The 144,179-nt window shown below is 44.4% G+C and overlaps 1 protein-coding gene and 1 non-coding gene across 3 annotated transcripts in view; one reads left to right on the forward strand and one right to left on the reverse strand.

Moving 5' to 3' along the window:
* Positions 1–4, reverse strand: part of TRNAS-ACU (transfer RNA serine (anticodon ACU)) — a 72-nt gene extending 68 nt beyond the window's left edge. Inside the window, exon 1 of the tRNA in view lies at positions 1–4. This exon is cut by the window's left edge and continues 68 nt beyond it. This is a non-coding gene — a tRNA (tRNA-Ser).
* A 19,191-nt stretch (positions 5–19,195) lies between these two features.
* LOC144097062 (uncharacterized) lies at positions 19,196–113,364 on the forward strand. 2 transcript variants are annotated; one of them, XM_077629848.1, is made up of 22 exons: positions 19,250–19,674; positions 45,348–45,459; positions 68,768–68,917; positions 69,583–69,666; positions 82,471–82,573; positions 82,993–83,064; positions 89,624–89,695; positions 91,215–91,286; positions 91,852–91,923; positions 93,633–93,704; positions 94,866–94,937; positions 95,033–95,104; positions 96,734–96,802; positions 98,079–98,150; positions 99,131–99,202; positions 100,963–101,161; positions 102,379–102,790; positions 103,618–103,845; positions 104,458–104,699; positions 105,026–105,147; positions 109,469–109,640; positions 112,291–113,343. In XM_077629848.1, the coding sequence occupies exons 2-20, from the start codon at positions 45,414–45,416 to the stop codon at positions 105,134–105,136; spliced, it is 2,292 nt and encodes a 763-aa protein (XP_077485974.1). In that variant the 5' UTR covers positions 19,250–19,674; positions 45,348–45,413; the 3' UTR covers positions 105,137–105,147; positions 109,469–109,640; positions 112,291–113,343. The 2 variants fall into 2 exon arrangements, with proteins under 2 accessions (XP_077485975.1, XP_077485974.1); XM_077629849.1 differs by lacking the exon at positions 105,026–105,147 and having other exon boundaries at positions 19,196–19,674; positions 104,458–104,785; positions 112,291–113,364.
* The last annotated feature ends 30,815 nt before the right edge of the window (positions 113,365–144,179 follow it).

Consider the following 144,179-nt stretch of genomic DNA (forward strand, 5'->3'; position numbering starts at 1 on the left):
CGGCGGGTACTGACTGCAAGCGTGATTCGCGCTCTACCGCTTCCCGCCAGGCGAACGCCGTGAGCCTCGGCACAAAATGGCGGGTGGCGTGGCAGTTGAACATAGATGGCTGTTGGTCCCGCCCCTCCACAGCACTCTCTCGGGCGGAAAGGTGGCGACGCCTCGGTTGTGCGGGACGTGTGTGTAACCGCTATCGCTGTAGAATACATACATACTAGGACGGCGAGTCACCTAGAAACAAGGACTGCCGGCGCACGGAAGTGGATATTCAGTTGCGAAAATTGCTTGCTCTCGTCGGTGCTTTCCGAAAGCGGACTACGTCATGGTGGGAAGCCGGTTATAATTTTACAAAATATTGAATAAAAGTACCCGCGAAATACCATTTCACACACGTTAGCAGACACTGTACGCCGTAGTACTTCCTGTAGGGCTATAGTTGGTTCACATGACAAATTTTAAGGGCGCAAATCTTTCTCATCGTCAACATCGGCCTCTTTACGCCCATTTCAGGGCAAATGCCTCTCGCCTGTCTCTAAATTAACCCCGTCATTTGCCAGCTGCAGCCACCCTACCCCGCGAACGTCTGAATCTTATCCGCCCACCTAATCTTTTGCCGCCCACTGCTACGCTCGCCTGGTCTTGCATATCCACTCCGTTACCCTTAAAGACCAGCGGTTATCTTGCCTGCGCATTACATGCCCTGCACAAGCCCACTTTTCCTCTTGATTTCGACTAGGATGTCATTAACCCACGTTTGTTCCCTCACCCACTCCTCTCGCTTCCAGTATCTTAACGTTACACCTATAATTTTCTTTTCAATAGCTCGCTGCGTTGTCCTCAACTTAAGCTGAACACTTTTCGTTAGCCTCCACATTTCGAAAATACAGTATGCTGGGCGAGTTGGTTTTTAACTTCCATATCTACAGCGCTAAAGACGGGACCGAAGTAACGCACACAAGTCACACAACAGAGCGCTGTACCACTTGGAAAGGATCAAGAGCTCATGCAAAAGAGCCCTTTGTACTAGAAATGAAGTTCCACAATACAGTATTCTGGGCGAGTTGGTTTTTAACTACTTCCATATCTACAGCACCTAAGGACGGGACCAAAGAAACACACACAAGTCACACAACAGAGCGCCGTACCACTTAGAAAAGATCAAGGATCAACATTTCCACCCCACAAGTGACTACGGCACCCTATATTTCCTGTGTTCGTGTCCTTTGCGCGGTTCAAATTTGTAACATTGTGCGCCACGCTGATCCCCTGGTGAGCCGCCGCTATGGCTCCACGGTAACCGTGCTCATTGGCTCCCGGCCTCGGCGGTCGCGGTCACATTTCCACAAACACGAACTGCAAAAGACGCCCGTGTGATGTGCGATGTGAAGAACAAATTAATCTGGAGCCCTTCATATTGCAACTCCTGCTCTTTCATCCCCTCCTTTAGGACACAGTTGGCTCGTTCACACCCAGTGAGAGTCGCAATGACTTTCGTGTTCTCATAGGCTAGAATAATTTCTTTCGTTTTTTATTGATTTCCATTTTAAATAATGGATAAGGCTGAGATAAAAGCTGTTACAGTGCAGATTGAGAGGCCTTCGACCCCCTTTACACGTGGCAGCCCGGAGAAGCACAACATACGAAACACAACATACACAGGTCGCCTGTCCCGACAAAAGAATCATCTAGATATACAAGAGATAAGATGGAAAATAACTGTCACAACACACTACATAATCATTCTGAGGTACATGAACTCAAGAAAGTCTAAAATGTGAGGGACTCACATTTTGGCGATTGATGCCAATTTCATTAAGGAAATTTATTAACCGCGGTAAATTGTTCTCAAGCATTTGCTTACTGGGAGTTGTCCTGTGTGTTTTAACCTCCGACTATTCGGAGTGGCGTGTACTGTATGTCCAGTAATTATTATTACATTTTGGTGTTTTCTTCCTTCTAATGCTTTTGCCTTCTTCCACGTGCATCGCTGACACATGCCATTTTTAATGCCTTGCCTGATCAAATCCCTGTTGTCCTCAACATTTTTCTTAACTGCAGAATACTTCGATACGAACAAGACTCCGTGTGCTTCTGTGAAACCATTGCTCATTCATCGCCCTCATTTTTCAGTTATGCGAACATCTGCAGTTGTTCCTGTTGTCTTTCTTAATAAGCGGTGCTGATCCTGTTGCGAAAAAAAGTATTGAGATATATAATACCCGGCTCTCTCCCTCGGGCTGAACACGCCTATCCGCAAATAATGTAAACTGAACCCCCCCTCCTGGCGCAGATACCCCTCGCCTCAAAGCGGGGTTGCTGGCCAAGCAAACGAAAAGGCCAAAGAACCGACAAATAAAAATAACAAATAAAACTGCAACGCAACCCAGGGCATATCCCTAGACGAGATAAGGAAAACCGCACCCTCTAGGCAAGTGTAGGGAGGCGATAGCGTTATGGGGGGGGGGGGGGCGGTAAAAGAAGAACTTGAGGTTCTGCTACGAAACGAGTAAGGCCGTCTCTTCCAGCAATCCACCTTTGCTTAATTCCTAAATACAAAATTGTTCACTTCCGGGATGTCAGGCCTCTAACCCAAATAAGGGGTCTTTCTTCTTCTGTGTGTGGTAAATTTACAAAAAGAAATGGATTTGGAGCGTCCTCTATCGCTGCTTTTATGGTTAAGCGTTGACATGAAAACAGGAGAAACAAGATTTTACAGCGGATTTGAAAAACAAGAAAACTTTAAATATACAGCTTCTAAGCTTTCCGCCTCTGTTCTTTCTTTACCTCAGATGCAATGTACTCAGGCAGCTGTGGAGCTTGAAAAAGAAAACCAGAGCGAGATGGCCGAGCTCAGTAAGCGAGGCTAAAACACGTTTGGGGCAGCAGCACGAAAGAAAGAGTTGAGGCGTCATTTGAGATCGCTCGCTCGGTGAGACGACGGCGCTAGCAGGTGATCGAATTGCTTTTCCTGTTACCATATAACCAAGGCTCTTGGATAAAAAATAGGAAATGTTCTGCTCACCTGTGTTTTCTCGTGACAACTTTCTTCCCAGTGCCTCACTACCGTTTCCATTCCAATGCTCCAGCGCAAGCTTTGAACAGTAGCCGATTCAGGAGGGACGCAAGGATCACGACGCGAAAATCTAAAAAAAAGTTCAATTTTTGTGATCATTGCTGTTTGTATCTAAAAGGTGTATTTAATATATCCGGGGACATTTTTAAAAAATAATTTTGAACAACCTTTTTGTGACCATAGGTTGCAAAAAATTGGCTGAAATCTTCATGAAAATAATAGTAATAATAATTGGTTTTGGGGGGAAAGGAAATGGCGCAGTATCTGTCTCATATATCGTTGGACACCTGAACCGCGCCGTAAGGGAAGGGATAAAGGATGGATTGAAAGAAGAAAGGGAGAAAGAGGTGCCGTAGTGGAGGGCTCCGGAATAATTTCGACCACCTGGGGATCTTTAACGTGCACTGACATCGCACATCACACGGGCGCCTTAACGTTTTTTCTCCATAAAAACGCAGCCGCCGTGGTCGGGTTCGAACCCGCGAACTCCGGATCAGTAGTCGAGCGCCCTAACCACTGAGCCACCGCGGCGGGTACGATTGGAGTTTCGGGAAAGCTGGTTTCACCGGAATTCCCCTCTCGTTAGAATCGCGTGACTACGATGAAAGACAAAAACACAAGAAGTTAAAATACAATAACCTCCAGAAAGTCGCTGCCTAGCGTCGATTGGTCAGTCTGTCACGTGACGCCCAGCGCGCATTGTGTGTTGGTGCTGATCGCCACCGTTTCTCGGGTCATCTGCTTCCGCATCATGCGTGCACGCTTTTGCTGATGACTTATCGGCGGTTCGCGAGTCCGCGGCTGCTATTCTGCGAGATAGCACTTCTTTGTTGCGCGAGGTTCTTTCTGTGCGCCAGTGATGGATAGTGGCACATCTCAGACGACGCATGCGTGCGGAAAGCGGAACAGCAAGCCTATCATAACCGAAGAAGTGGAAGCGATCGTCGGCCAGAGAACGGAACGAAGCGCGTACCGGGCTGCCATCAACGACGAAAAAGATCAGCGACTTGAATGATCAGTCGCAAAGACAAAGAAATGACAGCTGCAGTGAAAGCGACCAGACCCCCTCCAACAGCGGACAACAACAACAACGACCCCTAATGTTACTTCAACGCTACGATGCGGCTGCAGCTCAGGGCAGCTTCCATCGATTGATGACGTGGACTGTTGCATTCGCGCGTCAGCATGGGCACGTAGGCTCATACGATGACGATCACGCCGATTTTCCGCCAGAGGCCGACCTACGAACCGGTGTCGACGCCCGGTAGCGAATGCGAGTACCTTGGCGACGCATGAACAAGTGACCAAGATGCTGTGCCGCAGTTCCGACGCGGATCAAGTTCTGCTTTCGCGACAGCGTGGGATCCGCCACCGAGTTATCAAGATTAGGAAAAAAACTTATCTAGCAGCGCTGCGCTATTCAGGCACATTTGTAGCTATGCTTTGTCGCTTTGAAAACGGATTAAAACTAAGTGGCAAGTGTCCGCGACACACTTCGAGCGGTGTCGGCGATGCCCGCGAGTTTGCACTCACTGACACTCTGCCGAAAGGGACTGCCAGAAAAAATATATATACATATACAAATAAAGAGGCATTCAGCGCTAAATAAACGAAGGACAGAGATGTACGATGGCCCCCACAGCAAAATACGCTAAACATTACAGTCGTGGAGCATTTTGATGGACATAAATTGCTTGTAGAACTTCAGTTCGAGATTTATCAAAAACGTTTTTTTGTCCTGACTGCCCTGCTTGCAGAAAGAGTAGAATGGCAATAACTTCACGGCTTTTCGTGCAGTTTGTTGCTTTTTGGTGTTTGATTAAATGTTTTTGAAGTGACTTTCCTATATTTTCGGATTACTTTAACTTCTTTTCCTGTGACTAATTTGGCGTGAAGATTATGGTTGGTAGAGCATCGTATACGCGAAATTTGAAGGTCGTGGGTTGGGATCCCACCGGTGGCGTGCGGTTGTTTTTTTGTCTACTTTCTAATCATTTATTTTTCAGCCATACAACAGTTAGGCAATTAATTGCACAAAATAAAAATAACAGTCCCTTAGGCTTTCCGTAGTTTCGGTGACTATTGGCTTCATTTGTCTGTCATGACGAGCGCCCCGTTTCCTTTTCGTTGCATAACGATAATATGTTAATTATGCAAGCGTGGATATGATAGGTTGCAGGCTATAGGAAAATGTCATGCTGCTAAAATATTTGGAGAATGTCATGCCATCCACTATTTCTTCCAGTAAAACTGAATGGTGACTATAGGCTCCTACCATGTTTTGTTGTCACGCCAGGCTTTCTGAAAGTTTGGTATAACAGTGATGAACATAAAATTTATAATGTCAAAACTGCTTTACCTATTCCAATGAAAGTCTCTATTTGTGCATTTAATTGTATTCCTAATAAGCCTGTTGATTTTCACGTTTCTACGCCGATAAATAAAATATTTCTCCTTATAACCCGTCTTCCCCAAATAAACATGTGGTGCGGAAAGTATTCACGGAAAAATGATGAAAATTTTACAAGTGTGCTGCTGCACGTTCACATCGACTTGTGTGTATTTTTGGAATTAATTGTGTTCTCAAAAAAGCAATAATTGTTGTTAGCGCTTTACCTGCCTTATAAAACGCATACAGCCTTTGACGTCACGAGCCGTAAGATTCAGAAAAAGCATTCTCACAGGCAAGTTCTTTTGGCAGCTCAAGTAAAGTTGAGCGCCATGCCTACAAAGCTGAGTTAATTACGGGAGGCAGGATTCCTTAAAGAAGGAACTTTAGCGAAAGAAGCCATGCAAATTGACGTTGACTGCTCTACCCTTATGCTGATCGACCTCGATCAATATTTGAAGTTTTCTAAAGAAGTCTTCCTGCATAAAACGAGCGCCATAACATTACCACCATATATTGCGTTTGTGATCGTGTTGCTCTTGCGAGAATCTGATAAGGTCCGCAAGATGGCTGCACGTCGGAGGTTACTCACAAAACACAGCGATTATAATATTCAACGTAGTGGCATTCTGGCTCACTTTCTCGAAAACGCAGTACGCTTACATTAGCTGGCCGAAGTTTTTTTTTTCTTTTTTCAGCCACATCAAAGGCAGAATTTGTCAGTAAGCAATGCTGTAGATTGAATGGCAACATAAAAGTTTGCGTACTTCGAGGATGGCAGCTGTTATTTGAGGCAACAGGCACAAATCCCTTTCCGTAGCACCAGAACCATGGGGTGTTCGTTGCCGGCCATTGTATGAGACGTTGGTTTGATAACCATACACTAAGATGTCGTAGAACTATGTTACGGGCACAGCTATTGCATAAGCTTCAATTCACTTACATTCTGCGGGGCATTAGGGTACTACGAAATAACGTTGTTGTAATCGCTTGCATAATAAATATCAATAGCATGGTGCACGATGAGGAAACGCGAGAAATATTTGCGTACCGGTTGTAGCTAAACACTGCAAATATTTGAATTTAAGGCGAGTTGATGCAAAATGGGAGATTTAGGACTTAGAGGAGCTATTTGGTGGATAGAAAACCCTGTTTATGTATATCGCGGGGTCTGTTTTTCTAGTAGGCACAGTGTGATACTGAGGCACGGCTTCAATCAACTAGTTTTTTTTTTTTCAGTTACCAAGATTTAATAACATCTTCATAGACTCCGGAACATTTTTTTCCTTGTTTTCATCTTTGTGTTTTGACGTGGCTTGTGCCTTAGTATTTTTCTAGATACATTTTTTTTACCTATGTATTCTGGTTTCATGACGTCGGCTGCCAAATTTGCTTTATTCAGACTTGTTGCTGCTCTTCTGGTCTACATTATTTTTCAAGCCCAAATCCTACCGTCACCACAGCCCACTGCGTATATATTCCGCCTGGATTCGCCTGCCTTTATTAAAGCTGAAAGTCAGCGCTGCGTCCTCTTTTCCTTGTCTTTCTACATGCTTGTCCCAGTGCTCAAGCTAACACACACGAACAAGACGTATACGAACCACTACTGTTTAGCAGCGTTTAGCAACGTTTCATGCTCATTCAAAGACGAGTGCCACACATGCAAAGATTCGCCATCCTATTGCGCCAAAAACGAGGTTAGAAAAGTTTTGCGTCTACTTACTCCCTGCAGTTTTTTATAAACAAAAATTCTTGCCTCCATGTTAAGCACTCAGTGTCAGCTTTGGTGTGGGGAGTTACTTGTGTGTGCCCGCCCTCATTAAAGGTCGTTTTTTTCTCTTTTGTTGGATTTGCTTTTGTTTGATTTATGAGTGGGCTTGAAAAGGAACGATGAATCAGCGCCGCTCTTGTGTGAACACACATGACTGATACAATCTTGACACGCGCTGCACTTCCTGCGTGACGGAAGATTTGTGTTATGCAACACAGCGCATGCTTCAAGGAAGCAAGCAAAAATGATTGCTTGCACTCATGCATATAAGCCTGGCGATTATGCAAGAGATCTACGTAACGCATTCATCGCCTGCGCCATATTTGTGGGCTGAGACTAGCCTTGCGCAAATGGGAACGCGCCGTCACGTCAGCACCACTGCTTCCGGTTATGAAGAGAAAGAGAATTGCTTCCAAGAAAAGCATGACTGCCATCCGGCAAATCTGGTCTTATCCTCGAATAAGAAGCAAAAAATCTGTTTACCACACACATTTTCTAGCCTGAAACTCCTCCTCTCCTCCCCCCTAACCCCTCCTTCCCCCTAACCCCTCCTCCCGTAGGGCCCCCTTAATAAAATCCCACGACACTAATGCAGACCTGTCATGAAAAATTTACTGTCTGCTGCCGCTTTTAGAACGTCGGAAAGCGGCGTATTATAGCCCGTTGCGAAATTTTGTTTTTTTTTTTCGAACCCCACGGCTTTTTCTCCTGATCCTAAACTTGTCTGAATAATGAGATTTATGAGCGTTAATGTGCATGCATGGGGCTCGCTACAGGCAGGCCAGCCGATCCATAATATTAAACGGTTCATTTTCCTCCAACTCTTTTACTACAGGCCTAAGTTTTTGGGTCCTAAAATTTGCTCCAGATACCACTAATACTAATTACAAGTAAACTTTGACGTAATAAGGTGATTTTTCTCACTTGCTGTCTAGACCAAAAGTATTATTCTCATACTTATAAACGAGCCACTAGAGCAGTTTCAATGAATCGCTCATCCCCAGTTTTTTCGGTGGTTGCTCCACGTAGATTATTTTCCTCTGCTTTGCAATATTTATTACTACCATATTTCACAAAATAATACTATCTTTTCCTTTTTTCTTCACTTTGCCTAGAATCAATGACGCACAAAAAGACTGGAATAGTGTTCAATACATAAAAATTCATCTTCATTCTCTATTCCCATGCGCCTCGTTGGACTGGAACCACTTTTCTGGATCACCAATGTCGACTTCCGATGCTTAACATTTTAGCTGGGCCCTAACAAACATTGCATAACAGGAACGCAATGAATCTTGTAAAATTCTTTACCTAATATTGCGGAAAAAAACATCTGAACGTGTTAGTTTACAGCGAAGCTGTATACCTCTACCCTCCAACGAAACCTTTGCGTCGTCGTCGTTAGAAAAAACGCCAGGCTAAAGAAAAACCACAACACAAGCATCAAAACCACATTATGGATGATAAGGCGCGTGTGAACAATGAGTACACCGTCCGACGCATTCCGGTAAACATTACGTTTGCAGCTGCTTCGAAAATGGTAGACGTCATTCGAAGGCCTGGTGTGAAGTGCAAACCGCATAATGTATGATAACGGTGGCGGCATAGCCGGCTAAAAATAATAAAAAAGTGAAAAAAAAAAGATTTGAAAAATACAGGGTGCTTAAGCTTCGTCTTTAAGAGCGGGACGCGACAGTGTGTTGCAGCGTTGTCAAGGGGTCCACGGAAGGCCATCGTCCTTTCGGCGCGATGCTTTTCCCGTTGGACAATTTAAGGAAAGGAAGCATATCTTGGTGGACACCTCAACAACGCCGTAAGGCAAGGAAAATGAAATGAAAATTGGTTTTGTGGAAAGAAAAAGACGCCTTTCTCACCTATCTCGGTGGACGCCCAAACCGCGCCGTAAGGGTTTCCGACGCGTGGTGCCGACAACTTCAACTACGCGTTCCGGTAAACATTTTTCCGGTAAACAATTTTTAGCCTGGCGTTTTTTGCTTACGACAACGACACGCAAACGCAACGATAATCTTTACCGGGAAACACACACGGGGAGAAGGAACATGCTTCGCATTGTTTTCCGGTGCCGTTATCATACATTATGCGGTTTGCACTTCACATGAGGGCTTCGAATGGCCTCAACCCCTTTTGAAGCAGCTGCAAACCTATAATGTTTTCCGGAACGCGTCGGATGGTGTACTTATTGTTCGCACGCGCCTTGCCATCCAACATGCGGTTTTGATGCTTGTTTTGTGGTTTTTCTCTATCCTGATGTTTTTCGCTGACGACGACGTCACAAAGACTTCCTTTGAGGGTAGAGGTATACAGCTTCGCTGTAAAAAAGGTGTGCGATCGCAGTACTTTGCTTCGGTTGTTCAATACTGCACATAGCAAAGGGCAAATTGCTTTTCTCTGTAGAGGAAAAACCGGTTTGGATGAAGGTTACTGCATGTCAAAGGGAACATTCTCTTCCAGAGAATATCCAATTTCGAGCTGTAGGTAGAAAAAAAAATTGTTTTTCTCTGTACCACCTGAAACAGCGTTCCAGTTTAGTGTACTTTAGAGCGAAACTTGACCGTTAAGTTATCAGCCAGAGCTCCATGAGCTTACAAGGCCTCGCGTTGGCAGAGTCACGTTTCTTTCGTTCAGGGCAGTACATACGAAAAGGGAAACAATTTTCCCCCGTACCGGCTTAACTTATTTTGTTAGTGACTGCTCTATGTTGCATCGAAATGCGACAGTACAGTGGGCGTTCCGTGTGAGGCTGAGCACGCGAAATATCGCATTTCGCTCATTCAGGAGCGCAAACAAGAGAGCAGACTTTTTTACTTTTTTTTTCTAGCAGTGGCTGTACGGTTTGGCAGAATAGTGCTGCATACCAAAAGGGAAACTTGCCGTTTTCACTGAGAGTGTCTTGTTCAGCCTAAGTCCTCGAAGAGTCGAGGTAGGTCCACTACGCGTGTTGCAATCATCAATGGGGTAACGGTATCTTCCAGCTTTTCTAGTGCAGCTCAGAAATTGCGAATGACCAGTTCTTACTTTGATGTTACTATGAGCGCATGCCTAAGGACCAGCGGCCCTCTGCAGAGCTCAGCAATTTTAGGATGCTTCGAAAATCCAGTCGAATACGAAGTGAATAGTGATAGAAACGGATCAAATATATTTAAGAGTGTTTATAAAAGTGGCAAATATTGGGGAAAAAATTATTTCTCTGCTTAACAGCGTAATACTATCGGCGGCGCTACGTTAGGGGCGCTGTACGTTATGGTGTCACAGCTGCAGCTGTGAAGTGACGCAACGCTGATCGCTAACGATAGGTTCGCATGAAAGTGTATCACTTTTATGACCTCCATTTTAAACGTATTGAATAAATTATTTTCTGCAACTGATTGCAACAGCCAATAAGCTAGTGTTACATCTCAGTAGATAAGATCGGGCGAGGGCTACTTATAAGTCATTACTTCCTGAAACCAAATTTACATGAGTAATGCCACATCGCCCGTTCCTGGACCCCATGTAAACCCCGTGGAAGGACCATTTTCACTCGCCTCTTAGTATTTCACGCGAGAACTGTGTTGCTACGACCGAAGAACGCTGGTCAGCAGTCGCGCATTCCCGCTATGGGGTAGTCAATGCGCAGTACGGCTAACACCTCTACTTCTTAAAACAGTCGTCAAAGAACACTACAACGTAGTTCATTCTAACTTTGTACCAATAATTAGGCCTTCCACGCACGCAAAATGTTTTATGACCGTGAAAAGGTGCAAAATTGTGTGTGGGTACTTACGACTCTCTGTTTCACAACAACAAAATGAATGGCTCAAGACTTCAGAAATTGAGGCATGCCGCACATATCCACACTTTCGAAATTGTACTTGTGAAAAACTCAGCTACACCGTCATTCAGTAAAGCATTCCTGCGCGTACGAAAAGAAGAACGGCAAAGCGGAAGATAACACTTCCTAAGAGTTCCGTAAGAGTTCGCGACATCAATCATTACTTCTTGCTTTTGCAAAGCGAGATATCCGCATAGACACGGAATGTCACTCCGATTCTGTCCAGCAGGGACTTACTGTAACCGGCATTACTCACTTCGCACAAGCAGCGCCAGACTCTTCGAAAAAAAGTTTCAGAAGTAGTCTGCGTAATCGTAAACACCCTCCCGCAAAGGCTTATAAATGTATTCAAAACCTTGAAAATATATTCGACTCGTTTAGAATAATTTCGAACATGGCATATCTAGCTCGTTGTTGAAAATTTTCGAATATTCGCTCACACATGTTCAACAATCTCAGCCGAAAATTTTGAAAAATGGAAAATTCTAAGATACTCTTATGAAAACACCGAAGGCATGGTTCATACTTCTCATAGATAGCAAAATCTTTTAAAGCGTTTCCATCGATCGCATCGAACGGCTAATCATGCCATAGAAAACCAATAGGGAACGCTTTTGAAGAAAGCAAGAACGTTAATAGAAAAAAAATGCAGAACTGCCGTCGGGTGATCTGCGGATGTATTGATTGATACAAGTTGTCGGGCTAGTTGCTTTGAATTATATTTTCCCTAGAGCGCTTTCGTTTCCACCTCTACCTGTCTTGAATGGTCTCGCGCTGCAGAAAATATGATATATCGATTGTTATGGCGAAATCTTACAGTTTATAAAAAATTGCTTTCATAAACAGCTTCCAGTTTAAAAATGCTTTCGTCCAGAATTGTTGGGTATGGCTAGTTACAGATAATGTTTTGATGTTCAGGGCGCAAGTCGAATAGCGGTCGCTCTCTGGAACTCAGCAGAAGGCCATGACTCTTGATGAAGGTCTCAATCGCGTGCAGTTTTTTTCTCCCAACAATGGGAACTACTGGCCTTTGAATCAATAAATGAATCTTCGCCGGCCCGCTGAAGGAACACTGCCTCCAAACTTTGTTATCATCTTGCGAGTGAAAAACCTTTTGAAATTCCGCGAATGAAAAGGTTGTCGGTGTTCTGCCTGCAGATTTGATTGCCACGCTTCATTGTGTTTCGAAAAAATATATATAGTTCGACTGTCTGCTGCTGAATTTGATTGTAAATAATAGCTTATGGCGGGTGTCACGCAAAACCTCTAGTAATACAACTTTTCCTTCTCACAATATTAACAGTTTGCGGACTCGCCTCGACTGCAACATTAAGCCCAGTTTCTTTCGCAAAAAAGGGTCGCGGCTACCGCTTCTTTGGGGCCTTAATCATCATTCGCGTGACAATCCTGCTGAGGGGTGTAATTTTCGGTAACGAGTCCTATTGCTCTGTTCTCAATGATGTGCATAATTATCCACAAAGGCTTCTTCTCACACACAAACAAGGTAGAGAAGGGTATAAAACAAGCGCAGACTCGCGATTGATTTTTTTTTCGAAAGACGCTTTTTTTTTATAAAATCAAACCATCATATGAAGGACTATGCGCAGTCCAAAAACCTGCCTTCTTTTTCTGGAGTGCATAGTGCTGTGATGTGTTTGATTCCAGAAGAATACGGAAAAAAAGTCGGCAGAAACACTCAAGACTGCGCACTTGTGAGAAGGCGTAGGCCCACCCACACACACTGTGAACGCAGCCGCCACGCGCTGCGGCGTGATGTAAGCCGATGCCGCGCCGCTCGCAATTCTACCTCTGCATGGCTCTACATAGCCGCCGCCGCACCCTTTCTGATCTGCTTGAAGGTATAGTCGGCGCCCTACCGCGGCCCGCACACCCCTCCCCCACCAGCTGCCGCATTCATCCGGATGCCCCGACCATCTTCATGAGGCCATTCTCGACTTTACATTAGTAGGTACCTGGTAGTCATACCACTCCTTGCGCGTTGGTACAGCGGTTAAGGTATGCGCCACTGCCCTGCGACCGCAGGTGCTGCGAACGGTGGGGTAAGTGCGACCAAAGTTGCGCTTCTCGGCCAACCTCTTGCGATCAATCGTTAATTTAACTGCCACTTTTTTATTTTATTTAATTTAATTGGTTTTTGGGGAAAGGAAATGGCGCAGTATATGTCTCATATATCGTTGGACACCTGAACCGCGCCGTAAGGGAAGGGGTAAAGGAGGTAGTGAAAGAAGAAAGGAAGAAAGAGGTGCCGTAGTGGAGGGCTCAGGAATAATTTCGACCACTTGGGGATCTTTAACGTGCACTGACATCGTACAGCACACGGGCACCTTGGCGTTTTTCCTCCATAAAAACGCAGCCGCCGCGGTCGGGTTCGAACCCAGAAACTCCGGATCAGTAGTCGAGTGCCCTAACCACTGAGCCACCGCGGCGGGTCTGCCACTTACCATGGTTTTCAGTTTGCTCACGATCCACGCAGTCCGGAGGACAGGTTGTGATGGCGCTACAAGGTCACGTGACCTAGGTGGCCCAACTAGGTTGTTTTCGATCGTCTGCATGAGGACGCCATTTTTTATGGGTCCCATCGACTGTTATCGCGCACGCACGCACGCACGCGCGCGCGCGCACACACACACACACACACACACACACACACACACACACACACACACACACACACACACACACACACACACACACACACACACACACACACACACACACACACACACACACACACACACACACACACACACACACACACACACACACACACACAACACACGGGTTTTCGCTCAATGGGGAAAGTATGGATTGCGCCTAAAAACGTGGTTTTGTCTCCACATGCACTGTGTTAATGACAGGCAATGCACGACCGATACTGCGCGCAATACTTTTTGTGCTCCCAACAAGTAGCTACGAAGATGAGAGGCAGGCAGACTGAAGACTACTGGACTCTCAGGCATCAGTAACGCTCAACGGCATGCACATATATGCAGTGCATAGAGAAAAGAATCCTACCCTCATTAAACTAGTATCAGGTGTGCTGTTTGTTGGGTAAAAAACTAAATCCCATTGTGATACGAAAGGCCATGGTACGATTATCTGAAATGTGAACTGGTGCATACTGTCACTATTGTTTAAAATGGTTTTCTGATATCCTAGTAAATTTTAAAAAGCGGAGGAGTGAGGCACGAGAGCTTTGTGCCAGAATACTGGATATTTTCTATAAAACTGCCCTAGCTTGTATAATGGCGTGATCTCAGGGACGTACTTCATTAAAGATGTCAAGCTGGTGCCCTTTAAACTCCCGAAAATCCGCAGATTACTTAAATATATGATTGGTCGCTGTTCCTAAGCTGCAGAGTTGTGCAAATTATGGCTTCAAATTTTAAATTTTTTTTCGAAATCTGGAAATTTTCTCCACGCAACTTAGAGCCCGAGTTCATATCTGTCTTGCGTCGGCCGTTATGAAAATTTTTCATTCAACTCATTTTATTAAAATCGGTGCAGCGGTTGCCTAATGAAAGCATTCCTGCATTCTCCATACACGTCAATTAGAAAAATTTATAAAGTCCTTGTGAGGAACTCTGAAGTTCCCCAAGAATATTGGCTTACGTCGAACGAGAGTGCTCGCGCGCGGAACTTCTTCAAGGCAGGCGTTTATTTCGCAAGCGGTGCATATTCGTCTTTCAGGCCCGAGCCAAGGCGCCGCTGCACAACACGGGCCGCATCTACTTTCTTTCTTCTTTCGCTCCCTCTTCTTCTCTTATGTCTATGGATAAAAAACGGAAGCGTTCATTCGGTCACTTGTTGTTGTTGTTGTATATTTCGCACAGGAGCGCTAGGAAACCTCGTCGAGTCAATCTGCGTAGGGCGTTCATCTTCCTTTCTTTGTGAACTTCTCACGAATCAGATTACGGCGATTCGTGAGAAGTTCACAAAGAAAGAGAGATGAACGCCCTACGCAGATTGACTCGACGAGGTTTCCTAGCGTTCCTGTGCGAAATATACAACCCTTTCTTTGTGAACTTCTCACGAATCAGATTACGGCGAATACACTCAGGCCAGGGGAGATGAATTGCTGTCCGTCATCCCGAAACTTCTTTTGCAATTGCGTTGCGTCTTCCTTCTTTTCTTCCTCTTCCTCCGCAGTACCAAGGTAAAGCGGAGAGTGAGTGACAGATTTCTGGAGATGTCGCAACTCCACTCTTAAGTCTCTGTTTCTCAGAAAGACTCAGAACTCACCACGTATCCAGAGTCGGCTTAGCGGAAAACAGTGGTATTTCTTGTATAAGATGAGCACTATGGCAAGAACGAACAGACGAAGCACACACGCAGGGTGCTTGCTCATAAATGGCTTTATTTAAGGGTTATCACGATTTAAATACTTCGACATGCATTTAGAGTTCAAGAAACATTCACTACAAAAACAATCATGAAAATGATGCTCGCCGCATAGAAGGTGTTTTGTCGATCATTCAAATCTTGGACTTTCTTTTTTCCAAAAGTTTTTTTTTTCAAATCAATTACAGCTCAAAGCCGTGCTGCTGGGTATGCACCATTTCGGCAACTCTAAAAAGCCTAAGATGCCCTGTTTTCTATGTATTTGATCGTTGTGTTCATCTTTCAGAATCTTTCCAACCTATAAACCATGGTAACATCTCGTTAAAGCCAGTGGCAACTCAGTACGATGTCTGTGTGGCTTTTGTTTGGCTCCTTTTCCCTGTGGTTGTGTTTCTTTTTTTCACCAAAAGTCAACCCTCACGAACGTCCAGGTTAGTGATAACATGGTATTTTTACAAGCGCGTTCGTAACAATGCAAGTCGCGGAATTTTTCTTGTGACAACCTCTTTCTGAGGAACATCAGGGCTCTTTGTTGTCTTTGAAAAGGCGCGGTTAAAACTACTTCACTTGGGTTTTGGAATTGAATTCTCTACTGAAGAAAGTATTCACTGACAGGGGACTCACTCTTCGAGTTTCGCTGGCTTGCATCTAACGATGCGTCCTGAGGCGCCACACCTGTTGAAAGTGGTGCGCCTTCTTCTGTTTTTTTTATTCCGTGACAGTGCGATTGACACTTCAGCCCTAAGGAGCCCAGACACGAGCTTCGAAAAGTTTCCGATTGAAATTTATGCTGGGTTTTTCTGCCTCCCGCAACAAAAAACGCTGCTGACTGCAACTCGGTAAGCAGGGAAACTAAAAATTTGGTGAAATCTTTCTCCAGGAATTCTCAGAAAGAAATTTCTCACTAAGAGGACACGAACAACGCCAAACGTCTCTTCACAAAGCAAGAGACTAGTCTAAATTCTTGCTTACTTACAGCTTTCTTTTTTTTTGTCTCAAATGCTCTCAATAAATTAATTTTTATTACTGGCGGGGATTCTGACTTGTTTCTTTGTGTAATTTTTTTGCACCTGTAGCATACGCGCCAACTACAACATGGACTTAAGGTTCCATTACTTCTAACGCATTTAACTCAGTAATTGCGCCGAAAAAGAGGGTTTAATGGCTGAATGAAGCATGTATGGTTCTTGTTATAGCTTTATCGCGGTACTCATTCCTGCTTACCTAACTTCCTCAGCTCTTGCTCACCTCATCGCAAGGCTGCGGCGGTCATAATCATTACTCCATCCGGATACACAAATTAGCCGTCTAATCCGTGCTACGCCTAGATTACCCCGCTGCAGGAATGCATGCATGCTGCTAAAATTTTCATCATATATGTGGACATTCTGTGCACACGACGAGTCAGCCAGATACAACAAAACTCTCACACTCGAAGAGAGAATCACGCACACTAAGACCACGTGTTAGCGCGGTCAAGATCAGGTGCGGCGGAACTGCGAACTTGTGCTTGGACGCAACAGAAAAGGCCTAACCGAGATAGGCGCTCTGCGTGTTCCGGAAGCATCAAACACTGTAATGTTTTGAATGAATTTCTGCTTGGTCATCTCGTGAGGATATTCTGCATTCATAAGCAGATAAAATTTATCTCTCGCGCTGTGTCTGTCATATAACCCTACTGAAAAATGTATATAGGTTTGAACGGGTTAGCAAATAGGATTATGGCACATTTGGTTTGGCCTTATAGGATGGACGTCCCAAAGCGGCTCAGTCTATGAGGGACGCCGTAGTGGAGAGCTCTGGATAATTTCGACCACCTGGGGTTCTTAACGGGCACTAACAAGGCACAGTACACGGAATTTTCACATTTTTCCTCCATCGAAGTGCTACCGTAGTGGGCGGGTTCGAACCCACGACTTGCATGCACTGTGTGATGTAAGTGCACGGTAATTAACCACGGGTAATGGTAGTTATACGAAGCCCTCCACAAAGAAGTCACTCAAAGGCTGAATCGCTTTGGAAGCTTCATCCTATAATGTTAAACGAAATGTGCCATAATCCTATTTGTCTCCTATTCAAACCTGTACACATTTTTTCAACAGGGAAATGTTTTCTTTCCTCCTTGTTTTTCGCTACGTACAAAATTAGAGCCAGTTTTTCGCAACACTCTTCTTGTTCTTATAGCATTTATTTCTAGGCGACTAATAAACGAAAAACTGCGGTTTATGTAAACTTTTATTACCTGCATGACAGATGACAGGCGGGGTATCTATTCGTGCAGCAATCGCTTGGGCTGACGTGGTGGCTGTGTCGCGCCGATTATTTCGATAATTTTTTTTTATTTGCGGTGTGTGGGGAGGGTATTGGGAGCAGCTGTTGTGGCATCAATCGATCGCTTCGGCAGGCGTCGTTGCCAAGACGTGCCTATATTCTTCCAATCTTTCCTTTTGCATCTATCTCAACTCTGTTCAGTCTGCACGCGACAGAGCTAGTTGCGGAATTGGAGATAAACATTTTCTCGTGTTGGGGATTAACGGACGGAGAGACAAAATGCGGACAAAGAGAGGTTAAAAAGTTGTCGTTAAATGCAGTCCTGCGTTATACACTGCATCCTTTTTACGTTTCTACCGTTAAACAGAGCCAGTTATGCCGTTACCGTGCTGCTCGTTGTCTTTTTATGATGCCTAAGACCCGCAGTAATGTCTAAGGCCTACAGACTTTTGTGGTAACCGGGGATAGCAGAACGATCCCAACGGGCGCACGGTCACGTGAGCGCATTGACGAGATCAGAAGTGTTTACGCAAAGATCGCCAGTACCCGCCAAGGAAACGCTACGTATAACAGCGTTAGGTGTAAAGCACGGCTGCATGTTAGTGATTATTCTAGTAACTACTCTAACGCCTTGCGTTGCTTCGACTTTATTTTCATCCGTATCGGCCGTGGCACTGCAAAAGCCATGCGCTTAGGCGGTACTTCACTGAACATACAGGTCGCCTTGATTTAATGTGCGCTGACAATAGTGATGTAGGCGTGATCCTATTAAGCATTTTTCGCCAATGAACACTTCACGTTGCCGGTGCTGCTTATTACCTGTTGTCACCAAGGGATGATAGGTGTTGGCTCATTATGTGCTAAACTGCCCCAGCAGATTCAGTGAAGCTAAACTCTAGTGTCATCCACGAATCCGAAACTCAGACCACCTCCCTTCCCTCCCATCACGTTCCCGTTCCATTTCCAATCCTGCCCTCTTTACTCTTGATTGCTCGGACCATTACCAATCGGTACACTACCGGACTTTCGCGGCTTTGTAAACTAACGCGAAATCGCACAAGGAACGGCTCTGAGCCGACAAAGCGTTGCTAAGGGCCAGACCATGGTATCTCATCTTCGGCCAAGGAACACTCCTCCGCAGTGATCGCGCTAAGAAAGTACGCTCCGAAAGTTGTAATCCTCGGGTCTGCACTGCGACCTCCCATTCGGGGAAGACGTAGCGATAATCCGGCTCTGACGCACGGCACTCCAAACGCCCGTTAGCCGGCAAGGTTTCTAGCGCCTCAGACTAGAGCACACAAAGCGACAACGGAGGCTTTTCGCGGAGCTCAGCGGCCGTGATGACCAGTTATTGCGCACACCGGCCGACGACAGCCGACGGCTTATGGGAGAGCAGCGGAGTTGGAGAGCTACGCTCGGCGAGTCGGATTAGGACGCCGCCAGGGGTGCTAGCGGCGCCCGCTTCCCGACGCTCCCTCGAATCCCTTTCCTCCCTTCGCACTTCCCTCGCGCGCTCCTCTCAAACACGGCCGGCGCTCGGCGCGGCAACTCAGTGAGCGCTCAGATGCGCGTCGGGTTGCGAAAGGGCACGCAGACAAGACCGCACGACGAGGAACTTGCGCTCGGCAGGCAGTATCCGTCTTCAGCTATTTGCTTTGGCACATTCCTTCTCCTGTCACATATCAGTTTTTACTTTTCGTCTCTAGTGGTGTCCCCTTGAGTGGAATATAGCGGTTTTTTTGGTTAGTTTTATCTCTTATGTTTTCGTGTGGCGTGGTGTAAAGTAGAGGTTGGAACGACGGCCGGACTTCTTAGCGGAAGAGCGATACGGATACAAGCGATTGCTCCAACGACACGTTTCCAGTGACGATTGTTGCGTGAGTGTCTGCATTTGAAAGTGACTAAGAACGCCGAAGCTGTAGAAGCAACGCTGCTATTTTGGACAGTTCTCTTTCCTTGAAGAAAGTTCACTACGGGTGAGTTGCATCGTTTCCTTGGTCCTTTAAGGAAGGCTCGCTGGAAGATGCAATCACATGTGTCGCGTTGTGCAAATCTGCGGTACACTGTCAATCTATGCGAAGCTCACTAGTCAGGAAGCAAACTTACAAAAAAAAACTAGGAATATACTTTAAAACCGACTGGTCTCTAGTGTTATGTATAGTGAAACATCAAAAAATAAATATCTTGAAGTCTTTTATTTTTGTTATCATGAAAATATTTTTGTTTTCGATCTGCCTATAATTATCTGTACCTTAAAGAAAATACGGGCTTTAAAATTATGTCTCAAGTTTTCTAACTCATTTTCACATCAACGAAGGCCGTGCATTTGCCAGTTCTTTTCCTTTCCGTGTACTATCTTAATGCCATAAAAATTTACCGCTCTCATTTTGTAAATTCTGATCTTTGGCTTCAATTTATAGATTTTCGATATTATCTTAGTTGAATTACTAATGTTTTACGTTTCGTTGCTCAGGAGACGCAGAATATAAAGCAAACTTACATGCTTCTTACGCGGTTACGCAGACCGCATACGCTTACAAATTGTAAAAAAACAAAAAAAAACAAAACATGCGGCTTCACACAGAAATTTAGAAGCCACATCCAGTCCTGTGCCCTCGCTTCAAATACAAAAGCGCACAGTTCATTAACAGAGGCATGCTCGGCAAGCCTGAATGCTTTTTTTATTTGTTTTGTCGTGCAGCAAGACAATATTGCATTATTATTAATGCTTATTATATAAAAGGCTCAGTAACTGTGTGTTATTGCTTGCCAGTTTCCACTTCGCTGTATATAGTTCATCATCTTATACAATGTTGCAACCTATCTCCGGCAAGAAGAGGAATGTCTTGCGATGCTTCTTCTCGAGTGATTTCCCCATCCCGTTTTTTTATCAGCGGTGGTTGGAAGAACCGGAAATATTCCGCCACCACTCTCAAGGGCTATGAGTCCTGAAATCAGAAATGCTGAAATTGCGCTTCTCAGTGTTGAGAGAGTTTTTGCATTTAAACTTTTTTTACAACTCGAGTTACTTAACCCACCTTCTGTGTAATTCAAGTAAACTTTTAGAGTACGTTAATAAATTCGTAAATAAGATACTTTTACGCCAGTCTGGGGCTTTCTAACGCTCGGCATCTTGCGACACTCTGGAAGACACTTCACCTAATGGCACGCTAATTTCCTCACAATTTATTATTTTTTTAATCGAGAAGAGTGTTGCCGATGCGTCGTGCTATGTCGTATCCGAAAAATCTAGCCTTCACTGGCTGGCGTTTTTTAAGATTGTCATCTCAATAATTTTCTTCCGGAGCAGCGCTTGCGCGCTCTTGAAGACTGCACTTCGTCCGTGCATAAATAACAGCATTTTTAAGACTAGGAGGACTTTTAAATCAAAGGCTGTTAAATTTTAAACCGGTCATTGTGGAGTTTTTGCCAACAACAAATGTCCAAAAATTCATGGGAAGACTTCCAGTGTGTTGTAAAGGAAGCAGCACCCCTTCCCCTCGTTGTTAGCAACTACTAGGCTTTCTTCAGTCACACACTGTACTTACAAAGTCTTCACATGCAGGCTTTTTTTATTGCAATACTGCTTTGTTCTCCTTCAGGTAGGTAACGCAGCGGTTTGAAGTCCGATGCTATCGAACTAAATCTTTTGTTGCATAATGGCCGAATATAACTTTGATTATGCATGATTACTTCCATCGCTCAAGTTACTTATTATGTTAAAAAGGTCCGTTATTGTTTATTTTTGGCTGCCGGTTCTCACTGCTTTATTTGCGGTTCGTTGCCTTAATTCCGCTAACATTGCACGTTGCGAACTGAATTCTGCTGCGTTTGCTAGCTTATTCGTGTTGTGTATTATGATATTCATCCTGGGGCATTTTGTTGAGCGCAGTGAAAAGCGGCAGTCGTCGTCACTTACAATCCCTAACTTCAAATTAAAGATGCATCCGAATAAATAAAACAAAATCTACATTCTCATTTTGGGCTCGTATCAGGTGGGCTGGGTATAGTTTTTGGTATACCTTGTAAAAATCTGAAAAGACATTTGTCGAGATAACAATTTGTAGACTTTCAGGAGACTGTCGGAAGCAAATTTTTTTGTGAGGGATGTTCCGCTTGTGGTTGTTCTATCTAGATGGAGACTAATTAGAGGTCTTGTTCAGACAGCGGCATTAATATCACGATAACTTTTTCACTTCAGGAAAGGCAGAAGGGTTTATAATTTTTTTTTTCTGGTTACAACCTCGCGCGAAGGGGCACTAATGAAATTGATATTAGATTCTTCGAACTCGACAAGCATGCTTTGTTTCGTTCATTTTCATCATCAGCCTGACTACGCCCACTGCAGGGCAAAGTCCTCTCGATCCCGTGTCACTAAATTAACCCTGTCATTTGCCAGCTGCGCCCACCCTATGCCTGCAAACTTCCTAATCTCATCCGCCCACGTAACTTTATGCCGCCTTCTGCTACGCTTGCCTTCTCCTGGAATACACTCCGTTACCCTAAAGGACCAGCGGTTATCCTGCCTTCGCAGTACATGCCCTGCGCCAGCCCATTTCTTTCCTATGATTGCGACTAGGATGTCATTAACACGCGTTTGTTCCCTCACCCTCTCTGCCCACTTCCATCCTCTTAACGTTGCACCTACCATTTTTCTTTCCATGGCTCGCTGCGTTGTTCATAACTTAAGCTGAACCCTTTTCGTTAGCGTCCATAATTTTATGTTCTATTTTTTCTTCAGAGCTTTAGCCCTTTGTGGTTTATCTCATTCGATGCTTCGAACAAAACGCTTGATGTCAATCGGACATTAGCCGTTTTTAGGGGCAGACACAAAAGGACGCGAAGTAAGAAGAATGCAGGGAATGGAAGTTTTGCAGGTGTAATATATTCCAAAAGCACATTTAAGCGAGCTTGTAGTTCACTTAAAGAACCTGTTCTGAAGGTGAGACCGGATGGACAAACACACGCAAGCTGCGCTTTGTGCTTGTCTATTTCGACTATCTGTACTCGTTTATTGTAAGTTTTTGAAATGGGTGAAAGGAACAATCATAATTTTAGTCGCGTGTAAACGTTTTTTTTTTTGCGTTCATTTTTCCCGACTGAAATTTTGATTACGAAATGATAGAACAACGAAGTCGCTACGCTTGCTATGTTCGGAACAAAGATATATTTAGTTGATATTTATGTCGTCTTCACGGTCACCTTCACGAAGACTTAATTTTATATTGACACCAAGACATGGTCTCATGGGGCCTGTAAATGAGGCACTATCTTATAACTTGAATAAAAAGTCTTCTGCACCTCCACAGTGCAAGGATCTGGCGTGATCATTGTATTTCATAGATAGCAGAAATTTTAAATGTGCCTAGAACATACGAACGCACTACTGTAACTATGACGATGGCGCACACTTGACGCGGCTCCAATTTTTAAAGCTAGTGGTGCCCGAAACTTCGCTAAGGTATTTTGTGTGCAGTGCGTAGCCCGACACCCCCAAAGCGAAAAAATGAAGCGCGAGGCAAGAAATAAACAAGCTTTGATGGCAGCCCTGTGTAGGATCAGTATATTAAGTGTGCATGGGATAGGAAGAAAACAAACATGAAAGAAGGCGATGAAGCGAAGGGGGTAAAAAGAAAGATATGGTGAGCCCCTGGTAATGCAATTGGGAGATTGCCCAACACCTCGTCGTCGCTTAGCAACCCGGACCTCCTTGTTGCCTGAGTGCACTCCCCCAAGCGTCGGGAGCAGGCAACCTGAGAACCCTACAGCATACCTGTAATAGAAAAACCCTGCAGCACACCTGGTAGGAGGTTGGGGCCAGAGGCTACGTTATGAACGGCCTATTTTTGTGCAGTTAGCCGTAAGGCGAAAGTATTCCAGATTGGCCAACACTAACTATGTGCGATCGTTTAGCCGACCGGGAACAATTTTGTGGATATTTTTTATAGGATAGCAGAGTTAGGAAATAGCCCAGCCTTCATAAAGTTGCACGGTTTTCATAAGAAACACTATAATATAGAACTTTGCCAGATTGAAGTGGCATGCAACGCTAGCGCTGCTCAACTTCAGGTGCGTCGCAGGCCATCCTTGCATCCATGCATATATAGGACGCAGTGGCAGCACCTGAGCGTGTTTTTTCAGTCACAAAATTAACGCTATGAAGAACTTAAATAGGTGCGTTTTTGTAGTAGCAGTGTAGAGTAACACTGCCGAAAGCCCACTGCTCTCATCGCGGTAGCCATGAAAGTTTAAGCTCCTGGAATAATTAAATTTCGCTGGGTCCCCAGTTGAAATGCTAATTTTATTCAGAATCTTTCCAGAAAAGAAACCAGGGATGACTTAGCGATATTTTCAGAGCAAGAATAAATGGTAGGGACCGCGCGCAAGCAAACGTCTTACCTGTTGCTGCTGCGCGTAAGTGTTCAGCCACATACGCTGGGAGATTTTTTTTTTTTGCGAATATTTATACTTACTCAGATGTAAATTATCGGAGATTTAGTTCTTAAAAAGTATGAATGTTGCAACTTGGCTAGCCCCTCATCTACGTATTAAGTTTTCAATGCGAGAGATTCTTTATTAAATATCAAGCCCCCAAAGCGCCGAAACATCAACCGGAATTCTGATGTTAATTATATTCCTCTAAATTATCTTCGGTGTCATCTACATTTTAATACTCGCTGCTGGTTGGAAGTACTATCACTACTATGAGTGAATGAATGAAAGTATAGCTTTAATATGTTCACCAAGAAGTGGCCGGCCGAAAACTGGTAATCAACAGTCTGAAACATGTGCGAACAACTGCTTGTGGTCAATGGAAACTTCGAATACCAAACTTCGTTCCGCCGCCTGCTAATAACAAAAAAAAATCGATAAAAACTGCAGTGCCGCTATTACCACAGCTTAAGTTGAATTCGCTCAAACTTTGCTCAGAGTTATGAAATCAATTAGTTGCGCAGTCATTGCGTACAGGTGTCATGCGTGCGTACAACTACGCCGCTTCTCTCCCTGTCACGCCATCTATCTGTTTTGTTTCACCTAATCTACAGCAACCTCAGAAAGCGTCACCTATGTTAAAAAAAACCAAAGCTTAAACCCCGAAAAACTTCGGGTCCACTGCAGCTCTTCACTCTGCCAATATGACCGCACACAGTGAGATCGTGACCTTAACATGGTGTAATAAATGGGATTCATGCCCATGCCAATTAATGGCTCACCGACATGAAAACCCCCTGTCGCTCAAAAGAAGATGGCATTACAAAAATTGCGATTGGTCGGAACGAGGTGACGTCATCAAAGACGAGAAAATACGAGATGTTAACCAGTAATGTTAACGAAACGGAAAATACGAGATGTTAACCTCAAGGACTAACAATACGAATGCACTTCGTCAACCCATAAGCCACATTAATGTTCACAAATATTCCTTGTTTCCTTCAGCTATCCATTACTGGAATAAACTATCATCCACTGTTGTGAACTGCAGCACAGTTCAATCTTTCTTACAACATGTTAATCACCTTGATCCAACATTCTCACCGTGATGCTTCTGTAATGATGAAATTGTATTGTGTACTTATTTGTGCATATACCTGTCTCCATTGTTTGATCCACCATTGTAATTTTTTTTTGCCTCGTATCCACTCCTGCATGGACCCGAGAAGGGCCTGCAATATTCGCAAATCCATAAATAAATAAATAATCGTCGTTACTAGTACTTACAACGCAGCAACTACAGAGGAATAGAATAGAATTGGAATAAGGTTAAAAGAGAATTATACTGGAATTGGAATTGAATGGCAGTGTTTTCTGATTAATCGCATGTATGTCCCCAAAGTGCCCCCTGCAGTTTTTTTTTCTTTTTGCGGGGTAATTTAAAAAAAAAGTGTTCCCTTTACTTTCGGCACGCCTCGTAGGAGCTGTTACGCTACGTAGTTTAACTTGCTTCTAATTTTTATCACAACTAAAATTTAGATTTAGAATTCGCTCTCTTGGTATAAGGAGTCACAAATAAGGCGTTAAAAGGAAACGTAAGAGGTTTTGGAATTCTACGAGCTTAGAAGGACGGAATGCGTGAAGCTTGCAGGTAAAGGAACCCAAGTTTTTCTGTGCTGGAGTTTGAAACGGCGAGGTAATCGCAGAATAAAGCCGGGATGGCATTCAGGCTCTTCCGCAGCGCGCAGCGCCGGGTAGGGGCCGCAGTGATGACGTCATATACGGCGGCGTTACGTTTCCTACGAAAAAAACGACTGCTTGAAGGAGGACAAACAAAGTAGCAGAAGGTGAAGCCCCCAAAACGTTTTTCTCCTGCATCGAAAGAAGCACGAAGTATGTGGTCTAAAGCAATGTAAAACTAAAATCTCTGCAACAATGATGTCATTACAAGCTTCTCTGCACTTCTCCGGCGCATTGAACAGAAGCCTCAATACCGTTGCTTCCTACATACGGGGTTTCCTACACTGGAATCCAAGAATCTCTTCTATTTTACCAGACACCGTTCCAGCTTCCCATTAAAGGGTTAGAATAAGTAGCTAATAACAGAGGGTGTCGAATAAGGAGTTATATACTTTGCTTACGACCGAGTCAAAGCGGTGTCGAAGAAGTTTAATGAAACATTCAAGACAACCTGAAGTCTACTTATATTCGCGGACTACCAGTTTTTAATGTAGAACTGGATACTTGCACTGAAAACTAGGATCCTAACTTTTAGGAACAAGCGAAAAATGAAAGAGTGGCGTTGACATCAGCCGCGCTTTCCACAAGTAGACTCCGCTGACGTCAAGAGAGATATTTTGATTAGCAGAAAAGAAAAAAAAGACGCGATTTTTATAGTAGCTTCGATATCTCTACTGCAAGTTAACTTTCGTGCAGTAACGAAAACGAGAACAGAACCTCAAGGCAGAAAATTAAATGAAGAAAACCATGACATTCGACTCCATCACTAACTTAACGAGTTTTCATAGGAGCATAACAAGAAAATTTGCTATAAATGAAAGCCTCTCTTGTTTCTGACCGAAAACCAAAGTGCCTAGCAATGCTTAGCTATTAAGTTTTGCTAAGAATAAAGCCTCGAGGCAGTTTTTCTGCGGTTTTCCAAAAGGGGGCTTGCGTCGGAGCATTGGCCCCAAAGATTAATTTCGCTCTGGATCACCAAACCCATTTTGTTGTGAATTTTTTTCATGTATGCTATTGGGGCTGCATATTCGAAACTTAACACCTCTTCTTTGTTTTTCTACATCATTAATTTTACCGTAATTACCGCCTCATCGTCCGACGAGTGATGAAATGTGAGGGATTTTCATGTTCCTGTAGAACCTGTTCGTTATGGTTAAGCTTTGACGCGTAAGGACGAAAAAATATACGGATAACATTCAACTGTTCTTTTGCAATTTGGAAGACTTTTAGGTAGACAAAGCGGCCCTTCTTAAATTCCGTGTCGGCCAGAATAGCGGAAATTTTTTACGTAGCCATTTCTAAGAGAGATCCAATGAAGTGTACATGCCACCAAGCGCTCCCTCATTGTAGGCCCCGTAATTAGGGCAGGTTGTGATCGGCGCAATTTTAATGCAGCGATGCTGCAAAGTTGACAAAATGGGTTAGCTCTTAAAAGCTGACCATATGTGGGAGTAAACTGCATTCTAAACATTTCAAAGCACATAGTATGTTATGATTTGGCCGAGAAAATAGACGGCAGAATTATATATGCTTTTGAACTGGAAACCATTTCCCGACATCTGGGTCTGATTGTGGAGTCCAAAATTTTGTGATCTATTTTAATCTGTTTGAGCAACTAGTGTAACCTAGTGTCGTTTAGGCATATGTGACTTATAATATCTTTTTTAAAAAACCCTCGTGTCGGTCGAAATGTAAGCCAAGGCCCGAGGTGCGACATGATCTCGGTGACTAGTGCCGACAACGCACACCCTCACCAAAAAAGTATTGGCGACCCTGGTTTAGTACTTGGCCACAAACTCCTATTTGAATACACCAATTAACCCTCGGCCGTCAGTCCCCAGCGCTTCCGGAGCAACTGACCAGAGCGGCGGTCAGGCCAGTGACGCAGCCAAGGGTGCTGAGAATCTCTAGTTCCGTACAGGGCGCCATTGAAACTGAACCTGGCAACGTTTAACGTTAGAACCTTGTGCAGTGAAGCTAGTCTTGGAGTGCTGTCCGAGAAACTAGCGGGTATTAAATGGGATGTCATAAGGTTTAGTGAGGTTAGGTACATATGAGGCGTCTACAGTGGTAAAGGACGGGCACGTGTTATGCTATCGTTGATTACCGCTCAAACGAGAACTAGGTATGAAATTCCTACTGAACCTGAATTTATCTGGTAACATAGAGGAATTCTATAGTATTGACGAGCGGGTGGCAGTTGTCGTACTTCACCTTAATATGAGGTACAAATTGAAGGTGGTAGAGGCCTAAGCGCCTACGAGAATTGGCATGAAAGCAGGCTATAGACCAGAGAGTGGGCGACAATGGCATAGAGTCTAGGAATATCATGGAGAGGGGGAGTTGTTAATATATTCCGCAAAGAGAAATAACTTACGGATCGTGATCATGTTCTTCCACAAACGGGAGAATAGGAAGTGAACGTCAAAAGATCCAAATAGCGAAACTAAAAATGAAAAAGTCTTCATAGTGTACCCTCACCCTGGCATCGTGCAGGATGTGGAGACCCTCGGGAAGGTAAGATGTAGTGGCCATAGCATGGTAAGGTCTCGAATTAGCCTAGACACGAAGAGGAAACAGAAAAAAAACTAGTGAGGCAGAAGCCCATCACTGAGTTAGCAGTAAGAGGGAAAGTAGAAGAATTCAAGATCTCGCAGCAGAACAGATATTCGTCTTAAACCGGCAAGCTTTCTTATTATCCAGAAAATTCTGTTCGAAAATTAGAAAGAAAAAATGCATAATACAAAGTGTCAGCACGATTTTTTTTTCAGCCAGTTTGGTAGTGTCGATACATATTGTGCAATAAAGCAAGCAAGCGCAATAAAACATGTACAACACATAGAAGACAGGCCTGGCGCCAATTTACAATTGACTTTATTTTGCGGAGCACGGAACTTTTTGACCACACGAGAAAAAGGTGCAAGCAGATATACTTATTATTCGGGAGGGACCGGGACTTGTAGATTCTAAAATAGAAGATTGAAAGCTACGTCAAAGGGCAGATTAGAAAGAGAAATAATTGAGGCAGACGTCAAATAGTAAAGGGGCGCTACATTCACCAGCAAGCCGTCTCTGTCACGGTCACACGAAGAGATTAGCTTTTTGAGTGGGTCGATGCCAACGTTTAATCTCTGCTTCCCTTGTTTTGGGAGGCGCATGTTATTCTCGAGTCAAGTCCCTCAATCAGTTTGTTTGTGTGTTTTCGCCGTGCCTGTAAAAAGAGGTGTTTTCTGCAAAAAAAAAAAATCTCAGTTGGAATTTGTCATCACTCCTGTCTTGTAAGTGTTGTTCTAATTTTATCGTGCCCTTTCGCGTTTATGCACACTATGTCTCGACAAAGCATCAGTGTCGGATCCTTCCTCCAATCCCTCTTATTACGATTTCAACTGATGTACCTATGTAACTTCTAAAATTAGGACAGGTATGGATATGTACTGCATCACCAAGTGTTATACCAATTTGGAAAACTTATAATTGCTAACTAGCTAATACACATTAACAAGCATTCCAACTGCTAATGTTACAGCACGTATTCCTGGTGCACAACTGAGTTAAGCAGGTATATAACGTGAACCACAGAAACTAATAAGAGAACGCTGGCGTGCATATGCCCCGAGGATATGTTCCGCTGCGTTCTGCCTCGTTGCGCGTGCCGGGGCGGAGAGCGCCACGACTCCCGCGAGGCGTAAAACAGAACCATGCTCATACCGGCGAGGGCAGGCTCAACACATGCGTGAGAACTAGGTGTTCTCACGCATGTCAGAACTGCCCTCGTAAAGAAATGAATGCAACTAAACTATAACATAAGTACACTACAAAATACACACATAAGCCTGGCGTTTATTCCGCAGTGCTCCGAATAGTTATGAGCTAAGGGACGAATGTGGCACAGGACAGGTGACGCAAACAAGCAACTGCTCTTTGGTGAGGGAGAAAACTTTTATTTCGCGAACTGGGTTCGGGTCGCTGCTTCTAGTCGGTGGGCTGGGGCTGCAACTCGCCACGGGGTGGTGCTTTCCAAACACGAGTGTGATGCCGGCCACTATAAGTGTTAGGCGCAGTGCAGCAGGTGGAGCGGCACGGCTCTCCCAGGAATTGTATAAGCATGCTCCGTGAGCGTGCCTATACCAAATAAGTGAGCAAAAATAACAAAAAAAATGCAAGATTACGACTACGACTCTGTGTAACGAGAATGTTTGAGCGTTAGGTTTGGTGGAACTGCAAAGAAAAAACCGGGGGCGGGGTCGGGGACTCTTGTACCCTCCATGGCTTGTCCGGCGGTGGGGTTGGAACCAAACGTTTCCCGCTGCCCAAGCGGACATAGTCGGGGATCGCTGCTGTTCGGTGGTGTGCAACTGTCAGTGAATATTCGCCGGGGGTCGGTAGTGTTGAGCAGTCGGGAAACGGCGGCGGCAATATCTAGCGATATGCCCTGCAATTCCATACTGGTAACACAAAGGTTGAGAGCGCCAGCGATCGCCATAGGAGTACTGGAGAACAAAGTCGCGACTTTGGTTGTAGGCAGGCTCTGGCTGCTGACGAACCATGTCTTCAGAGTAGGCGGGCCTGCTTCCCGTCGGCTGGTAGGTATAACGTTAGGCGAAGTTGCTCCGATCGTCCATGTGCGAAGCGCCGCTAGATTGCGGCCACGGAGTGGACAGGGCGGCGACGTCTGCCCGTGGTGCACAACTGTGCCGCAGATATTCTGCATAGTAGAAGATGTTCCTGGAGATCTCCCCGGATCTGGACAATTCCGCGCGCACAATCTCTCGTATCATAGCCATAGAATGTGTAGGACAGGCTTCAACACTGACAACAAAGGTGCCATTGGCCAGTCTTCCGAATGTAGGAGTGATTCGACGCAGCTTGAGAGCTTGAAATGTTCTACAATGTTTTATAACGTCGGCGGTTGTGTTCAGGCTCTCTTTGCTAATCACGAAATTATAAACGCATTTCGCAAATCCTTTTTGGAGTTGCCCGACTTTGTCTCCTTCAAGCATACTGGAATTCACTAGCTTGCACAGCTTTAACATAGCTCCGATGTTAGCAGTGCAAGTTTCTCCGGGTACTTGCGCCCGGTGAAGCAATGTCTGTTCCGTACGCTTCTTCTTGGCCGATTCGTCTATCCCCCAAGTTTTTCTTGATATATCTTGTAAAGGTAGCCCGTGTACTTCATGAATCCTCATTATTGTCGAACCAGTCGAAGGCAGGGGCGACAAGGAAGAACACCATGTTATCCAGTTTAGTAGCAGCGTTCCGGCGATTATATTTGCTCACTCTTTCGTAGTGTTTCAGGCACTCGTCAATGTCCACCGCACGTTTTCTAAAGAATGTCCGGGGCTCTCGATAACGTGGCCAGTTGTGGGATGGTCCTGGTTGCTCGGTATTGTCGTCTCCAGTCATGTCCGATGGCATTGGTAATAAACCAGCAAGTCTACGGCTCCTTCGATAGATGGATGTCGTGGTCGTTACCCAGCACCTCCATCAAAACGGTTACGTGCTTAGCACGCACGGGGGTTTATTTACAGAGGGATCGATCGAAGCAGGACCGAGGCGCGTGAAAATATTACACGAAAAAGAAATTAAATGACTCTATCGCCATACCTCGAGAGCAGGATCAGTCACTAGGCGTCTGATCAGGTTGCTTGAAATCCTTGAAATCCATGAAAAACTTTCATGTTTTGTTTCGCCTCTTCAACTGAACATTTTTCCGCGTGTCCGTGTTCCCTTGACTTGTCTCGAGTAGGTAATAAAACCGGAATTCCGGACGTGATGTACTAGGAAGTAATAACACATTCATACGAAACAATTTTCGCTGCGCAAGCGCTAACGCCACAACTTTTGCCAGTGTCTGTTCCTTTTTATTTGTTTCTTATTGTATGCCTTTTCCTTGGCAACAGAGAGCCAAACAATGGCCGTATATATCGGTGCGGTGCACAGTGAAGCAACAAGAGCAACGAAGATGGAGAACCACTCGGCCTAGCTAACGAGGTTCCTCGCAAGCACCAAGGGAATACTGCCACTTAATTGTTCTGATGAGAAACAAAAAAAAACTGTCCGTTGGCAGAGCAGGCATCAATCGTTTAGTAGACCCTCTAGATTGTACGGGAGACACATTAAGAGGCGAAGCTTATTTCTGGCGCCTGAAGCACGAACCTGCACGAAGCGGAACCTTACTGGAAGCAGCTTTAATAACAGACATCTCGTTTATAACAAAGATTGGCCGAGCATCGATTTGGCGCAAGAACCAGTTCGTTTTGTTTTTTTTTTGTTTTTGTTTGTTTGTTTGTTTGTTTGTTTGTTTCCTCTCGTTTGTGCCGCCATTTTTTTTATTGCACTAGAGCGTGACATGCCTTCGATTAACGTCGCCGTGTGAGAAATAGCTTCAGTCTGAAGTTGAAAGGTTTTTTTTTTCTTACGTGCTAGTAATAGACTGGAGCATTGCATTAGTTTTCCCTTTGCTGCCAGCAGCCATTAGTTTGACATATTAAAGTAGACGTCGAGGTACACATTTCAGGTCTTTTGAAAGTGCTTTAGGGTCGCCGGCATACTGCTGACTGAGAGAAACACAAATAACTGAGTGGACTGTAGAAAGCCGTACGGAAAAACACACACGATGTTTATGCTGAAACGTAACTCGTCCCTCTTTTCATACGATATAAAAACACTGTTTACAGCAACCAATAAATTCGTGGCGAAGTGAAGTGGAATACACACCTCGTAGATATGCTCGGGGATATTTGCGCAGTGCGTGCGTACACAGGCGTTTGTATATGTCCGGAAGCAGCCATACGCACAAAGTGCACAGACTACGCCGAAAGATCAACACGCTGCACAGCATATTAAGCTGTATACAAAATCATGCGGTCCGCCCGCAAACGCGCGTGTCAATTCAGGAGCAAAAATGTAACTTTTATTTTTTTTTAGCAAATAAGTATAGGCTGTGCCACACGACTGGACTGACCGTATATCTCACTCAGTCTATTCCCCCCCCCCCCTTTTACAAAAAAAAAAGCCTGAAACCAGGCACAGCGGGCAAGAGCTCCGTGACACATCGTGCGATAGGCTCTGTAAGTTATGTATATTGCTTCCTAAAACCATTCCTTCTTGTTTGTCAGAGTAGTTGATGCAAATTGATGGTGCATGTGAATACTGATCCAGGTGTTGCATTCCGCATGTGGTTCCTTAAATCTGCTTTGCATGATTTTTACTCAGAAGCTTAAAGGGGGGGAGGGGGGTGGAATGTGTATATCGTATATTTAAAATTGTAATATCAAGCAAGTCGTCAGAATCGGCCATTTACAACTAAAAAAGTACGCTACAATGGAAGAAAAGCGCCTACTAGTGAAGATGCCGCGTTGTTCCGAAGGGTGGCATTTTTGCCGTGTGCCAACCTAACCCACTTAAACTGACCGGATCGATTACGTAAATATATGTATATATAAATAGCGGTCGACAGCCACTTTTCAGGGGTGGTATAGCCATGTCACTGAATATATTGAGTGAAAGTTCACCCTTACCACATGCACCATTTTGAGGAAAATGAGATCACGGCGTTTGCTGTCTACAGTATAAAAATGGATGGAGTACCAGTCACTGTCGTGAAGAAAGTATGGTGAACAAAATCACCTGGCTGCATACCATTAGATTGCATGATTGATTGGAATCGACGAGCTTCAGCACTGAATTTAGAGTAGTTCGTGACATTTGGCGTATTACAGAATGAAAAAAAAATACGTCAGAAAATACGTCACATGCCACACCACACCTTGCTTTCGTTTGCTTCTCCTGATAACCGTGACTATTTATTTACCAGCCGGCATTTTTTTTTCCTGTGAGGAAGCTTCAATTTTGTATCTTTGATCAGCGCATTCAGAAGACATACTGAAAGATGAAATATTCTCTGTCGATGAGCAGACTGTTACCAGGGACGACGTGACCATTAAAATATCTGCTTTTTTTTCGTACAAATAGCAGTTTTAAAAGGCGCAATAGTGAATGCAGTTTTCGTTTCACGGCATGTGTTTCGTCAGAAACAATGAGCAGTTAAAATGATAATATACTGATAGAACAGCGATTGTACCCATTATCGCTCACCGCACAACGGGCCTTATATTTAAGTCAACAATCTACAAGGACTCCAAACTTTACTTTATTCACAGCTGTTTTCATGTAGCCTTTCCGCAACTGTCTACAATTTTAAGAGCGTTAGCTCTTACTCATCGCGTTTCGAGATTTCATGGGGTCTGCTACCACCCTTGATAACAGCGCCATCTGTGGCAGCAACTACTCATCACGTTTCAAGATTTCGTGAGGTCTCCTACCACCCTGAGATGAAAGCGCCATCTGCTGCTGCAACTAGAAAACAGCGCATCTCGTATTGAGTCTTGTAGCACCATCTACAATAGCACTGTAGAAACAAACACTAGCCACGTACCAATGATGACGTCACGGTCCAATATGGTGGTAGAGATGAAACTATGTGAATATGACGTCAGGAGAAGAAATGGCGGCATACTTAACGTTTATCGAATCCAAGATGGCGGCCATTAAAATTTGTCGCGCACTCTCATCTCTTCTCCTCCCCCTCACCAAAAAAATCATAAAACGGGTAGGAAAGCTGTTCCGTTACGGGACCGCTATACATGTATACATTCGTTCCGCTATATATTATCCGTCAACAACGGGCACATGTGGGGAAAGTTGTATGCCGAATTTGGTAGGCAAATAAAACCCTATGGGTTGTGGCATAGAAATAAACCACAATTAAATAATCGGTAAACATATACATGCAATTACTAATGAAGCGTTACCATATCGCTCCTCAAGCTGAATTCAAGGCCCACTTTGACCCCCCCCCCCCCCCCCCCCCCCGTAAAAAAGAAGCAAATTCTGTTTGGGACGTATCTTGAGGGGATGCAACTCGGCAAAGGGTAGACGTGCATCGTAATTTCTCTGATAGATGGCGCTAGGCGGCGTGCGTGCACGCGTAGCCGAGCATGGTGGCAAACCACCCCGTTTCAAAGGGTATTACATTCCGTTTCTCGAGACGAGCGGCGCGTTCTTCTTCGGTTTCTTCATCTAGTAAACCAAACATCTAACGCTCCTTCAACGTCTTTCAGACGGTAGCGGCCTTTTTGTTCTTACTTACTTCCTTTTAATTAAGTAATCGATTTCATAGGTATGTGCAAACCCATTATATACATCAAGGCAGAGAGAAAATTGGTAACAAATATTGAAAAGACGGCTACATGCTGCTCAAATATTCATCATCCACGCAAAGCTGGCATTATTCAGTCCCTAATAAAACATTAAACAGAAATCTTGCTTAACATTAAGTGAAATGCAACTTATTTCATTACACGTAAAGACGTAACACTCACCGCTCAGCAGCATCTTCAAACAGGCATTTACTCTACTGCACAATATAAGGAAGGCTCCCGAAATTGCGGTTTAATGATTGACAGAAAAATGAACGCAAGACATTGCGACTCAGTGCCAAGCTGAGCTGTCTCATGAAGTTCAACGCTTCTCCAGAATAGATTCCAGATTGAATCCTATAGTATATTCGATCGATCACTAGATCGATGACAGCAGAATAAATGAGTCGGCTGGATTATTGAATATTGTCTCGCGGAATGAAATCCAAAGTTCCGAACATCTGAATACTGCGCACAGGCTGCAGACAAAAGTAAAGGACATCTAAGGAAGCTAATAGTCGGTACATCGGGACTTCATCCACTTGTTCACGAAATAGGTTATTATAGAGGGGGGGAAGGGGGTGGGGGACAGAGGAGATTTTAGCATTCTATAATCTGAAAGAATCTGAGTGGGTGAAGCTTACATGTATAGCGTGTGAAGTACTTTTGTGAAAGCAATTAAGATGATGACGTAAGAGTTAAATATACCCGCGAGTTTCAGGCTTCTCCGCAGTGCACAGATCCGGGTTAGCGGCGCACAATGGCGTCATCTACGGGAGTGGTTCCTTTCCAGCGCAGAAACGCTCGGTCATGCAGTGAAGAAAACAAGAGTGAAAGTGGGCAAAAACCCCGCTGGGCGTTGTTTGACGGCACCCGACGACGACGCACAGCAGGGTGTGGGCGCAGGCACCGGAAATTTGAAACGTCACCGTCCGTGGCGCCATTACAGAGCTTATCCGCATTTCACTGCCATTGTGAAGAGAAGTCTAAACTTCAATTTATGATTACGGCACCATGCGACCCGCTAGAGCGAAGAAAAAAGCATTGGCATGCTTTACCTACAGGCTTCGCACATTCGAATCCTTCAATTTTGTTCAGAAAACTAAAATAAGTTTGAGCAGTCACGGAAGGATAACGGCAGTTTATGATCGGTAGCGAGACGCTGGAATTGGTAGGAAAATAAGTCTAGTTGACGTAGTTAAGCGGATGGTGGTTAAGCGGATGGGAAGGAACGCACGGAGACTCTGGCTCTAAGCAAATCTAATAAAATCATTCATTCGTTAGTTCGTTCGGTGTCCCCTTCATTCCCTACCTCAATCGGTCAGTCATTTCGCCTTTCGCTCGTGTGTCCGCCAGTTTGTTCAAATAGAGTTGCAACAATAAAAAAAGCGGCGCACTGCGAGCAATGTGTTTCGATAAACCTAGTACGCTATATTTTAGCTGTGCTTTAGTTTTGTTTCGGTAAATTTTTATCTTTGAGAAAGCATAGAATGGTGGGAACTGCTTTTCGAAATTCTACTGAGAGTCATTATAAGAGTTTTAACTGTCGGTTTCACATCTCGCACACGCACGCACGCACACGCACGCGCACACGCACGCACACACCATTGCCGGTGACGCAGCCTACGAGTCGATCGATAACAAGGAACTGATTATTTACACGTCTGCACGCGGCAGATGTGCCCTGTTCAGCACGGTTGTATGCGAAAGGCACTGCGAGCCAGTTCTTTTCAACAATTCGAGTTATATTTTGTGCGGAAGTAGCTTATATGAAATTGAACGGCTCCTAAAAACATTTATTTCCCTGCGATAGCAAAGAAGTCAATCATGACCAGCACGTAATCACGGAAAGTAAAGAACGTTATATCTGCATTATAAGACGTATGTTTTTGTGCACTCATTATGCTTCTGTTGCGTCTCACCTGGCATGCATATCTTTAAACAACATCGCCTTATAACTCACACAACACAAGCTACGTTGATACGTCACGAGAATGATGTAGCTTTACGCCGTGCTTCGGTACTAGGATAATGCGAACAGCCACCTTCAATTTTTGTTTGAAATTCTCGCAATGGAACACCACAAGCGCTTACAGAGTTCCTGAAACGTTCATATAAACTTTCTTCTTCATTTAACTAATGCGATGTTTTTGAGTTTTACGCAGAACAACGTACACCGCCTCCTCTGAAAACAACTTGAAGTAGGGCCACTGATCAGCGACATGAGCATGTTTGGTGCAAAGAATATTTTTCGAACCTAGGTACGTATAGTACACTGTTAAAGGGAACATGTGGTCGCGTGAAGTTGACTTTCCGCGGGGTGCTGCTGCGAAAAGCCAGAAAGTATGCCTCGCGGAAAGTCAACATCACGCGACCGCATGTTCCCTTTAACAGTGTACCATACTGTACAAATGTTGAGTACGTATACTTAATAACAAAAATGGTTTTTGTTCTTAATTATGTCGATGAATGTCAACCTGTAGCTATGAGTTCAGAAAACTCATTACTCTAAGTCAGTCTGCAAAAGAAATTTAAACGCTAGTTCTAGAAGCGTTAAAAAAAACAAAAATAAGAAGTCGCACTGATTTGGCGCTCCTTCTTGGGGCACGCAGTAAACGTGCCAAATAAGCAAACTCTCTTCACTTTCATTCAGCGCTGTCGGGCGCCTTAATCAAAGTCCTGAATTTCATGGCTTCTATAAACCCTTCACGGGAATTGCGCGTTCCATTGTTCCTGGAGAAGCATTTCAGAGGCAATTGACTTCTTTCTATCTTACGTATATCGACTCGTGCCATCAAGCTGGCTCTTCTTGGTCTTGCAAATGGCCGGCGCACCAACTAGAAGTTATGTGCTTTTTTCGCTAGTACGGCCAGCCAGAGAACAGAGAATATCTGAAAGAAAGGAAATGTATTGAGAGCATTGATTACCTGAGCGCCAGGAGAAATCGCTCTAGAGAACACCAATTACCAGTTGTCTTTTACTTCCAATCGTCTGCTTTGTTACACCCAGATATTGAACGGCTTCAAAAGCAATACTCGCAAAACAAAAGTGCATTATATTATCGACCGATAAGATAGAATGTCTTGAAATAATTAGTCAAAGAAGAGGGTAAATCACGTTGCTTGCGACTGATTAGGCTATGGTAAATAAAAAAAAAAACTCTTTCGTTTGCAGCAACTTAAGATACGCTTTTAGAGAATGCAATAAAACACTAAAAAGACACGTAGTTTCCTATGACTGCTGCCTTATTTTCGCATAAGGGCAAAGGTAATGATACAAGCGAATATTAAGCGTTAAGCGGAGACTAATTGGGATTAGCAATAATTAGATATATTCGCAAGAAATACTGTTAGCAATTCAATTTCTCCTGTGTCGTGTTTTTTAATTATCAACTCAATTAACCAGGCCGGCACAGCGAAGGCTACACGGTAGGCTGCAAACTTATGTATTAATTTTCAAAAGCCTTGAAGTAGTTTTTAGACGCTTATTTTTCAAATTCATCACATGATGTTGCAATTTGTAAACTGCAAATTTATAGACAAGAGCAGTTTTTACCCCTTTGAGGAAATGTACTTAAAGCAGTAGGTAACAACTGATGCAAATTAGGAAAAAATTTCACCTGTGCTTACCATAGTCCTCTAAGCAGTAGAAATCAGGGAGTGCTTAGCTCAGCGTCTTGAACAATCATAACTATTCTTACACCACCGCACAACAAAAGCTAACTGAGAAGTGGTTTACCAGCGCCACTTCACTTCTGAGTATTTTCTTAACCGTCTTCGCGTGATGAACGAAGGTAACGCAATTTATAGTAACAAATCTTTTTCTTCCAATATTGAGAGGCACGGCGATCTTGCGCATGCCATCGCGCTTCTTGCGTGAAGTCACAAAACCTGCGTGATTATCTTCAGGCTGCTTGCAGTAGTTATATGCCCAATAGCCCGGCAAACCTTAGCACAGAGCACAGCTAGCACATCGTTCAACGTGGCGGTGAGAACCAATTATCTTCCAGAAAATCGGGCGGCAAACCAGTCCGTGCGGAAGGGACATGTAAATGGTGACGATTACGCGAGAAGGTCGCCCAGTGGCAGCTGAGTTCAAAGAGAGGAGCTGCTTTCAAATCATCGAGAGGCTTTAAAAAAGACTTGCAGCATTGTATCGTCGTAAGCAGGCTAAGACAGATGGGGCGACACGTACTCTGGCGATAAACCCGCCGAGAAACTGCTCTCGCTGTAAAAAGCCAAGCTACCGGCTAAATGTCTCACCCTGCCTCGTGGCGAAGAATTGAGAAAGTAGCTCTAATCCAGCACTCCGCCACCATTATGGGTGGTCACTTCCAGGTGCAGGCGGATCATGTGACGTCCATGAGCAAATTTTTGCCATCACCACAGCCCGGTCCGCATGTCCCTTAAACTCATGAACGCCTGCCCAGCATTTTCTTTTGCCAGTGGGAGTGCAGTGGCGTTTTCGACGGTGATATGGACGTTTTTCGCTCTAGATAAAGTCGCCTATACAGCATACATAGATACTGAAAAGTGCGAAAAGGCGCATAAAGTCATCAACTAGTCCCATTTAGGAGCCTTGGATTGTACAGCAGTTATTTTAAGAAAAAAATGAAATTAAGAGCGGATGTACTGTGCTCAGCGATGCAGCTTCATGAAGACATGTGTCCAACCTTGACGCTCCTTGCATACGTGGAACGAAGCGGCATCGGATGATCACCAGGAAAAATATTTTACGGCCGCAGTTTTTCAGTACAATGCGGCAGTTCCTGTGCACGTTCTGCAAACTAACCTAAAACTAATTGAAAAATAGGTTTTTCCAACGTTATGGAGCTGCCTTCATTAACCCATGTCCATAATCGCAGCATGCGCGAAGAAACAATGTCACTTTTGCTGTCTATAGAAAGTACGACGCCGAATTTCAAGAGAACTGAAAGTGGTAATCCTATAGCTGGAAGAAAACGCCACTTGAAATAAAAATCAGACGGAAAGCGATCTTTGGCCCAACATAAAAAAGCAAATTCGAGTGCCTGCTTGAAAATTTTTAAGCAACTACCTTCTTGAAGGTCACAGAGCTCAGAAACATGAAGAAACACTAAAAGGCCTCAGTTACGAGAAGAGCTAAAAAAAAAACTTGTCAGTGGGAGGAAAATACTCACCCCAGGATACAACTATTTTTGGCATAAGCAGCTAAAACCTGTGGTGATCGCGAGCCTGCTACAAGCCCCAATTATTTCGTGCGCCCCCCCACGTACTTCGCGTTCTCTACACACACGTGATGAACTGCTGTATATTCACGACGCATGGATTAGTGTTCGCAATTTTTTGCCCTGTTGGTCAAAGGCACGGCCCTAAATCGGAGCAAAGGCAAACATTTGCACGACTTCAGAGACCTGAACTCATTTTATAGAAGCGATGGGCAACAATGATGGCTTGTTTGCTTCCACGAAGACGTCGCGGCCATTCTGAATGCGGACGCTCGTGGCATCGGTTTAAAAACTTCGGCGCCCGTAAATGCTAAAGAAGCGGCTAAAACACACACACACACACACACACACACACACACACACACACACACACACACACACACACACACACACACACACACACACACACACACACACACACACACACACACACACACACACACACACACACACACACACACACACACACACACACACACACACACACACACACACACACACACACACACACACACACACACACACACACACACACACACACACACACACACACACACACACACACACACACACACACAAGCCCCAGGTGCTTCGTCACTCCGAGCACCGCGATTAAACGCCTCCCTTCAACTGGTGTAGGTGCAGAGATTAGCGAAATTTTGTGGGCGTGAACGAAGTGCCCGTAATCCTGGAGACCGTTTGAATGCAGTCTCTCTCACCCTGTTGCAGCGAAAATGGCGGCGGCAACTTCTGCACTCGCCATGGCAGTGCCTACGCATCAGAGGCGAAGGCTTTCGAAAACAGTCGCTTGTGCCGCAGATGTTTCCATTCTCTTCCGCATTGTTCCAAGATATGTCTTTGTTTGCTTGATGACTATATATCTATCAGAGAGCTTGTCTAGAGCTTCCAGTAAAAAAAAACAGTCACGCCGACCGGCACTGACAAGTCTTTCTCATGGGCCAAGGCCATGTCTGTCATAGGTACGCACACAGCCGGCATTCGAGGCATCTTGAGTGGCTCAAAATGGCACGGACAGAGGAGTATGCGAAAGGACACATTCCAGCTTGCAACTGAGACTTTAACACGGAAGGAAACAAAATATACGATCAGCTTTGGGACAGGAAGGGGGGGGGGATGGGATGTTTTAGTGACGCCCTCTATCAGCTGTAGTCGTGTTGCGGTTCAATAAGAGAAGAGAACGCAATTGAAAAGATGACAGACAATCTATAAAGAAGTATGACTGAGGCGAAGCGAAAAAGAGACGAGGAAGAACAAGAACAGCGGCTGAATTGAAGCTGCGGCTCAATAGGGATGAACGCCGGAAAATGGGAATCCAGGCCTGAACGGTGACGGAACCTAAAAGCAATAAAAGATTCTGGAATCAGGGGATTCAATAAAACAGCCAGAGAGGCGCACATAAATAAATAAAGGAGTAAAAGATTTTAAACATCAATAAGGGATTTTTCGTAAAGACATTCCTGCTCATAAAAGGCAAAAAAAAAGCCACGAAATGAAAACGTTAGGGTGACTGGACAAGCAACAACAGAAATGACGTTTGAGACCTGCTTCAATGAAAAGAGAAAGATGTAATGTTGAGCAAGTTAACATGTCTCAATTAACAAATGAGCAGCTATCCCAATTAAACCATGCGGCCTCTCTTTTGCCTCTATCAGTTAGATCGAAAAGGGTTAGAAGAATAATAGGTGTTACTAATCATATCACAGCAGCCAAACATCGGAGATAAAACATAGCCACAGGTGTGACAAAAGTTCATCTGGTCAGGTTTGAGCAATAAAAAAATTTTAAGGTCATTTACCATGTGAAGGTCAAAATTTTGTGTTTTGGAACCCATGGTTCATTGTTCACTTAGGGAGCAAAATTCTGTTATCCTCAGAGAACAAGAAAATAGTACGGATTCCGAAACGTACCTAATTTCAACCTTAATATTTTGCAATGACCTTCACTTTGGAATTAAAGGCGCAAGAAAAATACGTGGCACCTGACAATCTTTTGCTTCCATTAGTTGAATTCACCTGGTCTGTCATGTAGACATGCATCGACACACAGTTCTGGACAGAGCCAGCTGTGCAGCAAAAATTGCAGTGAAAATTGGCATGGATGGCTTGTATCAGAGAACGTTTTATACACAGTGTCTTGTTTTTTTTTACAACGTATACTCGCCTTCAAAAGCTTTTGAAAAACAATTTTAGCAAAATTCTTTTCATCATATTCTTTCCGCACATTATAAATTAGAGATATGTGCCCTCATGGTCATTCCTCGACTTACAAAATGCAGCATTAAATGTCGAGCGATATGCTGTGAATGAAAACTAAATTTGCTAGACCGAATCACTTCATTTATAACCTAGTGATACGAGGAGTTATTAGTGATGCGAGAAGCAGAGACTCTTTAGCCTTAGTTTATATTTTGCTATAACAGCAGTTTCATCATATATCTGAAAAGCTTAGAAACATTAGCTGCAGGTGACCTTTTTTTAACGCACTCCTTAAATTGCATTAAATGCTAAAATCGTGCTGCCAAACGTGCCCTTTAAATGAAGTGTAAAGCTGGAAATTTGTTAGGAAATAAGTTTAAGAGCTTAGTATTTAAATATTCATCTCTTACCTAAACGAATAGGATCTTCCTCAACAGAGTGATTGGATTGTATTTTAAGTCTACTCGCTATTGTGACATGGCTGAGACGACAGCACGTGCGCTAGTGTGGATAGGACACAAACAACTGTCTTTAAACTATTTTTCGGAAGAGCTGTCAGAAGAACTGTAGGGGGTGACGATAGCAGGGGGTGCGCTGGGTGGTCTTCCAGGAAAATCACAGCTTTTCTCGACTGAGCTCAATATAAAGGGATCGGTATACTTTTGAGGTCACTTACGCAAAAAACCGACAAAAATTTCGAACGGCGTAGAAAGTGTTGCACGTGTTTGCAATATTTTCAGAGAAATATGGTCGCATCTTGCGCAGCAGGCGATGTTTAAGGGCTTAGTAACAGCAGCGAGGAAAGATAACATGACGAATCAAACACTGCAAACTTCGCGGCGCTATTGAAAGATTTGCTTCCTGTGAAGTGGAGTTGACCGAACTTTACTCTCCCTAATTTAGAAGCATTGAGGAGTAGCGGATTTTGTGACATCAAAATAATGGCATGTCTGGGAGAGATGTATTTATACCGAGCTTGGGTACAAAGTGTGGGTTTGTTCTTACTGTTTAATCAAAAATGTCAGAAAAAACGCACCTGGAACGTTCGTGAAAATGCCAGCCGGACGTATGAATGAATAAGCTTAATAGGAAAAGAAAGGCCTGCAGCCACTGTATGAAGAGGGCGAAAAGAGGTGGGATTCGGCGAGACCTAGTTCTCGGCAGATTAAAATTGCTTTCAAAGCATCAGATTTAAAGGCGAAGAAACGAATGGTAACATGGCGAGACATTGAAAAACTACCTGAACGTTAATTGCTTCTTTATATATTACTCATGCATTGCCGTGAAGAGCTCTTGATTAACGTCTAGCAACCAGCATCGAAACGGCTTTCATGTTTCCTTATGGCCCACTTAAATTCACAGTGAAACCTAGTTACATTATGCGTTGGTAATCCGTAAGCGTTAGAAGCTGTTGATGCCTCTACACTGAGTTTTGTGTCATTATTGCCCGGTTGTGTTTGCAGACCTTACACGTCTGTGCGCACACAACCAGACATAACCCTTCGGGTCATGTAGCTGATGGCTCCGTGTCTCCCCGAGGAGGTCCAGAGGTAGCAGCACGGATGCAGTGAAGATGCATCAGAACGTATAGTTGTCCCTTCCTATCTGGTGACGCCACTTCCCCACCTCGAAGTTATGTGGTCGACGACACATTTTTCCCGATGAAGCTTCTAACGTTATCGCAATAAAAAACAGTGATGTGATTTCGCATGTCTACTCGGTTTACCTACGTTAAACCCGCCACGTTTCGTGTTGCATCTTTCCATTAAAAAAAAAAAAGCAATGTGAAGCATTAATTCAGCCCCTATGACTGTCAAACATTTCCTGTTTTTTTTTTCTTATTCTTGGCGTTCCAACTGTGTCGCGCTTCAGACGTCATAGGTTTTCACCAAGCTCGGCTTATTAAAGTCTGTTGTTTCCAAACACCTAGACGTATCGCACGGTCGCTTATGGGACATTCAGTGATGAGTCTTGAGAACATGCTGTCGTTAGATTAGTCTTGCTAACGGTTTTCACAGGGAGGGAGACGAATTTCACTTGGCACTTTTGGAAAAGTTGCTACAAATGCACGACGGTGTTGAGCGTAAACCATGTGCTTGCGAGACGTGATCTTCGTCATCAAGACAAGTTTGTTCGCTACATATATTATTATTTTTTATGACTTAACCCCTTGTCATAGTATTTATTAAAACTTCATGTGTCCGTGTGTTCCTATCCACATGGTGTGGAACTCAGGCTTTAGCGCACGCTCTCGACGCCGTTTTTAAAGCGCCTCTATGTGCCATGGTTTATGAACGGCCGACTGCGCCTTCTGTGAACCCTGTAGTCGCTACCATAACTGCTGACTACATCCACGAGCTGGCCCTAAACCTGCAGTTATGATGACTTCAAGAAAGTGTCCCCTTAGTTTGTCAGTCATAAAGCTTTTTTTCTCGGAACCACAAATTACAAAATTCCTGCTGAACTCACCAAAACAACAGTGTAATTCGGGCGCTTCTGTAGAACAATAAAAAGAGGCGATAACAACACATCGTTGTTGGTCTTTTTGTACTTATTCATTTGGTTTGTTTGCAATTAAATAATAACAATATATACGTCATTGTAGAATTTTTATTCAATAATTGAATGCCTCGTGGTGTGAAGATTACGATTAACGCAGCGGTACTTTCCTTTCATCTGTTGTTAAACGAAAGAAAAAGCCTTTCTATTCCTGTCATTGGCCTGTCCTCGTTTGCTCTTTCATGATAAAATGAGCCCTTGATATCAATAGAAAGTGGAAATTTAGTAGGATGCAGTGCAGCCGATTGCAAGAATTTGTGTGCAATAAACAAATGTTTCGTTTTCTATTTTTATAGTTAGGCACCCTTCTGCGTTGGTCACGGGCTCAGGAAACCTCAAAGACCAGGTGCAGGGCCTTTTGAATGCATCATCTTCAACTTCTCCTGCTCTTCGTGGCGTTCCGTGAATGTAAGTATACTTTCGGCACCGGCATGTCACATACCTGTGCATGCGCATCTATTAGCGCTTCTGCTCTACGGAGAATTGTTAGTAAACAATACAGAAAACGGCGGGAAACATATAATGGGTTTGTGGGCCCCAGTCTTATCAGCTGTTGCACACTTTCGCAGGGTACAGGTAAGAAAAATGAGGATTGATTCTAAAGTTAGGAAAGATAAATATGAGTAGGATGAATGTGCGATATGGAGACGGTGGGGATGTCTAAGTTTAGGAAATTTTAGCCACTAACTTATGCACTCGCCGAGGCGCGCAGTGGCTGTGACGCTATGACACTGAAGACATTTTATACGTTAGATACAAGATGCGGTAGAGGCATTCCGATGTAGGAGAAATGCAGACGTACCTGTGTATAGAAATCTCGGGGCACGTCAACATACAACAGACATTTTTTTTAAACATTTCGGTGTAAAAATTGCATCTGAAAGCACGTTAACGTGACGGTACTTACCCTCTTCGTATGAAAGCACCTCTACTTTTACGCAGTGTAAACAGATCGTTGCGTCGCTGGTCGCTGTCCTGAGGAAATTCGAGCTGTCTTGTGTACTACAGATGCCGCAACTAGCTTGGAAATTTCCTGCATGCTCACCTGTGAAATTTCTCGTCGGCCCTTCGTCTAAAAAAGTCTCAGAAACACCTAACCGCTTTATATTTTGGCAATGCAATAACGTTAGAACGATTTGATGCCTTTACCGGAAGTGGCGTAATTTCTGGCATGGTGTCCTCACTTCTTTCCAGCATGGAGCAATTATCTCCTCTCGTAATGTCACTTTTCTCCAGAAATTAAGAATTATCCGGTCTGGGGCGTCACTCCCTTTTCAGATAATAAGCAATTTTTATGATCAACGACTGATTTTTCCCCAAAAAAGTGTTTCACTTCTCCATGTGTTGCACAGATGCCCATGGAGGCTCACAAGCATCTGGGAGGGCTAGCGCAATTCCGAAATAAGGCCGGGGCATTAAAAAAACGGGCACGAGTATAGAGGAAGGAGCTGAGAGAAATGGCAACTGCTTGCTAACGTTTGCAATCATCATTATTCGAGGCTAATACACTTAATGCACCTCTTTGGTAGACCTTGCCTTATTGGCGATGTACTCAATTACTTAGAGGCAACTGAAAGCAGAATACTAACACTGCTCCATCGGTGCCGATGTCTTGACCTGTCCTTACTTTAACGATATGATTGCAATTGACTTAAGTGAAGTATGAAATTCGCCAGTTTTAATTGAATTACTTCAGTGTAGCGACTGTTTCCCTTCAATTGATCGAGTGGTTATCAAACGGGTTATCAAATCTGTCTGCGCCTATCGTTTGTGTGTGATTTTTTCATTCTCTTTGATCTAAGACTAAAACGACAAGGATGTCAAGGCACCTAGGAAAGTGGCAATGGGGGGCGATTTTCACAAACATAGCAGACATCGCCGACGCATAAAAAAGAAAGATAATACTTAAGCTGTGAGTGATTGGTGAATATTGAAATCTTCCTATTTGTCACCTCTCAAAAGTTAACAATGGCGCCGCCTTCGTTTGGCTGTTATCGAAGCCTTAGAGTTGAGCAGGTAGAAAAAGAAAGCTGTACTAACTACCCCGTTTCACAGAACGATGGGCTTATTGGGTCAAACTGTGTACCGACATTAACTTATAAGTGCGAGCGTTTGAAGTACTCGGTGCGGAAGACAGTTCAAAGGCGGCATATTCTTGGGACTTCTGTGCCCTTAGGAGACACGTTATGCCTTGTAAACAACCCGCATTGAAGTTTATTGTCGCAACCAGTACGACGAACTAATACGGGGGGCCCATTTCACGGGCTCCCCAATATAATTAAGAAACGGAATGAGAATAGCAAACACTGCCTCGAACTGGAACCGAAGAGGCTTTACCACAACTAACCTGGAACTTCTGCGCGCGATTCTTAATTATGTACAGAAAGTTCTAAAGCATACAGCTCCCTCGGTCAACATTAGTTGCTTCTAACAGAAATGGGAAAGAGAACAGAATCCACCATCAAGGAAGTGTGATTTCTGTTTGTACAATTTTGTAAAAGGTCGAAAATCGTTTGTTTCAAACACGGCAGAGAAGGTACCGATTTTTTTTTTTTTACCGCATACGCACGTGTCACCTCGATCAAAGACAGAAGGAGCAAAACACAAACGAGAGAAAGAAATGAACGCAACCATCGAACGCTATACGAAGCGGAAAGCGGCAATTGCTGCGATCCCGAAAGGAACGCGCTGTATGTTTCTTCGTAAAAAAAAATAATAAACAATGACAAGGTCTGTAGAGATACCACTGCACCAAATACCATGTAGCGAACGCGTGACCGCCGGCGGTACCGTTTTTCTTTCTCGAAGCGTGCAGTGTACGCGGCTGTTCTTCAGGCTAGGCTGTTTACACACAGGGACATTTTAGTGTTTTTTCGAAGGAAGCAAGATCGATTTAGGGAAAAAAAAACGAAAGTAAACAGTGCTCTATCTTCGGCCTTGCAATAGTGGCCAATTTCAGCCAGCAGCAACAGTGAGTACTAGTACTTTAATGCGGTTGCTCTGTATCCCATCAAAGTTGCACTTGGGGATTTTTAGCTACCCGGGCTTGGGGAAAGACATATTGCATCTGCGTCTCCAGAGGTGCTCTAAGCAGAGCCCGTGCTTAAAGTTAAGCAATGTACGGCGCTCCGTCTTGAACGAGTAAACACTCCCAAATAGATTGCTCTTGTAAAAACAAAACAGTTTTTCTTCTATACATTCTCTGCAATTCTCGCGCACGGAAAGAACACACGTTACTCATTATTCCTGCTTTTTTTCTTTATCTTTGAAGCGTACGCTGGAATCATAGCGTTAGCACTTGTGGTTTTTGGTTTTGTGGAGTGCAGGTTTGTAAGAGCGCAAGTTGCTTTTATTGTTTCCATAGAACCGTCAGTTTGTGTACGCAGACGGGCAGGCACGCGGAAGTGAGCGAAGAGCTGTTTTGTAGCGCTCAGCAATACTTGGCCTTTTACTCTCTAGCATCTTTGGAAATTGATGCAGGTTTTCTAATCGAACAACCCTTTTAACGAGTGTTTAAATTACTTTTTTATTTTCATCCTGAATTGAATTTCTTCACAGCGATGGCCGATGAAAGGAAAGTCTTCAGAGGAAACCAGAATACAAGAGAACGTGATATCTTGCACACTGAGGTCTTTTCCCAAGGCGTATTTTGAAGGAGAAGAGATCCTGCCCAGAAAAAAATCCCGACTCAACTGCTCTTGTCTCCACTGTTCATTCATGAATAACCTAAGAGAGGAAATCATGCGTTATCGCCTGTTGAAAGACTGCTTCAGCACTCACATTGTTCCAGGCGACGCGCTGCTAAAGCACGCCTTTATAAAGAATGACTCACACCCAGCTCTCCTTCATTTCTGAATCCAATAATTACGATTCAGTATCGTTTAATTTCTAACTTTCAAAGTATTCTTAGAGTGCAGGCCTACAAACACAGTTCTCCGTTGGAAAAAAAAAACTGGTGCAATTATCGCACGAGCAATGACCAAAGCATTTCAGATTTCAGCCCTTCCTCTTAATTTTGGGGTTTTTCATGCTACCCTTATGTTCCTAGCCAGTGGCACGCAAGCAGTCATGCTGACTCAGCGTATATTATGAGAAACTGTGCCGTCTCACCTCATATTTTGCGGCTTTCAGTTCCGAGTGGCCAATTTGCAAGCGGTCGAAAATCCGCTTTCCCCTTTATAATCCGGTGACCGTGGGCCACGCAGATAAATGCGATTAAGTACTCAACAAGTTCCTAATCAATGACCAACGCGTGACGGTCAGCCATATCAAGGCCAACTGATCCCATAGGCGCACTCTTCTAACACTGAAACGTGCACAACCTACGCCACTCCTCTCCTTACACGCACGTGACTTCTACAACGCGAAAGCATTGCATGATCTTTGGGAGGTGAAATGCCTGCCATTTTTCATAGTCTTAATGGCCGGCCGCTCCGCCACTCATGAAACGCATCGTCGGAAGATAAGTTGGGTCGACAAGAGTTGATAATATAAATTATTCCGTCTCTGCGAAAATTAGGCCTCTGAATTATGTGCGGCTACGTTGGATTTTCAACGTGCACAGAAAGCCCTGTACATGGACGCCTTTGCCTTTTCCTTTTGATCGAAATTTGTACGAACCCGCAACCTTGCGCTCAAGCAGCCGATTGTGTTGCAATTGTGTGAAATGAAATTATCATGCATACTATCATGTTCCGCAAACTAAAACAAAAAAGCGAGGTCTTTTATGATCTCTAAAACGTGCAAAATAAAATAGAGGTTATGAGCTGAAAGGCACGTCTTCAAAACTAACTAAATTTAATGCTTACCGCTTAGTAAATGTGGTTCTTAAGAAAAAAGAAACTACAACTACGGAGCCTTCATTTGCTCGAATATCTTTAAAGGACTTGCATCATTACCGATCGGTATCAGTTGACTCAAAAACGCAACCAGATAATGTGGTTTTTCCGTGGAACAAATGGCCGATATCCACACACGAGGAACGACCACGAATAGTAAATATTGCAGCGAACAGTTTTTCTTTTCTTCATTGTTATTTGCGTATTGCCGACGGCACGTGACTTATCACTTCGTTTTCCAAGTGAGGAGCGACCAGAATCGTCTGGAAAAAGTCATGGCCGTGCCGTTGGTGTTTACGTGCGTCAGGAGTAATTTTGTGAACTGGAGTACTGTAAGCATATGAGGAAGTGCAGAAGAAGTTGCAGGCTAAAAGTTGGAAAAATAATGGTAGCATCCTGCACTGCGTCCTAAGACCGGACATTCTGTTTTGTCCCGTCTACTCGCTGCAATTGCTGGCTGTAAGGAGCTTAATTCTTGGATTTCATCATGGAGATGACATTCTTTCCCAAACCCCATTTACACAAACAAAGCATGACCTTTTCAAAGTGACTCCCACTCTACGCATATCCTTTCAGGACAAGTTGAAAATCAAGTGGCATACTTGTAACAGCGGCTATAGTGTAGGCGCTCATTTTGTTGAAAAATAAAGTGTTTCTCTCTCTCTCTCTCTCTTGGCTAGCATCCGTGAACCATACTAATCGGCTAGCATGCATCATGTCCAGGCAGGCAGGGATATCACAGCGGAGTTGTTTGTAAGGCGTAAGCCTTTCTTGGCTCATTAGTGGCGTGGACGGAAGTTGCAGACGGGAGTTTGTGGACCGAAGTTGTACGCTCCAATTGTCAGTCATAAGCTGTATGATAAATAAAATAATATGTAAAAGTTGATTAAGCAACAGGTAATAAGCAACATATGTATCATGAAATAAAAAACAAATCGGTAGCAAAAGATCTAAAATCAGTTAAAAGAAATAAAAATAAAAAGAAATAAAAGCAACAGGAAAATAACAGAGAACAAAAAGAAGAAAAAATTAGAGAGAATAAAAAAATAAAAAATAGAGGGACAAAGAGAGGAAAAGGAAAAGCGTTCGCATTTCCGCTCATAAGCAGACTTAAGTGCAATCCTGTAAATTTTTGTTTTGTCCGGACCGCGCCAGCAGCGATGTCATCAACAATAGATGGAAAATAGAGAGTTGTTTTTCATTATTACGCTTTGTCAGGTGTTGGATCGAAGGCTTGCCCCGTTACGGCTGCAGCATTTCGGAGCCACGCTGAGCGTCATAACAGCCTTAATGGAGACGTGTTGAAAGGAAAAAAAAAATTGACGGTGGTTTAGCTTTGGTTAAATCTGGATAGACGCGATAGCTACAGCTGGCCGAGTGGAACTTGGTCACGTGACCAACCACGTGACAAACCACGTGATCAGCCACAGCGCCGCGCCGCTCCGCACCACGTGACCAACCACGTGACAGCGTGGCGGCGCAGCCACAGGGTAGCGGCGCTGCCACCGCCACGGCGCCCCCACGCTGAAGGCTCGAAATGCTGCCGTCATGTAGCTCTCGCTACAAAAAACCTAAGACCTGAGGAGCAGGCGGGAAAGGGACGCTCGCAGCATATTTATTATGTGGCGTAATCCGATCCGCAAACCGCGAAGCGTTGGAACCCATACACTATCTAAGGGGGACTGAACCTCCTCCTGTTCTTTGTCTACGGCTTCCTTCGCGGATGCGAAAGCTCTTGCGTAAAGATGAAAACGTGGTCAGAGACGGCATGGAAGAGCTCGAGGCACTGCATTGCTGGAGCTTCTGAGAATCGCTCGTTCTTTATCCTGAGGGCGGCACGAAAGCCAGTCGAATGGACGGAACAAAAAAAAGTGACGAGACCGTAACTTTTTCTCCTGGCGAAAAAAAAGGGAAGATCAAGAATTATGCCCACCCCGCCCGTCAAAGTAGCAGTATTGAAAAAAAAAAATGCGCAGCTCAGGATTTTACGCGACCGGAATGACAGGTCTCGAAGTCAAATAATGCAGCTGGTTACGGGATGCCGTTGTTGATGATTGGGGAATCTCGGCAACCGGAAGTTCTGTACGTGCGATGAATCATTATCAGGCACCCTCACACTCTAGAATCGAACATGTGAACTTACGCTAACAAGCGTCACAGCGTGAATGATGAGTGACTGGGCGGACAAAGTCAAACGAGTACGAACGTCGAAAAATCTTTATGCGCCAAAGTACGTGCTTGAAGTCACGTCTTGTGAGCGTCATGTTTGGGGCACTGCTTTTAACGCGATAGCGTTAAAGGCCCCGTTACGCAGCAAATCCAGCGTCGGCGTTTCCGGCGTCGGGACCGAAAAGTCGCAATCATGGATCTGGCTGGTGATGCCCCCCAGAGAACAACTTAGGAGGCAGGTGGGCCACCTAGGTCACGTGATCTTGCAGCGTCATCACAACCTGCCCAACAGATTGTGAGCATTGTTTGCATTGAATGCTTCCTGTCGCTAGCATCTGCAATTTTAGTGGCCGTTACGTTCAGCATACATCTGCGCCTTCAGGGTGGAAATAATTTTTTCTATCTCTCACTATCTCACTCCACACAAGCGCGCATGTTTGCAGGAAAGCAATAGCCTCCTTTAGCAACACAGAGGTGATCGTGATTGGCCCAGTCACGGCAGATTCGGAGCAGTAAATGAAGCAAAGCAAGTCTTGGCCATTTGTGCGAATACAGAAGGACACTTGGGCTTGTCGGCTCGCACTGGGGTAGTTCCTTGTCTTTTTTGTTATTTATTTTTGGTTCGTTACTTGCTCACAAGGGGGACAGGATAAAGAAGAAAGCGTCGATCATGGGTAGAGAGAACTGAATTCACATAGAGGTGCCTTTCCTAAAGAAATAAATTGCCGAAAACCTTTTTCCTACATGTGCAAATTACATTCCTTGTTTCTACTTGCCTCCTGGACGTTTTTTGCGCAGTGCGATATGGGTGAGCTAGAAGAGTATGGTTTCATTTCAGATTCTGAGTGCAAAAATCCTACCATGAAAAACACGTTTTTCTTTGGCTGATGCATTTGTGTGCGCTGCCACTGCCATGCTACCACCTATAAATACCAGAAGTGAATAGTCCACAAGTGCCGAGCATTCACGGAACAGTTGTACGTGAGCAAAGACTTCACACAAGGACTTCTGTCTCCCTTGCTCGCCTGGTCAAAGGAAGGGGCCAGGCGCGCAAAGGCGAAAAAGTCCTTGTGTCGGTGCGACGTGGTAATAAGTGTTTGTTATCACATTTTTTTCTACTACAGACTATAATATTACCCAGGCTGTTTATAGCATGTTGAATGATTTCAACGTATGATTAATCTATCGTCAGGTACGCACGACGTCTCTGATATGTGCTCTGGAGCCTCGGTAATAGCATAAAATCGACTATAGATATATAGTTCAATGCTGAATGCTTCCCGCTAGGACCGCTGCGCCAGGAAGGAAAACAACAAAAAAAGAGAAGTGTCGCTCACAAACGTGTATTTAAGTGAAGGCCACAGAGTGAAAACAAATAAAAATAAAATCCCCAGTTCGCAGGCGTCATGTATATTTGTATGCCTTGTGCGCCCCTGATTTTATGCGAGAACTTTGCACGAAACGTGGGTTTCTGATTTAGTTTTCCATGAAAAAGACTATTTTTATTGAAAAACAGGTGCATAAAATGTATATACCACCTGAGCGATTCCTCTCTATTACTGTGGAGCTTGCATGCGCGCGAGTATGATCCATCTGTTGACTCGTGAGAGTGTTGCAGTTCGATGTACACCAACAGGTAACCATACCGTCTTCCTAAACAACGGTTCATCTCATAAACGGCTCAGACAATTGGCTAACGGTTTCATGAGCACAGTGGCTGTAACAGGGCGCACCGAAATTAGTACGGCTGTCAGGACAGAAGAAGAACCTAGCAGCATCAGAAGCCGTTTTACGAGTTTTTAGCATGTTGTGCGACTATTTGTTAAGCCATTTCAGCACTTTTGTGGAGCTATTCGTCACGAAAACTAAAATAACAGCCTCATATTGCCAAGAAACTGTCTAAGGGGTAGTCAGTGCGAATCGCTTGTTAATATCCTTGACTTGTGAAAAGGAGAGACGTTTGTTATGCTGCCACTGGCAAGCCAGTTATCCACGAGTTGAGGCAGACGCCTGAAAGGACGATAGGTTTAATGCTCCTGCCCCACTGGGTCCCCATAGAGTGATCAGAGTGAATCTCAGGCAAACAAAGGGGCCAGCCGTGAACGCTTAGCTCGATTGGACAGAGTCATTGTTCAAGTGGTCCTTACGCTAGGGGCTGCTTCCCAGCGCTCCTCGAGAGATGAACGGTCGTGTCTGCAAGCCGAGGCCAGTCTTTCCGGCTTCCTACAGGGGGCGCAATTTGTCTTCATATGTGGTAACTTCTGTACTATATGTTGTATTCAGTGAGAAGAAACTAAAGAATGCAGAGTCAGGAAGAAAAACAGAAGATGTAGAGAAATGAGACGCAGCAACGCCGAGTCAGAATACAGAGTAACACACGAGATGAAGAGAAAAGAAAACAAGAAGCGATGGTATGGTACGTGCAGTTTACCTTCCCGGAGCTGAACGTCTTCTAAGAAAGACGCTAAACAAGAAAGCTCCTCACTTCCGCAGACGAGTGCTGTTCCCACTGAGCCACAGCGGCGGATAAAATGAAAAACAGACATAAACACAATAAAGCATTAGCGCGATTCTATTAGCCACAGTTTGTACATTCAGTTCGTTAATCACATCTGACTAGTTGTGCGAAATTTTATTGGATGTCTTTTTTGTAATCACTTCAACTTCGTAAAAAGCCTGAATACGAAAACAGCAAAAAAAGATCATAAACTTCGCTGCGAGATAGTTGAAGCATTTAGCGAGAATCATGTTTTAAACTTGCCGTACCTTCGTTTAACCAGTAATTTTTTCTACTTTTTCTGTTTCTTTCTCCATGCCGGTGTCCCTACGTTTTGTCTCCTCCTCTTTCCCGCTTCTTCGCCTCTCTCCTCTCTGCTCTCTCACTTGGCTTGCCTTAGTGTTGATCCGTTTTGGCGCCAAGTCAAGCTAAGAAAAAAGAACTACATCCCAATGAGCTTCAGCTGCACGATGACGCAGAGTGGGGTCGCAGTAACGGCTCTCGCCATAAGAAGTACAGCCGCTTACCCTGAGGCTACAACGAGTGATCAACGCTAGCAGATCAGAGAAAATGGACGCCTTTAGCAAACCGTGTACTGTACCATGTTAAAGTTACCGGTACCGCAGTACCGGGAGCTCACGTGCAGCCAATGCACATGCGCAAATCATTTTCACGACGCCAGATGGCACCAGGTACCCGGGAGCTGCGCGTGCGCCTGCATCATCGGGACCAATCAGCGTTCGCTCGCCGGCGGTGGGCGGGCTCCCGGTACTGCGTTAACGGTAGCACGGTACACGGTATTCTAAAGGTGTCTATTAAAAAAACATTGACGACTACGCGCATGACTACTGGCTCTGAACTCATCTGTCACTGTCACTGAGGAAACAGAAACTGCCGCAATAGCCTATGAAGGACTGGGCGGATTCATGGCTGAGGGAAAGTGTACTCTGTACCACGGTCTCGATTAGGGCCATGATTTGCCCGAAGGTCCGTTCGGCTGTCCCAGGTGGCCTTTGTCAGAGGCTGGTGAACAGAGTAGCTGTGCTCAAGAGCCGGCAGGTTTGTACACGCGTATATATATTTATCTTTATACTTCGAGTCTTCTTGCGCTGCTGCGTTTCTGCGCTGGAGGGATTTTCGGTTATGTTGACGGAACGATGCCACTGACGCCGACGTGAAACAGGATAACAGAAAACGTTAGGCTAAGGCGGCTAGGTAGGCTAGGAACGTGTGGAGTCCGCTATAAAAGTTGAAGAGCAAAGAACATGCCAGGACGAAATCAACTAAAATATCGCAACTAAAACGTGCTCGCCCCCGCACTTAGAACGAAGGAAATCCAATATTTACAGACAGGCAGCCCTCCGTCAAGAGCTCGTAGTCTAAGGACTGCCAAATATCTCTCGGGTAGAGCCCAGCGAATATAGTGCGTTTAGGGGTCGTCTTGGGCCGCAAATGGTGCCGTGAAACTTCTTGAATTCACCTACCAGCATTGCTTGCAGACAAGATTGTAAGAACTGCTCATGCAACTTTGGCCAGTGATTAAAGAGCCCTCGTGACACTGACGAGTACACAACACTATTAACGCCTGCGTCTTTTTCAGTACCACACATTTGTCCTTCACCCTCTAATTTTATGTTCAACAACGACTGTGGAGCGTCAGTATTTCGAACTGTGAGATTTGAATGATTGCGTTTGAACCTTGCCTTCTGAGGATTTATAAAGCTACTCAAGTCGTGCGACAGACTCTATTTAATGCTATGAAGTGAGTTTGAGCCCAAAAAATTATTTTGTATTACTTTAAAAGAGACTGGAAAACTGGGTGAACCTGCACGCCTCACAAAGGTAGGGCTGCAACCATATCCGAGGTCATGTAATATTGTTTCTGACCACTTGAAATATTTTTGGCGCTTGTGGCACCTTTGTGCTGTAAGACCGTAATGAAAATGTACAGCGCAAAGACCAATATTGTTGTGTTATCTTCTTGTCCTTGTCTTTTTGTGCGCAGTACCCCCCCCCCCCCCCTTGTATTTACCAATATGCCCAGACTGCCACATTAGTAAGACCGTAGCCGTATTACCTTTACTTTGGGCTTACCATGTGCAGGTGGAGAGTTTGTCAGGTGACAATTTATACAAAAATGGATCCACTACCCGCCTTGGATTCAGCACGGGAGGCCCAGGAAGCATTGTTATATACTATACGAGATTTTTTTTTCTAATGCTTTTACCTGAGATCACTGCTTCACTTCTCCATCTGGAACTAGGGAACTACAGTGGTCACTTCCCGTTTCAATTGTAGTGCAAGCGACAAGAGACAAGGGAATGTTTTACTCACAATTTCGTTTTGAATGTGCACTCGTCATGAGTAATAAGAGTGTTTCGGCAGTGGCAAGAAAGATAACGGAGCATAAGTTATTCATGGAAGCTACTCTCGTGCCTAATTTACGCATGGAATACACGCGGGAGAGGCTCAATACAGGCAGCCAATGACGCCTCAGCAACACAAACGAAGCGCATTAAAACACCCCACTCGACAAACGCAAGCTATTTCTGCCACAAGTGACGCTGTCAAACACGGTCTCGTTGTGCAAAACCAGGAAATGTGATGGTGCCTCAAGAAAAATAAAAATAATATTGCCTGACGCCACACCACATGAAATAGCAGCATTAATCCAACCAAGCCGAGTAGGGAAAAGCTACAGACTCATGCGCACAGTGCGACAAAATTGTTGTAATAACAATTTTTTTTATGGAATATTGTAGTATTTTTAATGTATAGTATTTTTTCAGTATCCTTCTGCAGTTCTGTCATTACGACAAGGAACAGTGAAATACTATAAAATATTCTGTTGTTATTATAAAAACTTGTGCTACTACAAGGTAAGGCCAAAAATATTGCAAAACTTCTTTTGTGAAGAAACAAGTTTTTCTTTTGTGTTTTTTCGACTTGGAATGGTAATGCTGAATAAATAGGTACTGACAGGAAAATGTACTTTGCCACAACTGAAAGAGGAGAACAAATTAAAAAGAATGAGCTACCAAAGCGACGCCACAGCTGGGAATGTGGCCCAAGGGAGGCTTCCTTAATCTCCGCTGGGAAGAAGCCGGAAGAGACAGGTTGAAGGGAAAGAGATTGAGGTTGATAATGAGACGTTATGAGAATTGCGTCCAGGCTGTGCACAGCGTGAATTGTTACAAATGATCCCGATAGAGCCAAGTTCTTTTTCAGTCCTCCGTAGAGAACGAGCCTTCGATCTTTTATAAATGTGCGGCCCTCGGCCTCAAAGCATACTCTAATCTTCACTGAACGCGTGCCGGGGTTCCGAGACAGACGTACAGCTCTAAAAGGGGCAATGATTTGGCGTCCCGTCCCTTAAGTCAGGTTCGTCCACCCCAAAACTTCATGAGCTACTAGAGGACCCTGCTTTTGCACCAAACACAGTGAATCCTTCGGCACCTACTGCAGTCGAAATGGTACCCTTTCACGGTTTTCATCACAGGCGTAGTATGTTTGCAGTAGTTCATGCCAGATGTAAGATTACTCAATTTGACGTCCGGTCCTTCAAAGCTACGCACACATGCAGGAGTTCTCATTTAGGTGAGGAGTAGTACTTCCGCCGGTTCTAGTAGCCGCCGTTTGGAGTGCATCATCTGCCTTCCCGAAAGTTCCGTGATTAGACGCTCCCTGGGCCGGCAACTAACCCACTCCGTTGTCGCTGAGCCCCGGCCAGTACGATTTCCCGAGAATTCCGACTTGGTTCTACCAGCCGCAACTCCCCGCGGGGCAACGGGTTCTTTGGAACCGGAGAACAGTGCGCAGCGGATGTGCGGCGCACCCTTCTTACTGGAGGGAGATCGTGGGACATGTTCATTTTAGCGTTGTTAATTTTCGCCGCTTGTTGTAGCTGAACTCCACGTGCCCAGTCTGGACCTCTCTAGGCCTGTCCCGCATCCGACAACGGGCGACGAGGGCTGCAGCACACTCACAATGCCACGGAATGTTCCCGGACAACACTCCCGGAGATTCGCAACCCCTGCAGAATTGGCGGTAGCAGAATCCATCCTGACCGCCAGCCAGCGGTGCTTTTGGGCGGAACAGGGCAGCCCTAATTACACCCAGTGCTTCCAGCAGGCAGGGTCCAGCAGGTGCCAGGTCGGATCCTCCCCGAGTGAATGCGCCTTGTGACGCCCCTATTTCGTCCGGTTGTTTCCGTGTTCCCGCATTTAATGAGTATGGCGCCCAGAAAGGCCCTTGAGCCTTGTCATTCCTCTACACATGGCTGAGAGTGGGGAGAGAGGGTTCTGTATGCGCCCCAGAGGATACACACAGAGTCCTTGGCGCGCGAATCAAGCCGAGCAAATCTCTCCCTGCTTCTTGAGGATCCGCTTATGCTCAGTGTATTGTCGGTGAGACAGAGACTGCTAAGTGGCTTCTGTTCCCCTGTAACACAGCGGAAGAAATCTGAAGCGACAAAGGAAAATTGGTCCGACGGAGTCAGACGGGCTTAATTCGCAAGCAGCCACGAGGATTACTGCGAGAACAGCTACGAGGATTAAGCGTGCTTCAGGAAAGCACATGGTGATATTTGGGATCACAAGTAAGAAACAAGGGCCTCTTACGTACAGTAATGATCCTCAGGACAATGAAGGCATTTGTGGATGCTCTATCCGGCAAGGAGACACGATCTCGCCAATGCTGTTCACCGCATGTCTACAGGGGGTATTTCGAGTCCTGAATTGGGAACAGTTGGGAATAAGAATAAATGGAGAATACCTAAATAATCTGCGATTTGCTGATGACATTGCCTTGCTGAGTCACTCAGGAGGTGAACTGCAAATCATGATCAATGAGTTAGACAGGAGAGCAGATCGATGGGTCTAAAAATTAACATGCAGAAAACCAAGGTAATGTTCAACAGCCTAGCAAGAGAACACCAGTTCACAATCGGCAGCGAGAGCCTAGAAATTGTGACGGAATACGTCTACTTAGGGCAGGTAGTGACAGCTGATCCGGATCATGAGAGGGAGATAACTAGAAGGATAAGAATGGGGTGGAGCGCATATGGCAAATTCTCGCAGATCATGAGTGGCAGTTTACCAATTTCCCTCAAGAGGAAAGTGTACAACAGCATAATCTTACCGGTACTCACCTACGGGGCAGAAACGTGGAGGCTAACGAAAAGAGTTCAGCTTAAGTTAAGGACAACGCAGCGAGCCATGGAAAGAAAAATGATAGGTGTAACGTTAAGAGATCGGAAGCGGGCAGAGTGGGTGAGGGAACAAACACGGGTTAATGACATTCTAGTCGAAATCAAGAGAAAGAAATGGGCTTGGGCAGGGCATGTAATGCGAAGGCAAGATAACCGCTGGTCCTTAAGGGTAACAGAGTGGATTCCAAGAGAAAATAAGCGGAGCAGGGGGCGGCAGAAGGTTAGGTGGGCGGATGAGATTAAGAAGTTTGCAGGCAAAGGTTGGATGCAGCTGGCAAAGGATAGGGTTAATTGGAGAGACATGGGAGAGGCCTTTGCCCTGCAGTGGGTGTAGTAGGGCTGATGATGATGATGATGATGATGATGATGATAATGATGATGATGATGATGATGATGATGATGATGATGATGATGATGTGACGTCATGCGATACGAGGCGGGCCAGTCATTGCAGAGATCGGCGTCCCTGTGGCTGTCACCGTTAGATTTGTCGCTACTTACGGCAGTAAATGAGTAACGTCTAAGGTATTAGACCCAGTTCTCGCTGGTTAGAACTACCCTTAAGGTGTGCCGACATTTCGTAGGGTTAGAGCTGGCTTGCGATAAAAAAGCTTTTCTCGAGATATGGTTACTGTAATTTTTCTTTCTGATTTCACGTTCAATTTTATTTTGTCACTGAAATAGGGCGTAGAAACAGCATGACTGTTTGTACCGAAGGGTGTACAACTCTGAATTCCACAAATTACGTTTTTCTTCTATAAATGCCACTCAAGTAAGAACAGCGGTGGGGTTTCTTTCCCTTCTCTAAAGGAGGAACTGCTCTTAACGCCGCTCACGGTACCCCTCTTCAAACGCCCTTTTGGTACATCAGTTTCTTACTCAATGACGTGCAGTAAATAATTCATTCTTGAAAGCAATGTATAGGCTAGGCCTGCCGGCACGAATTACATGTACTTGTGCAACTTTGTGCATCGTCTGCACCAAAAATAAAACGCCCATAGGATAGGGTAGACAACCGCAGTAAAGGAAAAGTGAGGCAATTCGCAAGTCCTACAACAAGAGAGGGAAGAAAAAAAGCCGCAAAAACGGCCAAAGAGAAAATTCCCCAGTGTACGCGCACTATTAAAGGATCTCCATGGGACCGGTTTCATATCTCTTCTCTCTTGGTATAGTATACCCTATGTCGGGTTTGACATCCAAAAACTGGACATGGGTTACGAAAGATACCATACTGCAGGGCTTCGACCGCCTGGCTCTCATTACTAAGCACTAACATCGCACAGCACACGCGTGCTTTTGCATTTGGCTACCGGTAAGTGCGGCGGGGATTAACCTCGTGTCCTTTGGCTCACCAGTCGAACACTGTAACTACTTTGATGCCGAGGCGGCTCCCTAAACTGGTTGTTTCTGCATTTTCCGTTAAGCTCAACTAGACATGTTCGGTCTGGCTCGCGCTGGTAGCGAGAAAGCTAAAAACTGCAGAACGTTTGCTAGGGCAGCAAGCCGCGCCCTCTTTTTCTCAGCTATAATGCAGCTGTGTTTTGAAAACTAAACATTTTGACAGATTTGCCTGTCTGGTTGGGTTTGAAGACTTATAATAAACTGCACATCTCCAACCAAAATTTTAATTTTTAATTTTAATTTTAACCCAACGTTTCGAAGCCGGGAGCGGAATATCGGAACATCGTAGCCCTCTGCTGGAGCCATATGCTGAAGCTCAGGGCTTAACATGAAATTCACACAAAGCGTGTGATTCTCTAAAAACCGCTAAAAGCTTACATTTCGGGGCAGACAATTGGAACTTATTTTGAACAGTATGTCAGCACTAACTGTCACGACCAAGGCTCTCGGTTCTTAAAAGGACACAGGGCACAAATCGAAGTCGGCACGTGTCAACTGCTTTCTTCGCTGTAAAGAGGATACGTCAATGGGAAACATAGCAATTATAGGCTAAAAATATTCTGCAAAGAACAATAGTTTCTATTGGCAGTTGTCAAAAGGAAACTGCAAAAACTATCAATACTTTTTTTTTTCTATGGCACTCAGTCAGGACAGGTTACACAGCCATTCACTTCCAGCCTGTGAAAACGGAGTACGTATTTGTATCAGCGTTATCCTCAGCGTTGCGGGTCTGAGTGCAGCGCCGCCAAAAAATTGCATTTCAAGTTTCAACAAACAGCTTGTGAACCTTTGGAAACATTTCGCATTAAAATTGCGGGTGCAGACTATGTCTGTGACACATTCTATTATCTCTATAAGGCTGAGAAGAAATTTCTTTCATACTTGCCATGATAAGACCTTTTGGTTGTATTTTCCGGTTGCCTTGTACGCGTGCGCATGCGCGAAGGTTTTGGAAGGGTACATAAGTCGATCGCTTTCACCTCGTTAAGCAGTCGTGGATAAGCGACCGTGTTGAGTCTTTCTTCTGTGTTGTACGTCTTGGCGCTAGAATTTTTTTATTACGCCAGTTTCTCTGTCATAAGTACGTCTTTTGCTGATGGACGAGAGACAACAGAAAAAAAAGCACACAAAGCAAGAATCGGATTGAACTGTCCTCAGCGTCCCTTTAAGTCCTGCGGAGATGGACTTTTATTCCTTCTGCATGAAATAAGAAAATTATCAAAAAAAATGTGCATCTCTGCCCACATCCACGCCAGCGGACAAAATTTGAGGGGAGGGATCGATATGAATGCCCTCCGCTTCCCGTTTTCCTAAAAGGACAAACGTGTTTCCAGAAATAAAATCAGGAAGCCAGCTGGAGTGAGCGCTGCGCTGAGCACTGAATCTCTCATGCGAACTAACCATATTTGCGGGAGGCAATTCATGCAGTTTTGAAAAACATGAAGTACGGCCTTTCAATATTTTTTTTGCATACTTGGAAGTTCAAATCTGCGTCCTAGAGCGTTCGTTCGTGTCATGTCTCATGGAAAGTCAGTGAATCATGGTATGGCGACAAGATGTAGCTTCGCCGGTAAGGCTAGAACACTGGAACGCTTTTTTTTCCCGGCATCTGCTTCAAAGCAGTGTCATGGGTACCACTTTCACCTTCGCTGTGCGCTGCACAAAAAGCGCGATTGCTTAGGTGAATACAACGTTTTTTATTTCAAATAAATGTTTACGTTTTCTTGTGACGCAAGCCAACAATCACCGAAACCAAGGTGCATAGGGGAATGTTCATTATTTTTTTTAACTTGTGGTACTTAACGATGAGAGAATAATACGTCGAATAATCTGTTGCTTAAACGAAATTATAAAGCAGCCGAAACGACAACCATGCCGTGAGTGGGATCCGAACCCACGACCTCCGAATTTCGCGTCCGGTGCTCTACCAACTGAGCTCTGGCGACCGCTGTCCAATCTGCTGCTCTCGTGGGTATTTATGTTTATTGGGTGTAAGCGATCTTGACAGTATTCACAAGCGCCACCCTCGTCCTCGTCGCGAAATTCAAACGTCGTGGGTTCGGATCCCACTGGCGGCATGGTTGTTTTTTCTGTTCCTTTATAATTAATTTGCTTTAAGCAACAGAATAATTTAAATACTACTCTCCCATCGTTGAGCACCCCAAATTAAAAAAAATCATAACCCTAATTTCTCTTGCTTTGTTTATATATATATATATATATATATATATATATAAAACGAAATTTTCGCTACAGCGAAGTATTTTTAATTCCCCGCGAAATCCCCGTAGGAGTAATGCATTAAAATTCTCTGAAAAACGAATTAATTTGTGAGCACGCATTCGCGTCTACGAATTTTTCGCGAGCCTTCACCGGTCAGTGGCCCGCCTCTCTTCAAAAGTTGGGTGCTGTACGAGATTAGTCCCTGCTAAAGCAGTGGCTTGGAGCAGCTAAATAATGCACGGAATGTATGTTTATTACATTTTCATGTATTCTTTATTACAAAATTTGGTTGGGAGTCGTTTATGCGCCATAGGGAAACAGCGAGGGGACTTGCTGGCGCCGTGCGAAGGCCGCCGGCCGTACGAGGGCCAAAGACGAATCCAAATCCAGTCGACAGCCTCCCCTCCCCGCCTTCTCCGCAGCCCTTGCCGCCATTTTCCCGTGTGTTGGTGTGTGTTGATCGTCGATCTCTCGCTGCAGTTGGATCTCGTCGAACCGGAAAGCGGGAAGAAGGCAATTATTGCCGCAGATTTTGGCATCGCGCCGAGTTCGCTATCGACGATTTTGAAGAATAAGGACAGCATTAGGAAGGCGCTTTCATCGGGCACTTCAGCGCAGCACAAGAAAGTGACGCAACCAACGTATGAAGAGCTCGACAAGGCTGCCTATGCTTGGTTCGTCGATACGCGAGCAACAAACATGCCCCTGAGCGGTACAATTGTGCAGCAGAAGGCCCTAAATTATGCTTGTTTCTTAGGGCTGAACGACTTTAAGGCAAACATAGGATAGGAGGACAACATGGCTGACATATTGAGCAGTTGCGCTCCGTCTGATATTTATAACGCAGACGAGACGGGCCTCTTCTATGAGATGCTGCCAGCGAAGACGCTTGATTTTAAAGGGCAGCGTTGCCACGGAGGCAAACATAGCAAGAAACGATTGACTGTGCTGCTGTGCACAAATGTGCATGGGTCTGACAAACGCCCCCCGTTAGTTATTGCCAAAAGCGCAAAACCGCGCTGCTTCAAGGGGAACACGAGCCTACCTGTCAAGTACATGGTAAACAGCCCGTCGTGGATGACCCGTGCCATTTTTGCTGACTGGGTGGTGGCACTGGACCGCGACATGAGCAGACGAAATCGAAAAGTTTGTTTGCTCTTGGACAACTGTTCAGCGTAAAGCATTGACGACGTCAAGCTGTCAAGTGTGGAGCTGAAGTTGTTCCCACCGAACTGTACCTCAGTCATTCAACCCCTGGACCAAGGCATCATCCGGAGCATGAAGTCTTCCGACCGGAAAAGGTTGATCCAGCGGCTTGTCCTGAACACCGACACTGGTAGGGAGACGGAAGTCGGTCTTTTCATGGCTTTAGAAATGATAGCTGCGACATGGAGAGCAACACGGTGCAGCGTGATCCGCAACTGCTTCAAGCACGCCGGGCTTGTCGACAGCAAGGCGACCAGCACGACTACAGCCGCGGAAAGTGTACCATCGTCATCGACTCCGGGGATTGACGTTACTTGGAAATCGCTCCAGGAAGCTGGAAACGTCCCTGCTGACATAGCGCTGGACGATTTCCTCGACGCTGACGCGGACGTGATTGTCCACGCGGAACGAAGCGATGAAGACATCATCAAAAGTGTTTGCGAGCTGGAAGAGCCGTTCGATCATGAAGACGACTCAAGATTTACCTGCCCCGGCAGCCTCATCGCAGGTACTGGATGCCTTAGACGTTATTAGAAAATTCCTTGGCACACACGATGACGACGTTGCGATGTCGCTGCTAACAGAGTGCGAGAGTCGCGTGACGCCGCTGCTGGCAGTGAAACGCAAGCAGGCTAAGCTCACAGATTTCTGGCAACAAAACTATGTTTTGCTTCAGTTACTGCCTTGCATTTTTGGTTAATTTCTCTACAGCGAAATTTCGCGACAACGAAGTTTTTCACACACACACACACACACACACACACACACACACACACACACACACACACACACACACACACACACACACACACACACACACACACACACACACACACACACACACACACACACACACACACACACACACACGCACACGCACGCACGCACGCACCCACGCACGCACGCGCACACGCAGGCACACACACACACACACACACACACACACACACACACACACACACACACACACACACACACACACACACACACACACACACACACACACACACACACACACACACACACACACACACACACACACACACACACACACACACACACACACACACACACACACACACACACACACACACACACACACACACACACACACACACACACACACACACACACACACACACACACACACACACACAAAAGGCAGCCTTGAGGTGGTGAGAATCTCCCCTTTTTTATATTTTTATATTATTATTCTTATTATTCTTTTGTTATTAAAAAAAAATTTTCGGCCCCTTAGGAACACCTGCATTCAGGTTAGGAGACGCCTTCTTAGATTGTCACCGATTCTCTCTCTTCCTTGTTTAAAAAAAAAGAGAAAAAATGTTCTTCCTGGTCTCTTCCCCCCCCCCCGCCCTTAGTGTTTTGAACTCGTGCTTTGCTGTAAACTTGTAAACTTTGTACCTCGCGCACTCTATAAAAACTGCGTGTTTCAAACGCTGTACTACACTCGGAAAAGGCTGGTCCTCCAGCCGAAACGTCGTGAGTTAAATCCTGTAATGTTTCTACTATTTTTGGTGATTTTATATATATATATATATATATATATATATATATATATATATATATATATATATATATATATATATATATATATATATATATATATGTGTGTGTGTGTGTGTGTGTGTGAAATAGAATGAGGTGTTAAACAATCCAGGTGCAGAAAACCTCACCTACCTCAGTATCTAAAGGCAGCTCTGCTGGACAGGACAGAAGTGTTTGCTTTGGCTTAGTTTGAAAATTTTGTTTTAAACGCCTTATTACACCTTAATTCTTGAACCTCGGGGTCGCTTCTCGACATGCAGTTGTTTATAAATTATATCCGTTCACACCACACAGAAGGTGGCATTTTTTTTTCATTCTGGTTTCGTAACACGCTCGCTATTTAAGCATGACATAATACACCTTGACATCCCACAAATCGATATAAATAGTGAATGATAAAAGCGACATATTAAATTTAGTTCTGCGCAACTACTTGTTTTTTTTTTAGAAAATTTCGCATGAACACCGAAGCTACGCATTTTCAACGATCTTTCAGAGATAAAATTTTACGAGTGGCTAGGGACTCAAAGGACCCACCGAAGTACCCTTTACGTTTCGTAAAATATCTTTTTTTTTCCTTGTTTTTCTTCCATGCCGTTCTATTATAAGTTTGCTGTGAGGCGCCAGGATCAACAACCGTAGAGGTGTCCCAGAGCCGAAACAGAGATCTGCTGCATGATGGATACGGTTGTTGACGCTCTAACTTGGCTGGGGACAAAGCCTTCTTTCTAACCGGCCGTCGAAGAGCGCATTATGAGCCATCTCGAGTTCTTTACGAATGCGCAACACTAGAGCACGTGGACGCAGCCCATTTGTCCCGCAGTGCTATGTTCAAGTTAATAGTTGACCACCGGGGCCGAGTAGCATGAATATTTTAAGGGCTATCTTCATGGAGCTGTATTTTTGCTTCGGGCCATGGCCAGGACTGAAGACTGTGCTGCACGTTAAAAGTTCCTCTGATGTTTGTGGTTCTTATGTCGGCGTTCGATTAATCCCACGTGGGGCACAATGCCAGCTTTCCCGCCCGATGCATTATCGTCGTCTGGGGCATCCGAACGTTCTTTGTTCTTACGCCATTAATTTATTAAGGCCGGTTCTAACGCACGTCCCTACGGTGCGTTGAAGTAGTTATGAGGCAGTTCGCGCTGCCTGTTTTGTTCGTGAGCTTCGCAGCTCCATAGAGATTTATTGTGCAGGCTTGATTGTGGGAGCCTCTTGGTGAATACAGGCACCGAGCTTCTTTCGATAATTTGTAACAAATGTTGGAAAAATAGCGTAACAAATTTCTGCACCATGGTGCTTCTTTCGGGCCCCGTTCTTCATTTGCCGGTGCTAGCCTACCTGTGTTCTTCGTGTAGCGTTAACAATAGCAGCACTGTTTCCGGGGAGAGGGATCTTAGCTGGCTTTTTTATTCTAGCCACCTGGACAAAACAAAAAACTAAAGGGACTCTTCGTCATCTTAATGGACATCGCATGAAACAAGGGATAAATTATTTGCCACTTCAATTAGTTTCGTGGGCTGCCTTCCTCCTGGTTTTGTTGGTATTTGTGCACTACATTCGTTCAACTATTGCGTTCTCAGCAAAAACAATCAGACAGATAATAAATATGCTTCGGCCTCCCGAATACTTCCCATAATTCCTCGCAATTAGGTTTTGGTTTCAACTCTTAAAGAGCACTCACCAGAAGGGCTATTATTTCTAGCTCTCACCAAAGTTATTGCTGAGATTTAATCTTCACCAAGTTGCTAATTTTTTTCGGTTTCTTCGCTCTAAAATTTATAATCGTTTCTTCGACAAATGTCCGAGAAAACTCTGTTTTGTTGCGAGCCCGGCGCGTTCGTGAATGCGAGTTTTCGGGTACGTGAACTGTTCCCTTGCAGCACAGCCTTTCTACTGCAGTTCGCTTCGCAGAAGAACAAGAAAAGGAAGTCGCAATAGTTTGTTTATTTCTGGACACAAAATTTCAATTACTGGCACAAAATGTTTCTTTGGATGCCTAAGCGTAGAGAGCTGGGTTAGTTGTGTTGGTTTGGTTTATTTTGTTTAATGTCTTAAAGCTACCAAGGTAGTGAGGTACGCCACATTGGAGGCCTGGGGATAATTTCGATCAACTGGGACTCTTCAACGTGCACTGACATCGCGCAGTCATGGGCCCGTAGCATTTATCCTCCATCGAAATGCGACCGCTGCTGCCAGGATCGGCGCTTCATCTTTCAAGTCAGCAGCCGAGCACCATAAGCACTGAGCCACCACGGTGACTTTGCCTAATTAAATGTGAGCACCCGGGGGCCTACTAATGCCTCATACATTGAGAAACCGCCTGCAGTATTATTTCACAAGCCACATCTGAAAGAGAAAAATGAATAGGAAGTTTCGAAACTTATCGAGTTGATTCTTGTTCGTAATGGGAAAATATCGCAAAAAAACGAGAGACTAGACATGATGCAGAGAACGACAGTTTTGCTGTCTGTTATTACTAGCCTGTAACATTCTTGATCGCTGTTTTTATTTGGAATCAATATAAAAGTAAATATAGCTCCGAATGTGATGATATAGCCACTTGGAACTCTCTCACATATTTTTTCTTCTTTTCATTATACGCAGGGCTCGGCAAGTCGGCCCTCACCGGCGCTTCTGAGACCTCGTGCCCTGAAGGTTTTTTTCCGTGCAAGACAGGGAAGGACTGCGTTCGGAGGCAGTTCATATGCGACGGCCGGGCGGACTGCCCTGACAGCTCTGACGAACTCAGCTGCGGTAAGCACATGTGTGGATGTCTTACTAAAACGCGGTGCCGGCTGCATGAACATGGAAGCGTGTGCCGATGCGCAAACGTAGAAATTCTACGCGTTCCACTCAAATGTGAACACAGGCTATTCGCAGGCTATGCACAAACAGCTGGCAAGGCAAACATTTTCGTTTTGTTTCAGTATTATAGGTGCGTTTATCGCGTACGCGAAAAGAAAAAGAAAAACAAAAAAGGTTTAGCCTGTGTAGGTGGAGCTCAACCTTGTTTATTTTATATCGATTAGAAACAGCGATACTTCTTTCATAATTTAAGATTAAGCAGCAGGAACCTCAACGAAAGGTCTTATACATCTTTGTGTCATATAACTGATATAAACGACTGATCAGTCGGGAAATGTGAGCAATCAGGTAGGATCAAATGGTGTCACTGATTAAAAAAAGAAAGTTCTTGTGGGATCAGATCAAGCCACAGACAGTTAGCTGTGTTACCGTATATGTACAAAAGGGCTCGCAAATCAACCTTGAGGTCTGTTCTTTATATTTAGCGTTGTTGATTGTGTTATAAAGAAATGCTGCGCAATCTTTGCAGTCAGCGCAGTGTACGACTGTGATATATAGCGCTGTGATGCGCTCCGTCAGTACTGGCTTTCGAGCATTACTTTGTTCCTGCCCAGGAGACGAACATGTGCGGGAGTTTTTCAAGAACTACTTCCAGAAGCGACCAGATGAAGACAGGGAGAAAAGGAGCAAAAAGTGCGGTGAGTTTACCACGAGTATTCAATTCGAAGTCAGTAGGAGGTGCAGATGGAAGTGAAAAGTAATTTGCATGCAGTACACTCCATTCAGGTGGCAATCTACGCTGAAGCGAGAAAACTAATCGTTGTAAAGAACGTAGTTTGGGCAAATTGTCTACGCAAACAATCGTCTTCCCGAACATGCCTATAAACGCGGAATACTACGTACGCCTGTGAACGGGAAACGCAATTACAGGCGCGTTACAAGTAAAAAAAAATCACCGGTACAGTCCCGTGACGTGACGCGATATGTTGAGTGCTTGGAGCATTAAAAAACCGTCAGTGATTCTGTTCTCTTTCTAATCGCCTTAATTGGAACTTCCCACGGAGCTGCACTGTTCTCCATTTATTTATTTATTTTGTAGGCCGTCAGTACCTTTAAACGTAGCAGAGTTCCAGTCAACGCTCCCTGAAAAGGTAGCGTGAGCGATGTTTGTTTGTAGGAAAAGCAGAGTCCGAATCAGACCATGAGCAATAGTTTACTATGACGGGCGTTCCGACCTGTTCATTCTGCTGTAAGGGAACGCCTTGCTGCTTGCAAATAAGCTCATTTACATTGCACCACAACTTTACTGGAAGGTTCCAGACAATGGTGGAGTCGCTACCTTCTTTTCGAATGAGATGTGTTTTTCTATGGCATGGAAAAAGAGCCTTGCCATTTCACCTCTCTTGCTGTTGTGCGGCGGGCTGTCGAACGTCTTACTCATCGCAAATGAAAGAGCCGAAAGCAATGGTTAACTAAACTGCCTTTGAAGAGTATACTACACATATGAAACACCAACTGGCGAAATGGGACTAGAGGTGATAAGACAACGGTTTCAAAGCAGCATCTGAGCATCTATAGCTTAGGCAGGCTTACCAGCAAAGAAAAAGAAATCAGATAAATATATCAAATAAAGTGCACGGCCGCGTCAACTACTTTTATCGGCAGCAGTCCTCGCGGCAGAAGAGTGATCTAGTGTAGGGTAGGTGGCGCCGCGGGCAGTAGAAAAAATGGAGCCTCGAACTTGATGCTCCGTCCGCAGTGTTCCGTGGCGGCAGTGAGCGCATTCTTGTCGCTAAAGAACTGCGCTTGAGTTCTTACGTCATTTCATGTGCTCGCTTCAGTATGTCCTTCCGCGAACGTCGCCTGCGTTGATTGTCAGGCAATCGAAACAGCGCCAAGCCAGTGCCGCTTAAGTCTAGAGGCCTGTAGCACTTCCATAGGAGGCACTCGGTCATTCTCTTTCATTCTCATTTTACGTACGATGTCAACCAGCTATTTTTTGGTGTCCAAAGCTTTGCGCCACGTGGGGACAGCCAAGGAAGCTAGAAGCGATTGTCCTGAATAAGCGGCAATGGCTCTTGGCTGTAGACGATATTTTCAGTGGAAATCCAAACTGGTGACCAAACCCTAGCCAATCCACACCACAGCGACCTCAAACGTGCCTATGAGAGTACGAAGGTGAGGTGAACCGTGAAACCACGAGTGTGCTAGACTCGTGTGGGTGACTTAGGGCGCGGAAGTGAGAAAGAAAGTATTGGAAATGCAACCGGCACAAGTGAGACGCGATGAGACGTTTCGGAATGGAAATATTTCCGTCCGCACGCGCAAAAGAAGTAAAATTATCGACCACGTCCAGTCACATACACCAGGGATCTCTTTTCGTATTTCTCTAAAGGGTATGTCCGGGGGTTTTTAAGCCATTTTAACTTGATAGTTACATCATACTGCTTTCATTCTCTCCGTCACAAAATAAAGTTTTGAAAATGCCGAGACTAACAACTTTAAAACACCGAGAACAGCAAAACAAAAAAGGAAAGTAAATCCGTAGTCAGGGTCAATGCTTTGCGTGACGCAGCGATAACATCCTTAACAATACTAGAAAAACACTCGTAGGCAATTGAATGACTTAAGTAGGTACTGTAAACGATGAGTCCTTGAATGAAATGCCCTATACGACCCAATACAAGCCAGAAATTTTGTTAATGAAGCGACAGCCAGTATTAATGTACAAAGCACGCTTGGGACATCGAAAATTCAGTGTTGCCTGTATAAATAATCTTAACTGACGCCACAAAAATGTCCAACATTAAAATCGGCGTCAGAATAAAATGCCGCATGGCTAAAAAACTGGGTTGAAATAATTACTGAGGAATGAGATTGAAAATATGCATTATAAGATTAATTTGAATATGGTAACCATGAAAAGCCTCTGGTGCAGCTCTTAAAAGACTCTGAATGGTGATTCAAGTGCGCAAAGCCGAAAACGCTGTATACAAAGAAGCATGCTTTCCCTTGGTGTATCTAAAATGCAAGCTTGCATAAACCTTGGTATTAGTACCCGCCAGTCCCCGACTTAACAGCGGCGAAATATGTGCCCTGCATAGATGCTTGCGCGTTCTTGATACTCATGGCTTCATATTTGAGGCTATAGATGAGTTAAATCACGATAAAGAAATAAGGGATATTTTGAAGACCATACGAAAGAGACGCTTTGGTTTGCGCAGAGGAGAAAACCACGTTAGATTACAAGCTCACTAAACCAACCACTGGGAATGTGAATAAGAGGTTTCATGGGGCAAGAGCCATCGTCAGGCGTTTCGCCTTTTGCTCTTGCTCCTCTTTCTGCATCAGAAAGAAACAAATAAATCAAATCAAATCAAATTAAATTAAAAACGTGGGACTGCCCATGAAGACCGGAATTAACAAGAAAGCATAAAATATAATTATAGTCAATGTCGCACGCCTTTTCTAAGCCAGTCGGTATTGAGGCATCTAATTTCTTGTTTTTCCCCCGAAAAAACTAATTGGAGACTAATACTTCTTTTAAGTCACATTAAACCAGGGATATCAGGCTGTGTGAATGGGAGGACGTAACTAGAGAAGTGCGCCTAGCGGGGTGCATTGATCGCGGTTTTTGAAGCTAAGCAAATTTACAGAACGCATTCTGCTTTTCTTAGAAACGAAGAACTGGTTCACAGACACCGCGTACAGCCATCAGCAAAAGTAAACAGCACAAGGCGTTTACTTTTCATCTGCTTCGTAAGCATTTTACAACATCCGTGGAAGACCTTATTTTCGGGCACGTGAGTGCAAGAATTCATTTCACACTGAAGTGATTTATAGCAGAGGCGAATATCGAGCTACACAGCCTAATTACAGAAGCAAGCTCTTTGAGGTGTGTACTTTTAGCAAAAGTTCTACACCCTAGCACCGTTTCTTAAGTGCCGGTCGCGACTGACTCTCAGGGTGAGCTGCTATATTTGTTCTATAAAATGGGCTCTTTGATAAAAATATGTGAAACCTACAGGCTAAGGAAGCTGTATTTCGATAGAAAAGTAAGCGAGTGATGGAGACAAATGCACAATGTAAATAATAGTTTGAGAAAGAAGCTTTGCGTCCATAAATGCACACACATTCACTGCAAAAAAAAAAAACGGCGGGAAACCGCATACCTGAAAAATAAGCAGGGAAGGTCAAAGTGCATGGTAAAAACATTCCGATTGAATTCACTCTGTTTGTATATGCGAAAACTACAGGGTGCCTTCAAAGCACATTTCTGCTAGGCTGCCCACTACCACTGTACATCTGCCACGTGCAGCGCTGGTCAACGTTTGTGGGCTCTACCTTGCAAGCAATTGTTTATTTTACCCGGCATGCCGCCGTGTCACCTCCGCATCTTATACACGCAGCTGCGCATGCGCAGTTAGGCGCATAGCTAGCACGTGACATCCACGTACGTCATGCGCGGCCCCAGCGGCGAAGTCCGGCCAGCTCCTTCTCTCTGGTTGCCGCTCATGTGCACAATCATGGCGTCACGCACGGCGCCGGCGGCGAAGCTCTGACGTCACGCGCGGAGCACCTGCTGCTCCTCTCCTTCCGCCGTGCATGCGCACAACTGGCCTCTCCGGACCACGGCGAAATGCTCGACTGGTAGCCAAGTGTAGCTCTCGCTATAAAAACAAAAACGCTTTCTCTCATGGTCAACAGCACGCGTAAGAAGGAAAGGATTTGCAGTACCGGCGCAAGGCACTGTAGCGCCTAAACCTCGTTGCAAGGCGAAGTCTCGTCTCAGCGAGACACAAGCAGCCGTCCGCAGTATTGCTCGCGCGGCAGCGTGCAATGCCCTCACTGTCCGCACTGCGCCGAAAGATGGTGCCATAGTTTCATATGGGCGCGCGGATTACGCACTTCGCAAGGAGATGTCGGTTCCACGTTGCGAGGGCTGCGTGTGCCCCGCTCGGGCTGCGCTGGCTTCTACCGCATCAGGACTAGGAAGACGCTGTTATTGACGCATGCGCTTCTCCTGCGGCAGCGCAGCACCCAGGCGACAGAGCGTGGAAAAAATGTTCGCCAAAGTTCGTTTAGATGCTCCGTGTTCTCGCTTCGTTTCGCTCCTGGTTCGACGTCGTGTTCTCTATTCGCTCTGTCGACAAGGTCGCCGGTGGCGCGCTGACAACGGGTGCTCTGCTTGAAGCGTAATTGGGACCACTGAGATTAGAATTAATCCATGGACATAGTCAGTTGACGTAACTTATAAATGCGATTCGGCTGTTCTTTTTGCCCACTGTTATTGAGCCATCAGAGAAGTCTGTGTCTCTTTTTAACAGAACCGCTACCAGCAAGCGAATTATACTATAGCAAGACACGCAATTTTTTTTATTTTAATTAGGACATTTGAATGTGAGAAGAAATTGCATATGAAATATTTTAACTAAGAGCGATGACTGCTGTAATAAGCTTTTAGTGTTTTACTTAAGGTTGATATTCCCGCAACGCTTTCTAATGTTTATTTTTTTCATGCTCAATGCCGCCAGCAAGCGGGTTTGTCACTTTGTTTCTCACGAGTGATGCTACCAGATTCATTTGAAATGTTTGTTGCCGCGCGCAACCAGTTGTGCTTTGTTCTAGTTTTCCTTCAGCTTTAGAATAGAGAGCGGCCGAGCCAGGCGGTCATTTTGTTCTTCGACGACCGCCGAAAACGTTTGCTGCTAACGCCACCGGCTGAGTTTTTCCGGTCGTTGTGGGCGCAAGTGAGCTTAAAAACGAATTCCTTTCACCGCCGCTTATGTCTTCTCATCCATTCTTCAGGGCGTTGTCACCACAAACAGCGCTATGTCATTCAAAATTGTATGAGCTGACACAACAAAGTAGCGGCCTTTGTGTTCAAAAGGAAAACATTACTTTTGTTAGAGAGCACAGCGCCAAGTGTTCGCAGGAGCGACAGCCATCAGAAGTGCTCTAAATCGGTTTCGGCGGGCTGTTTTGGCGGACGCAAGATAGCGTGGAGTGTAGAGAGCCTTCCGCAGAAGTCGGGCGCAGACAAGCGAAGGTTTCGGCTTTGTCAGCTGGGTGTGGCTGAAATTTTATTTATGTATTGGATTCCCAAGCTTTTGCAATGTAGCTTTTCTAAAGTGACAATGTTGCTTTCCAGTCCCGCCCGAAATAGCTTGCAATCCAAGACCGGAGTTCGTTCAAAGCATAGGACTACAAGCGTCAACGAAGTTGTTTTGCAAACAATTCAGCTCTAGGCGAATGAAACTCGCGACATCTTTGGCGCTTTTGTTTTGCGGTTACCTTATTTTTCGCGTCACTCCCCGGTTAGACCTGGTGGACTGGGCACATATATTTACAATATTTTATTTGGTAAGAATGAATCAGCTTCACCACAAGTTTTCCTATGAAGTTGGGACTAAGTTCTCTGAATGCGCTATGAACGGAGGGTCTTTTTTTTTTTGGCAGTCTTCTGTTGGTACTGACATACTGAAGGGAAGCAATCCGCAAGAAACTAGCACTGTTGTATTTAAGATTGTTATTTACGCGATGAATTTGTTTCTGGTTCTGCGCTGCTGGACATATCATACCCACAAACGGAAGTTCGTTCGGAAGATAAAAACTGTAACACACTTTATTGTCTGAAGTGATCTATCATTTATGTCATTTGCGTCGCACGTGAGCAGCGCCATGCTAACAGGTTCGACATCATGTCCAGCTTTCTCGGGCAAAAATTTGGAAAATTGAAAAATTGTAAGACACTGTTATAGAAATACTGACGGTAATGATCCATTATTCTGATATGTAGTAAAGTCTTTCTTTTAAACTGTTTCCATCGATCGCATAGAACAGTTAAGACTGCCCTAGAAAACCAATGGGGAACGCTTTTGGCGATGGCAAAAACGTGAATAGAAAAAAAATGCAAGACTGCCGTCAAGTGATCTGCGGATATATTGATTGCTATAGTGAAATCTTAGATTATATGAAAAAATTGCACTCATAAACTGTTTCCCGCTCAAAAATACTTTTGTCCAGAATTGCTGGGTATGTAACGATGACAGTGTTTGCGTGTAGTATTTTACTGTTTCTGTAGGCCTCAATTCATTCTTAAACTTGCTATGGCTCTCAAGGTGGCACAAATGGTGGCTGCCGCATGGAATCGCTGGAGTGCAGAGTGCCCCCAAAATCATCTCTTTAGCACCTTTATCCCTGCTACCACATCTATTCATAACTTACCCCTTCACGAGGAACTTCCGATTAATACTTGTGCAGAGCTCAAAACAAGAAAAAAAATGAGGTGGGGCTGTGGCCACGCTTCTCTGGATGTTTTACATACTTCGTCTGTTTTTCAAGGACAAACTCTGAGCTTCAATCATCCTTTTCAAAACTTCCAATGGTCTTCAGTCTCTGATTCGTACATTTCAAGCTGCACAAAGCTCAATGCAGTGAATGTAGTTTCCAGGTTTTAAAAAAATCAAATCAAATAAATCAAATCTTTATTTTCTATCTCAAGGACAAAATAAAGATTTCTTCATTGTAGAATTTAGAAATAAAGAATGCAGAAATAAAAAATTTAACAATGTAGGCAGAAAAACAATGTTCCACTGATTTCCACGCCTAAAAACTCAGCTTCAGTTTTCGCGCGCTGCAACGCAAGCGCACAAGAGAAAGCAGGTTCAAATTGCGAAGCTATCTCCTGAGAACAGGCGCGTGACACTCCGCAGACATAGAAAGCGGGAAGCAGTAATGCAAGAAAAGCATAGCGCATAACGACGACCGTCTTCTGCCCCGGGGAGCAACGGACAGAGTGCACACAGTTTACGGAGGATTGGATGCCGTGAGCTGTAATTCTGCGATATGTCGTCAACCCGACCGCGGCGGCTGCGTTTTTATGGAGGAAAAACGCTAAGGCGCCCGTGTGCTGTGCGATGTCAGTGCACGTTAAAGATCCCCAGGTGGTCGAAATTATTCCGGAGCCCTCCATTACGGCACCTCTTCCTTCCTTTCTTCTTTCACTCCCTCCTTTATCCATTCCCTTACGGCGCGGTTCAGGTGTCCAAAGATATATGAGACAGATACTGCGTCATTTCCTTTCCCCAAAAACCAATTATTATTATTATTATGTCGTCATCACTCTCTTTTGCACCCGCGGCTCTGGCTGAGCGTAGTGGTGGTGTGCAAGGTACAGACTGGACGCCGCAGGATTTTTTTACTTATCCCGGAGCCAGGCATGGGGAGTAGACATATAGTCGTTAAGAAAACAGGAATTTCAACAGAAGACACAACAATCTGGTGCTGAGAGCTGAATATTTATCGAACACTGCCGGAGCTTTTATGTAAGAAGCGTCGAAAATAAACAATTAAACTTAGCAATGCTACCCAAAATATACTGTTGCGGAAAGTATTTACAGAGGAAAAGACTGGTAAGCAAAATTACAAAGGAAAATAAATTGTAGATGCGGCCGCCATGGGAAGCTCTCAGGCGGGCGATTGTAATACCGTGCTTTCTATTGCTACGCTGAAAGAAACCGTTGTTACATTAATCACAGCAGATAATAAACTGTTGGTTTCAGCTGTTCCATTCACGTGGTGTTTTCTGAGGGACATGTTTTTAAATATGTCCCTCGAGGCTCAAGGTGTATATCCTCAAGGCATTTATCTTAGAGAAAGCGAGTATCAATTCCGAAAATTTGAATGTCAGCAGAAGGGCGCTCTGTTGTGGTTTAACAAAATTGAGCTTTGTCAGGCTAAAAACGCGGAATAGTCGAGCAAGAAAGATGACATTACATAATACTAATTTTTCACTGTACGGTTGGTTCAATTTGAAAGCAAAGTAACTTTGCTGGAAGGTCCCGGTTTGCTTAATCCGAACTTATAATTTCTTCAGTACTGTAGCTGTGCTGGTGTTTACTAGAGATCCATTTTAGAGATCTGCATGGCTGTGTCCCCAGTCGTCCCGCGTTATAGAGGTTCTTCATTTCACAAGGCTACCAGAAATGGCAGGCATTGATACCGTCCTTAGTAGATATAGGGCATAGTATATTCGGTACACTGTGCTATTGACGTGCACTTAGCAATAAATGTCGGATTTAATAGTTGTAAACCCATAGCTTGTGCGACAATGACACCAGCTCAAGGCATGGAGAAATTAATCTCAAGGGTCGAAACTGTCTTTATCAGAAGAATAATGCTTTCTAACGTATACCTGAGAGTGGCCAAATCGCGACAAACGCTACGCGGGCCAAATGGCTGCAATGTAGATACACTATTTGTTCCAAGTGATGTCTTTGCCATATATCTTAGTCGTCTTTATTCCCGTATTTGAAATCGATGTCTTACTTGGGATTCTTGCAAGAGGATATTCGACTTACATTGTTCTTTTTCAGGCATAAGAAAGCATGTTAAGTACATCGCGTGTGATAAGACTTACAAAGAGTAGAGATTCGGGCTAGTTGGTGTGGGTTCATCTTAAATAACAGCGAAAAGGACAGGACTGTTGTTGATAAGACTTACTGTGTGAAAAATTCATGTCAATTAAGGCTCTCCAGCTCCTCAAAACCAAAGGACGCTGCGGCGTTTTGAAGCCGTGTATGAGAGATTTTTTTGTTGTTGTCCTTTTTTTCTAGCGCTGCAGTCTTCATAATGAACAACCAGCTTGCCCAGTCAGCTACCCTCATATGCGAGCTTGTTTCTGCGGCTTGCCTGACTGTATTAGTCATTACTACAACAAAGAAGAAAGCTTGAATGTGAATTTTCAATTGTAATCTGCTCTGCTCACCAAATGCTTATGGATAAGTGTAGCTTAAGCTTATTTGTGAGAGATCAACGCTGGTAAAGGCTTTCAGGACCTTTTATTGACAAGCGTTGTTCAAAGAGGCCCTTACAGCTTTTCTGGCCGAATTCGGCGCTCATTGCATCATATTAACGGATAACCACGATAAACAACGAAACAATGAAAGCGATTATGTAAAGTTTTTGGCGGCGCTTACGTTTCACCCGCGCGGTCAATAAAAAAGTGTTATTTCATTTTGTATTGCTTGCAACTCCGCCAGTGATGTCGACGTGAAGCACGGCCAGATTGGAACTCTTTGAATTCTCACACAAACTGAGTTTTTAAGAGTGGTTGCTCTATGGCAAAGAACTGGTGATACTGCTGGCAGGCACTGTGGTGATGTTTGCACGTAGTAACTGAAAATAAATTATTCTCACCTGTTTAAAAAGCTCGTTTCTATTGAGGGCTGTACGATCTAAAGCCTCTGCAACCTCTATTGTAGTTCCGCGCTAAAATTCGTGAACAGCGAATCTGAAGAGAGAAATCGATTATGAATTCTGAAAATTAGAATGTCGGCAGCAGAAGGGCGTTGAGTTGTGAGTTAATGACACTGAGCTTTGTCAGGCTACAAACGCACAATAGTCGGGCACAAAAGATAGCATTGCAGGATACGAATAGTTTTCGCTCTATGGTTGGATCCATTTCAAAACAAAGTAACTTTCCTGGAAGTTCCCTGTTTACTTAGTTCCAAGTTATAATTCCTTCAGTACTATAGCTGGTTAAAAAGAATTCTTGTGATTAAGCAGGTGTTCGCAGCCGGCTAACAAAGGTAGACCAAGTAACCATTAATCACCCTCAAAGTTTACAAGCATTACGCTTATGTCGTTTGGTGGTTCTGGTGGGCCTAACCAACACACCTTTAAGAGAATAGAACAACGCTCGTTCAATACGGTGTGCAGCTGCTCGAAACAATGAACGCCTTTTGTGTAAACAAACGCTGCGCTGCTAACCGGGTTCTCTGCGAAAGTAACCTGATATGTTTGTTGCGATTCGGAGAACAATGCATCCGATTGTTTCTTTTGATGACAGAACAAAGGGAACCATTTAATCACCTTTCTATCGTTCAGGTGCGTGTTACCAGCGATAGCAGTTTATGAGCGACTGCATTGTGTTTAAAATGTTTCAGGTGATTGTTTGGAAAACTGCGTCTCGCTGCTTCTATCAGCGGGATATCCTGATGACTATCCTTACAAGAACTACAGGTTAATGAGATATGGAGAATAAGTTAGTCACAAGAAAGTTTTTCAATATAGAGGGATATCAGCCGCTGCTTTCACAGTATTGTGTCATTTAATGTTAACAATTATAGTGCATTTCATGCTCATTTTCAAAACAATGACATAGTCACACCTGACCAAGGACAAAGAAATATTTTTTTAAAAGGCAAGTTCCGAAAGTGTGCTGTAATCTGAGGGGAAGTGAAAACGGCAGTTTTATTGTATTCCACGAAGTACTGCATATTTTCATTCACATTGCTAACCGCTAGTGGTCATTACAAGTGGCACATTCATTTCCTCCGGACTTAGATATGGTTTACAGCTCACGCTTGAACGGATTGCATTACCTTTTGGAAGCAGGTCATGAGCTGGGTTCACAGTAACTGTACACGGCGGCAACACCAGATCAAATTGAATGAACGTTTACCACAGGTAATTGTAAAATCGGTCTTTTGCAGAGTACAAACACGTTGTGCTTGACAGTAGATCAGACAGCATATGAAACGTCTCGTAAAGAAGATATAAAACATTTACAGTTACGAAGCCTTACAATATTAGAGAGACAACTGGTACAACAGGAAATGTTGTCGATCAGCAAATAATTTAAAATTCTTCAGGCAATTCATTCATACAAAAAAGGAGAAAGTCGAAACACACTTCTTATTTCTTCATAATTATCTGTATTTGGTTACCTCGCAGTCCTTGATTAGCTTCATAAAAAAGGTCGAAAACGTAAAAGTACTTTGTCTTTAGTATGTTTGCAAAAGGTTCCTGTCGTTACGAACAGAGATGGATATCAGTTAAGTAGCATATAATTATAAGCCTGAAAAGCTCTTCAAACTTGGTTTTTAAAGTACGTTGAATCTTAAAAGATCTGATTATATTGGCAGATTATCATTCACCCTGTGACTGATTTGTTGTTTGAGAAACAAAACATTTCAAGCTGAAAAACAGTGGAATCCCTAATCATCCGCTGTGACCGTTCATACTCTCCTCAGAGCTTTTGTAAGAAATGATTTCGTGACGAGGACGTTATTGAGTTAGAGGTGAAAAATTGTTTCTGAGAAATAGCTGGAAACGAAGATATTAACAGCACAAAAGAAGAACTATGTGGATTGGAGCAGCTTTATTTATTTTTTGGAATGGTTATATAATAAATGCTGACCACCATAAATAAGGTACGTAAAAACAAACAACAAAAACGCAGAAGCCCTAGCACTCGCGGAAACTCAAAGGGCTGCGAATTCAAGACATGACGCTCGGTGCTAAGAATTCCGCCGTCGTGACGTCAAATAGAATGCGTTTTTTTCTTTAATTTCGGCGGTGCTGGCTGAAATAAAACATTCGTGCGCGTGGAAGAAGTGGGAGCAGCTAAGGCCTATACATATGACAGCGCTATTGGAACGAAAGGATTGAGATTTAGATTTTGAGGAGCCCGAAACTGGAACGATCAGAACTAATCCCATTGGGCAGGGAGGCTGGAAGGAAGTGTCGGCATTAGTGAAAAACAGCATCTGGAACCAATCGGACTAGGGGGACTAAATCTTATGTGAAGTAATCACATTATTTCGTAGTACACCACTCTTGATATCTGTAGACGTTTTTCGCAAATGCCGTCGTTGATGAAGTGTTTCAAGTGTCAGAATGTGCTAGGCTTAGTTACGAACCCCACCAACCTTAATTTGCGAAATAAAGTGCGTTTTTCAAGCTGTTCTTTCCCCAGCAAACAACTTTTCGGTCGGTTCTTCGAGGAACTTTGATTTTATACAGAACGGCACATTTTCGTTTATAATTGTTTATCACGAACGGTATTTTTCCTGTGGCGCCAAAAACAAAGACATTGGCATTTGCCTTTTAGGCAAGAAGCACGGTGGAAATGTCGATACTTTTTCTTTGGGGGGGGGGGGGGGGGGGGGAGTTTGCTGCGAACAGTCATTCGGAAATTAAAAAAAAAATTTGAGACGAACATAATTGGTATCCGCTCAACACAGAAATTAAGTTTAGCAACTTACAGGCCTACAGTGGTAGAAGAAAAAACCGTGTGATGTTATACGCTGCTGTATATTATGGAGGGAGGAATCTAATGGGAAGAAAATACTGGGTCTTGCGTTTCACGGTGGACATTAGCGATGGCTAAAAGGGAATGAAATTGCTTAGATTGGATTACTGTTCATTGTTTAGCCCATCTAGTTTTCTCCAAAGCATGAGTGTAGCGGCAGGCTTAGCATGAACAAGTGTTTCAGGCAGAAAAGCTAGACAGAGTACACAGCAATACTCAGAATTGTATTCACTTTGCCACGGAAAGTACCTTTGATTTCGGTAAGCAGAAAAACAAATGATAGCGGTCGTGTAGTTGCTGATGAAGGCCAGGTTAATCCTGTCGAATACAAACACGTTTAGATGACAACGTCGGTTCGAGTTTCTCTCAAAATGAAAACTATGACTACAATTTTTTTCTGCAGATTGGGTTTACCCAGGATGCCGTTGCATGGGCCGGAGTTTCTACTGCGAAAATACAGGTCTCACTAAGATACCGCCGACTGTGCCAGCAGACGCTATTGACCTGTGAGTATATTTTTTGCCCCAGATTTAAATGCAGTTATGTGCAGCTAAATTCTTTTTGAAAGTGCCTCGAGATTTGTTTTTTTTTTCTTCTGACTTAAGGTGATATTGATGGTGTAAATAAAGTAAATATAAAAAAATCGATGAACGTTATGAAATTGTAGTTCCCTCTCATGATTGCAAGGGACTTGTTTAATTATCTCTATTATGCCATTTGCAGCAACATTCAAAGATACTTAAATAATTTCCTTTTAAGAAGTCTTATTTTCTCTTCTATTGAAAATGGTAATCCCAAAGCACATGACGAAAGTAACGAGGTTCGGCAGTTTGCTTTTTTTTTGTGCATGAAAGTTTAATGCATTGCTGTGTTTCTTACAAGCACTGGCGCAAATGTAACGAGCCGCTGATTTGCATCTACGCAGGGATCTATCTGGAAATGTCTTCACGGCGCTGCATAGCAGTGACTTTCCAAAGATGCCGTACCTGGAGACCCTGTAAGCGGATTTTGTAAACCTATATCCGCATGGCCGAAGCTTGCATGACGTGATTTTTGTTTGATCTTACCACTTAACAGATTGCAAGAGAAGGCAAGCGTAGCTGGGGGTGGCAGAAGGTTAGGTGGACGTATGAGAGTAGGAAGTTTGCAGTCATAGGGTGAGTGCAGCTGGCAAAGGACAGGGTTAATTGGAGAGACATGGGAGAGGCCTTTGCCCTGCAGTGGACGTAGACAGGCTGCTGCTGCTGCTGCTGATGACGATGACCACTTAACAAAAGAAAATTTGTAAAATTGTTTTTTTCTTCACTTTGGTCGTACTCTTATGCATTTCTTCGTGTGGGCAGAATTTGCAATTTCACGATATCATTTGGTCACCAGTGCCGTCCCTTATAAGAGTGCTTAAAAGAATCGTACACGTACCCATTTCAGGCCCTCACCGAAGCCGTTCTTGCCCTTACAAAGAGGATTGGGCAGTGCTGGAATATTGAGTTTTAGAACCTGCTAATTACATTCATGATCATATGCTCATAAATTGTATCTAATCAGCCTGTTTCACCATAAACTGTTCTTCCGTATAATTAGTCTATTTTTGGAGGCATGATTTAGCCGTTAAAAAACCGTATTGCTGTAAGACTTCTGCTACACAAGTTTTCAAGCTGTTCCTTGGATTTTCTCACGTCTATTACTCTGTATATCGCTCCTGATAACAGCATAAACGCATTAGTGTAATTCACGAGAACCCACATATCTCGTTAGGCTGAAAGATATAGCGTTAAGTGAAGAAACAAATGAATTAACCATTGCAGGGCGTAGTTAGTACCTCCTGCATAAAAATTAGCACAGAACCACTGCGAGTGCACTTCAAATCAACATGCACAACTCTCGCACACTTTTTCCTATGAGGGAACATTTTAACACGAGACGTCTGAATGGTGATTGTTAAGGGTTGTTGCGAGCGGAGCTTCCTAAAGCTCGCGACGACGCTCGTATATGTCAGAAACAGCTGATTAGGCGCAAGGTTGCAAGTGAACAGCCCCTCGTTGAATGATGCGGCTGCGGAAGTTATGCTGTGCTTCGTGTTGATAATTCCATGAGAAATGGCCACATATGCTTTGACGCCAACATGTTTGTTTGGCAAGCCTCTATTTTATTCTTAGCAGCGCTCCCAAGAGCGCATTTTTTTTTCATGCAGTGCTTCTAGGCGAAGAACAGGTCAGTTGCAGACTAAATGTTAATTTCCACAATTCATCTAGTCGAAAGATCAAGCAACAGTTAGTTCATGGGAAGCACTGAAAGCCTTTATTTACCCTTCAAGCAATTCGATAGGAAATATAAAAGAATGTTTTTCTGAAATAGGTTACAGCGCAACTATGTTACTCAGCTCGTGTTCTCGTGGATGCTTACGGAACGGAATGCAGCTCTATTGTTACCAGTGTATCGCTGCGGCCAACATAAAGCCGCTCATCTTCATAGCGGAATATATTTGTACTATAGGCCAAACAGTAGCTCAAACAACCTCACAACGACTCAACGACTATGAGTGCGGTTAGTCACAATAGTCTTGGTGAATACTGCGCCTATGCTAGTGGTAATCCACAAACCACGAATCTTGCTGACAACCATAAGCTTTGCCTACAAACATCAGCCTTGCATGAGAATTAACGACGGTGCCACACGTTTTGTGTTCCATGTGTGCGGGCGTCAAGTACTGGCTCTTGAGTTTTGCCCTTTCCACCTTTCTCTTTTACTTTATGAATGAACAGCAGCCTGTCGGTACTCGCAGTCATAAACCTGTGTGCCGCCTGTTATTACACTCTTTTCTTTTTCGCTTGCCACCAATAGTTTCGGATACTTTGGGCTAGGCAGCGAAATAACATTTCTGGCTCCCCTGCCCAGTTAGCGTCATAACTAAGGCACACACTCCGTGCATCTGTACCATCCAAAAAGCCACAAGTGAAAACCGCAATCACCAGCTAATCTGCTTCAAGTTAGCGATGGACGGAACTAGAAACAAAGGGTAGAGCTAGCGTGATAGCTTTCGGACAAACTACTACCGCAATTTCGAGTTTTTTATGTGCGGGACACATGAGCGACAGTAGCCCCACACTGTCCGAGGAGTACCAGATAGCTTTTAGACCTCCACATTGCTGCCAAGCTCGAGATTGCGGCCAGAACGCTCAAGTGACTGCCTATTATCGGTGCATTTCCGGGACATGGCGTCTGACAGCCCTTTAAACCCAGGCGTAATTTCATTGCCGGCTCGTCGCATCGGCGATGAACTTTTTGTGCGTGTACGTTGATGTACATTAAACGACCAGGAAGCTTATGCTGGGACGCAACTGCTGCAACCAGACCTCTCCACTCCAATAACGGCGAATAAGGCAGCGTACAGCCGTAGCTCCGCTTTTGGTTATGTCGGGGGAAAGGAGTCGCGCGGGCTGCTTCTCTTATTACCAGGGGCTTAAGTCACGACAGTTTGTTTTCTTTTTCTTATTTTGTCATTTTTGTTTTCTTTTTCCCAAGAGGACGATGGAATGTGAAGACGTTAGTTTAGCTATCAGCTGTTATTCCAGTGAACCTGGTTGGTTCTATAGGTTCGCATTGACTTTTTATGGGAATAGTTAGCGTAGACTTGCTCTGTACACGTTTGCGGCGGGATTACGCGTAATGCAAATAATGCGAGTTCGTTCAAAGTTACCTCAAAAACAGCAATACAAGAAAAGCAGCAAGAAACGCGACAAAAAGAGAAAAAGAAGTCACTTTCGCGATTTAATACAAAGAAGCTGAAAACTTTTGACCTGCGAGCTTCAATAAATCTTATAAGTGTACGCAATCGAAAAAGACATTCGTTTATTTGCGACATCATTATCGGTGTTGCATGCCCCGACGCTGACACTGCAGAAATGCAGGCTTAGCAGAGGAAGTGAAAGAAAGAAACAAAGAAAGAAAGAAAGAAAGAAAGAAAGGAAGAAAGAAAGAGAGAAAGAACGAAAGAAAGGAGGAAAGAAAGGAAGAAGGAAAGAAAGGAAGAGAGACAGAAAGAGAGAAAGAGAGAAAGAAGGAAAGTGAGCGAGAGAAAAAGAAAGAAAGAGAGAAGTAAGGAAAGAAGGAATGAAAGACAGAAAGAAAGAAAGAAAGAAAGAAAGAAAGAAAGAAAGAAAGAAAGAAAGAAAGAAAGAAAGAAAGAAAGAAAAGGAGGGAGGCCTAAAACGATTTCCACAAAAAAGCATTCTTGGAAACAAGCAAGCCAAAACAGTGCTGCGCAAATTGTTGTTTCAATGTGCCTCTAAAATCTAGAACATAGAAAGGGGCAAATAGAAATGAAACTCCTCGTGCTATATTAAGAGGACGTTCGCCCGAAGCCATGCGGCGTATGCGAGAAAGCATACGAGAGTAGAAAGTCATTTTTCTCCAAGCTGGGAACTCGATTTACCATCGAGTCCCCGAGAAACGATGTGCTGAAAAAGAAAGGTGAAAAAAGGCGCCAGATACAAGATCCGCACCCTGACCAACTCCCACGCCAGTACAGCACCATGTCCAGTGCATATACTCCAAAGACCTTCAGTCGACCCTCAGCCGCGTTGTAACGCCAACACGTAAACACATACTGCAGCAAAAGTAGCATCTCCCTGCGAAATATCCGCGACAACAACCATGTTCCTGTCGGGCTGGGCAACATTATTTTTCTTTCTTTTTTCTCTGCCCACACTAATATATGTTTACTTGGCAACATGCGGATCCTGTCCACCGGACTCGTCTGCGTATTCATTATACGAACCCGAATGTTATTTCCTCCCCGTGACATGGCCTTCAGTATCATAGGCTGTCCGGCATCCATTTTCTTTTACCACATTCAATGTTTACGAGCTTGGGCAGGTAAATAATACGTTTTTCCTTGTGTCTCATTTAATCTCCGCCTGTTTCGGGAGAATCAGCTGGGTGGTTGATTTATTTTTGGTAGCGTGCGCAAGAGCCAGCCTGGATGGAGTAAAGTAATATGTGTGGCACGCTTTTCTCCGCACGCACGCACTCGTCAACAAACACGCATGCACACTCGCGAAGACGGGAGGTTACACCCTGCATGGCATAGCGAATTTGCCCGATCACATCGCTAAAGTTCCTGGCTTTCGTTTCAAAGATAAATGAACGGAGCATTGCACACAAAACGAACTAGGTAGACGAGAATATTCTTTTCGGCTACAGAAGTCTCAAACAAACAAGAACAACCCGCTATTTTTAGCGAAGTTTTTGACCAGAGACCGCATCAGAATATCTCCGCAGACAGGGACGCCATTTATCACGCCAAACTCGTTCTGTTGTAGCTATCTTATTGCACGCAAACCGAATAAGCCGCGCTCAAAGCGCTCTCCGCCAATGTCTGTATTCCTTCCAGCATTTTGTCACCGTGATAAACGGTGGCGATTGAGGAAGGAATCTTCTAAGTACTAAAGCCTGCAGATTTTTATTTAACAAAGCTGAAAGTTAATTTTGCTATTACTGAACTGTGAAATGTTTATAAACAGTACACTTGTGGTAATGTGACCTGAAGGCTATGCTATTTTGGTGGGCCGGCAGGAAGTGAGCGAATTTCACTGCTTCACCTTGTTTCTTTTTAAGCTTGAAAGTTATGGGAGGTAGACGGGTCACAAAATTTTGCTATTTTGTGACCTCGAAAAGAAGTTATCAAGATAATTTTGATATGTGCTTTTATAATCAGTTTGTGATTTTAGTAAGGGAGCAATTACGTACTGGCATCTACCCAAGTGCAGCCATACGGCTACAAGAGAAAGCTATACAGCTTTTTCAGAAACTTTGCAGTTAAAGAAAAACTTTTTTACTTGGGTGGATGCCAATCAGTAATTACTCCCTTACTACAAATCTACTAAACCTCGAGGGGATTCCCCTAAACATTTGACCAGTTCGTAATTTTATAAAAGCAGCGATACAAGACTCCCAGCTTTCGCAAACCTCTGCAGTCGTATTACAAACAAGGAGAAAAAGTAAAAGCTATGATTAAAGGAAGTAAATATTCGTTCTAGAGCGGATCAACTGGTTTACTTCGAGAAAAATCTGATGCCTTTAATTGATAACACAAGTGTTCGTCCAAGCCCGCCAGACACAGGCCGCCTTTGCTGGCCACTCGAACATTCTCACGTCTTTGGTCACTTCGAATAACCTCTGAAAAAGTTTTTGCGACAGTCTGTGAGCTGGCAAACCGTAGCCAATGGTACTTGGTTGTAAGCCATAGACAGTATCTCAATGCTTGCAGCGCGTATTTACCTTGGAACACTCCCTCTTTTCTTTTCATTGCACTGCTTGTTTAGTGGATGGTTTATGCTTTTCGCCAACCAAATCAATCTTTCATGCTTCGTTCTGTATGTAGATGGCAAACCGAAAGCTGGATGATGTTACTGCGTTTCATGTTTGCGTCTTGAGGGCTTGTGCAGCAGCGACTTATTGAGTTTCTTATTCTTCATATTAGTTTCTTATTGAATTCTTATTGAGTTTTGAGGCGCCAGTACTTGCTGGGCCCGTCACGTTTTTGATCAGCAATGCACGAGACTTCATCACTGCATTGTCTTCATGCCTCACACACGCAAGCATTCAGACACTTCTGGGCTATAACTGATGAGTGATGGGAAATTCCGAAGGTCGTGCGAATCGAACTGTAGAAAAAGCTTTGTGTGAGAAGCGTCACTTTGCGAAATTGTTCGTTCACATCGTTCTGGAATTGTTGCTACGGATAGGGGGATTCCTCGTCACTGCTAACGGGCCTAACAGTGAAAAATAATGGCCCTTGATTGAATGCGTGACGATTTTGAATTTGTTGTATGTACAGACATCAAGATGGTCACCGTGAAAGCTGGAATATAAAAATAGGCTTTGTATCAGTAACAGTGGCATTTAGCTTGAGAGTATTCTCACATTCTTGGCGGGCGGCTCACGACGGTCAGGTAGGTCTCGTACGCTTAGCGGACGGGACTAACCTAAAAAGAAGCAAAAAATAAGCTAAAAGTAATTTACAGCGCACGATAAAGGCAGATAAAGGCGGGCGATGTTACGTGAAAAGAAATAGGGTTCGCACTCCGCAGAAGAGATCATCAAGCAGGAGAGCTAAAAATAAGAAATCGCTCTTAGCGGACGAGACCAAACTGATGGCCTCAATTTCATGGTGGAGGTCAAATCATGGTGGTCTTGATTTAACAACCGAGAAAACATCCTTCTCTTTTTCTAACTGTTCTCAAGCGAATATATATTTCCTGTTGCGTTGTTAGAAACCTGCACTGAAACGCAGGACCATCAACTGAAAATTGGTTCCACGTCTTGTATCAATCAGTACAAACCTATTGCGCAAAGTGCCCGCTCGACAGTTGTGATGTGAACCCAGCAGTCACAGCCGAATCGTTTGCTTGATTCGGCAACAAATCAAAGTATCTAGACTCGTCCCGAAGCTCATTTCTGAATTTTAAATGCAAATTTGTTCCTCGTTGTATGATATCTATTTATGTTTTGGGGCGAGTGGTTCTTCACAGCTCTACCTCGTGTACTTCCGCCAGGTTCCTGTCCTCGTCGAAAGTCGAAGAACTCTCGAAAAACGTATTCGAAAATCTTCCAAGTTTAAAAGATGCGTAAGTACCACTGAACAGAATTGCGCTGATTTTGAGGTAATAATCTTTGGTGAGGATGCTCAGCAGCACTCGAAAAGCTAAAAAATTGGCAGTGGCTTAGCTCAGCTATGGCAGGATTTAAGTAGCGAAAGCTAAGTCACTGCTTGGTTAGCCTTGGTTAATTTTGATTGAAAGTCCAGGTCAGTCTGGTTAGGTGTTGTCACGTGGTTCGCCCCGCGGTTGGTCACGTGACCAGTCACGTGGTTGGTTGCGTGGTGCTGTGCGACCACGGTGGGACTGTGAGCACGGCGAAACTGCGAGTTCATGGCCAATGTAGCTTTCGCTACAAAACATTTTCCATCGCACGATTAAAACAGAAACTTGGGAAGGCGGGGAGGTCGCGTGAAAAGAAACAGTTTTCCAACTCGGCAAAAAAAATCGTCAAGCATGAGAGCTAAAAATATGAAAACTCTCCTTTGGTAGAGAACAGGTTTGGGCATGTTGATGATTCATTCTTAAGCGGAAAGTAATAGCGCACAAAGGAAGGCGGGAGGAGTGGCAAAAATAGAAAAGCTCTCTTTTGGTCATCACACACAGCTGGAAGCAGTAACGAATTATCGCTCATATGAGGACAGATATAAGACCTCGTGGTTAAAGCATTGTTGCAGCATTTTGGAGTATCTCGTATCGAGAGAAAAACTGTGTAGAACAGATAATTAAAACAGACGAAAGCTGCCAAAACAGTTTCATAGGCAGTAGATAGAATTATCGTGATGTTTATCATGTGCAAGTTCTCTGATACCAGACTACCGCAATGGTTCGTTTCGAGCATTGTTTAGATAATAGTTTGCTATCGTTGGGAAGTCCTGCCAGATTTACTGTAAAGTTGCTGAAAATTTTCTCGGTGTATTTACACTTTTTAAGCACCCTACTAGAGGGCAAGACTTTCTGAACCGTACGTGGAGAAGACCGAAATGCATGTATTCCTAATTTTCTCGAACACCAACTCTGAGAGTAAATCTGTGAAATCAAACAAAATTTGAGAGCACATTACGCTTAGAAAAGAATTTAGTGTCTCCATCTAGAAAAGTTTAGCGTTCCAAATTGAAGCGAACCAGCAAAGGAATAAATTGGTAGTGAGCATCTATGGCTTCCTCACAGCTTCTTTTAAAAAGTAATAATCGATAATAATCAATAATCAAGTAATAATCAAAACGATTTTGGCATGTCGGGGAGTGAAAACACTTCAGCGCAGAATTAAAAAAGGGTGACGGTTAATTACTGTTTTAGCAAATGATGAAAACTACACAAATCAGACTTCTGATTTCGACAGACTTTGGCTGAGCTGATACAAGAATTATGTAAAGAAAGCTTGTATCAGTGCTAAAAAAGCCTTCTATTACAAGCAATCAATACATGCATTCACCAGCCGCTTCCCTACTTCATAAGCGCTCCCTTCTAGAAAGTTGTCACTGGTGCAAGCCTCTTTATTCAGGTCTTGCACTGATAACTTCTAAAGGTGAAATTTTCTGCTTACCAGATATCTGCTTGGAAACGACATCGTCTGGCTGCGCGACTACACCTTCCAAGGGAGCAAGGAGTTAGAAAACCTGTGAGTACAAAACAGCAAGGCGAAAGTTCTTTTGAAGAAAACCATGGCCGTTCATTTCCGGGGGGGGGGGGGGGGGGGGGTGCGACAACAAACCCTATTAACCGATTATGAAAATAATGAAAATATATTAACACCAATAAAATAACGCGTTAATTTGGTGCAAATGTGTACGCATCCGTCTTTTTCCTCCATAGATAACGGACTTCTTCCCTATTCTTAGGTTCTGTCTGCTACTAAAAGCATTTTTCAATCATTACTCCACTCACAGGTGTTGCAAAACCAAACTTTCCCGTGGACAGGACTCTTTATGAATGATGTTAACTAACGTTGTGTTGAAATTTCGGATAAAAGTTTCTAAAAGTCCTAATATACCTCCGAAACCGTCTGACTTGGCGTGCCATAGTAACGGGTAACCCCTTCCAATCGTGTTGACCTTTAACACTTTCGTAGCAGGCTTGGCTGTAAGGAAGGATTTTTAAGATGTGTATATTCTTGAAAACTGGACCATTTTAGTTGCACTCATGTATTTCCAAACCGATAAAATTAAATGTGCTATTCTTTTCAGGGTTTTGTCTCACAACGCTCTGCGGGACATATCACCTGAAGCGTTCAGTGGCCTTGAAAACTTGAGCATTCTGTAAGTTTCTTGCATTCATGCGATGTTCATGAATCTCTGTGAGCATTATTTATATGCGAACAAAGCAGAAAAACGCAGTACATAGATGCTGCACTGCCAAATTCTATCGTCAATGTACGCTTCTAAAGCAATCCTTTAAGTCTCAAAGACTGAGTTCGCAAAATTAGTGTTCGCAATGTGAACGTGGCGTACTTTTGTAAGGATTTATGCAGGTATTTGAAATCGTGTCCGATGGAGATGATAGCAATAGAAAAGTTAGAGTGATATGTTTATGAAGCTTTAATATTACAAAGCGCCCTTTCCGCCAAATACCGCCGAAAAATCAGGTTAAAGGAAGGATGACACGGCCTGAGTTCGTTTCTTAGTAGCTGCCATTCGTATCACACTTCAGTTCAAAATATGAAAAGTAGCGAGTATATCAATCTTAAAAGTGCCGCTTTGATTACCGAAGTTGAACAGAGCCTAACTATTGGCGAGTCTGTGCGCCAATAGTTGTAAGGAAAATACAAACTGCGAAATGAGAATGTTAGTTGTTGAGGGGAGCATAGACTTCACTAGTGCAACCGCAACGACATCAATTGCTTTGTAAGGCACTCAAACTTCTCTGATGTTGCATGACTGTCAACTTTTGCTCACAATACCGTAATAGAGAGACAAGTGAAGGAAAAAGAGGGGCTCGTTTTGACATGCATGACGGAAGCCAGCAGGGACTGACATCAAAGATGATACGGTGGCTTTGTTTTATAGCTTGTGGTGTTCATCAATGGGAGATTAATAGGACAAATAGGTCAAAGATAACTGATTAGACAGCAGAAGAAAAGACTACCACATGCCACCGGTGGAATTCGAACCCACGACTTCCGAATTTCGCGTCCTGTACTCTACCAACTTAACTACGGTGACTGCTGTCCAATCTTCTGCTTTCGGGGGAATACATGAGTAGTTTAAGCGAACCTTGAGTGTTCGCAAGCGTCACCCTTGTCCCTAGCGGCGGACGTAGTACGTCCTGTACTACAGCGAGTTCCAGGGAACAACGTTCCAGAGAACAGCGAGTTCCAGGGAACAAGCTATTCCATAGCTACAAGGGCCTCGATTCTTGCAGTCTTGATGCCGTAGGTAGCATAAGAAGGTTCTCGCCCAGCTTCCGCCCTCAGCGTTCGACCACGTTCCTGCGTGGTACTCGCGGTGATACAGGACGTACTATGTCCGCCGCTAAGGACGAGGGTGGTGCTGGTGAACACGTTGAAGGTTCATGTTACACTACATATAAATACCCCCGAAAGCAGAAGATTGAACAGCCGTCTAAGTTTCTCAGTTGGTACAACACCGGACGTGAAATTCGGAGGTCGTGGGTTCGTATCCCTTCAGCGGCATGTGGTTGTTTTTTCTTCTGCTTTCTAATCAATTATCTTTAAAATATTTCCCGCGTTAATCTCCTAATAATGTAAGCCCCAAATATATAAAAAAATTAACCATCCCCTATCCTCCATGGTGTCAGTGACTGTTGGTTTCCATCATGTATAACCGAAATTGCTTTCTTCATCGGAAGCGTTCAATAATCAAATCTTTACGTAATACTAAGCTGATGACGGTCGCTAATAAACAGTCGCTAATAAAAAACCTTCAGAAGTGTTTCATGACCCATCAGGAATCTGTTCATGCAAGACAACAACGATAAACTTCGAATGTTAACTCAAACAACCTTACAGGGATCTCAGAAACTGTGCCCTCAGAAGAATCCATCCAAAGCTTTTTCGACCACTAGAGAGCCTAACAAGCCTGTAAGTAACGCATGTGCTGCGCAGTTAGCTCTTAACCTTTGCTCGAGTGTAGTTCCTTTTCTTGTTCTTTAGACAGTTCCAGGAGCTTTTCGAATCAATATACAGGCCATTCAGAGTTTTACTGTCAGGAATTTCTTTTTAAATGCAAGGAGCACTGTATAAAAGTTGTTTTTGTAGATGGGATATGCGCCCAGGCGGACGCAAACTGTGAGGATAACTGTCATCTTAATATCGGTAATTAAATAAACACAAATTAACTTTTTACTCATTGCAATCAGCATGTACATTTACATTGAAAACTTATAGATAGTAGCATTTCATGACTATTTCATTTTGCACAGTTTCAGTAACGAGTCTTTGTCCTGAGTTATGACTGTCTACGTTTCAGCCCAATCCATCTCATTACGAATGCGGGACCGCAGTACTTGGCATGAAGCTCCTCTTTGGTGTGACGCAGCTTACCAAAGATTCAATTGCGAAATGGTCTCTTATTCTTACTCGTAGAAGGAGAATGATTTCTGCAGTCGTTATATAATAGAAAATTATGCGAACAGCACAAGAAACGAAAAACACTTCGCTTGTAGGAGTCGTACCCATAACCCTTCTATATCGTCTGCGAAGCCCCGCAGGAAATTTTTCTGCGTGGATATGGTGTTCCAGAGCACGGTGCTTCCTTTGCATATTACCATGATGAGCGCCTAATCGGGCTATTTTTGCAGCCTATAGCGAAAGGCAGCATTAGGATGTTTTGCCCATTTGCTGGCACCTAACCCTGATTATAGTTCAACTGGCAGCTGCAGTCTCAAAAAATGTGTACCCGCATACCTGGTTTATGAAAGCAACGTACGTGACGTGCAGGGTGTAGGTTAGATTGATTTGCTTCGGGAAACTTCACTCAGAGAGGTTTTCGGGATAATTTCACTGAAAACAGAATAAACGAGAACACACCCTGGCAGGTACCGATCAAAATTGCAGACGCCGGGCCTGTGATAAAAATAACTACACGCATTGCAAACTTGATCTTGGATGCATGGGTATCCGTGTTTCAAATATGTTCAGTAGTCTCACATGTTGCGTTGAATCTGAGTGACGCGCTAAGTGAAAATTTCTTTCACGTTTCTTTCACTTCAAGTTAAAAAAAAACCTCCTACTTTTTTGCAGATGGCTTGACGAAAACTCCATTGAGACATTGCATCCTGAGACATTCACTGCTCTGAAAAGCCTCGAAATACTGTAAGCATTAGTTTGATAGAGCCTTTTTTTTCTAAATTTAAGATTTTTTTAGTAAGTTATGTGAGAAAACATTAAAAGTACTCGTTTGCTTCCAGATCGTTAACAAGAAACAAGCTCACTACACTTTCTTCTCCATGCTTCGATGGACTGTCACTACTGCTGACACTGTAAGTAAGATTTGAGTGCACCGCGTCAGCAGTGAAAAAATGGAATTGTCGGTAACTTCAAGTGTAAGCAGGTGCACTAAGTTTAACAAGCTGCATATAACACGAAGTTGTATTAGACCCGAAAACTCCCTCAAATGGAAAGTAAACGAAACGTGAGGAAAGAACGCTGACCTGTCAACTCTGAGGTCGTGTCGCACATCAGTGCAGTCAAATGAAAGCTGCAAACGCTTCGTCGCTGCTGTAAATAAATCAGGTCATGCAAGGAGAATCAAATAAAGCTTCTATAGACCGCGTGTGCTCAGGGGCAAAACGGAGCCCGGCAGCGCAACGCATAGCGGTAAAGCCTCACAACAAAGTACGTCGGATGACTTCGCGTTTCGATAGGCTGTCGCTCCAAAAACGCAATAGCGCAGCAAAGTTCCTTACGTTCCTGCTCCGTGCCATCTATCTCGGCTACGAAAGTGTTAGGTTTCACGGACGCCTGCCATCGCGACTCACAACTGGAGACGCTGGGTTTCGTTTGCTGGCACAAAGGAAACATGGATGAAGGCACCAGATTTTGCACTGTTCTGATAGACTCCGTGTCGGGGGCCACACTGACAACAGCGAAGATAAAGTCGGCCACAGTGTTTCACAGTAACCACAACAGCAATAAAAATTATGTTGCTCCAACGCCTTTCAAACACGTTTCACAAGAAGCAATAGTAAGATTGTCTGGCAGGTGTTGAATTTCACCGCACATTTCGAGCTGAAAGCGAAGCTCAGCATCGAACCTCTGGAGAATAGCGGGGAGGGTGAGCATCATCTGGGCTTCTTCGATGCTTTGTTATCACCGTGACTCTGTCTTCCTCGATGATAAGTGCGAGCATCTTCCTACCTCACTCTTCAACGTGAAGCACGTACGACGCCATCAAAGTTAGATTGCCCACACACGCTGCCTTAGAAGGGCTCGCTACTCACTCCTTCAAATGCTGCTAATGAACTCGGCAGGTGTATTGCTGCATTGGTCCCTTACAAAAATGGTCTAGAGACAGACTATAGACTTTTTATAGACTATATTGTCTTCCTATTGATATTTATTTTAATATATTCATACTCTAAACTGTCTATAGAAAAAATCTACTAAAAATCTATGGCCATAAATCTATAGTTCTTTAGATTGTCCATAGGATTTGTATTGCCTATATACTGTTATCTAGGGTTTGTGTACTGATATTCTATAGATTGTCTAGAGGATTTGTCTTGCCTATAGACTGTTCTTTACGGTTTGTCTACAGAGAGTCTATAGATAGGATTTGTATTGCCTATAGACTGTCTCTAGGTTTTGTCTACAGAGAGTCTATAGACTTTATAGAGAGAATTCTAGAGAATGTGTATAGACTCTCTAAAAAAATTTGTAAGGGGAGGCTGTACTGTGATCATGCAGGTTCCTTTGTCCCATCGCCTCAGGAACAGAGACGACTAAGAGCTATTCCTGGGTATCGCTCTTCAAAGAGCATTCCCGAAACTCGTCGCGAAAAGGCGAACGCTCGCGTCTGATGTTTTCTTTGTGTGCAGCTAAAAATATGCTTTTTTATTTATAAAGAAAACGAGTCTCACCTGCAATTGCCCTTGTCTCGTCGCTTTCAGGAACCTTGCGTACAATAAGCTTCGTATCCTCGAGACGCCATTTCTTGGCCTGGACGAACTGCTAAACATGTGCGTATATTAGTTCTCTCGAACCTATTTCAAGCCATTTTCTTTTTCTTTTTATTACATTGCAGCACTATAAAGACACGAAATGCCAGTGAATGAGAAGCTTCACAATTCGTTACGACTAACCAAATAAATCAGTTTTTCAAGCGGCTCGCATAACTTGCTACTAGAATTAAAGATTTAGAAACGTTCAATAGAAAGCAATAAAACAACGGCTGTTACCTGAGTGCCATAGCTTATGGCAGGAGCATATTTTTTACCTGCGTGGGCACATTCGTAAAGAAACAAGCAACACTGAACTTTATTTATTCAAAGACCGGAAAACATGCTGCACTTTAGATATATTCAAGGATAATGTTCGGAAACTGATGCAGTTCTTGATATGGTTCAGCAACTAGTTGCAGACGTTCATCTTTAGTGTATTGCAATCGCAAGTAACCTCATACTTCATATCATAATCAAGCGAGGGCTTTATGCATACTCTTCCTTTTGAGCTAAATGTAAATAGTGAAGTGGTTCATGAACACACAACCAAAATTCTTCGTTACTTCTTTAAAAAAATATTGAAAAGGAGCTGTCATTAGTGCCGCCGGATATATGGCAATGTGGTATATTACCCCACCAGGAATGCATCCCGTGGTACTTAATTTAGCGGTTATAAGCTGTGTTGAAATAACCTACCTTGTCCAACAGTTGCTAATTAAGAACTGTGCGAATAAACAACGCTGTAGTCGTTACATATCGTAACTGAGAGCTACCCTCGATCATCTTTTGGCCAGTGTTGCCAAGTGAGCCTGAAGGTTAAGAAACATGCGAGAGTAGGTTATTGTCTGGAGCGTGTTTGTAGGCCATGCTTAGTCTGTAAGATTAATTGCCTATATCGCTAGCCTACGTTCCAGGAATGTCAATGATGCGGCACAGTCGTGTAATTAGATTGCCGTACGTGCTACCATTGTCATCATCACTATCATCACTTATTAACCCTTAAAGGTCCCGTAGGGAAAACACAAAAGGGGGGGGGGATACAAAGTGTCCGACGGTCATACATATTAAAAGCAAACAAAATAGAAAAACTAGGCAAGGCAAAAGAGTAACAAATTAATATAGTCAATCAAAGAAAATGTGAGAGAGAAGCACAGAGTACACACTACAGTAATACAACGTGTCCAATAAAGAGTTTGATCGTTTGGTCGTTTTTCTTTTCAACTTTTCAAAGATATTATCCCCTTTCTGTTCACAGGTCACATTTGCGATAATTTCTCATTGCTTAATATTGCAGAGACCTGGAAGGCAACCATCTCGACTTTATTCCCACCGACACATTCCAGCCCCTGAAAAGGTTGCAGTCACTGTAAGTATCCCGCTATACGTTGTCCTGCCCAAACATAGAAGGTTTGACTTTGCTTACGATAAGAAAAACATAAGCATGAGGACACGAACCGCCTAGAGGTCATCTGCTAGCCACTCCCATGTTATGAACCATAGCGAGAAGATATCCCTTGAAAGGAGAAGTACATGACAGTAGCATTTTTTTAGGATTCATCTAAGAGGCCTAAAACTTGGAAGCTAACGAAAAATCTTGAAAGTAAAGTGAGGACGACATGGCGTTCTTTGCAAAGGAAAATGACTGCTGTAATTTTTAGAGCCAGAATGCGAGTCAAGCAGGCTATGGCGAAAGCTGTATTTAATAATGAGATAGAGCGGAAATTGAATGAACTTAGGTGGAACATCGAATGTGGGGAATAGAAGATAAGCAACTGTCTATAAGGAAAGCGGAGTTGTTTCCGTGAGAAAGAAAATGCAGCCGGGTGAACCCGTGTGCAGAGCGCAGATGTAAGGTGAATTTTGCTTTGATAAACGGTCCACGCCTGGCAGGACAGAATATTTGAACGATCGCAAAGGCGTTTTCTTGAATTGTTCTCAGTCCGTCATATAGCGCTAGCTACGATGATAATGAAGGCCCTTTTTCTGGGCCGTGATATCCGCCGTAGTGCAGTGTCCCGGAATAATGTCAAATGCCTCGAGCTATTTCACACGCATCGAAATTAGTTGGGCTCAAATAAAGATGGCACATAACCACTTACGGGGAGTAGCCAAGATACAGGCGGTGAATTCCAGGAAACAGACCTGTTTTGAGGAAAAATAAATAAATAAAACATTTGTGCATGACCTCTTTCAAATTTCAACTTCATCGCATGCGGCAGCAGCATCAGGAACTGAGGCCAGTTTTGTCCTCGCTATAGCAGAATCGCGTCAGCTGCTGCGAGGGGCGAAGCCCATTGCAAGAGGGTAAAATATTTGAGTTCAATAATATGCCCACTTCTTTTTCAGTAATATCAAGAAGAACCCCCTACGCAGTTGTTCGCCGCAGGTCTTCGCATCTTTGCAGAATCTCACGCACATGTAAGCATAACACCAGTGTTTACGTTTTTTTCTTCTATTTTTATTCAAGAGCCGGGTATCAAAGCATATTAGTTCGCACATTTTTTTTTCTTGGTCTAACTAACAGTGGACAATTGATTCATGTCAGGCGCTTCTTTTTTTGTTCTGTAAGAGAACTTGATATTCCAAAAATCATGGGATGGAATGCTTGTTTTACTGAAAGTAAAATTTAGTAACAAAAGACGCAGGGAAATGACCAGAGTGATGCACTGAGGTCGAACATCCCCGTAGCATATCCCCTTCTAAAAGGCCATGCTGCCACATAAAAGAATAGCAAGCTCTAGTTTAACCGCTTGCCCCCCTTCTTTGAAAGCACCGTCACGGGAGGATGCGCTAGAGGCAGTAATAGGAGTATTAGAACATATGAAAAGGGACGGAAAGGCAGATTGGGTGCATCGAGGTGTGGCTTTCACTCACTTATTGAAATATAAGTTCAAATCAGATCAGCGCGGACTATATATTTTTCTTTCCGCCCCTAAATAACTCTATAATAATTAATTTCTTCGGAAAGCACATACTGACCAGTTGAACAATGGTTATCCAGTTTAATTTTTTGAACTGCTAATACTAAAGAAGCCCTATAGACCAAATATTGACCGAGGGAGATAGGCAAGAATAAATAATTCACATGGAGACCTAATTACAACATGCATGCGCAACGTGACAGCGTTAGATAATGTTGATGCCTTTACATTGAGTTTTGAAGCATTCTTTCATGCTTGTGTTGGTGGACCCCTGCACGTCAGTCTACACACAACTGAGAATCTCTTCGGGTCACCTAGCCGATGGCTAGATGTCTCCCCGAAGGTGTCTAAACGTGGGCACTCGGACACAATGAAGATATACCGAAACGTATACTTTTCACTTTCAGTCTGTTGAGGTCGCTTCCGTTCCTGGGATTTTATGCGACAGACGACGTATTTTTTTCCCCGACAAGGCTTCTAGTAATATCGCAATAGTAAAATAAGAGGGATAATAAATAAATGTAGACAGAAAACTACATTTTAGGCACAAATACGGATGCCCGTCATCAAAAATTTATGGAACTTCACCTTCGCGAAAAGAGTCATTGCACCGACAGTCTTGCACACAGCCAGGAATCAGTATATGCAGAAAAATACTTAGTATACCAATTAAACAGCGCGCTAATATACCTGAAAAAAGAGTGCGCTCTTGATGCAAAGAAATTAAAATTCGCCTAGAATTCGTGTTCCGTAAATTAAAGAGAACGGGTGTACATTTGGAGCATTCACGCCGACACGTGCACAACAAAAGTGTTAAAGGTCATTAAATGCTAGTGGACAGTAACACAGGTATCCAATCATAGTTGCGGTCTGCACACATGGTCTCAACACGGTTTCTACACGGCAGTAAACTTAATGTTTTTTTACACAATAATTAAAGAAGCCACGCTCGTGTCGGCTCCTTTGGAAATAAACTTTCCAGTTGTCGTGCCCACTGCTTTTATGTTATTGGGTAGCGCACGAGTGCATGTCCTGCCACAGTACAGCATGGCTACATCGAAAACTCTTTACCCTGACGAAAACCGGCCCCATAATTGTGACGAGTTGGCACGGCGGGTAAAATGGCTGCGTTATTAAGCCTCAATAAGTTCATGGCCCTGCACGCCCACTGCTCTTAGCTTTATGGTCTAAGCCCACGTGTTGTTTTTTTCTCTCGCGGCCACCTCATTTCCTGCCCACCCTTCCGGCACCACGCAGATACTTCAGCGACTTCAGCATGTGTTCGATGGCGCTGCATGTCCGTGTTTGCGAACCCCGCGGGGACGGCATCAGCAGCCTCGCTCATCTCCTCGACAACGTGGTGCTGCGGGTGGCCGCCTGGATCGTGGCCATTATCGCCGTCGGGGGAAACCTGCTCGTGCTCGTCGGACGCGTCATGTTCAGGGAGCACAATGAGGTGAGCACTCTTCTCTTGTTAGCAGGCCTTACGCTTCTGACGAGCTATTTTCCCCGTTTTAGCCTACGGGCAAATGGAAAAGTAATCTCCCTTTCCTCTCTTCCCCTTTCTCTCTCTTACTCAGTACCTCTTTCCAAGTGTAGGGTAGCATACTGGGCGTCGCCTAGTTAACCTCCCTGCCTTTCCGTTCATCTCTCTCTCTCTCTTTCTTTCTTTTCCCGTTTCAGCACATCCTTCCTGTTATATGGACATTGTTTTATCTCGTCTTCTCCTTCGCCTGTCGGGAAAAACTTTGCTTTTTACCACTGCGACTCCGCCCGCCTTTTCTGTGCTGTTCGTTTTTTTTTTCTCCTTCCGTGCGTAGACCGACGCGTGTATTCTTTACCATCCCCTCTGGTGATGAACGTTGGATGCGGTATCGTGACCTTCCTGGCCCTCTTACAGCTAGCTTTGCCTTTTTACCTAAACCCTCTTGACTAAAGTTTTCAGTATTGATTCCCAGAAAACAAATTTTCCAACACGAAACGTTTACCTGTATAGCTTTCCTTTGTAGCGGCATGGCTGCGCTCGGGTGGATGTCAATAAGTGATTACTCCCTTATTGCAAATCTACTCGACGTTGGGGGATTCCCCCTAAAACAGTTGAGCAACACTTTTCCCACTTCAAGTTATTGGTCAATTCGCTCTCGCCATGCCATAAGCTTGCCGTACCGGTTGGGTGAATTGGAAGAGCGACTGCTCCGGTGAAGCAATGGGCCCGGGCTCAGACCCCGGACCAGGACGAATTGTTTTTAAGCCTTTGAGATAGCTGTGTAGCTTTCCTTTGTAGCCGTATGGCTGCGCTCGGGTTAATGTCAACGAGTTAATTATTCCCTTATTACGCAGGCCTAACGTAGAATCATCTTTAAGCAGAGCGAAACACAGGATGTAGTGGAAGAGACAAGAGCCGACACGAGCGCTCGTGTCGTCTCTTGCCTCTTGTTTCTTCCACTACGTCTTCTGTTTTGCGCTACTTAAAGATGAATTCACTCAACCTAGCCCAATTTTCTGTTCTCGCTAACGTAGATTTTCGTCGATATGCGCATCCGCGAGCATAAAAGTCATAGAAGCAAACCGGCCAGCGAGATCACTGCTGAATGAAAAACTTCTGAGCATATTAAGATAAATTCATCATTAACCAGCGCATGCTCCTTAATTGAGGCTCCTGCGCGAGCGCAGGTGCACTCGTTCTACATCAAGAACCTGGCCCTGGCTGATCTGCTGATGGGGGTGTACCTGCTCGTCATAGCAGCGCATGACGTACGCTTCCGGGGCGAATACATCCGCCACGACTACCGGTGGCGCCACTCGTGGAGCTGCAGCGCTTCCGGCGTGCTCTCGACCGTGAGCAGCGAGGCGTCCGTGTTCACGCTCACCGTGATCACGGTAGACCGGTTCATCTCCATCCTCTACCCGCTGTCCATAAAGAAGCGCACCCTGAGGTCAGCGACCTGCTGCATGATCTGCGTATGGCTCACCACATTTCTCATGGCTGCCGTGCCAATGCTCTGGCCCGACTACTACGGGGAAGACTTCTATGGAAGCAACGGCGTCTGCCTGCCTCTCCACATTCATGACCCTGGCACGAAAGGTACGCGGCAGTGCAAAGGCCGCTCATGACTAATAAGCCTAATAAGGCATGTATTGCCTCAGGGAAAACATCCAATCCTGTAAACTGAGTCTTGTGCCGTCCCGTCTAGTTGGAAACATGTAAAAGCGATCGGCATCCCCACATTTGTGCCAAAAGCTCTTTTACTTCCGCGCCTAAGAAGTGTCAAGGTTGTGCCTGTGTTCTCTATCGATATCAAAACGTAGATGATAGTGAGGCACATCAATTCTTCAGGACAAGAATTATACTCCTTGATATTAATGCCTTACTAAAGCTGAATTCATAGCATTGCTTTAAAACTCATTTTATTGTTTTCATATTGTTTTGCCAGTAACAAGCAGGTTTTAGTTATTTCCAATACCCTGAGGTGTGAAAAGCACCTGGCAGAAAAAAGACCTAGGAAGCCCTGAATTTAATTAGATTACACTAGACATTGCTTGTGTAGCAGGGACCGCCAGTGCATTTCTCAGCAATTCATCCAACAAATGTACAAGAGTCGCTTAGTATATTTGCGTCGTAAATCTTAATACCTGCTGCACAATTACATTAAGTTGTGTGACGCTACCGTCATAGTTGGCGTTGCTTTCTAGTTCACTATATACAGTGTAATTGGTTCATTTGCCATCACAACTGGAACAGTGGCCACAACTTATTTTATTTAATTAAAGGAAAGGGATGGCGTTAACAATAAAGAACGAGGACTGTTTGTGGCTTGTTCTCAATCTCCGTCTTTTATTTTCTTAAATTAATAAATAATTACTAATTAATTAATTAATTCGTTCATTTATTCACTTATTCATTTCTTACAGGGTGGGAATACTCAGCGTTCGTATTCTGCACGGTGAACACCATTGCATTCAGCTTTATTGCGTACGCCTACCTCAGCATGTTTGTCACAATTAAACACTCCAAGGTTGGACTGCGGTCAACACAGCAGCTGCATGACCGTGCCATCGCCAAGCGCTTCGCCTTCATCGTAGGCACCGACTTTCTCTGCTGGATGCCAATTGTCATCATCAAAATCATCGCTATTGCAGGTGCGTACTGCCGGCTGAGTTCAATGATCGCCCGGTTGTTTATGAGGGCTTGATAAATTGATAGGCCGATCATGAGAAGCATACGCGATACAATAGTTTCAGCGGAATAAAAATTCGGGGAGATAACCCGCACACAGACTTATTATCAAGCAAATCAATTTTTATATATACAGTTCGCACTGAGCGGGATACTCGCACCCAAAGGCGATAGAAACGCGTATATCCCAAGGGCTCGCGATGTGTGTCCGGTAACGTGTGGACTGTAAAGACGCTTGGATTACAATTATCGCCACTTGGCCGTTGTCGCCAGTTCCGGGTCTGTGTTCGCTCTCCCTGTTTTCTCTGCTAAGACTATTTCGTTTTGGAGCACGTTCTGTCTAGCCTTAAAGCAATATTGCCACAAACGCGCTCTGCTGACCTGCCAAGTGCTTAATGTGCGCGTCGCTTTGCCCCATAGCCTCCCGCCCGAAATAAAGTGAATCGGCTGATGTCGCTTTACAAAAATGAAAATTATAATAAACTTAACGTAATTTATATCACTTTTATTTTCTTGCCTCTCCGGGCTCTATAGAGGTCAGTAGTGACCACACGTGTCTGCGTGCACTGGTGCAGGTATTCCTATCGATGAGACCCTGTACGCGTGGGTGGCCGTCTTTTTGCTGCCGGTGAACACAGCGCTGAATCCGGTGCTGTACACTCTGACGACGCGGCTGTTCAAGCAGCAGCTGCACTGCTTCCTGGCCAAGCTCCGCGAGTGCCGTCGGGCGGCGGCCGAGCGCCACTCGGCGCAGTCCTGGTCGTCGCTGCCGTACGACCGAAGCTTCAAGCGCAACTTTCCTTCCACAAGCTCTGACGTGAGCGCCCCGCTACGCTTTCTTCGTTTCACTGCTTTTGACACGGTAGAGACCGACGCCCTGCGAAATCCTCGCTCCTCCAGCAGGTTGGTGGCAGCGGACCACATTTCACCTGGCGAAATCCAGCGACTGCGTTGCGCATTAAAGCATGAAATGCCTTCTACTCCTCGTTAACGCTAATTTCAACTCGAAAGTAACTGAGCGAAGCAGGGGCGAGGTCTCAGCGAATTTCAATGAGACAAAAGAGAGTTAGGGAGTAAGGTTTTCAGTTCTCGAAGACGTGCTTTGAGAAGACCACTGAGTCGTTCCCACGTCGCTGCACGCAGGTGCTCGGAGGTGCTAGCGGCACGGGTGGAGCGTGCAACGAATTTCGGACAGTGAAGACGACAGCGGAGTCCACAACGAAGACGATGTTGGAGACGAGGACGTGGCTTTGACTGTCTATGAAGTACGGCTTTTTGCTAGAACTACTAGAAAGCATTTCATGCTTTTTGATCGCATTGAAACTAGAGGTTTATATGTGTCCCACGTAGCTCCAGGCAAGGATAATCAAAACTGACACATTTTATTCATTAAGGCCGGCACTGTCTGGACCCCGTAGAGTATCTGTTACGGGTCCAATTGGACTTATTTTTCGAACTGCGGCGGGGAGTTTGAAGGATGCTTGACTTCCGGCACCGGTTGGCCCGGTATTGCACTACCTCCGGGATCGGCCTTGTCTTTAGCTCGTCTTTCCTATCCTGTCTTTCTATCCCATCTTTCAACTCCTACTATCTGCACGTGGTAGCGATTGTGGCTCGTCTTGAGCCAGTGAATTGGCCTGTGCACTTTCCTTTTCTTTCTTCCTGGCAACAACAGATAGACAGACAGGCCGGCAATATGTTTATTTAAGCCTCTAGCACTGTTTCTTACATCAAAGAAATGAAAAAAAAGGTCCCATTGTCTTCCTGTTGTCAAGGCCTGCAGAATCGACCGTAAAGTGCTTCCCTTAGTGTGGTTAAAGCGACGTTGCTGTAAACAAGCAACAAGAAAGCAACTACATCGAAAGAGGTGACAGCTTTGATGTGAGAGACGCCACGGTGGCTCAGTGGTTATGGCGCTCGGCTGCCCACCTGAAAGACGCCGGTTCTTTCCCGGCTGCGACGGTCGAATTGCGATAAAAGGCGAAATTCTAGAGGCTCGTGTACTGTGCGATTTCAGTGCACGTTAAAGAACCCCAAGTGGTCGAAATTTCCGAACCCCTTCACGACGGCGTCCCGCATAGGCTGACTCGCTTTGGGACGTTAAACCCCCATAAACCATAAACCAGCTTTGATGTCGGGATGTTAGGACTTGGCTTAAACTGTGTAACAAATACGGTTCTTGCTAGACGAGCTAGAAAGTCTTTGATGCTTTAAAATAGCAATGAGTGAGAGACTTATTCGCTTCACGTAACACCACTAAAAGATAATAAAAATTCACACTTGTTTTTCATTAAGGCTGACAATGTGCTTATTTGTGCGTGTGCCACTCTTCTTGACAAGAAAAGAAAAAATGCCTTATCGTCATAATTTTTCTAAAATACAAGATGAGAGAGAAGAGCTTGCTCGTGCTTGTGTCATTAAAGGAAACTTTCTTTAAGCAAGCAACTACAAAACGACCAAGTGCAAATAGATGATAGCTTCGATTTTAAGGTCTTGAAAAGCCATTTAAGAGGCAGAAAAATTGCAAGCATTCCTTTTTATGTACTCGTAGGAAGTGCGCGAATACCTGGTGACCGCTTGACGGTTGGCACTTACTCGAGCAGGTATCGATTGCGTCTTCGTAAAATTGTGCGTAATGATAACCGCCAGTGAAAGACTCCCTCGGCGCACAGAATGTTCAGCAAAGGCACTTCCGGGAGTGATTTACACTTCGCGCACTTTCTAAAATCAACGAGTCCAATTTCGCAACTAGGATGTTGTTTCAAAAATCTCCTCGTCAAAACCATCTGTTCAATTTCTACAACTTCCAACATTTCTGGAACTGTTGGTGAATCTCGGGTGGCTAAAGGAATAGGCAACTTTAATCAATTTTGTGGTGGTGAAGTTCTAAAAACAGCGTAGTAAATTTTTTTTTGCAACCTGTGTCAGATTTTCACTTTCCCTGGCTCGGGTTACGTGGGACTCCGTACATTTGGGCTTTCTCTCTGTTTTCAAAACAAAAACTTATGAAAAGTGAACACGATCGTGCATTTCGTAAAATTAAGACGAGTTTTTTTCCTGTCATGCCGCTGTGTTTGTACGGTGCGTGTATCACGTCGCAAGTTAGGCCGCGTCCCTTAGACTGTTTTTGTTGTGACCTTAAACAAGGGCACGAAAAGAAGAAACTCGCATTGGTGGTTTGTTTTATGCCCCACAATGTGTAAAAGGAATACCTGATCATCGGCCCTGAAAACTCTGTAGCTCGTGACATTTAAAAAGAAAAGAAAAGGTACATTCCTGTAGCTCTTTAGTTATGGATGGCACTAATAGAATGCGAGTGATCGTAAGAATGCATGGGATATATGACGAACTTGCTGGACCACCGAAGAGCAGGAATATGCAATAGCTTGGCTTTGTGTGAAAATTTTGAAGACGGAGGCTAATTCCGAGGCTGCATTTGGGGGTATTTCAAAGCTATAAGAACTTACTGCTCTATCAGTCACTTTTATGATTTGAGTCTGAATCGCTGCATTTAAATTGAAGATAAAACAGGTAGTAGCAACGAAAGTGGACATTTTCCTTGATGTGTTTTGTTTTTATTTGTGAATAAAAAGGAATAATGCGCTTGGGAGGAAGCAATAAAATTTTTAACTGCACAAAAATGCGCCTCATATAAAATTCAACATGAGAAAAATGAAGTAAAATGCTAAAACTCGCAAGAAAATGCCGCAATTTAAACCCAACGCGAAAACTGGAATAATCCGATTCTAAGCTGTTCGTGTAACAAACAGCGAGCAGCAAAGAGAAGAGAGCGGGCCGCTCGCAAACCAGAGAACTTTACACATGAAAATTTCATTACAGCTCTGAGACAGGCGCTGAAATTTGAAGGATGAGATGACTTAGCTTTTGTTGTGGGCGCGCCGTGGTGACCTTAGCGTAAGAACCGAGGAAGAACATGTAGGCGAACTTAAACGAACATTTGCGAAACTTCCACTCACTCCCCTGTGCCTGCGTGCTGCGCTGCCAGCGGAACAGCGCATGAGTCAGCACCAGTGTATTCGTAGTACCGGATCATTAACCGACCAGAAAAACTCGTTTGAGTTGCCTTATTTCGGGAGCATGCAGAATGTATTCAAGAAAGCAAAAATTTTGCTCACCAAACCGCACTAAAACCTGTCGATAAGCTGCTTAGTTTTCAATACACGCCGCAGTGGATTCGGCTCTTAGACATCCTTATTTCAGGAACAACTCCATCCATTTTTTTTTCTCAAATTCAGCGTGAATTGACGAGACTGCTGCAATTAAAATAAGACAACCTAGCTGCATCTGGACTTGCTTCTTTCACAGCTTGCGCCTGCGCTCTTATTTTAAGCGTGAAAAATAGTCGCTTCCCTTGCACAATAGCCAACTGCGTGAACTTCCTGCTTGTTAAGCTCTCCTTTACTCATGCTTTTGTGAACCGCGTGAACCACATCTGACGCATGTATTCTTCAGATATGTTCTCCGTTAAACATCAAATTATTATTTTAGAGGAGAATTAAATCTTGTACTGGAACAGGCACTCCTTCTACGCTATCAGTGTTACTGCTAAAAAAAAATGCCCAGTTCTCCAAAGTGACCGCAATGCAGTAGAAGTAGTATAGTGCTGCAACTTGTGGTCAGTGCCGCTCTATTACGCAAATTACTTGTAGTGTCGCCCAAATGACCTGAAGGCACTTGTGTGAACTTTCGTATTCGCTCTTATTTGAGGTTTAGCTTGGTAGTGACCAGGAATTAAAAAAAAAACCTTAATATCTGCCACCTTTCGGCAGCTTCACCACGTCGGTGCTGGTGGTCCAGTCTCGCATGAACGTAATCACCAAGTCCCGCGCCCGCGTGATCCTCGCGCCTACGGCCGGTTTGGACAGCATTCTTATGGCCCAGGCAATGCGGCAGAAATGAATTAACTGAAGAAGGTATCACAAATTGAACACAAAGTGTGGTTCGGGATTGAATGCAGATAATTTGCCTCTCATCTCGTTGCCTGCAAAGACAGGCAACTACGAATCTAGGAAAGTTGCGGTGGAAAGTGTCGCTTTGTAATGCAGGCCGTGGAGCGAGTGAGTGCTGTGAGCATTTTATTCACGACAAACCACGTCTGATTCGCGCAGAAGACGGTTCCAGTTGGATCACATAGGAGCTTGGCAGAGTGCAGTGGCAGCTTCGAGATGTAGGTCACCAGTGACTTGTCCCACTAAGTGAAGTCACAGAATACAGCGATGCCGTGTAAATGTACGCGGGCGAGAAGGAAGGGGAAGGAGGAGGAAGAGGGGCAGTTTTTTAACGCGAGTTCGATTCAGTACGTGTGTCTCGCATCACGGCGACCACAACGGACCTGGCCGCTGGGAAATGCCAGACGAATTAATAGCGTGGTGCGCTATTATGCATAGACTGCGGGAGAGAAAGCCCAAAAATTGTTCACGAGTGCATTGGAATGTTCAGTTTTGAGCATTTTAAGCTCTGGAATAATCCGCCTTGCACGCCCCTGAGTGCTGCACGCGACCAGGCGAGATGTTATTGTGTGAAAACCCTAAAGTTTTGCTCGCTTGCGTTCATCCCTTTTCGTAGCTCACGTTCGGATCCGTGAGGCCGTCGTCACCACAAGGGCCGCGCTCAGCACACACTCCTTCGCGACGCCTTGCACCGTGCGAGGAGAGTGCGCCGTGTGCCACGGCCCTGCACCGGCACGAAGACTTTGTGTAGGAAAGCGGCGTCGACATGCCGGCGGCAGACCAGACTGGTGAGTGCGTGGTGCGTACGGAATATGGAACCCGAAAAACGTAGCGTTTTTAGTCATGTATATAGTCACGATGTACTATCGCGCTCAATATGAGTTGCAACGCGCCGTCACCGACCGGAGCTGGAGCGCTCGTCTACATCCTCCAACAATCGCTCGGAATTCTGGGAAGAACTGCCATTCCAGGAAACGACCACACTCCCTCTCAGGAAACAGCTTGGTATAAATGAAATGCATTCTATTTGACTGCGGTATTGTACTGCATCCCAACTACCATCGATAAGTTCGTGTTCGTTATATATTTCCTGTTATTGATAATAATAATAATAATAATAATAATAATAATAATAATAATAATAATAATAATAATAATAATAATAATAATAATAATAATAATTGGTTTTTTGGGGGAAAGGAAATGGCGCAGTATCTGTCTCATGTATCGTTGGACACCTCAACCGCGCCGTAGGGGAAGGGATAAAGGAGGGAGTGAAAGAAGAAAGGAAGAGAGAGGTGCCGTAGTGGAGGGCTCCGGAATAATTTCGACCACCTGGGGATCTTTAAGGTGCACTGACATCGCACAGCACACGGGCGCCTTAGCGTTTTTCCTCCATAAAAACACAGCCGCCGCGGTCGGGTTCGAATCCTGTTATTGGCCCAATTGCCCAATTAAGAATTGAAGACGAAATATTTGAAACAATTCAATTTCAGCAAACAAATTCTGTGAACACGTTTTACTATAGTGAAACGTGTTCACGGGATTCGCTTGCATGAAATTGAATTCAGTTTCAAATATTTCGTCTTGAATTCTTAATTGGGCCAATAACAGGAAATATATAACGAACTTATCGATGGTAGTTGGGATGCAGTAGAATACCACAATCAAATAGAATGCATTTCATTTATGCCAAGCTGTTTCCTGAGAGGGAGTGTGGTCGTTTCCTGGAATGGCAGTTCTTCCCAGAATTCCGAGCGATTGTTGGAGGATGTAGACGAGGGAGCCAGCTCCGGTCGATGACGGCGCGTTGCAACTCATACTGAGCGCGATAGTACACGGTGCTTTCTTAACCTTTACTGATTTTTATTTTAAGAACTATATGGGGATGCATCGGTACGGCCCTGTTAAGCAGGACTGTACAGGAAAGCGGACATTGTGTACCTCTTAAAGATGAATAATTAGACGATTTGTAAGAATATTCACAGGGAAACCAGCCTAAGAACAGCCAGCCAAAATGGCGGTCCGAGCTTCGGTCACCAGCACAACTATCTCCCACCGTGCGCTGGTGGTGAGGCTGCCGCCTCTGCATATTTTCCTCTTTACAGTCTAATTAAATAAAATTGGATAAAAAAGTGGATTCCGATAGAAACTAAGAGTAGCAGGGAGAGGGGTATAGGGGGGGAGGGGGGGGGGCAGAAGGCTAGTTGGGCGGATCGGATGAGATTACGAAGTTTGCAGGCAAAGGGCGGATGCAGCTGGCAAAGGACAGGGTTAATTGGAGAGGCATGGGAGAGGCCTTTTTTCTGCAGTGGGAGTCGTCAGGCTGATGGTGATGATAACTTAAATTACCAAAAACTCTTCTTTATTTTTGATTTTCGGAAGCAAGGTTATATTGCTGAATTGATGGCCGTCAACGTCTAAGGGGATCCCTATTTTAAATTTGTTTTTTAATCGGCAATGTGTTTTTAAATATCAAACGTGAAAAATACGCATTAAAAAGCCGGTTCAGATCGCTTTGCCGCATTTAATATTTATAAAATGGCGCCTCTTGCACGTCTGAAGCATCGAGAAGAGGCGCAACTAGTGTATTTGATGAAGTAGAAGAAGTGAAATTTATTGTAGCCACGATAACACGCGCAGCGAGGCAATTTTATAATTAGATAAGGTGGAAAAGCCGATTGGAAGCGCTTTCAAATGCATATTTTTTGCTCGCGATATTTCAAACCACACTGCCGATTAATAAAATTTAGAAACACGACGCATCTTCTACTTTAACGATCATAAATATCTCAACACAGCCATGCGCTTCAAAATAAAAATGAAAATAGTTTATTAGTTAATTCAAGTTCATTAATCGCGCATTTATTAATCTAAACGAGGTACATTAGGTCCTCCTTGATGTAAAATCCGGCTCAATATTCCGCACGGGCGCAACTCTCACTGTTTTTAGTTTAAAAATCTGTAAATATTTTAAAAAATCACCCTTTATAGTGTAGGCCAGTAAAGCCAACCAGCAATATTGAAAAACGCCTTTTAGAGGTATAACAAGTGTTGTGTCATATTAATACTGACATCTTCGTCCTGTAGTATCGCACGTCAGTAAACAAGAGAAGCATATTAAATATTAGATTGGTGAACTAGGTTTCAGTACAGTAATAGTCATCCTGTAACGAACTTTTTTACGCATTTAGGCACTAAATTTCTACTACCGCTGTAGAACTCGTGAGATGTTCTGCTAAAGTAAATGGTTATCACGTTCTAGGGTATGCGTGCGACTCGAGAGGAAAGGAAAATTTTTTTTAAAGTTTTGGTGAGCTTAGAACTGCAGGTTTTTTTTTTTTTGTTGCCCCGCAAAGTCGTTTCAAAGTATACAATCTGCATATATCACAAATTCATCTTCTTGATGAGAACTTTTTATGTGTGTTTTCTTTACAGGGTGCTATCGTTTCAATTTGGTTGGCCTTTTTTTTCAATCGACAAAATGAGATATTTTACCGACGACCACACGGCGAGAAAGCCTCATCGGTGCCCTCGATGAGTACTCGACACCAAGCCCCTCTGCCTTCAACGCTATCACCACCACCAAGAATCTTCCTTCCTACGCACAGCGCAGTCAGCGATTGTAGCCTTTCAGCCAACCGGCTGCATACGAATATTTGTCTCTGCTCATGTGGATTTCACACTCGCGTGTCAACTCTTCTTATCCATGTATTCTTGTTGACATTGACCTCAGCTGTGTCTCAAGTGTTCAATTTTTAACAGAGCTGTGTTCTCAACAGTTTAACTATTTTCCTATATAATGTAAATTTTGCGTCCAATTGACCAGTGTGTGCACTGCCTAAAACTATTCGAGTTATCAGAAAGGCGTTTATCATGTTGTGAAGTCAATTTATTTGCACTTGAAGGAACGAGTTTGTAAAAACTACCCGATCGAGCAGTCACGAGAAACTGTAAAATGCACATGATTGCTTAAACTTTTTTTCATCAATATCTTACTCCCGCTCTATGTTGGCAAGACCTTCGTACAAGAATAAGTTTAAGTGTCGACTCCGGACCCTGCACCACTAACCATATGGCTCTTCGATGTAGTTCGCATGAGCGGCGCTCAATAATGACATTATCACGCGTGCTTTATGGTGCCTATCTGCCTGTAATAATGCTCGTTGTTATTTTTATATAATGGTCTATTGAAACGTGTATTCTGTGACCGTCATTTATTGATGTTCACTGTCGTGCGTACAAAGTTTGCGTGTGTTGCTTGATGTCACATGTACATGTCTCTTCACCTGTCATTACTGTCTGCCCCATCATAATCGCTTTGAATCTGGGGCATCGAAATGCTGACACGCACAATAAAAGTGATATATCGATAGTTTTGGGAACAAACATCCAGAATCCCGCTCTATAGCGCACTTGTTACCACTCTTTGCATTTGTGAGCAAGGCAGATGCGCTCGTGTGACGTCTAATAAAAGAGCCTGCCTTTTTTCGTCGGCACTATCACTCTTTCAGTCCGGTATCTCACTTATACGTGGGCTGCACCAGAGTCATATCTACCGCCATATGTGAGACCAGTAGCGTGGTGGAAACCTACGTGTTTTTCTAATTCGCTTATCCCATTTAATCTAACCTGCACTGTGTACTCTATCGAAACAACTATGTATACTTACTAAGGGGAAACACTATACACAAAGCATTTATACGTTCTACCCAGGCCTGCAATTATTGGAATTCACAACGATTGCGTGGAGCGAAATAAAATAACACGACTTGCTTTGCAACGCTCACCACCCCACCAGCTTTTTAAGAACTTAGTAGGGCTATGCATGTGCATCATTTCGAAATCCTGGATTAATACAGCTGGAATGCTGAATGGTTCTCGTATGTGATGCCGCAGAGAGCAAGGGCTGCTCAAAGCCTGTGTTAACAGCTACTTTCCCAGTAGAAAAATACGACATAGATGGTCCCAAAATGCGACAAAAATTTTGTCGTTCTGTGATTACGACAGATTTTTCTCTAGTATTGCGCAGTCCCCTGTTGCTGCGACAGAAATGGCTCCGTCGTTACGACAGGGGACTGCACAGTACTAAGTAGATCCTGTTGTTACTACCAAAATTTATGTTCACAGGTCCCAAATACTGCAAGAAAATCTGTTTCAACAACAGAAAATTTTCTGTCCTGTTTTTCAATAGGGCTGTTATACACTGGACCAACAGCTTCTTGGAGTCCAGTTCAAATAGAGACATAATTTTAAAGTGGTAAGACCTGAACACGAAGCAAGAGTCTCAAAGTAGAAGACAGACAGCCTTTAAAAGAAAGTAGAGAGAAAGAAATGGTCCAGATCTTTGAGCCTTTCTTGTCCGCAGTTAAGGCAGCTTCTTTTCAGGGAATTGGTTACTATCATAATACAAGTGTAATCGGCAGCAGCCCACGTTAGACGGCTGAGTTGAGGCTTCAATGCCCGCTTCGGGTGGAAGTGGTCTGAATGGCTCTGAAGCACTCTCGTATTGCTGGATTATGGCTTAGGTAAGTCCATGAAGAGCTTGACAAGTTGTGCCGACAAATTCTCGGAAACAAATAAAATGTTAATGCTGAGCTGTAATTTCTTTTCTCAGGACTTCCTTTCTGCAACGTTGTAACAGTGTTCCTTTTGTAGTACAAGACTGTGTATAACGGTCGTGTTTTTAAAGAAACACGTTCAACTCTCCAGCAACGTTTCAATTAGCTTCTTCATCAATATTTGATTTTCATCTTCGCGTGCAAAATTTCCACTGACCTTTAATTTGGGTAGGTTGATTTATTATTATTTAGGTTTATTGAGGTAATCCATAGTTCTTGCCCTTGAGGCAGAGCAAAAGGAGGGAACACATCCTCCTGACTAGGCCCTGACCTCGGAGAGCCCCGACGGTGCAGCAACAGTCGGTATAAACTATTTACACACCAGTGCAGCCGGCTTAAGGCTGCCTCAATTTAATATACCTCCCTTTTCATTGTGGCCGCACTAGACAAGCCCCAGCCTAAGGGCTACACTCAACGATTCTCCAAATTACTCTCTTTATATACCGGCTGGTCGCTTTTAGGTCCCGTCGACGGAAACAATTAAGGTTGTCAAGACTATGTTTAATTTGTTTCTTCCGTGCTACTCAGCTAGGCACACATGCGAATCTATAAACAAAATTTAGATTCTCATTCTGCTTAGAGCTGGTTTGAGTTTTCCGGTGGCTTGATCAAGGCCTTTCCTGGCTGTAGAAGTTTATGTTCGTGAAACTTTGTTTCATTTTCATGGCCTCTATCTTTCCTTAAGTACGTTTCCGCGTTGAGCGAAATCCAATTTACTGGTAAACGGCAGCTGAGTTTTCCTGGGCTTTACGCGACACATTGCATTCTTTTTAGAATGCGCTGTAAAGTTCATTCCGGTGCTACGTCAGGAACAATAGAAATAACCCAGAAATCGTTTTACTTACGTAAAGCGAAAAAGTCTAAAATATAAAAAAGTAAACAAAATCCTGAAAATAAACTTGTCCTGATTTTATCTTGAACTTAGTGGGATAGAAAGCTGCTTAGCCCCAGGAACTCAATAAAGGACGGTTGGCGCTTACGAAAGTTTCTTCAAATTCCTTCCACCAAGGAATTCGAACGCAATGTTTAGCTAGAAAACGAAACGTTTGCTTTTTTCTCCCAGACTTTTCTCATCAGGCCTTTTATGAAATTATAAATAAAACTGTGCTTGTTTTGTCTCTCATTTTATGGCGCATTAGTTCGCCTGTACTTTCGCGATGGAAAGAAATGCGAAGAACGTGGTGCCTACGCGCTAAGCTCTTCGAATTTATTTTCGTCGCTCTTTTACCCGGGTGGTGAGAGAAAGACGTTAGAGTAATCCCAGAATTCATCACGGACGGCTCTAGCGTCTTTTTGCTACCACCGAAGTAAAAGCGTGATGAAAAGAAATTCCAACAGAGGAGCGCCCAGGCTACGCTTTGTTCGCGTTTCTTTCCATCGCCCCTGTACTTGTTAAGCAAGCACACACTCGTATATCAGTAAAGTATTCGCATCTGAAAATAACCATCTGTGCACATAGCAAAAAGGTAGAAATGCATACAAACCAAAGCAGCGGCCTTTTTCTTTTTCCACAGCAATACGAGGTTAGATTAGTGACCGTGACATAAACAGCTGGTTTGCCGGGCAGAAAGAAGACAAGTGAACTGGCACACATCATAAATGAAAAGAGAACATTTATTGCCAGAAAAGATAAACACAAGACGTAGAAGCAGGTAAACGAGAAGCTTGGAACTTAAAATAGAGCAAACATTAGAAGGAGGCCGCAGTGTGCATGACGCACAAAAGTAAGTTTTTTTGGTCGAAACCATCGGGCTTTAACTAACAGGGGGTACACAAGATTTCAGAGCAACTGCGGTATACGCTGATAAAATATATTTTCACTTTGTGCCCTTGCGCCAACAAATATTCTTGATCGCTTGCAAATTACGCACTTAAATATTCGACCCGAAATCAATAAATGAATTAGCGACGATCATCTTATTGTTTATCTAAACTTATTGCTGCGCCTTGGATTCATGAGTAACAAAAGCAGTTCCACATGACTTTCAGTAAGCATTCGTATCACTAGAGCCTTCAATGAGAGCTTCACACAATGGGAGCTTAATCGATTGAGGGCTACCTCACCAAACGTGTTACGAACAGCACGCGTTACCAACAGCCGTGTAATCACTAAATCTGTATTTTCATGCAGGGTTGTAGTGATGTGAAAATTACTACATGCCTTGACTCCGTACGCAGCGGCTCAAAGGATGAGACAAATATTCACTGTTTGCCGGAGTACCAAATATTGTCGCAAACGTCTCTTTCATAAAAGATATTACAGCAACTCATCTCTCGCAGGTTACTAGAAACATTTTTCCCACTCGCGTTAAGGAACTCCACACGTTCACAAGGTACCCGCCGCCCGTCCTCCGTAGCAATTGTACAACACACTAGATTTCAGTTTCAGTTTATTTAATTACAAAATAGAGCAGGAGGTCCCAAAGTTATAGAACCGTTAGGGGAGCTCCGACACATACAGGGTGTTTCGGCTAAGACCTGAAGCACTTTTTAAAAATATCTTTGAGTTATAAGAGCGCATTTTTCGGCGTAGCATTGTCAGCTCTGTAGTACACCAGAGAACGGCTAAGACGTGCTGACTAGCAGGCTACTTAATTAATATAAAATAGCTAACTTTTTAACTGCTACCATGCCGTGGCGGCGCAGCCACGGCATGGTGTCGCCAACCACGTGGCGATATCGGCGCCACCATGCCGTGGCTGCGCCGCCATTGTCACGTCCCGCTGCCACGATCGCGTGCCACTGCCACGCTGAAGGCTCTAAATGCTATCGTAATGTAGTTATCGCTACAAAAGTTGTATCGAAATAAACAAGGTATTTTTCTCCCTGTTCCCTGTTCTCCGAATCACAATACAGGCATCCTATATAATCTCCTTCTTGTGACTTCTGCGGCCCCCCAGTTCTGAGTCCCATGCATACTGTGCGAGAGGTCATCCAAGCCTTTGGAAACTAAGTGGTAGAATAATAACATTTCGGTTCATGCCTACATCACGGGAGTAGCGACATTTTTGGCGCTCTTCTGTTCGCAGTTTCATAAGGTGTTTAGTGTTCAAGCCGGAATCATGCTTTCAGGAATCAATGCCGCAGTCGAAAACATCAGAAATGTAGTCCATCAATTTGAGAACAATATCGTACGCTTTCTCGTGTCACTTATACATTGCTTGAAGCGCGGCTGCTTATGTAAGCAATTCGCATATCCATATTCTTACATAAAGACCTCGTATAGGAACAAGGCTCTCACTAGCTCTGCATCGACATCAACAGGAAATGGCCAAAAAAATTGGTAAAACTCTGCCGCTTCGTAATAAGTAAAGTGATCCGACCTTGACGCGCCTACGTGGAATTCTATCGTGTTTCGTAACTCTTCAGATTTCCGGACCGTAAGGTGACAATGAAAATAGGCCGCGTACACTCCAATAAATGTAGATTTCATATACAGCCCGCATGCAGGACAAGATCTGAAATATAGTTTATTTACACTTAGTCTCACGAGTAGAACCCAATAGATGACAAAAGGCATTTTCTCGTGGCTTGCCTTATATGTCCAACTTTATGGCTAGTGGTTTACCCTAGCCCTGGGCCATCTGCGTAAAACCTTTGTCATGAAATTTTCAAGTACAGTTGGTCTATCTGACAAACCGTGATAAAACTGCTGCCTCTCATTGCAACATATGATGACACTTCTTTTAGTCATTTTCAATGTTTAGTTTTACTCTCGCCGAAACGAAATCACTCTAAAAGCAAGCCAGAGTCGCATTGTATGGAGCAACGCGAAAGCAGTGGGCTCTGATCACTGATAAAAAAAACCTCTAGTGGGGGACTATGCTGTGCCATGCGCAACTGAATAAAGCGCTCAGTCGTCTTTATCAAAGCTCAGCGCAGACTTAAACGTTCGAAGTGAAAGTAAGCTATACAAAAACCACCTTCGTTCCACTTAGCACAGTTTAACTATGACTTCGCTTAGGGTACCACGAAAAAGAGATTTGGTCGTAAAAGCCTTCCAGCCATGTTTGGTCTTTACCCACAAACCCAAAGCCTGCTTCCGGTGGGAAGTATTAACTGCCTTGGCTGCAAGCGTGTCCAAATCAATTCCCCCCTAGTGAAAAGCCCCACTTGCATACGAGTGTAGAAGTAGACAACAGTAAAAGGATTTTTAAAGGGAAAGCTTTACTACTCCGCTCCATAGCTTCTTCGCAGTGTGCGCAGTGTGCTCGAGTTTGACCTTGAACCTAGGAGAAACTACGTGGCAGCTATGACGTCATTCAGCCACCCCCGCCGAAACCGAGAGCTCGCCTCTGTTTCTCTACGCCGTCAGCGTTCACTGTGTGCATTGCCGGTGGCATTGACAACGTTCTAGACTCCGACTATATTTCCTAGAGGGACGCAACAGCGGCTGAGGAGGTAGTCATTGCGCTGGCCCTAACTCAACAGAATGTCAGGGTGATTATAACAGATCCGGAATCGGCTATCCGCAAGTACAACGCAGGCAGGGCCTTAGCCGAAGCAGTCAAAATTCTGACTGCCGGCCTGACACCGGCAGAGCTAGTTAACCTAGTCTGGACTCCAGCCCACGAGGGCTTCTGAGGAAACGAGAAAGCGCAAGCACTGGCCCGAAGAATCACACGCCGGGATCCCAATGCAGAGAGCCCCTTCAGACGATCTCGAGCAGAGAGCCCCTTCAGACGGACGAGGAGCTGAACACGTACCAAGATATTCTTAGCCTTTACAGATTAAGAAGTCAGGCACTACCTGGAGCATGCAAGGGTCTCAGCAAAAATGGAGAGGTCACATGGAGAAAGTTACAGGCGGGGGCGTTTCCCAACCCGCTAGCAATAAGCAGATGGCATCCGGCGATCTAAGACCCGAGGTGTATACAGTGTAATGGAACTGCAGACATGATTCACATATTGTGGACATACTCTAGCCACAACGAACCAGACAGGGATATATAGTCCTGAGAGGCTTTAGTGGCCAGAAAGAAGAACAAAAAAGTCATCTTTCTGGCCCTGGACAGCACTGAATCCCAAGGAATCCCAGCCTGCCGAAAGGGGAGGAAGTTGACGGCGGTCAAGACTCAAGTCTTCATCGCCCTCTTGTTACTTGGCGGATGCCAATAAAGTTATTTCATCATCATGATCATCTAGACCTCGATGATTCTGAGGATATGAAGGGCGCATAACTGGCTTCCGGGGTCAGTGGACGCCTCAATCGCGCTTTGAGGTGCGTGGCGATGGTGAGAGAGAGGTGTGCGTTGCATGCATTAGCGCTGACAACGTTGTGGCAGACACGCGGCACTGCAGAAGTAGGCCTCAGCGTTCACTGGTGATCAACCTCTCGCGATCAACCATTAATTTAACTGCCAGCTGCCAGGGTGGGACGGTGGGCGCATTGCCTATCTAGTGTGCAGAACGCACACAACGTTACAGACGCCAAGCCGCGTCTACTTGCCCCATACACCACAGTTTTCGCACTCTAACCAGGTTCAGCAGTCGCTAAACCGCAGCTATTTTTTTTTCTTGTGCTGTAATAACACCAACGTTATGGGTCTTGCGGCGTGTCGGAAACTATATCTGGCTGCGGATCATCACGTCTGCCTATTCGTAAACATAAAAACAAACGGCTAGGAAACCTATGGTCATAACATCAAAACATATATGCGGAGTTGTTTTTTTTTTTTCCAAATGACCCAGGTCTATATACCGAAACAAAGTCAAATTTTCGCAAAAGCTGTGAGAACGCAAGGTCCATAGTAACCCCCGTGAAACCAGCGCGAAAATTCCATGTCAATCAAAAAATGAGCCAGACCTTGCCGATCTACGGATCAAAACGAGCCAAATGCGCTCATGAAAGCCTTCTTTGTCAGCTTAAGCCTCGTAGGTCACACTATTTTCAGCGTGGTTTCGTTTCCTCCTTCCCCAGTGCTACTTTCTCGTTGACTGCCACCGATGTGATGAGATCGGCGGAAGATCTGAACCATGAAGGTTACGACAACGATTGGATCGTTATCCCCGTCGCTAATAAAGCGTGGGTGCACCCCTCCTACAGTGATCTTTAAAGCGCTTAATTGCACTAATTGGCAGTGACTTCTTCAATCTAGATTACAAACGAAGAAGCAGAGACAGACAAAAACGACAGTAGGAGCCATTGTCCTGTCATTTTGTGTCTTGTACAGGGCTGGTCACAAGTTTCCAGGTCACTTGGTATGCTTTTCATCGCCATGTCCGGGCACTTATGAAGCCTATAAAGCTATACAAGTACTTAGAGGTTAGGACGATATTTTTTATACCTTCAACAGATAATTTAATCTTCGGGGGTGGCGTAACTGACTGACTATACTGCTTCAAAGCAGACCCTGTGGCCTGAAAACTTTTGATCAACCTTGCACTAGTCTAGAGTTTCGCTACAACTCGAACTTACAATGCTACAAAAAGTAAAATATATTCTAGATCCAATAAATTAGAGAGTTTTAGTTTCACGTACGTAGAGCTCTTACGGGTGACCAGTGCGCATGCGCAGAACGCAAAGGGTGTGCGCGAGTCTCACGTACGTACGTGAGATTCGGATTTTTACGTTGCGGTCTTTGCGTCGCTTGCGTACGTAGCGTTGACAAACGTGGCGGCGCTATGCCCGCCGCTTCCCAGCGATAACAGCTTCGTCGCTCATCCCTCGTGTTCTAAACTGTTGTATTCGCCTTCGATTTGTCCATTCTTACCCTAGCATAAGGTTTCAAGCGACAAATAGCTTTTGTTTTTCAGACAGAAGGACGATTTTTCAGCTGTTAAGCCTGACGAAGTAGAGTTGGTCGTCGTCATAGGAACGGTCTCGCTATGAACGGCTTGGCTTAAAAACTTGTCTTGGATGATTGAGGCTACAACCAGTGTCTGTGTTTCATAGTAGATGGCGCTAGGCGTAACGTGCGGCGTGCTTCGCGTACGCGTAACTATAAGGGTTTCAAACGACCTGCGTGTAGGCTACGTAGACTTCTCACGTTTGCGTACGTGAACCCTCTACGTACGTGAAACTAAAACTCTCTATTCTAGCTAGTTCACTTTTCCGCTGCCGCAGTGTGCACACTATCAAAGAAGGTTGTGATGTCAGTGTTCGTCACAGAAGCCTGCTATTCGCATTTACTTACTTCTGTAGAAGAACATCAGTGCTCCTCATTGCACACAGTAAATCTTGTATTTTGCTCTATGTCAAGTATAATAGAGCATAGTCATTTTAAACCTTTTATTCATAAGCAGAGTTCGAAAACAACTGTAGAAAAGCTTTTCTAATTAAAACATGGCAATACCCAGAGTTTCTCTTCGCAAAGAGTCAAATCCAATGTTTACGCGCTGCAATTGACTAAATTTTTTGCGCAATTTTTCACTACATCACGCTGTAGAGCTGATCTCACATGTAAAGCATATCATATAAAGGCTTTGATAGAGCTACAGTTTGCGTGGATAACAAATCTCGCGTTTTTCTCATCTGCGTTTTGAAGGGTTTTGGCTCATTTCGAAAAAACAAAGCTCTTGAACATGCCAACATTCTTCGAGAAGGAGTCTCCCTATTTCGATCCAGGCTAAGCAACGAAAATCCGATGAACTGCAGTCAGCTGCTGGCGCTTCTACATTATTTTAAGAAAGAGAGGCAACTAAAGAAAGCGTGCGCTGTTCTTGGTTCATCCGAGCACCTGCGCGTAAACGGCAGTTTTCCCCGTATCATAAAGGTTACATAATGGTTTGCCCGCATTTCTCACTGGGGCACCACATTTCTCGAAACAGTTTCTAGATTTCGCAAAACAATCACACGAGTCCGTAGTTCATTCCACATCGTATGGCATGGTGTTATAAAAGTAGTTAAAGCTGCTTTTTCAGGGAAGGCTGCAGGTATAGGGAGCTATTATTGTGCTGAATGGGCTTGAAATTTAACGCTTACGTGTTTAGAAATGGATTTAGTGCCATTTTCTCGACGCCACGTTTTTTTGTCCTTTACTACTCTGTGCAAGGCTGAAGCAGATTCAGTAGGAGAAACGTAGTAAACGGAATCCTATTTTTAGACAAGGCTGGTCGTTGACCAGAAATTCCGCCGGAGGCAAAAAGAAATCTATAGCGAAAACTAAAGTGTATCTCGACCGATTCACCGCCAGAATTTGGTTTTGGGGTTAAAAAATTTATATGGCGAATAAACAAACATCTGTGGCAGCAGGGATGATAGTACTAGAAGCTTTTCCGTTCTGTTTTTTTTTTTCAATAAATATTTGACGGTTCATATTTGGAGATTTATGATGTAATTACCACCTGGCGTGGTTATGACAGACGTAGAGCTTTTACCAACAGTAACCAGGCTGCATGTTTTCTTCTCTCTCAAATAGTAGAACTTTTACAGCTTTCCTAAAGATCAAAAAAGTTCTCGGAAGGTGAGGACAAGGGTTCTCCTTACCACACAGAGATTTGGAGCTTCACGGCTGGCATAATAGCTTCAATATACGACTGAGAAGCAAACCATCTAGCCTGGTTACTTATGGCAAAGATTACCGCTGGAAGATGAACTTGAGCGTCCCGGCTTCTTTAATGGGTGCGTTTGAATCGGCGAGCCCGCACTTGAGATTATATAAAGATGTGGACGGGAAAAGAGGACATGGACAGGGCATCCACAACATGCCCAAGTTTTTGCGCTGTTCCGATAAAGCCAACGAACTTGTCGAAGCTTCCATTTCATGCGTAATTGAGTACCTTTCCGTATTTGAAGAGCGACTTTGGGCTCTCTCGCATGCCAGCTCGTTAGAGACAGCATGCGCCTCACGTTTGATCTCGGGGCATTCTACCGGGCGCCAACGATTAAGCGGACGTGACGGCCCTCACGCCTCTTCCGCTAGCTAGCCTTGGCAGCTCTTTACGCGCCGCTTCCTTCGCAAGACATTCTGCGCGAAGTTGTTCCTTCAAGCGACTGACGCGAGCTTCTCCCGCACGCGGCAACTCTGGGACGCGCAGCGAAACGTCAGCGCTCTACCGGTAATTAATAATGGTGTCTCTGGCTGACAGCACTCGTGGAGTTCTCTGCCGACTCGCGCGCTGCCCCACGTTCGGCTGGGCGGCAGAGACCGACGGTGGATTGTGGCGCAATCCTTTCGCGAGGCGCGCGCTTGCAGACGCCGCGAATAGAGGAGAGTGGGACGAAACAGAATTTCGCTCAGTGATGTTCGTAAACAAGCTCTGACGAATAGGAATAATAGGCGACTCATCTCAACTGCGAGCAGTTTAATGGAAAGTTGAATATGTAGTCTATACGACGGATTTTTTTGACGGTGCAATCACGCACACACGCATCGACGATACATGTGCCTTCTCTTTATGAGAAAATTCAGGGTTGGAGTGGTTATTATTTGCCCTACCTTATACGTCACACCTCGGATAGCGAAGAGACATCTCTTATAACACGGCATTTTCTGGAAGCTTATACTCACGTTTTCAGAAAGGATATCAATAAAGCGATGGTGTGAGGAGCTGAGACAACACTGAGATTCGTGAGCAGATAATTTTGGCAGATACTCTAGCCTAAACTCTACAACGCATGCATCCAAGCCGGTAAGTATAAAGCCGCGCTGCGGTGTCTAACAAACCTCCAACTCCATATTTGCAGCATTTTGCAGTGCGCGTTCGCGTGCTGCTCTCGCGCCTTGCCCACCGTTTCTCCGAACTCTTGGATTAAGCGCGGCGCTGAGTGCCCTGATCGAAATCTGCAGCTTTACAGACTTCACAGTACTAAAATGCTTCTTACTAACTGCACTAACAGCTAACGGCTGTTATCGGCGTCAGCAGGTAGATGTGATGGCCTCCGGAAAGATCGTGAGTCTCTGAAGCCGTGGTGAAGAGGGCACAGAGAGCAACGGCATTATATGAGTGTTTCGTACGTTCGGCTGAGGCACACAGTGACGTACTCGTGTCGTGTTTGACGTCACTTCCTGCGCACCGGCGTGGAGGCACCGACCGAAGGAAGCAACTTTAGGGAGGCCACAGGGGGTGTTGCGAGGCCACCAATCGGAGGCACGAGCGCAGTTCCTCACCGACCATCATGCCATCGTAGTTTTTCATGAACCGTGACCTGCATCGGACCAGCCTTAACAGGCTCCTTCAAAGGTAAACTACTTGATGCGGCACTTGCAGTTCCTCTGCTGTTCGGCGCTTGTATATCGAGGCGCGTCAAAAACAAAACCACGGGGCACGCAATCTCTTAGACGCGAAGCGTCATAGCAAACCGAAACTCTCCTGGCCACCTGTGGCGCCTCCAAGCATCAGTTGTTTTTTTTTTTTTGCTTCCAACATTCAGGTTGTCTTTTGTCTGCTTTCCTTGCGTGATAAAGTGCACTATCGGTTTCAAACCAAAATTACTTCAATATTGAACCGTGAAACCTTCCTTTGTCAGCCTCAGAAATTCGTGGCGTCCATGGAGTAAGGAAATTTCCTCCAAGGTGGCGTCTCTTGTTCTATGACGTCATCGCGCTTGTACTTGTGAGATGGGCCTGTGGCGGCGATACCTGTATTTTGTTTGGTTCTTGCTATTTCCTACGCCCCGCCGCGGTGGCTCAGTGGTTAGGGCGCTCGACTACTGATCCGGAGTTCCCGGGTTCGAACCCGACCGCGGCGGCTGCGTTTTTATGAAGGAAAAACGCTAAAGTGCCCGTGTGCTGTGCGATGTCAGTGCACGTTAAAGATCCCCAGGTGGTCGAAATTATTCCGGAGCCCTCCACTACGGCACCTGTTCTTCCTTTCTTCTTTCACTCCCTCCTTTATCCGTTCCCTTACGGCGCGGTTCAGGTGTCCAAAGATATATGAGACAGATACTGCGCCATTTCCTTCCCACCAAAACCAATTATTATTATTATGCTATTTCCTATCTTACAAGAGCTTTGTTTTCAGTAAGACTGGCGTTTTTGTGATCAGGAGCTGGTATTCTAACGATACAAGCCAACTTCAATTTCTCCTAAGTGTCCCTTCAAGCGATGCGCTACTGCCCTGCGACGGCAGATGCTGCTACCAGTGCGGCTTGTGCGACCAAAGTTGCTCTTCCCGACCAACCTCTCGCGATCAATCATCAATTGAATTGCCACCTGCCAAGGTGGTCAGTTTGCTCACAATTCGGTGGGCAGGTTGTGATGACGCCACAAGGTCACGTGACCTAGGTGGCTAATCTAGGTTGCTTCTCCGGAGGGAGGCCAGCTGGGTCACCCTACGCCACCCTAATTTTCGCTCACAACAGTGACGATGACGCCGAATTTTCTACACAACGAAGCCTTCACGCTTTTGCGTTAATAAGAAACCGCTGATTCGGCCCTTCTTTCTTTCTTGCCTTATCGCCTTCCCATATATGCGGTGTACTAGGGGAGGCTGCATTAGTGACTCTAGGCTGCATCGCCAATTTGTGCCCCTTCTGGAGACGAAGTGACACCATGGCTGTGCTGTCTGGACAACACGAAGAAAAAAGAGCCCTTTCCTCGGTCGATGTGCACACCCTCTGCCAAGCTCGCGTATATCACATTACCACTTAAGGCCCACTCAAAACAGTTGCCACAGTCTGGCTCACTTTATCTTGAGTCTGGGTGGGGCACACTGGGCAACATTAAGGTGGAAACCACGTGTCCTTGGTTGTTTTTCGCTACGAAATACTATGCCGCTGATGCAGTTTACCAATAACTGTATCGTTGTAGAAATAAGTAAAAGGTACCTTCAAGTGTCTGCAAGGGGTCATTCAAGCCTGTAGACTTCAAATATCGGATTAGTGGATTGGCTTGGCTTTAGATGAAAGGCTGGTGACGCCAGTGCCCCAAAATTTTGGCCTCCACGACGGAACGAGATCACAGACGGCGCAAGCCCGTTTCGGCAGCCACTCATTTAACGTCAAAGCGAGAATCTGAAGATTGGTTTGGTTGTTTCCTCACAGCCGCAGTGAGGGCACTTTAGAGAGGCATCCATTCCAAACACGTGATGATTCAAAGCAGCGTCCACCCTTGATGGACAGGTGTAGGCAGTTTGCGGCTTACTAATGTGAAGGGAGTGTTGTTTCCGGTGGTGTCGTGGGTGGTTAAATTTATTCAATTTCGTTGCCATCAGTGACGTAAAATAGCCTCTGGGCACAAAAAGGCACCCTTAAAGTCCCGTAACAGTACATTTTTTTTAGATATTTATCGATGAGAATATGTCCGCTGACCTATGATGCTCCAAATTCAAAGCTCATAGAAGCCCAAAGTAGGTAAATTTGTATTCTAATATGAAATAATTTGCTCAGATGGCGCAGTTGCTGAGGAACATTTAGAGGAAGAAATCAAGACGTGGTGTTTATGCGGATAAGAGCTGCGTGGATTGAGTGCTTGACTGGCAGTGTCGCTTATCTCGAGACAAGCGAGAACAGATCGCCTTGTACTTCGCAGTCTATGTTTATCCGGTGCCAGAACTGAGGCTGGCACAGATGTCCAAAATGCATCTGCCGAGCTGTTGGTTGCGTACCTTGATAATAAAAATTGCTCAGCTGCGAAAACTTTTCAAAATGCGGCCGGCACGTGGTTTAAGTGCCGATAAGCAAAGCAGATTACTCTAAAGGGCTGCTGACACAAAATTTCGAACGCGTAGGAACGATTTGATTTGCTTCATGAGCGCAAGGGGATTCTACCTAACAGGTTTCAGTCGCAGACGCTGAGTGGAACGTAATCTACTACGATTCTGAACGGGGCCCGAAGAGCCACTCAGCATTTCCACCGCATCGAGTGGCGCCAGGGTGAACTTTCTCCAATTAATTTGACGTCATTGTACAGTGGTTGTTCACGGGAACAACCAATGCTTGCCGGCAACGCCGATGTAATCAGGAATGTGGTAGTCTAGGTTGGCCGTCTGACTTTGACGTTCAAGTTCACTTCAGAGCTGGCACCGACCGCGACAGAATCTGCCGCTACAAAATCATTTGTATTTATAACTACGCTGCGCAATGGTGTTTTGAGCTAACTTCCATGATTGCAAGGACCGCAGACCTCTTTCTTGGCAAGAAAATGGACACCCAAGAACTTAGTATCGGTACCGCGTATTCAGCTGTTAAGCTCATCTTTTTTTTTTTTTCGGGTCCCTATAAAATAAAGGCAGCCTGATGTTGGTTTCGAACCAGTCAGCCTGCGTGCTGTGCCTTTGCATTACTAACATGCTTCACTGCATGTGCAATGAGAGTTTTGTCGCGCCGAAGATACGCCGGCGGGATGCGATGCGCTTCCATGTCATACGCTGCGAAAAGTCATAACATGTAATGAAATTTGATTCTTAGGAACTTTTTTTTCTGCATTGTTAGTAGCCTGGTCGTAAGAAATATTGTTTGTTCAACAGTGAATTTGATCTCATCAATAGCAGGAAATTTTTAGTAATTGATAATGCGCAGGTGCCATCAAAATATGGCATAATGTTCTCCTCGGAAAAAATATACACACCATTCTATACTTAAAAAGCCATGAGGTTCATGTCGTTCATTCAAAAAAACGGGAAGCTTAGACTGTTATGGCTGGGATTTAAGAAAATATAAATCTATATTCTCTACCTTCTGCTTTTTTGCTTTTATCTTTTTTCAACTCCATGTCTTGCAGAAAACGTACTTTATGGTCTTCGTGACATCATTATTATAGATGATTTTCTTTCAAAGCAATAAAATGTGACAAAGAACGCCTACTGCTCCAAGTTAAGAAGTTTTCAGTAGCAAGAAAAATACAAGCCGGCTTGAAAGAACATCACGCCATTTCGCATGTTTCAACGACAATAGCTTTGCAGGCCTCACCCCTATTGCACCAAAGAAACTCTCACGTACGCGGTCACACGTGGGGGGTGATAAAAATAACGTCAAGTCATCTTATTTTAATAATAATAATAATTGGTTTTTTGGGGATAGGAAATGGCGCAGTATCTGTCTCATATATCTTTGGACACCTGAACCGCGCCGTAAGGGAAGGGATATAGGAGGGAGTGAAAGAAGAAAATCTTATTTTTGGAGAATCTGCGCTCGGGATAAAAAACGTTTACAATGCCATACGCATTTCGAAAGGCTAAGAGAGTCACGGTTTATTCGCAGCGTAAAGTAAATGGAAACTGAGAAAAGAACTTGTACATGAGAGCAAATAAACTTTGTATGCGGCGGTCTGTGCTCTTTCAAGTGCTGTGACGCAGCTGTTTCTGCAGCTGTCACCGCCTGGCAACTCATAGCTTCCACAGTACTAAATCGAGGTGGAGTAAGCATATTTGAATGGATTTTTGCTTGAAAGAGCTTGTAAGACATAGTGCACAATATTTCGACATAGCTGTCAATACAAGGACCGTATAAGTTGCCAAGACGGCACTGAGAGTAAATGGCTTCTGCCTTTCATGGCTGCCGCCGTCCGAGCTACGAGGAAAAACATACAGCCGTCTATACGCTGCGGGCGGCGCTTTGATTCGTAGTTCTCTATGTATTACCTCTGGCGGGGATCAATTGCAGATGTGGCCTGCTCAGAACTCGGCACTTAGCGTTCACTTAAGTGCAAGCGCAGTATTCGTTGAAAAATTGTACGAAATGTCGAGCTCGGAAATGTTTCTTTCGATTGCCATATACCGCGGTTGTTGTCGCACTATGGTCGGCATGCTAAGTTCCCACCGTTGTACTCACTGCCTTTGCATGCTGCCTATGTACAGCGTCGATATAACGCGCGTACATAAGAAGGCACATTTGATTTTTGCAAAACTTGAACCAAACCGCATCACCTTTGCAATCTAAGTGCAATTGAAACTCACATGTTACTCCCCGTGCTCCCATGCAGTCAATTTTTAAGAACTGTGTGGCACAATGAGCGCTCTGAGCAACCTTCAATGTTGATTGGTTTGTCGAAACCAGATGTCTGCGCCAAGCGGCCAAACAGCTCACAGGTTTGCAATGATTTAGCCTAAGATTACTTGCAGTTTCTTTTTTCTAAATCCGCATTACACCTTGCATGTATATAGCAAATATCTTCAAAAGACAATACTGCATTTCTGTTGGGCTCAGAGTCCTGTAGCAGAGAGCAGAAAGAAAACTCGTAGAAAAAGAACTGTTGCACCTACGGCTGAAAAATTGCTTGTTTATACTCATGGGATCAGCCAGACTTGAGAAATGCATTTAGATTAATTAACGCTTACAAGTCTAACTTTTCTAGAGTCTGACGTAGGACAGACATTTGAAACTATCCTACCGCCACAGGCATAGAGAAATCCAGGTGTTCAATCCAATGAAAGGGAAGCTCTATGCATCATGGTGGAGTTTCAGAAAGAAAAAAACTGTTACGACGGTTGTCTTTTTGTTTTATCTCTGCAAACCCGCTACTCTAACATGTATTGCTAAACCATTCCGCCGGCTAGAAACAGAACATCGCATTTACCTCAACTTTTTCCCCAAATTTGGCATTTCGCAAAGTGGTTTTCATGGCAACGGTGACTATCAAATTAGCACACAAGTGACAAAGTGCACATTGCGGAAGCCAACAGCTGCCGTAACCAAGGAGCATAGGGGATTTTTTTTTTTGAAGTTCAATATTTGAAGCGAAAGCTTCACTGCGCTAGGTTTTCAAGAGGGAAGCGTCAGTCCAGTCACGTGACGGGTGCCATGTGGCAGGCCATGTGACCTACTGACGTCATCACAGTCTGCTCCTCGTGGCAGGTGGCAACTGCCCCATCGGACATTTCATCGAATATTTACAGACAATCCGTTCGGCAGTGTGTGTGGCGTTTGTGAACGTATAGCCATGCAAAGGAAGCTTTCGCTTCTCGGCAGGGTTAACCGAAGTTTAAGCCACGGCTAATTTTTCCTTCAGTGGGAGAACAATAAAAGCAGAAGGAAGAACAACCACATGCCGCCGGTGGGATCCGAATCCACGACCTCCAAATATTGCGTCCGGTGCTCTACAAACTGAGCTACGGCGACGGCTGTCCCATGTGCTGCTTTTCGGGGGTATTTATGCGCAATATAAGCGAACCTTGAGAGTGTTCACCAGCGTCACCCTCGTCGCCCCCCCCCCCCCCCCCCCTCCAACTTTCGTGCAGCGGTGGATCAGCGCAGCGGTAGATCAGCTTCGCAGGCCGCTGCGCGAGAGCTGATCTTTACTCACCGCCGCCTGTTCGACTCCCAGTCGTACATATTTGTTTGATTTCTTTTTCCTTATTACTTTCACTTGGCGCAAACCAAAATAAACTGAAAGCGTACAAACCCCCCAAGATCTTGGTCAACCCATCGGAATAGGGCATTCGCACTATAATGCTTTTCCGCAGTGCCTAAGAAAGAGGAATGTCACTGTGAGAAAGATCTCGTGAGAGAGATGTCACACGAGAGGTTTCGACATCGACAGGCGCAGAGCTTCTCTGCTTGTCCAAGCTGTCGTAAACATAGCTGTTGCCCTCTTATCTACAGCCTTCGCGCAGCTTTCGTGAAATCGGATGCCCAGATTACTAAAAATTAGGGGAAGTTTGGAATTTATTTATTGATACGGTAAGTTACACTTGTTTCCAATACATAGCACGTCGCTTGTAGTCTAGAGGGTGATTTAAGAATAATGTCTGGCTCGGCGTAAACTGCCGCTTTCCTGCAGCTTTTTTACGCCCTGAATGAACGCGCAGCCGCCGTACGAGCCACCGTACTCATTTCTCGCCAGCTACACATAAATTTAAGTCAAGCATCGACGATTCTACCGGAAGCTGTAGCTTATGAACGGGCTTTGAGTGGAAAACCGCGCTAATTTCTTTCCCCATTACGAACTACTGCCAGCCGGAGAGCTAATGACGGGAGTGCCCACCGCTCGCTTAGGCATTGCAAGCGAAAGGCATACAAAATAAGCCGCTACGGCCACGGTGACTTTTTGCTGCTATCGGCCACACCGCTAAGTGCTTCCGCTTATTGATTTACTTTGATGGTCCGCTTTCCACCTGTTATGCAACTGTCATGTCGTCGACACTTTACAGCCGGTGTGAGAAAAAAAAAGAAAAAGAAACGAGCGATGAGGTTGGCAAGAAGCGCTTAGTTTACTGTTTCGCTGGGACCTGTAAGCATCGGGTAAGCAAAATCGATACCCGCAAAATGACTCTGCATATTGCCGTTACTTCCTCTTTTGTTTTTTTTCTTCCACCACCGTCCGCGGTGAATTCCCGGCGTCCTTTGATTTTACGCCTCATTGCTTTTGACGTACTTGTTATGGATGGGCGCAAAATTTTCACCCTTTAAACTTTTGCGTGTCGCAAACACGGAAACTCGGGACACGGAAAACGTGTTCGTTTCTCTTCATTTTTGACGTTTTTGTTTTGTTTCCTGGTTGCTGAATTTGCATATTGAAAGGCCCGCCAGCCCGCATCACGACTCCCATTACGTGAAGGCTGTATATGTGTGCACATTGTGGCTGCCGCCGCGGTGGTTCAGCGGGCTCGGGTGTTTTTCCATGGAACGCGCGAGTACTTGACTGCCTGGCGGGGAACTGCTTTTCGATTGAAACGAAATGGACATTTTCGTTTCCAAAAGTTCTGGGGCACTTTGCAACTTCAGTTCGTGAAAATTATTCCTGAATACGCCATTGCGGAGCTAGGGCCTCATCCGGGGCTTCCCTTTGCCTCTAGTCAAGTAACAGGAAAAAAATTCGACAACTCATCAGCCTCACCAAGCCATTCCGGTTCTCTGGCTCGTTGGACAAGAAGTTGGTTTTGTATAAGCTGCAGCCAGATGCACATCTGGACGAGGTGTAAGCGCTTTACCGAACTTCAGACACTATCTACCTTAAAAAGAAAGTCGCGAGGAAGCGGACCTCAAGAATATTTAATGAGTTTTGCTGAATTGTCTGCAGCCCGACAAACAAAACTAAAGGTTTGGCAGTGCAAGCTTACTTTTATTTAGTTATTTTCGTTGATGTTATGTGATAATAAGTCACTCATGGCTAGGACATCTACTACGTTTAATAAGCCTAGCGGGAAGTTCTCGCACCTTTTGTTGATGGTAGATAAAAGGTTTACGAGATTCTCACTCAGGTGCCCCGGCACTCTAAACACGAATACGCCTATATGGCAGTAAAAAGAAAGTAAAGTTTGTTCTCTTTTTACTTCTTTTTGTTCAGAGTTTGGCCTTTTGGGGAAACGTCACGAGTCAAACTTAAAACGTATCATTATTTCGCCACTCAATAAGTGTCTTCATATGCGTGCTTATAGAACATCAATTAAGGCAACTTAATGGGTGGTACCCTACCTGAGTATCAAAGCTTTGGAAGGGCTACTCCGAGGCTAGATTTAACGCCTCGCCGCCGCGGTGGCTGAGTGGTTATGGCGCTCGGCTGCCGGCCCGAAAGACGCGGGTTCGATCCAGGCAGAGGCGGTCCAGTTTCGATGGAGGCGAAATTCTAGAGGCCCGTGTGCTGTGCGATGTCAGTGCACGTAAAAGAACCCCAGGTGGTCGAAATATCTGGAGCCCTTCACTACGGCGTCCCTCATAACCCGAGTCACTTTGGGACGTTAAACCTCCATAAACCATAAACCAAACCAGATTTAACGCCTCAGTCTACGCGCATCTGCCGCAGAGACGCTGCTGCAGAGTCCTATGATGACCACGAAAGCGAGGCGGTCAGGGCTCCTGGTCTGCTCTCTGAGCGCGGTGCGAGGCTCCGAGTAAAGTACAGTCCCTAGAGCCGCATGAGTTGGAGCGTGTTCTCGCTCGACAACTAGGGGTCGCCGATGCAAGCACGCCCGTTGACCACGACGCCGTTGTATGCCAATGTGGCTGACTAGGCCCCTGCTGGCATTGATGTCTCAGTAGTGTAGGTGACGTGATGGAAGCTTGGAGGATGTGCTCCACGTGTCTGCGGTGGATGCGCACGCACCGTGAGACGTGTAAAGGTCTGCTCAGACTCGCGGGAGCTATCGGACCGGGGCCGTTGAGTGTCTCGACTCTCACTGCAAATTCTACACTCCATAGAACAGGTGACGCTGTGCCAGGTATTGTGAACTCTGTATTCGAAAACTTGGTTTTCTATGGCACACTTAACTGTTTGATGCGGCCGATGGAAACTGTAAAAGAAAGATTTTGCACAATATCAGAATAATGGACCATTAGCTTCAATATTTCTATAACGTGTTTTACAATTTTCCAATTTTCAAAATTTTTGCGCGAGACAACTGGACTTGTGAAGAAAATACGACCAGCTCATCAAAAAAACGCCCTTCTTTTTTAGGCAAATTAGTATTTCTCGTACATGACGGTCTTGTCTCTCATTTATGGCGTTGCTTTCTACATATCTTCTCGGGCTCGATTCATATTTTTTTTTTATGCTACGACGACTCCCGCAACAGCGCTTCTAGCGGACGTGCTCATGTGCTATATTATATAATCGATTCCTTGGCAATAAGAATAGGTAAGCAACAAGTCTGCTCAAACCAAAGTACCTTCGAGTAAGCTTACAAAACCTCAAAGAAAATTGCACGCTCATCAAAACTCACAGAAAGTCTTCTTCAGTCCAATAACAATAAAGAGAACCGGAAAGATGGCAGGAACAGAATATTTTAAACACTTCAAGCTTTGTTCTGCACATCTGCCATGTCCATTCTAAAGGGTAGGGATAATGTTTTTAAAATCTGAGCTGCCTAAAACGGTTCAATGTGGCAAACGTGCAGGTAAAGCATCTGAAGTGTTTTTTTTTATAATTTTTGCTAGCATTTGAAATGGTGACGCAATCGTCAAAGAAAGCTGCTACGGCATTCGTGCTTCTCCCTAGCGCTTATCTCTGGGCAGGGGCCCCTATGATGACGTCATGTACGGCGGCGCTGCATGTAGAACGAAAAAAAAAAGCGTGTGTTTGCAGATAGTGAACACCGCCACCGAAGGTAAAGCCCATAGAGTGCTGTTTGAAGCATCAGGCGACGCACGGACGGATGTGGACAAAATCACCGGAAATGTGAAATGTGAGCAGCAGTGACCGCATGTGCAGGTTTCTCCACACCTCTTTACCGCGGTGAGAACCCTGAAGAAAGAAATCACTTCAATCGGCTGTTGCGTCATCATTTGAAAGGCTATCTAAAAAATACTAGGCCTACTTTACCTTGCAGTTTCATGCATTCGAATCCTTTACCGTCGTCGAATTCTCGAAACTATTGGAGCTTCCCTTTAATGACATCACCTTCCAAGAAACCATTCCACGGGAAAACCGCGCTGTCAGCAAGTTTTAAGTGGAAGCCCGCATTGCAGCTGCTGTCGGGAACTCGAATGCAGCGTATATTCTGTTCTTAAATTACTTTCATGGCGGCGTTCAACACCTCACCTCGATGATGTATCAAACTTCTCCACGCGACAATGTCAACGGTGATGCTGATTGCTGTCATCCGTGATTCCGTTCCTTTCATCTCCTCAGGAGTAGATTGTTCCAGGCAACTCGAGGCAGGCATCGCATCTCTCCTCTAACACGGACCACACACAACACGACCCCAGCACAACTACAAAGCTACATAGATAAGCTACATCGATTGCAGCTCACCTACATTTTGTGGGCTGCTAACTGGTCATGCATGCGTACGACTTAAGTCGATGCTTTGACACTGATCTTAATGGCAAGGAATTAGTCGACGCAAGACCCGCCGGTGCTGAACGACGCCCCTTATATCGATACAATGCAATCGCATCCAGTAGCTATAGCCTCCATTTGAAGGGCGAAGCGTGATTTGGGAGTGGATACACAAGCGTTGACAGGCCTTCTCCTACGAGCAAGGCTATTGGTCTTTGGAATAGGCTAGAATCCGATGAGTTTCTTGCAAGAAACCGCGGATTATGTTTTGTATCCTGTGTGCTTGCGATGCGAAATGTGTTTTGAGAATATATAAAGTGTTCTTATTCGAAGCGAAAGTTTTCGCAGCTCGCGGCGTCATATTTAGGCAACCGCGCTCTCTTGTAAACCATGTCATTCGTGTGCAGTAGACACACCGAAACTGTGCCGTGCTGGAGATTAAGTAAGTTCTGAATTTTTTACACGGAATTCGTCTAATCACTAAACTCCGAAAAAATTACTCTATTTTTTTTACTAACATTGAAATCACAAATATCTGAGTGAGGGATCATGAACATAAATGCACAATAGGTTCCAGATCAAAAATATAGGCTTTGTATTCACCGTTATGTACGAGCAAACCTGAAATTATAGAACGATGATCAAAAGTTATCCCGCGTGGCTTGGTGCAGCCACTTACATGAGCCAACGTAGAAATAAACATTGTTACGAATGTTTAATTTAGATTGGAACCATCCTAAGTTGGGAGGAGGAGCCAAACTTTAATGAATACCAGACCTATTTGCCCGATATACTGCCTGGCAGGCTACTCCAGATGAAAATGTTGAAAGGTGACAGGAAACGCATGCGCACATACTTTCCAGGAGTGTACTTAAGTCTGCTTAGGTGCAGTAATGCGATTTCTAACATTTCTCTTACTGCTGCGGATTATGCTGCTGCGGGTTCTTTTCTTTATGCCTTTACCGTTTCCAAGTCGTGTTTGCGCTTTAAATATGGGTTCCGTTGCTAGAGCATCTAGTAAGCGCACCAAAGTACAAATTAATAAATGTAGCTGATTAAGTATCTAACTCAGTAAATATTTACTTCAGCAGTTAAATTAAACTGCCGATGCAAGTGTGGAGTAGTTCACTAATTTAACTAATTATTCAATACGTCAAGTAATTAATTACTTGATTAAATAATCATTTTGTTGACTTCATTGAATATAACTGAAATTGATTTATTTAATTGTTTAGTTAATCTATAAACTTACTCGTCTGCCGATTCGGTTAAATTACCGATTAATTTTTGAAGTATTTGACTAACTGAACTAATTAATTTTTTGTTCAATTCCTTATTCATTTAACTATTCATTTTTGTTATTTATTTATTCATGCATGCTAATTACATAACTATTTAATTAACTGGTCTATTAATAATCATACAATAGATGATTGATAGTTCGTGCGGACACGCTCTGCCGACGGGTCCTGTACACGCCCACGCGTGGGGCATCATTTTTAAGGTGCGCTTCGGTCCTCCCCCCCCCCACCCCCTCTGTTTTTCCTCTGCTGAAGCTTCACAATCTGACAAGTCCTTTCAGGCTGCCAAAAGCAGAAATCCAGTAGGTGTCTCTGCTGAACGCGAATTGCAAACATTCTATGACGCCGTGGAGCCGTCCACGCCCTTCTGCCTCGCTGTAATAACTTTGTGAAAGCTATTTATAGAAGCTTTAGTGCTATACGGACAGGCGTGTAACGCGTTACGCGTAACGTGTTATGCGTAATACGTTTTTGTAAGCGAACAACACCGCTGCATACCTCAAAGCGTGACTGAGGTGTCGAGCGATCCTCTGAGCCCGTTATGCCCCTCCTTCCCTCAGAACCAACCGAGAGTTTAGACTGCAATTAAAGCAACATTTGAAAATACACAATTTACTTTGTGCAAGTGTACCGAGAATGCGATCGAACAGAGGGCCGCAGTCAGGAGAAAGCCGAGCAACAGGCCTCCGAGATGTCCAACCAGGCAGCCGCCTATGTACCCTCCGAATGGGCCTGAAATTCCAGACCCCTCGGCTGCTAATGTCGATCAGCTTTTGCTGATTGTAAGCTAATCTGGTGTGCTTAGATATAATTTTAAAAGCTATGAAAGGAAGAAACTAGGGGGGGGGGGGGGGGGGGGTCTGTGCTTTAAACATCCTTGAGCCGTTCTCCTACGTGAAAGTGGGATAAAGATTCCATTGTCTCGGCTGAGTTTTCCCAAAAGTTATGACGCGAAAAAACTATACTTAATTCGAGGAAACAGCAAGCCTGCATCCAACTTTTCCCATATACACTCCGACGTTCTGTCAACTCTTTCCTTCGCCGGTAGTGGCATAACTGCAGGTAACAGTTTCCGGCGTGCTGCTAGGTTGCTTAAGCGCCTTGAGGGGATTTGCATGTTTCAATCGGTGAATACCACTTCATACTGGCAGCGTTCATATCAAAATCACACGCAGAAAGTTGTGTAAAGGAAGCCATTGAACAAGCGCTTGAACAAATGCGTGTGCGAAAGGCTTCGGAACGCAAAGGGGCTAAGTTAAAATCATTCGAAGCAGCAAGCCACCTTGTTAATGCGGAGCTGAAATCCTAGGAAGTTGCGCTGACGACTGGAAAGTTTTCCGCAGTTTCAGGTTGCCTTAGTTTTGAGCCCAGATGGGAAATCTTCAACTGCCTAGCAACGGGCAAGTTCAGTTCTTTCACTAATAAAAAGTGGAACGGTGCCTGCTTAAGATTCTCGGGCACTGTATGCATTTTCTGGCTTCGAGAACTTGGGAGTCTTAATTATGCCATTGAATATAAAACTGAATCATCATTATTAAGAGTTTCCAGACATCTCAGTAAGCTCCTGGATCACGCAGTTTGAATTGCAAGACATCGCGAGTGCTTCTAGTGTATGGGAAGTAAGAAACTTCCGCCTTGCTGCCTCAGAGCTGCGAAGGCCAGAAGCGTTAATGTATTTTTTCGTTATACGGCTCAACAGCAAACACCTATGGACTGGGAGCTTTTGAAGATGACAGACATTGAAGTTGTTCGGCAAGTGCAATGTTTATACGAGAAAGGGAATTACACGAAAGCGGCTGAGGATTCCAGCCCGTGAAATAATCACAGAAGTGCAGTGTAGTAATTGATTACAAGCGCATATTGAATAACAGTCGCAGTATAAAACAAACAGACCACAAAGAAGTGAGAACAAGTAGAGGCAGGCTTTTCGTCACAAATAAACCTTCGAGCGAACTGTCCGGGTATGATGTATTTGTTTTGATGAGCAGCTAAGCGGCCGAACAAATTTAGCTACAAATTTTTCACTTCTTTCACGAGTATCTCGTGAGAAAAATGCCGCCAATCACCCATTATGGGCCAAAATTGTGCCCTCTCTTCAGGTGTGTCAAGAAGTTGCAGAACTGAAAAAGGGGTAACATCAGTATTGGACGCTACGTTACCTGAAAAAGGTTGCTGTGGTTTATGGACCAACTTATTCATCAAGCACGGAAGGCAAGGCACGGTGGAAAGCTTTTGATCAAAGTTCGCTTTCACTCCTGCCGATTTCGTAAACAATGCGTATATAAAATGCATATATACAAATAAGAAACTAGTGGTCCGAGGCGTTTTCTCTTTTTATGGACAGTTCGGCAACAGAGCTGGTCGCAAGCCTGTCGGCCAATTTTGAATAAAAATTGAGGATATTAGTTTTTTCAGCAAACAGAGACATGCTTTCAAAGGACGAAGCATGTGAGAAAACGCAACCGTGAACAGGAAACCTACAGTGCACTTGTGTAGTTCTGAATTGCTCCGTTTCTTACTATCAGCATATCTTACCCTCCTCAATTAATCAAGTTCTCTCGGAGTTCTCAGAGATCCAAGCAGTGATCATTATATACTTCGCCGCCTTTCACTGCTAAGCTAAAACCGGCTAATCGGTTTAACTTGCACGACTCACATTCACTCAAAACATTCACTCAAACACATTCACTACTAAGATAAAACCGAAAAAAAACAAGACATTCATATGCTATCACCCGCACGCAAGGAGGCCGGCTGCAGAATGTCACAGTATTACAAGCTTTTCTTCCACAGTGAAACAGATTGGCGAGAAGGAAAGAAAGAGGGATTAGATGCGGAACTGCGAAAAGTTAATTTTACGCTCTTTCATCAATAGTAACAGACCACTATAATACTACTAACACGCATGTACCATACTGTCAGAGCTACGAGAACATGATATATATGAATGATTTGTATGATAAAAGAAGGCCTGTGCAGATTACTGCAATGGAAGAACTAGTTTCATATTTGTTAACAGTCAAGCTGCCTTCCACATAAGCTATTTCTTGGACAACTTTTTGCTTTTTCTTTACTTGCGCAAAATCGCCAGATTGTTGACACAGTTGGAGGCTATGGGTGTAAGTTTTCTGTGCACAGCCCATACCTGCTTTCGCCTAGGCGGCAAAGGAAACTGTTGAGTTCGCAGACAGTTTCAGCCTTTTGTGGAAAACGAGCAGGGTCTCACAATGGAAGCTTTTCTCTAGGGAAATAAAAACAATATTGTTCAACCATCTCTGTCTTAACCGTTTCTACCTTGAAGTGCGCAGTGCCCAACTGATCCTATAAATATCCGCCATGTTTTCTCGATGGAAAACCACATAAAAAGAATTTGGTGGGACATTGAGCTAGCATGTACGAGAAACGGAGTTCAATTCAATAAAATTCAATTTATTTTGCCATCACGGTACAAATGATGGCGAAGGCCCGGGGTTTCCGGCTGAAGATCAGCATGGTCCCAAGTGTCTGGCTCGAGCCTGCAGCTTTGAAGAGTAATGACTTTTATAGTTTAATAAAATATTACATGAAAGGCGAAGTTACTCCCTCTTGTTACAACGCCTTCATTTTCATCTCCCGAAGCAAGGCTACGCATGTGTTCGCGTCTCTGTCATGTGCTGCGGGTCGTTTAAAAGTCATAGCGTATAGTATATTCATTCTTTACGTATTTGCACTGTTAATACGTTATTTAACAGACGCCGGAAGGAGGTGCTCAGGTGCGACTTTAATTATGCCGTGCAATTTCGTTCTTGGGCTTATACATATTTCTTGAAGCGATAAACTTCACTGGGCTAGGTAAAGCAGCTCGTCGCGCGTAGATAGGAGAATGACTTTGTACGACCTTCAGCCCAACCACGTTAGCTGTGTATGACCATATGTTGTACAGCTATGGTGTCGAACCCTTGACCTCTGACCTTGACCAATTACCTTTAGTTGACCTTTGACATTGGATGACCTTTGGGGCTGAACTTTGAACTCTGACCTTAAGAACATCCGATGGGGTGATGTGAACCCACGTGATGGTATCCGATGGGGGTGTCGTGAGACCGTGTGATACCACTTCATAGCCGGGTGCTCATGTGGGTATATATAGAACGGCTGTCGCGAGCGTGTAGCGGAGCTGCCATGGACGAGCCTCAGGCGCTTAGCAAGCACTCTTGCTTATCGCTGAATTACAGGGTTAACCTAGTTAAGCCACTGCCATTTTTTTCCCTTGGGGCAAGATTCCCTCCTGAGGTGTCGAACCAAATAGAGCACAGATGGGAATACGTCAAACGACAGTATATATCCACGTGCTTTAGGCGTCGAGAACACGCTGCAAAAAAATTAATGTATGTGCCCGAAGCACACGACTGACGCCAACGACGACTGAAAAAGCAAAGCATAGGAGAGCGTTCTCTCTTGTTAACATGATAGCGTTAATAAGCCGGAGTCGCCGAAAAGCCGGCGTCCGCGTCGTCGTCTTGAACGTGAGCGAAAAATCAACTAAAAATTCCAGAGCTGTATCCTAGATGACAGGTGCAACACCTAGGTCACGTGACCTTGTGTCGTCATCATGACCTGCCCACCGGATTGTGAGCAAACTATGCATCATGGCAGGTGGCAGTTAATTTAATGGTTGGTTTCGAGAGGTTGGTCGGCAAGAAAAATCTAGGGCTTCAGTGAGAGTGACTATGCCTGCATCGACGTCTGGATGGATATTGCAGGTTTTAGAGATAACAACGGTCATGTGAATGACCCTGTGGTAGATGTTAGCAAAAAGCGATTGCAAGGTTGGTGGCTAAAAACCAGGGCGGCGACGTAAGAGTACAAGTCCACGATTACAAATTTGTCAAACGTAGAATAGATCGAGTTTATAAGTAAAGAAAATTGATGAATTTATAGGTAACGTTACATAATAGAGAGTATAGTGGCATCTGCCATCACCCCGTTCCGGAGGGACTGCTCCTAACATCCATCTATCCATCCATTCCATGCGGGCACACGAGCCATGTCGCGACTATCTCGGCATGCGCACTGCCGGCGCACGGTACTTGATAAGCGGTAGCGGTGGCAGTGCGCGCTTACCTAAATGTTCCTAATACATTGCCCCTGGAGATGCTATTCCGTTGAATTCACTTGAATGTGCGCTCATGTGGCTTCCTTTTCTTCAACAGTGACTTTCGCCAAAGTGCTAAACGCAGCTGCTGATGAAAACGCCGTGTAGCGGACGCTTCAGCCTAGTGGTTCATTCCTAGCATTAATTACTAGTCCCTACCTGGTGCAAATCCACAGCTTTCACCATCGCACACAGCTAAAGGCAGCAGCTTCCTTTCGCACTCTACCTTTCGCCTCACCCTGGCCATGTCAGCGTTACTCGCTTCGCACCCTGTCGGAAACGAGTCGGTATGAAAGCGGGGTACTGGTTGCTGCCTGCGACGAAAAACAAGTCCGTGTATTTTCTTCGGGTCTAAAACGCTTTGCTGAGCCGGGTATGTGCGTAGCGTAGCGGCCGATCGTTCTGTTCCGCAGAGAGCGGATTTGCAGAGGCAATCTTGTTAGCTTTCCTTCGGTAGGCAAAAATTTCCGCGAAAAGGGTTCCTCCTCGCAACTCTGTTCCAATCGCGCCCACTCCGCATAGCAATCGGCTTTGTTTTTTTTTTTTCGCCGCCACTGTTTACGCGGGTGCAGTAATGCTCCGTCCCATCACAACGGACTTTAGCAATTCGAGGAAGCTTGCCAGCTTTAGCGCCTCGTTTCGAGTGAAAAGGAAAGCACTAACGCCTCTATGGTCACGAGCGGAGCCGCTGCTGGTGCTGAGCACGTTCAAAAGAGCTTTAATAGCTAGTGTGCTCTGTGTTACGGCTATTGAAAAAAAAACACTTGGTAATATAGGCTCTTGTGTGCACTTAGACAAATCTTCGGAAAGACATTCTTATTCTTTTTAGGACCCCGTTATAGGTAATGTTATAGCTGCCTGTTCTCTGCATACATTATGCAATGTGTAATGCGCGAATGGCTATCTTATACACAAATTTGCCGTGTAGAATGCCTGAACACTTAATAATAATTGGTTTTTTGGTGAAAGGAAATGGCGCAGTATCTGTCTCATATATCGGCGGACGCCTGAACAGCGCCGTAAGGGAAGGGATAAAGGAGGGAGTGAAAGAAGAAAGGAAGAAAGAGGTGCCGTAGTGGAGGGCTCCGGAATAATTTCGACCGCCTGGGGATCTTTAACGTGCACTGACATCGCACAGCACACGGGCGCCTTAGCGTTTTTCCTCCATAAAAACGCAGCCGCCGCGGTCGGGTTCGAACCCGGGAGATCCGGATCAGTAGTCGAGCGCCCTAACTACTGAGCCACCGCGGCGAGTCTGAACACTTACATGTTTGGAGATAATGCGAAAATTCAATTATGTTTACATTCCCTAATTTCTTTGCTTCGCCTGTTCTGATAGCACAAGCGATCCAAAGACCAAGCTCTTGTTGGCATGTGGCAAGAGGGGTGACGGACAACAAGTGCGAATACAACCGAAAATAAATTGTTGTGCTGGCGAATGGGATATTAACTGAGTATTTGTTTTATGACTGAAAGTTAATCGATCTGAAAAGCAAAAGAAAAACAACCACAATACGCCAGTGGATTCAAAACCCACGTTCTCCGAATTTCGCGTACGGGGTTCTACGACGATAAGCTAGATTTGGAAGTTGCGGGTTCGAATCTCGCCTGTGGCATGTGGTCGTTTCTTTTTGTGGTTTGTAATTAGTTCTCTTTCAGGCGTAAATGCTTACACTATTACGTTTCCATTGTAGTAGCACCGCAAATTAAAAAAAAAACAAAAGAGAAACATTCTCCTAGCAGGAGCGGTAGAGGAAAAACACAGTGGGAACAGCAAGGGGAGGGTGAGGTTATGCGGCCTTGTTCTTAGCAGTGACGGCGTTCGCACGAGTCACTCGAAGCCGCGATAAGTTATGTAGCGTGCAGATGCAGGTCGCCTTAATCTGAATTTACCTCATTACTCGGTCGCATATATCCTAAATGTTTTCATCTGAAAGTTGTCTATACTGCGGTATCTAAACGCTTCCTCTTTACACTACATGTACTCCTACTTCGGCAAAAGTTTAGTCAGCTGCATTCTTAAATCGCAAAGGAAAAAGGTGAAACCACAATGACTTTCAAAAGCAATGAGTGCTTAGTATGGAATTTACCCAATATTACTCGCCTTTTAGAAGTCATGTTGGCATGACGTTTAGTTTCCTCATCTTGTTACTTGAAAAATATAGCAGCACTCAATACCTTACTACTTGTACAAAGAGTGTGCTAAGCTTTTTTCATGTCAGTAACTGCGCCTTAGGCATTGGCAGAACTGTAACGCACTCCACCACGTGAGAAAACCATAAAAATTTCTCCAAAAACCTACTTCTTTAGGTTGCGTGACTATGTTGCTAAAGTAAAAAAGGGGGCTTTCTCTTAAGAAACGCGCTAGATGGTGGCAGTGCAAAAAAAAAAATAAGAAAATGAAGTAAAATGCCAAGGAGCTTGTCAGCAGTATTAACATCCCTTGAATATGTTGCCCAAATCAAAACGGGTTTACTTGCGACACGTGGTTCGTTTTGGCACATGTGGCATTGCCTGAAAACTCACTGAAACCCAACAACAAAATGCTTGGTTGCGCAGTCTGTTGGAGCCATGAGGGTGCTATGTTGCTTTGTAAAAGAAAAACTGCGCTTCTGGAGCCGCCTTAGTGCGGCCAAGATGTTGGTCTATACACGGAAAGGTTGCTTAAGTAAGAAGCACTTTTATCTAGCACATAGCACCGCAAAAAAAAAAAATGAAGCAGCGAACGGCGCAGC

Source organism: Amblyomma americanum, chromosome 7 (genome assembly GCF_052857255.1).
Source record: "Amblyomma americanum isolate KBUSLIRL-KWMA chromosome 7, ASM5285725v1, whole genome shotgun sequence".
NCBI classification, from domain to species: Eukaryota; Metazoa; Arthropoda; class Arachnida; order Ixodida; family Ixodidae; genus Amblyomma; species Amblyomma americanum.

Coding starts and splice junctions, on each gene's coding strand:
- LOC144097062 (XM_077629848.1), top strand. CDS start 45,414: ATGCATCATCTTCAACTTCTCCTGCTCTTCGTGGCGTTCCGTGAAT. Junction 91,924..93,632: donor CTTGAAAACTTGAGCATTCT/GTAAGTTTCTTG, acceptor ACAACCTTACAG/GGATCTCAGAAACTGTGCCC. Junction 94,938..95,032: donor CTGAAAAGCCTCGAAATACT/GTAAGCATTAGT, acceptor GTTTGCTTCCAG/ATCGTTAACAAGAAACAAGC.